This window comes from Argentina silus (assembly GCF_951799395.1).
Source record: "Argentina silus genome assembly, chromosome: 10".
NCBI classification, from domain to species: domain Eukaryota; kingdom Metazoa; phylum Chordata; class Actinopteri; order Argentiniformes; family Argentinidae; genus Argentina; species Argentina silus.
This window is the reverse complement of record NC_139664.1, coordinates 14013565-14157743: the sequence shown is the minus strand read 5'-3', so window position 1 is coordinate 14157743 and position 144179 is coordinate 14013565. Positions and strand designations below refer to the sequence as shown.

Below are 144179 nucleotides of genomic sequence, written 5' to 3'. Positions count from 1 at the left end.
GTATAAGGGGTTGTTTAGTCTGACGTCCATTAGTCACACTCAAACTGTCTGACAAATCTCTTCAGAAAAGGATGAAGCTTCCAACAAATATGTGCTTTATATTACAGAAAGTAGTAATAGTGATGCTGCCTCTTGGTTTTCAAAACAAGGAACTGTTAGTGAAGTTAACTATACTTCAGTCCTGATCTGAAGTATGTGTGTCTGGTGTGGTGTCAGGGAAATGGGAAGTCCCAGTGGAACGTACAGTAGGTCTGCTCCACATTCTATATACGACATGCTGTCAGAGCTGGAGCACCCTGCCACCCAGGGCCCCTGCTCTGGGGAGGGTGTGTTTATTTTGGACAGCTGAATGTCGTTAGAGAGGGCTGAGGACCACAGCCAGGCCCTTGGAGCTGGTGTGTGTGTGTGTGTGTGTGTGTGTGTGTGGGGGGGGGGGGGGGGTAATCACAAGTGACTTAAGACAACCTACACTCTGTTAGGTGAGGGCAGATAAGGGCACTTCTTAAAAAAGAAACTGCACTACACAGTTGTAGCTGTTTTAACAGAAGATAAACAATGATTAAGATCTCAGGTTTCATCAGTGTTTTGTAGGGTAATATTAATATCGCATGTTCTAATGTTGGGTGATATTATGGTGAAGAGTTATAGACACGTCATGAAGTCATGTTTTTCCACACAGGTGTGAAACCAAGTGTGACTTCAGTAATGTTCCAAGTAAAACAGTGCCTCAGCTGAAGCTGTCCTTTCACATGTGTAAGCGTTCAATTCAGAGGATAAAACAATAAGTAGAAAAGAGACTGTGTACATTTTGGATCAGATGACAAAATATATTCTCAGCATTAGACATCCCCCTCCTTACAATTTTCATTTCAAAACCCCAGTTATATTTGCCCCCCTTTTACACAACTACTGTACTGAACTGCATTCACAACATCGGACAACTTCTGTACTGTATACTGGAATGCAATTGCTGTAGGCCTACTAACTCTACATTCAGTAGATGTTTTTAAGTGCAGTAGTTAGTGTCAGACTGTGTTGATGAATCATACCTTAACTTCGCCAAGAAATTGAGGTCTTACTGCTGTACTGAGGAAGCGATGTAAGCACACACCACAATTTCATCAAAATGGAATGTCCTGAGTAAATATCTATTCACAAGAAAATGGAGCAAATATCCAACTAAAATAAGACAAGGAAGTCATGACTGACATACTTTATCAGCAGAGTAATAGTAAGAAGGTTAAACATGAATTAAATCACATTTTCGGTGAAACATGAGTTTGAAGTAATTTGGGCAGGACCGTTGACGTACCATAGAGCTATTAAAGAGATCACTATCTTCTATCACTCCGCAAAGAGTAAATGTCAAAGGATTTGTGGTAATACATAACCAATATGAGGGCGAGAATCAACATTTTCCATCGCTAACGGTACCTATCAATCGAGTTTCTTCAGTATCTAAAACATTTAAAGACGTAAAGTGGCCTACTGCGTTACCAATCAAAACTATAATTGCAGTGCTTCTTAGCACTGACGCAGTAAACTATCTAATACTGTATGTATTTAACTGGGTCAAAAGTTGAAACAGTTGAAACAGTCTAATTAGCAACTGTAGCTTACTCCAGCTTGCTTTGCTCACAGAGTATTTGGGGAAGGTGGAAGAGTCTGTAGAAGAGGATGGTCTATGGTGACATCAGAGCTAGGGGTCAAACACGATCACATGACCTACTGAGGGGAATGTCGGCATCATCCAGTCTTTAAATGGAAATCACTAATACTAACTTTAGACAGCACGTCCAGTCACATATTGGATGGGATACATTGGAGAGGGCAGTATGCCAGCTTGGTTAACTAGGGAAAAGAAAAGGGCCAGATAGTAATCTTATTCAAATTTTCTGAGCTGAGAGTTGTATTCTAAAACAGGTTTAAATAAAACATTGTTTAAAGGCTACTCTGTGTTACATAATGGGACAAATGGACTTGCTCTTTTACTCAGACAATGAACAAAACAATTCCAAATAAGGAAGAATTCAAGACACTTGACATTTATTGCGATCTGTTATTCACAATGTTATTTTCTCTGAACATTCAAATTGTATTTCTTGAAGTAGAATGCAATATTTCATTTAGCAAGCTCAAAAGCTCAAAGTCATGGGTCCACTGATATTTTTGGTCAATACCAAGACTAATAGAAGAGGTAGCTTTAAGACCTACACAATGGTATTGGGGTATTGTGGGTAGGCATGGGGACAGTTGAAAAGTATGATTGCTTTTTCTATTACATTGTTGAAATGAATCTAATAAAAATGTTAGAAATATTTGGATTTTCTGTTCAGACAGCTCAGACTGGGATCTGGACAGTCATCTGAGAGGATAAGCCTTTTAGAAACACAGCCTCCAAATCCAAACCAGACAGAACCATCATGAGGAATGGACTCAACTCAACCATTATCTCCAAGAAATTACAAGCCAATGTTCAAAGCAAGAGCCACAATGTAAAGATCTAGTTCTATTGAACAAACCACAATACAATTAAAATGTACAGCGCATGTGTTTTTCAGTAAGTCTCCATAGGCTAAATGGTAAAGAGAGGCTCACTGATCATTTATGAAGCTGAATTCTGGTAAGCCACCTGCAACACTAAGAAAACACTGGAAACATGAACTCTGCTATGGAGAAACAGAGACAGCTAGTCTATTATGCTTCACAAGCTCGGCTGCTAGTTTCAGCCAGCGTTTTGACCACAAACAATACAACACACAAACATCTTTTCATACAAGTTTTTTTCATGAGCCATGTCAGCATGATGCCCTGGTAAACCACACTATGATTTTGACAGACCTTCTATCCACTGTTGTTGCCCTCCTGCCAGTATGACTCTGCCAGGCATGTTTAGAATATCAAGGCTAGAGCACAATCTGTGGGGGAAAAGTGAATATTGTTGTGCAATGTCAATCTTTAAAGTCTTGCCCTGAAGGCTCCTTGCTCCCCCAACGGCCCCAGCTTAGAGAGAGGTCTGTGAGAAGAGTGGAAAGAGAGGGGAAAGAGGGTGGTAGCAAGCGGCAGATGTCTATGCAGGGGGTATCCCTTTATTCAAACTGAGCTGGCCTCCCAGAAAGATTGCTTTTACTGGATACCGGGGTCCTGGAAAAGGCTTACATTTGGGTGAAAAGTCAAAGTCAGTGCTGTGAAAATCATTTAACACTGACTCAAGCTCATGAGTCTGCTTTCATGAATGGTCAGAGGTATTAACCTCTGGAATTCAACCAAAGTTGTTCTCTGACTAGCAGAGCAGTACAATTATTGTGTCTTAAGGTGAATAAGTCAAATATGTTTGAATTTTAATATGGAATAACCCCTTTTATGAAATACAGTATTAGCAGTTTGGTTATTGAGAAGGCCTCTCTCCCTATGCAGAACTATCACTGTCTCAGCATGTAAGCAGTTGTCAAGAGAGTAGGGAAATGTATGGCTCTCTGTAGGGGCAGCAGTAACAGAAACCTAATTCATTGTGACCCTGTGTAAACTCTTAAATAGAAAGAGCGTTACTGCATCACATTTTATTTCACCATTGTGGTTATAGGTGACTAACAGCCTTGAACCTGATTTAAGTCTACCTAAGGCATTTGAGCAGATTCTGTAATTTATGATGACAACCCTATTGAGAGAGACTGCGTTCATACCAAGGGAAACTGATGAATTTGGAAAAAATAAACTCATACTGTAGGCCCAGATGACTCTGCCTCTGTGCAACACAGTCTCCTTTTCATACAATGGGCTAATCTGTTTTCAACACTCTTAGTATCCTTCATTAATCACAGGCTCTCCCAAGACATGAATCTCTCTGGTCTGTAAAAGGCCAAGGCTCTGGCTAGTTAACTGTGCTGCTTGACTGAAATCATCTATTGGCATGATGCCATAATTATTGGTAAATCTAAAGGTTCATAACACATTTTTTATGAACCATCTGTGCGTAATGCATTATGAATGTATTGCAGAAGTTCAAACAGGCTGTTAAGGATCCATAATCTTTTAAAAATGCTTATAGAAAGTCTATATATCTTATAATACATGAGGGGGTAGACACATGGTATCAACAATTCATGCATTATACCTAGAAGATTCAAAGAAAGTGATACAGCAACTGGTATACGGAGACGAAGCATACAAGACACCTCTGCCACATATCAACAGAAACCTCTGAACTAAAGACACTCAACCATGAGAGAAGCATACCACAACACCAGCATTATCCTCTAAAACCTGGCCTGTAAGCCTGTTGGAAAATCTTAATCTCATCCAGCACTGCTATCCCAGTGTGAAATGGGCTGCAGTTATAAAGTGAGCTCAGATTCAGAAACAATGACAAGACCTTGTGTGTGTGTCATGCCAGTTGCCATGAAAATCCTGAGAAATCAAGCCTTTTTGGTGATCTCATGGGGACCAAATGGCGGTGGTATAATGGAACAGAGTGACAACAGCACTCTGCACGTTTTTGGATGAAATAGGCATTTGCTCTCCAACCCAAAGCAGTGAGCTTGACCCCACCCTGGACGTCATCCTCAGTGTTTGCTCTGGCACCCTCCTGTTAGGCGTGGTCTGTCTGAGTGACATGGAGTTCTCGGCACACACTCACATAATAGATTATATTAAATAATGACAGGCTGAATTTAACAACAGTGTGGTGAGTTGTCAGGAGAACCTTAACTTCCTGTAAAACCACAACAAAGCCTCTGATTTAAGATGATAAAGTGGGGGTGATTTATTCTTTCAGAAGCTGAGCTGTGATTTAAGCAGTTCTTACTCACATTACTGCCTGTACAACATTCAGATTGAGGTTGTGGGTTCTAAAATACTAGAATTGTACTGTATTTTCTGCTTCTAATTTTGGTTCTTTTGTTTTTTAGCATTTTGGTTACTTTCTAAGTGTATTTTTCTCATGAGACACAAGGATTCTAGGAAACTGACCGAGGCCAATGTAGTATTTGTTTTTACTTATGCAGGGTGTTCCCAGTATTTCAATTAGTTCCTGTGATGATGTCATGTTGAGGGTCAATGGCGTCAGCAGACAGGTATCACCAGCAGCTGAGTGGGACGTCCCGGAGGATCCGCCCTCCCCAGGCCCAGCGACCACCATGTCCTGATGACATCATCAGCTCATGCGTCTGCGAAGCCTGTAACCCCAGGGTCTCTCCTACACAGACGATTCTGTCTTTGATGTTGGGCTTTAAAAGTCTGGAGGGGAGAGTGTCTGGCAGGGTTTAAATGCTCTTTTCTGTTGGAAGCTCTTAGATGAGAGTTCTCTCCACTACAAGTCTCTCTCTCTGCTACCAATATGATATTAAACATTACCTTTTTAACTCATTTAGTGCTGGTGGTGAATAAAGTCGCCCAAATTGTCAACATTCTAGAGTGCCATGGGTGATTTTATTCACCAAAAATGCATAAATGATGACGCTTCATTTTGTAGCCAATCAAAGTATTGTTGCTAGGTTAATACCACATAATACACATGGCACTCTAGGTGGTGAGTGTTCCGGAATTCTTTGGCAGTTAGTGATTTAATGGGACAACTATTTTATTAAAACATGGATTATGGATAAACTGGATAATCAATAAAAAAAACTATGAAATGTATTTGTTAAATTTCTCTTCCGAATTCAGTACAGATGGTTGAAATACTATAGAATATAGTTGATTTCTTCCAATCAGTATTTGGCCCCATAGATGAATAATTAACCGAATAAATGTGTGACTGACTGATGACAATAATCCATTGTCACCAACAGAACATCTCCATTGAATTACTTACTCTTGCAGAAAAAGGAACAGGCTGGATCATGTGGAAAGTAATGGGCTTGATAGTGACATTATGAATGATTTCAAAGTGAGTTTGTGCAAACCACAAATACAACACCACGTTCACTCCCCTGCTGGAGGACTTGCTTGGCCGTACGGATCCGTAATTGGGTTAAACAATGGCCTCTTTCTTAGCGTTATAGGCACAATAACCGATGCAACCAGATGTTCCCAGGGTATATGAGTACCAGTTTGGTTTTCAAAATGTGTTCCCCATTTCAACTAGCCGGGAAATGACACAGAGCAGACCCCCACCAGTTCTCCAATCGTCTTTCTCCATTTAACCATACATAAGACCATGAATGAGAGGTCTGTATCTCCTTTGTTAATACACAGTCATACTCACACACATACACATTTTTGCAGCATGTGATGATTGAGCTTTTCACAATACTATATTATGCACATATTGTTTTGATCCCATTTCTCAGAGATGTACTGTATTGTCACTACCATTTTTCAATAAACATCGAGGCCTGTCAAAAAGAATAGGAATACATTAACCCCAAAAGACAGAAAACGAGAAGATGTTATTCATCCACAGGGATATGAGAGCGACCTGGGAGTCATCGTAGAAGACAAAAGGTGCTCTCTTTATATTGTTTGATTCTACTCTGAAGAATGCAGTGTATCAACTGATAAACTGTTCCAGCTGGACTATAGTGGTAAGCTTGCAAACACTGTAGGCCTAGTTATTGTATTCCACCATATGCTGCCAACCTTTCATTATAACTCCCCAAAGTATCACATTATTTCAACCTGAATCAACCCCGCATACGTAACCATACTAAACATGCAGATGCAATCAACATTATATTTCAAGTGACTCTGTAACACAATCTCTGATTTTCTCAAAACACTTGTTCGTTATCAGGCTTCAGAATTCTCTTTGGAAACACTCTAATATTAAATTATCTGCACTAACATTTATTCCAGTAATAAGCTTCTTTATACTCTATAATGTCATTGCTGTATCAAAACAGCGGGGAAATCTTGCTTTCAGTAGGAACAGGTCTTACAACCCAACATGACACAAATTTGCTTGGGTCACTAAAGTTCAGTTATTTTAACATTACGATTAAACAGGTAAAGGTTTTACTTTCTAACATAAACTGTGTGGTCCTCTGTCTTCCAACAGAAATAAACACTTGTTAAGGAAAGGTTTATTTTTACTGTGGCAAATGGGTTTGTTTTGGTTCCACTGTGTTTGAAACTGAGATGTCCATCTCTGAACCCTTTGAACAGAAACAGAGCTGGTGTGAGCAGGGTTAGAATGGGTAAGGATTTAGAGCTCATATGTTGATACTTATTGTTGGGAAATCACAGGGTGCAACAGCAGATCCCTAGTGCAGTTGTGTTACTGCAGCCGGCTCCACTGTTTACGTATTTCCAAGAGCATGACGTCGCTGGTTAGTAGTCTGCACGCCTAAATTGAGAATAAGAAAGAAATCCAAATCAATCATTTTAAACACCAAACATCCGGTAATCCGCAACAACAGGTTTTCTTTACGTGGTGGTTTTGATGTATATGAAGAGATACAGAGGAGCATACAAGTATACACAACACTATGATTCAAATAATAACTAGCTCATGTAAAATCATTTCCCATTTCCTCACCTCTCTGCTTTTCAACTTTTTAACTTCAATTTTAAAACTGACAATTGTAAGGAACAATTTGTAACAAACTTTTCAGAAACATTGTAATGAACAATTTGTATTAAACCATATAGCATATACCTGTTCAGCTTTTTAGGGATGCCCTATTTGTCTACTGTCCACTTTTCCTATAAAAATGTAATTTGTTTCGGAGTGATCAGAATCATTGAGAGCTGATGAGCTTGGTATAGACCATTGGCCAGAGACATAAGAGCTCAAGACATTTACACATTTAGACAATTATCCTCTGAATTAGTAGAAGTAGAAAAGCAAAACCTTTCTCCCCTGCGGGGGGAGGGATGTAATTGTTGACTCTGTGACAGCACTGACCTAGTGATCTTGGCCTAAATAAGGAGGAGGGGTGGTAGAGTCTAAAGGCCATAAAGCTCTTGTGTGAAGGGCCTCTCTCACCCATACTGATCAGCTCTTTCCTTGACACTGTGAGGCCTCAGGCCCTGTTTTCATATCACATTCCATAAAATGTCTCAGAAATAGGCTAGATTTAATCTGACAGCCTAAATGACATACATAATTAAAATGACCTAAATGGACCTCTAGTGGTACTGTGCACGGGTCAGACTGTGATTGAGGAGACGTGAGTGAGTCTCCTTTGAGAATAGGCCTAACTGGCATCATCATTGCACCTAGATGGGTGACACTCGCAAATGTTTGATAGCCTAATAGGGGAGTTTTGAACATCTACTCCACACGGGATGTTACATAATGATACAAAACAAAAAAGAGTGTATATTTCACCCAAAGGTCAAGATTCTACAGCACAGTTGTCAAGACCAAGTTAAAGCTGATGCCAATGGTGATCAATGTGTAGCGGTTCCATGAAATCCCAGTCTTCAAAGACATTGCCCCTTTGGCCTGTGAACCTTTGTCAAGCTGAGGGACTCACATTGAATTATTGACCACTTAAGAGTCACCCCAGGTAAATGGGACCAAGATCTCGGATCTCCCTGACCCGGTGATAAATTACACCTTTGGATTGGCAAGTAGAGACTCTGTGAATCCTTGGCCTGTCTCCATGAGCTGTAGATGTCCAGCCGGCATGGCGAGGGCCCCTGATGGTCAAAATGCTCTAGGAAGACATCTGAGCTTGCAGGTCATGTAGGTGATTATGTGAAGCAGTCAACAAGTCATTCTCTCTTCATTATCAAAGGAAAACGTTCGTGATTTACATCATCGGTAAAGATGGTCCAATGTGGACCCACTCTGGCTTGAATGCTTGGACACACCAGTGCCACAGAGGATGTTCACTAACTCCAATGCAAACCTGCAGCCGTAACAAAGATCTCCAATCATAATCCCTACACAAGAGATGGACATTGGACACATTTGAATGTCAGATGTGGATTTAATCATACATGATCAAATATGGATCCTAGTCTCAACCTGAGACAAATGTATTGATAGTCATGAAAGCACCATTACAGATCATTACAGATCTCCTCAGCACTTTGGAGACAGAAATCAATGGTATCAAAGTGTGACAAAGAGACTTTTACTTTCAGGTTGAAGTTTGCAAACTCCAGTGATGAAATGCATCATTGTAGTAATACATCAAACACTATGGGATTATGTTTACAACATAGTCAAATGTTTGTTACATCCCTTTAGCTGCAGTTGTTTAGTTTAATATCCCCTGTATCCTGTCAGAGACAGACAACCAAGTCATGAACAATTAGTCCATGGAGTGCACTTATATCTGCTGCAGTAATAAACGTCCTTTGAAGCTTAGCAGAATGCTTCAGCGTGGAAGTGAAGCAGTAAAATACAGCGTCCATACTTCCTGTCCGACCGAGGGGCATTGATTAACTCTGTGACCTCATAGGGCTTCATTACAGCCGTAATGAACCAATACTGACACAATTCTTCGTGGCTCTTGTTCCAATAACTTAAATTGAAACCTTCAAGGCAGTACCACAAAAGGACACATGGCATGGTTTGTTCAACTTCAGGTGAACTTCTTGACCAATGTCTATCACAGCCTTTCCCAATGCATACTGTATCACAATATCATTTAATGCAAATGTGCTTGGGGTTCAGTACACTCAGAGAATACAGAACAGAATCTATGGTGAATAAACAATTCATATGATTAGCGAATTTGATCACTGCCGACTCCCTCCTTTTTCATCATAGTGTTTTCTCTAACAACAAGAGAATTAAGGGCTTTTTTAAATGAAAACTGATCTGGTGTAACCCCCAATTTAGCTATGACATCACAAAGAGGTAAGAGAGGGGATACGGTATGGAGAAACTTATTTTAAAAGACCATAAAAATTACCCAAATTCTCAATGGTGACCGGTTCTGAGAAATCACCATGGAAACAATAAAAACAAGTGGGCGGGGTATCTTCATCTTGATCTTCACATACTGAAAAACACATGTTGGATCTCCTTGGGAAAAAGACACCCAGTCAGTCAGACAACTGCCCTCAGTGCCTCCATTCTCCCTACCACTCTCCTACGTCTGATTATCCAACGATAATTGAGTAACTCTGATTATAGTTTAAAGCTGCTGACCAAAGATGACAGTGGAGCAGCCAGGAACGTAATTGTGGAAAATGTGAGCGACTGCTCATAGCCAGCAAGGTGCTTCGCTTTAGAGTTCAAAGGCCATTTCTACCCATTACTCACCCTCTGTTACTACTGTCTCTGGTGCAGTTTGATGCAGCATAGCCTAGTAATCCTGCAAGACCTTGGAGAAGGTTGATAAAAACCTGTCCAGATGATCCTTAATCACATCATCTTTTAGGACCTGAATCCAAATATCAAAAGTAATACTCTTCATTCCAATCTTTTCAGCAGCCACATATTTTCAACAAAATGACATGCTTCCCATCTCAGAATAAGGAGGCAGGTTTGGCCCTTAATCCTCATTAGAGGTATGGTATGTAAGGGCCATTCATTATTTGTTCTGTGTATTGTTTTCTTTACCAAGGCATTTATGGATTTCTTATGCAATTATGTCTTTCTGTATTGCAGTGGAGGGATATTGCCTCTGCTGATTGACTGCATGCTGATAGGAAGGAATAATGATTACCTTATGCTCTTGCTAAATATTATTTCAGTTTGACTGATTACACTATGGAGGAGAGAGCATTTTCTTTAATTGAAGAAAATCACTACAAAGCGTATCGTGCCCTTGAGAGAAGAAAACGAATCAAATCTGTGATTGCAAAGTATTTTAAAAAGATGACAGTTGGTAACATTGGACTCATATCTTGACACTACTAGCCTATGTTTGATATTGACTCTGTATCATCCGTTTGTTCATATTGTACAAAAATCATATTGTATCATCCGTTTGTTCACTTGTGATGAATAACTCTGGTCTTCAAATAGCTCAATAATGGGACATACATACAGTGAATATATATATACATATATTTATCCAAAGCTACTTTCAGTACAGTGAATGCATAATATTTTTTGTATTTATAGTCCCAGCGGGAATTGACCCTACAACCTTAGCGCTGCTAGCGCCATGTGCTATCAACTGAGCCACAGACAGTCAGGATACAGCGGGCCGAGACACAGACAGCCAGGATAGAGAGGGCCGAGACACAGAGGGCCAGGACACAGAGGGCCAGGACACAGAGGGCCAGGACACAGAGGGCCGAGACACAGAGGGCCAGGACACAGAGGGCCAGGACACAGAGGGCCAGGACACAGAGGGCCGAGACACAGAGGGCCAGGACACAGAGGGCCAGGACACAGAGGGCCGAGACACAGAGGGCCAGGACACAGAGGGCCAAGACACAGAGGGCCGAGACACAGAGGGCCGAGACACAGAGGGCCAAGACACATTTAGAAGACACCACTGAGGAATGGAACAGTTGTATACCTAAGTCATTTCATGAAACTTTACATAACAAACTGTCTCATGTGTACATGCCGGAAACTCAAAACATAAAACATAAAACACTTCCTGGTATTTCTTTCTGCTCTAAGTATGCATGGCAGTCCTGACCTGTGTCAACTGTATTGTGTGTACAGCCTACTGAATCGAAGAAGACATTTCATGGAGCATCATTCATCATCAACTAGGAAGCTAAGGTGATGTTTGGCTCGGTTGGTAAGAGGAGAGAAACAATAAACTTGCAACACAATGCATGTCTTTATAGGTTTTACAAATCGCCTCTTGTCTGGGCATTGTCAATGTCGCACCACAACATATGTTTGCTGTTCATCAAAGTCAGAGAAATCCTAAGGCCTGAATTCATCACTTCTGAGCCCTCAGCACCTCTCTGGGCTGTTGGAGCAGGACAGACTCTCCATGTTCTCTTTGCCTCCCAACATGTTTGTTCTGCACAGCACAACACTGCTATTTCCCAGAGGCAACACGACATTTCACACAGTGTGGAACGTTTTTTTTGTGTGGTAAAAGTCATTGTGTGCCCTTGTTCAAATAAATAGTGGGCAAAAGGAATAGGGAAAATTAGGGTGTTCATATATGGCCCACTGTCAAACAGGCTGTGACAACCTCCCTTTCTGGCAGAGAAACTCATTTGAGCTTAGCAGGCATAGGTTTTTTAAGAGAATAAATAAACAGCCATGGCTCTATGGGATATTTCAATGCCATGTCATTCTATTAACCAACATAAATATGTTTTTTGTGTATGGCAGCCATTTTCAATGTAGATTTGTTAACATGTAATTGATATTCTATGATGGGCCTGATAACAAACAAAAAACTCTGGCATATGAGTTGAAATACTGATTCTCTTATGAGAAATTATCATGAATTGATTTACTATTGTTGTAATAGATGGTTAAATAAACAGGTAAAATATTGCATTATTCACACCTATTTGAACTCCATATTAAGGTAGAGGGATTGCTATAGTATAGTACAGTACTTGACATGTATCTCATGTCAAGGGCGCCTGTACTGGGTTTAGAATTATATGGCGCTACCTGCTGGTGAATACTGGCACCGCGTTCAAACTGATGAAATGACAAGACTGGTATTGTATTCCAGATGAATAATTACTGTCTCGCCATTAACTAAAACGATACCAAACTAAAACGATATATGTTGAATAAGTTAACGTTCTTCAACTTGTATTTCATATGATAGTATACAGGGTACACCAATTACTGGAGCTTTGCGTAACGGATGATGCGCTATACCTGTGGACGACTTGGATCAAGCCATGGCATAATTGCATTACATTCATTGCGATACATAAAATAGCATACAAAGACTGTCAAATCATTCAGTTCTTTACATAAAAAAATTCAATCGTATACAATTCCACATTGCTTCGGAGCAAAGGATTCCACCACATCCAGGTTAATTAGCTCACGCGGCACACCCCATCCATCCATGTTTCAGACGTTTGAATGGGTTACTTGGGTAACTTTTTTTTTTTTTTTGGAAGTTGCTCCTCCTCATCCCCCAACCTTCCCCCCTTATTAAAACAACTCCAAAATCTCTCCCTGGTTAAGAGTCTTTTGGAAAAGTAAGAGCTGCAGGAAGCATAAACCCAAGGCGTCTGGAAGAAATTAGAAAAAGTAGTTCAAGTATTGTGGCTCGGCAGTTCATGACTTTAACCTGTATGCTTGGAAAACTTGAATTAAGTACAGCTCTTCTCACCAACATTGACTACTGTTGGATGACAGTTTTTCTTATTCTTTTCTTTTTCTTTTTAATTATATAAATGACACTGCCAAAATTTACTGACAAGATGCTTAGACTTATTTGCATACATAAACAATTTATACCTTGTACAATTAATGTATGCAGAGAGTGAAGTTAAAACAACTTGAATGTTGTCAAGCGTTCAAAGGAAACGTGGAAATTGCACAAACTTACTTCTTTATGAAGAACATTTTAAGAAGCTTCATGAGACTTTCTGCTAAGGTGTACCACGAAACTTTGATGAAAAGTTTTATCAAAGTTGAACGCTGCAAACGGAGCCTTAGCTGACTGCATCCTTTAGAGGACCGGCACATCAAGACCTACACAGCTGCTTCAAGGTATGTCATGTCATTGTTCCTTACATGAACTGTGTTCAAAAAAATGTGGTCGTTATCTTTAATTATGCGAGCGCATATTTTTCTTTCTTCTTTTGATATTTTCATTCAGCGAAGATGATCTCAATGAATGAAGCCATTTGTCTGCCACTTCATAACTTATCTGACATGCCATTGTCGGTTAAACACACAAGTCATATGATAGGTGATGCTAAGTCTTTGTCAGGGTGTGAAGTATCTTTCATTTTTTAGTGTTACGGTTGGATGTGGAGGGCTACTGTAGGCTACTGTACCATTCAAGTACGTGTATAGTCCACTAAGAAACTATTAGAGCGGTTGTTTCACTGTTCCATTTATAGGTAATTCGTTCAGACAATATGCTGTGGAGCAGTTTTGAAATACAGAGTAAAATGGAAAAGTTCTGTAGACATCATTCTTATGCTGTGTAGGGGGGAATAATTTAAAATCTAACTAGACCATTTGCGAGCTACACATGCGCTACTTCATTAAGAATGAAAATCTATTTGCTCATGTACGCCGACTGTCTGGATCACTTATCATACCGTTAGAATGAAATATATCAACGTCACTGCTACACGTCATTCGCAAGTATGCATAAGCCAATGATAAGGCAGGATATGGAACTGCTTCGGGATGCTTGAAGGCGCGCTGTTTAACACGTCTATCTGCTTCACTGTACCACTTCTGCCGATTGTCGTCAATCTGGTTCTTTACAATGGGGTAGTTAATATGATTCAATAGACTCTTTATGATCATTTAGTGTTTATCCAACACTTAGTGGAGATCATAAACCCAATTTTTCCAAGAAAACTAGAGGACACGTTTTTGTTTTGTAAGGATCATGAGACTACAGCAAGATTTAATTCAAATATTATATTAAATTAGACCAATGTCTGAGATAACCTATGAAGTGCTAAAATGCATGTTTTGAGCACAGTTAGGGTGTATAATCAACACCCCATGACTGAGTTCACATTCATTTATTTTAGGACTATTGTTAAGACATTAACTCTTCAACTCAACATCTTTGGAGATGCATAACATCCATCTTCATCTTGCAGTGATGAGTCATAGACAGTTATTTCTCATATATGAACGCTATCAGACACTGTACTTTTTAAAATGTGTTTCAATGGCTGTGTTATCTTGAAATCATGCTAAGACCACTGTCATAGAACCGTACTACAGTGTATGTGTTCATAACACCAACCAACTTTGTCACACAACTCCTGTGAGAACATAAGCTGATGCCATCATGGTTATACACAACAACCAGCAGAGAGATAGTAACACTAACACACCTCTGTAATTGATTGTTTCTGCATTTCAGACACCCATTTATCCCCATCTAAGTGTTTTTCTATATACTGTACCTACTGTACATGCAATCAATGTCTCTGGAGGGCTCATTTTCCACACATGAGTCGAGGACAGTTTTTCTATTAAGAGAGGAAGCATTCCATGCCTGTTCCTTATTAGCTCACAGTCAGGGCCATGCTAGCCATTTGTAGATGCTGGAGGCTGGGAACCAGGGCAGGAAGAGGAGGTGAGCTGTGCAGAAAGCCAGGGAGCAGCAGCACCAGCAGCAACAGTAGCAGTGGCTGACGGGACAGGACAGGGAGGGAGATGGATGAGGCTAAGCGCTGGCAAGGAGAGCATCCAGGAGCCAGCTATGGCGCCACGCCACCACCGCCCAAATTCACAGCCTCCTCTTCCAGTGAAGATGGTGGCGCCGCCCATCCAGAAAAGAGGGAGTGAAGACTCAGAAAGAGGAGACTGAAACCTTGAGGAGGACATAGCCCAAAACTGAACAGCCCTTGTTGCTTCACATCCCTACAATTGTACCACACCTGATTCTAATAACAAGAGGAGGAGCAGTGTGTGTTCAATCATAGCCCTCATGATGACAACATTACCTCAACAATGAGAATGCTAAAGCCACACAAAAGAGGTTTATTTCCTCATCTGGCATGGAACTACAAGGAGGTTGGAGAGGACGGGGAGTAAGTGGGGGAGGGGGGTTAGCACTTCGCTTCCCAGTATAGTTAAAGAGACACAGCCTCTTTCCTCTACCTGTAAGTGAGTGATTGTACTCCAAAATAAATGTATGTTTCACTGCAGTTTGATCTATAGCCATGTCACAACATGGGGGCCCACAGAGTTACGTCTAAACATTTGCATGTTTAATTCCCGCTTTACAAACCTCTCACTGATTTCCTTACAATGGAAGAAGTACATCTATCCAGTTAATCTAATTTTAAAGTCATGTGGATGTACAGGAAATGGTTTGTGATTCTGTGATTTGTGATATGGGTCAACTGTAGAAACATAGCATTTGTATTCCATTCATTGAACATGAATGGCAACACACAAATCAGATATTTCCTCATAAACATTTGCATACACTATCAAGTAAAACTAGATAATGTTGTTAACTGTTCTTTTAGCAAGGCTTGAGACAGTACATTAAACCAATGATAACGATTCCCTGGTCTTTCCTAGCTTTCCAGTCTTTTTCTCTTTGACAGAATAGTCTCGCCATGAGACATGGATTTCCTGCCATTTGTAATAACTGACTTGAGGGCCATCTTCATTTTAATGCTTTTTAAATGCATCACACTGAAACATATACGTACTGTAGGTGGATACTCCCTTTTAAACACATACTGTAGAGTATGAGCTATAACACAAACACATTAAACCTCACAAAATGGGGACCAGACTTTACTTGTCTTCATGAGTTGCCATATTCGAACTCAACGTGATATATTAATGTATGAATGTATATAATGAAACATATTTAATTGTCTCCTCCTATATCCTCCTTTGGCACATAAGCAAGTGCCATCGAGACGTCATTGCTAGGTGTGAACTGACCTCCTCTATAATGGTGCACCATCTGAGTGATAATCACTTTCCAAGTAGGTTTTAGTCTAATGCTGAGTCCATTCATTGCAAAATCATCAGTTGTTGCACAGACCTTCGTCTTTTTGGCAAAGGTTCAGATTTACAGTACTGCGTCTGGCTGCAGTGTTGTATTTCATCTACCGTCAAATACTGAGTTACAGTTTTCCCCACTGAGCATGATTCAATTCTCCAGGACTCACATGTGCGCAGTAACCCCTCCCTGTAGCACTCTTGGAAAAGGTCCAGCTCGGACGACTGGATTTAAAGGCATGCATGTATACCCAGACCAGCGGCATGAATATCAAGTCCTCTTACATAACAGTTACCACGCAGCTTCCCCAACACAGGAAATATATATCACCTCACTTTAGGTGTACTTACAGTGCCTGATATGATACAGTGAAGTCACATTTTATGGTTCTCTGCGCTTCTAGTAGCCATTCACTTATGGTGTCAATTGAGATCATTGACCATCAATCGTCAGTTGTGTTATCTCAAGTAAAGGGAGTATCCGCCCAGCTGGTAAAAGACGTAATTCTAAAAGTGCTAAACTATCTAACAGTACAATAAGCTTTGAGCAACTGTGAAGTGCAATACGCGGATGACACCCTCAATGTCTCCCAATTCTCCCTTGATTAGTGGTAATATCCTTAATGTATGTCTCTGGGCCAAAAGGTGCTATCTCAGCTGTCTTAGCACGTTTGAATGGTTATTAATGTTCACACAAAGTTCTAATCCAATTGGCGCTGGGTGGGTCTTGGAACATACGGTGAAATTGAGTCAGGGGTCTTATAAATGTGTGTGTGACGTAAAATGCCTCAACACGTGCCAGTGGGCTCGCACATTGATTGTGTTCTTTTCATCCAGTGTCAAATAAACCGGTCCTTAATTCATGCCAAGGAGTTGTGGTTGTATGTTAAGGTATCACATACAACCAGATTTAAGTCTTTACCAACAAGTACACCTTATTCTGCAATGTGACAGAAAGTCTTTAGTGGAGACCCAGAATTTAAATTTCCCTGTTCATGTCTTCCCACGGAGATATAAACAGATGATGTCAGAGGGTGGTGCTCCACACATACGTCTGCCAAGCAGATGGGGAACAGCATTAGTAAAGAAACTTGGAACAAATGGCTATAGAGAACTGTCTGACATTTAGAGGGGGATTTTGGGAGGGGGAAAGGGAGGGGGGACAAACTTTACTGCTGTCCTAACCTGGTTTTTGTTGTTATAAAACATTCGTCTGGTGCTAGAGCATATGGCTTTTCATCATGGATTATGATGATAAAGTACAGTTTCTTCAATATATATAAAATAGCCCAATGTATCCTGCTGTGTTCATGTGCTAATTACCAAACCAATGTCCTTCCCCTGTATCTCCATTGTCAACTCAATACTGATTCTGTTCTTCTGATTTTCAGATGAAATGTGATAAAGCTATCACCTACCTAAGGATATTTGGGACAACCATGTTTGGAGTCTCACTACTAGTGGGAATCTCTACTGCCTACATCATGGGCTATCAGTTTTTTACAACGGCACACAACCACTTGTCCTTTGGGCTGTATGGAGCCATTTTGGTCATTCACCTCATTATCCAGAGCTTGTTTGCTATGTTGGAACACAGGAACATGCGGAGGTCCTTGGAGACCCCTATCAAATTGAACAAATCACTAGCCCTATGCATTGCCGCATACCAGGAAGACCCCGCCTACCTGAAAAAGTGCTTGATTTCAGTCAAGAGGTTGACTTATCCTGGTATAAAGGTTATCATGGTTATCGATGGGAATAATGACGACGACAACTATATGATGGAGATCTTTCGGGACATTATGGGAAGGGACAAAGCGGCCACATACGTCTGGAAAAGCAACTACCACCACAGGGGGCCAGAGGAGAGCGACGAGGCATACACTGAGAGTCTACAGCAGATCTCCCGCCTGGTCCTGAACAATAAATGTGTCTGCATCATGCAGAAATGGGGCGGGAAGAGGGAAGTAATGTACACAGCCTTCAAAGCCCTGGGGAGGAGTGTGGACTATGTGCAGGTAAGTCCTGAAGGCAAAGGGGGCTGTGCCAAGCCAAATATGGGGTGCACAAAGACGCTTTTGTACTTTTTTTAAATGGATGGTGGACTTGTGCATGTACTGTAGCTTAGGGTAATACTGAACGTAACAGTAATTCTGTTCATCAGGGAGCTCAGTGTGACACCATTTACAGACTCCTACAAAGTGGATAGCCAATGTGATAGGTTGGTGTAATATCATGTAGCATGGCATGGCATGATAATGCTGTTAATGTCAAACATGTTTTTGAAATTAGGGGCTTTCTGAGCTATCAGTATTACAATCTCAAGGCTATTATGTGGGTTTCCTACAGTGATACGGTGTTTGTTTTAACTGTATCTATTGTGAATGTTTATACTTGAATAACTGAATCTACAGTATCATAGACAGTCATAAGAGCTTGAGATAGGATTATAGACCAAACAAAGATTATATCTCTCCTCAGAGACACTGCTTTTAGCAAGAGGTTGAACATAAAGTTAAACACGTTAAGCAAGGAAGGCCCGTAATAAGAAAATGGTCTTGTTTAAAAAAAAAAAAAAAACTAAAAAAAAAACTGTAGTTCTTATAAACAGGTCATATCAGGAGAGACTGTACAACTGGTGTCCTTCCACTGTAACCTCCCGGTTTCAATTATATAATTATATTCTGACCTTTGATCCAAGCTTCCAAGAGCAGTAATTGAATTTGGCTTATCACTGATCGGTCTTAGCCCGATACCAGACCTACACAACATGTGGTTATTCTCACTGTGGGGTCGTCTCAAGGACCTGATCATGGATGTCAATGCCTTGGCAAGGAAGGCAATTCCTAACAAGGTTGTAAGTTTCATCTAGATTACTTTAACATTACCGTTAACATACCATACAAGGAAGTATATTCAATTTGAGGTGTATTTCAAATGGAAGTATAAACCATACTCCCTGCATGAGTCATCACAATAAACTAACACTTCACACCACTATCAACAAGACTACAGTATTGCTTTAATGGACAGTATCACATTGTTCTGTTGGTACAGTGTGGGGCATACAGAGAAATAAAATTTTACTGTGCTGAAACTTACACTATATTCACATTGTTTGGGGGAGGCACCAACACATCATTGAGCGCTCAGTGTGCCTACTGCAGTGTTAGAGTATCACACTGTCACACAGAGAACATGTAGCCTAGCTGTACTGTAATGCAACTTCAGTAAATCCCCTGTTCATCTATGACGTTAACCCTAGCCTTATCCATTACCATGTCAAACACCTGTTACATGGAGGCGAGAGTTGACTTGTTTAACTGAGATTCAAGACATTTTATACAAGCCTGAAGTGCATGCCAATAACCACTTGTATTCTATCAAAGCCTGTGTATTTGTAGTTTTCATATTATCTTCAAGCTGTATCTCATTACAGCTGCAAAATGTTTCTTCTTTTATTATAGAACTATAAAGATTAAATAGGCTATCTCTTTGTTGTTTTCAGCATTTGAAGTTTGTAGCATTTTTTTGGGGAATACTGCCATTTATAACTGTGTGGACTGGTGCTAATGGACAGCTTGCCAGAGGTAGTGATGCAAGTTCACCTTCTCAAACACTTAGAAGACCGTGAAAAACATGGCTAATGTTGTACACATGAACATGATAGGTATGCCAAAAAGCTATGCCAAACTCTGAGTGATATAGAGTGTGTATTCATGTACAGTATGTAAAAACCAATACCTACTGTTTGTTCTGTTCATATCACTTCATCTTTAGCTTTATACATTTAGTTCTTGTTCAAACTCAGTGGTTGATTTGCTTTCTAACTTGGCATTGACTTGTTTTAGAACAAGCAGTCCAGGAAGTATTCAGGATGTAAGCTTCCATGTGTGGACCAAAACACATAATAAAACGCTATCTTTATTTCAGAGCAACACACACATCATAATCCATGTGTATTATTCAGTTAAACATTGATTGGCTAAAGAATATCTAGATTGGATACAAATATAACCTGCCAAAACGTAATGAAGGACGCTTTGTCCATGTAATGAGATCTTATGCCCTAGTTAAGGGCTAACTTTTATTGTGAGAGAGCGTGAGAGTGGAGTGTTTTGGGAAGTGTTTGTGGATTTCACAGGATAGTGTGTCCTTTGTTTGTCAGGTGTGTGACTCTGACACCATGCTGGACCCTGCATCCACTGTGGAGATGGTGAAGGTGCTGGAGGAGGACCCCATGGTAGGAGGAGTAGGAGGAGACGTACAGGTATTTGTTTATTTGTTTATAGGTACTGTAGAGTATTCACTCAATTGGGGTCTTTTTTTTACTAAGAGAACCATCTTTGTGGTTGTTGACTGATATAGTGGTTTTAAAGCATTTAGATGATTTGATTAGATTAGATTCAACTACACTGAGTACTGAGACAACGATATGTAGTTTGGCATCTAACCAGATAAAAGTTACTGAGTGCAAATAGTGGCATAATGCAAAAGACATGGTATTGTAGACAGTACATGGTATTACAGTATAAGGTATTACAGTGAGTATAAATAAATGAATGTAATAAGTGAATATACATGAGATGAATATCAATAGGATATGTACAGTTGAACAAGGGCAATAGGTCTTGAGGTATGTTACATATATGTAAGATGTATAATTAGAGACCAATATAATAAATAAATATGGTATGTGTAAACAAGCAGTAGTGCAAAAAGCTAAATTGAAGTCTTGAGTGTGCAGCCAGTAGAGGTATGGGGGGAGGGTACACTGATACTGGGAGTCAATGTTCCTCTAGTTGGGGGGTGGAGGGGGGAGGCTGGGAAGGGGGGGGCTGGGCTACCGCTGGGATTCTGAGTTCAGCAGAGTAACAGCTGCAGGGAAGAAGCTGTTCCTGAGCCTGCTTGTGCGGGAATGGAGACTCCTGTACTGCCTCCCGGATGGGAGGAGGGCAAACAGTCTGTGGCTGGGGTGAGAGGTGTCCCTACTGATGCCTCGCGCCCTCCGCAGACACCGCCTGCTCTGGAGGACCTCTATGGCAGGGAGTTGGGCACCAGTGATGTACATAATTGTAGAAAAAATTTAAGCAAGTCATTTATCTTTGGTCTCCTTTCCTCTCTTTCCTCTCTTTGCAGATTCTGAACAAATATGAGTCATGGATATCTTTCCTGAGCAGTGTCAGATACTGGATGGCTTTCAACATAGAGAGGGCCTGCCAGTCTTACTTTGGCTGCGTGCAGTGCATCAGTGGACCATTGGGAATGTACAGGAACTCCCTCCTTCATGACTTCATGGAGGATTGGTACAATCAGACCTTCATGGGTAGCCACTGTAGCTTCGGTGATGACCGTCACCTCACAAACCGCGTTCTTAGCCTGGGATATGCCACTAAGTATACTGCCCGGTCAAAATGCTTGACTGAGACCCCAATCACCTACCTGCGATGGCTGAACCAACAGACCCGGTGGAGTAAGTCCTACTTCAGAGAGTGGTTGTACAATTCTATGTGGTTTCACAAGCACCATCTATGGATGACATACGAGGCTGTTATCACAGGCTTCTTCCCTTTCTTCCTCATTGCCACTGCCATCCAGCTCTTCTACCAGGGCAGGATCTGGAATATCCTTCTCTTCCTGCTGATTGTACAAGCTGTGGCCCTCATCAAGTCCTCCTTTGCCAGCTGTATGCGTGGCAACATTGTCATGGTCTTCATGTCCTTCTACTCAGTGTTATATATGTCCAGTCTGCTTCCGGCTAAGATGTTTGCCATAGCAACAATAAACAAGGCTGGTTGGGGCACTTCGGGGAGGAAAACAATTGTGACAAACTTCATAGGGCTTGTTCCAATATCAGTTTGGTTCACAATCCTTTTCATTGGCATTATCTTCACAGTTGTCCAAGAAACAAGAAAGCCCTTCCCAGAGTCTGAAAAGATAGTCTTAATCGTTGGTGCAATAGTGTATGCTAGTTACTGGGTCATGCTCTTGACATTGTACACAGTACTGATAAATAAGTGTGGCAAGAGGAAGAAAGAGCAGCAGTATGACATGGTGCTAGATGTATGACGTCCCCCATGAAACCTTCCCTCTCAACGTTTACAAAGTGAAGAATCTCAAACTGCTCATTGGTGGACTTTGGGCAGGTGACATGAAGTGACCCAGGAGAGAGATATCATTGCTGCTGTGACTGAAACTACAAATGTTCCTTTTGTAATGTTATGTACAAAAGTTGAACATTATTGTTGTTAATGTATTCTGCCAAATGAACACCACCAAATAGACATCATGTTTTCTATACATGGAGCTGACATGAGTTAAATTCCTACAGTATGCACTTTTATGTTTCACTCTTATTGTGCATAATGCTTGACAGAGTAATTTGAAGATAATATACCTCAGTGGTTATGTTTGCATTGTATGAGTAATTGGGACGCAGTCAGAAAAGGCTCATTCTTGTCTCAAATAATTTATGATCTTTTGTCATATTTGTGCTTTTTATACTCTTAATGAAAGTCAAAGCTGGATTTCTCAGCCGTTTGGCGTTGCTGTAGCTGTTGACTTGTTACTTTGTACGTTTCATATTGTATTTCAATGCCTTTTTATATAGACTTGTATTTGTATTCTATTTTTGCTTAGCCACCAAAGATTCTCTATTTTCATTCATTTTATATACAATGGAAATGTGTTGTGCATTCAACTGTTATGACGTGTGTATCTGACCAAAAATGTGAAATTAAGAGCTGGGTTTTTGTCTGCAATGATAACAATTAAATGCAATACTAGTGAGAAGTAATCATATTGATTATAAGAAGGGTGATTAACCTGTGTTTTAGATGTACCATGATAGAAAACCATCATATTTATAAGAACATTCTGTGGTTTATACGTAGATATATGTGGTTGGAAAAGTATATTTCGATATACATTTTATAATAGGCCTTACAGTATGACTTCCTGAAATATTTTCAAGGTTTCATACATGTCCATATCAGGACCTGCATCCCATGATGATGTATCCTGAAAATCAGATTAGAATCCAAAAATAGTAACATTTGCACAAACATTTTAATGATCTATTCCAGAGTATGTACTCTTCTCTATTTCTGCTTTATTGTGACTGAGATGGAAAAAAATAAAGAATGAAAAACTATATGCATAACTTTAGAGAGTATAGCAACAAATTTAGACCATGTTATAATTAATAAGACCAATTATTGAACCATGACTTTGTTTTATGTTTAACATATCATGGGCAGTGTTATTATGAAGCACTTTTGTGTTGTGCCAAAATAAAAATAAATTGCTTACTATGCCTATTCATTGTGTTGGTTCTTTATGAATTGATAACACTCCTTGTATTTGACAAAATAAATGTGTCTCTTGTCTCAAACCAGTGCCTCCCTAATGTTCTGTGAAGATGTAACTATCAAAACACTTGTTTGCATATAGTAAAATGAGATTTACAGTAGCATTGCTAGCCTACATAAATGGAGGTTGCTAGCTGGCTTGTGTTGTGTTGTTTTAATGGAGCCAGATGAACAAAAGAACAGAGGGCCACTATCCAAAAAGAATCAAGGGTGGAGGGTTGCCATGGTAGAAGATCTTATTTACTATACACACACAAATGTTAGTATAAAGTAGCAAAATCTGTCTATACTCAGCTGTGCCATAAGGATATGCAGTAATTTTCCAAATCACCAAGGCACAATCCAACTTTAAATCATCATATAAATCATTCTAAGGGAACTGCTGTTCATAACGAGAGTGAGGATTTTATTTTCTTGAACAATACCTCAGACTCTCATTTCTAACTCTATGCACTATTTTTCAAACCAGACGACACAGAACTACACTTCACTATTACTCACAGAATATGACATGGTGCAGTCCTATGCTAACATGCGCATGTGTAACCTCCTGCTGCTCGCTAAACCTCCTGAGTTCTGCTGAGTTACTGAGTGTACTCCTGGTCTCAGGCCATTGAAAAACTGGCAGTTGTACATGTTACCACTTTAAACAGGTGGTCAAAATTCCTTCCTTCATCTTGGTTCATGGAAAGAAAAACGTGAATTCTCACTGTCTGAGCTGTTCAGACAGCCATTCTTTCTCTCTGCCTCACTGTAGTACAGTGAGACGTAATTCTACGTCCAGGACGGCACATGTGATTAATATAGAATCATCAAGTTCCTTCAGTGCGTCAGGAGCAGATGCCATTTCTAGCTCTGCCAGAGACATTAAAGCAAGCTCAGTGCTGCAACAATTCCCAACTGTAAGAATGTGTTAAACTCATGTCATGTTCTGCAGCCTGCAGAATTCTCTTGGCAGACTTGTACGCGGTGGAAATACAGTTAATTTATATACCATGAGGATTTGTAGACTGAATGATGCAACAGTTATACAAAGCATTTAGACTAGTGTCTCAGAGCACACTGAGTGCAGTGCTTGGCATACTGTATAAACAGCACACTGTGTTCTCATTTCATCTGACATTGACATTGTATAAATTACAGCTAATTATTAAAAATGTCAATGTGCATTTGGTCAAAGCAAGAATTTTAAGTCATGCTCTATAGGATATGCTAAGGCCAACTAAATGTACATCATGGCAGCATGAAACAAAAGGCGGATAGAATAAAGGTTTGGTGACTTTGGACTGAATACTGTACATTTCTTTTTGGATTATTCTTGTGATTTGATTATAACAGTAACAGTTGATTACAAAAATTTGATTATCTACATGGACATGAAAGGGAACAATCTCAACTGATTACAAAAGCTAGGGTAGTGTATTTATATTCAATTAACTTAACTCTAATACTGCTGTGATGTTAGGCCACTCTTTTTCGGTTCATCGAAGTCCATGAGTTTATACATACAAGTGGGTTTATTAAAGACTTGTTTGGGTGTTAGTGTTCTTTTATCTACAGTAACATTTCACTGAAAGTGCAGAGTTTAGTTTTTATGGTTTTCAGAAGGCAAATTATTCAAGCTCAAGTGAATACATTATGGCATTCATGTTGAAAAGTTATCAAAGCCTATTCGATCTGAATCTTAATTGCTGCATACAGTAAAGGTCACACTCCATATGTTATGTACTGACTAGGTAACATCATGTTAATACAATGTTGTTACTACAATAATTACAATGTTACTACACAGGCATAGGGGCAACTTGTAAAGTGTTACCAGGCCTACTTTTCTTTACTCTTGCTCAACATGCCTGCTTCTTGTAAAACTGTGTTCGCCTCTTTGTGCTATACATTGAATGGCAAACTATCTGTTCTCAAGATGTGCATGCAAGAAGCTCATGCAATGTCCATTTCAGGGAGTTTTGCGCTCAACAATAAACATGTGTATGTGTTTTATTTTAATTGTTTCATTGTTTAGCCCAGTGGGGATAGGTTCAAACAGGGCACACATGGGAAGACCCTCCCTAAGCACAATTATTCACTGTCGTCATTAGTCTTTCATTACAGGCCATATAGAGAAATCATATTTACCCTGTTCAGAAAATCACAGATGGAACCTGAGGCCTCCCAGAGCTTTTGCTTACTGAGTATGTTCCCTTTCAAAGCCATGGGTGACTTAAAAGACTCCATACACACCCCATTCCACCCCTCCTCGAAAAAACAGCTGTGAGCTCTATTTGAAACAGTGAAAAGTCACTGCTCTCCTGAGGGGTATGGGGACTATGAAGCCATACAGAGTCTTAGAGCTGGAGGCAAAGCTCCCTTTTATGCAATCACTTATGCAGTCATGACTGGAACCCATATGACTCAGCCTGAATCAGGTACGGCCTTAGAGCACACATTGTGTTTTACAAGAATAAACTGTAAACTGTTTCCCCACAAAGCTTTGCCTATGACTATTGGCTTTGACGGTGTTCTGTTGTCAGGGACAAAAAAACTCTGGGTGGCCCTGGGTGGACAACCCCATGTGTCTGGAGAGCTGATCGTCTGGAGTTCACCAACGCTGCCCATTACTGCAACATTGGAACACAAGGGAGTTTTTAAATAATTAAGCCCAGAGAATAGATCTAATTATGTAATTATGGGTTAAGTACTGTAGAGAGGGTCGGAAGAAACACTGCGAGGACTCTTTGATTGTTGAGTACGAGGGGCGACCACCCATGACAGTGCAGCAGAAGCCAATGGAATCTACATGACTAACCCCCAAGGCAGGAACGACTGGGAGGCATCAACACTTCTGTACACACCACAATGGCAGGCCAATTTGTGTAGTTCTAAATCATCTCTGGCTGTGCTCCAGGACAAATGACAGTCAAGACACCAGCATGGATCAAACTTGAACGTATAATTTCAAGAATTCATTGTCATGGAGATATCAGCTTTCTCAGTTTCCCTTTTACCAGTTTGGATCATTTGAAAATATATGCCATAGCCCAGTTCTTTGGGTTTTTTCTCTAGCAATCAACTTTGATGACCTTGTTGGATTGAAGAGAATATCACATATATAAAGTAAACATTATGTCCTAAGTATTGAGGAAAGATCCCAGCATTAGGATCTGGAAGATCTACAATATGTGTCAACTTAACATAGCTAATACAGGGCATTTGTGAGTAATTCTACCGTATTAACGTACTAATGCCAAAATTATGCCTGGAACACACATACATATATAATATGGGTTTGTCAAAGACAATTTATTGAGGGTATCAAAATTACTTACACACGTCCAATGTAGTAGATCAAATACATATTACAGGATATTGAATTTGATGGTTCTCCAGGATTGATTGTTGTGACCTTTTGGGGTACACACTGTGCTTTGTGTGCAGCAATTCAGGGGAAGGATTTTGTTTTCAATGTTATATGCAGATAATAGTTAATTTCAAACCCCTTTCAAACTGCTGGTACTTTTCTAATGCCCTTTGTCTGTATTCAGTTTTGAATGATTTCCCCACACCAGCCTTTTTGAATTACCATTTGTATTGTTCAACAGTTTTGTTTTCTTCTACTTACAATGTCTCTGGCACCTCCTCAAAACTTGTCTTGTACTAGCCAGCCAAGGCATATTTCATTTTCCTACCCTTACATTTCTGGACAAGGCCTGAGATGAGGGTTGAGCATGTTTGTGACAGTCCAGGTAGACTGTCCTAGGGTGTTCAGGCTCTTGACAGCACATATCAGATATTGGCCCTAGCTTACGAGCAACCCAGTTACTCTGCTCTGGGGCAGGCATGCCAACAACCAAACATCCAAACAGTGCAGCACTTGTGTCTAAGCTGACCAGAGGGTAATCTACATGGAGATGATGTTGATCCCCATCCAGAAGGATCAAGAAGATGGCAGCTACATATGCCAAGGCAGCTGATGCAATACAAATTGCAGGGGGCCTTTATTAGATATTCCTTCTCTGTCTTATTAGACGAGTTAGTGGTAGGTTTTGGTAACACAAAACTGTCACTCTCAATTGGTTACCATTGGCCCTTCTAGTATTTCAACCACATGAGTGATTTAAGACTAACTTTCATTGTGTAAAGAAAATTACACTGGGGAAAAGGGGAATAATATCCTCCACATAGACGGAGCTTGAAACAAAAGTTTGTTTTTGACTAGTTTTGAACTAAGATCAATCGTTACAGCTACAAGGTGTACAGGGAAGCGTCCCAGATAACAAATGTAAACCACCCATTTATCACTCTGTGACAGTATTTGAATAGGTTCACAGTATTGGTCCTATTAGGGTTTCTCATCTGGTTTTGTATGTATAGGCCTACCTGCTGTTCTTGGCGTAGTGTCTTGTAGTTACAGTATACCTCAAAGGACAAGGATTTTATGGCAGGCGACGCCAGTCTCAGTGCTTTATCCCTCCTCAGATATCTGTTTGGATAAAATGGGGGAGAAAAATGATTGATTTTTGACATTCACTCACCAGAGATTTACAGAGGATGGAAGACAAGGGATGGTCTGCAACCTTTTCCCAAGATTGTCTATATATATATAACCTCACACTGTACACAAGGGAACCAAGAATAATAGTATTTTTCCTTAAAAAGGGATTGGAAATTGGCCTAATGGGCTGGTAAAGAAAACAAATAAATGCAGCAAGGACATTAAAAACAGATCCCAGCTTCCTCCCGATCAAAAAACAAGAGAATAAAAGTGCCCCATCTCCTAAACAAAGATCTCATTGTGTCGGCAAAAGCAGGCATAAAATACTTTATTTGCTGACAATTCTCAGGTAGACAGGCTATTCAGACTACAGTGATGAATATGAAATAAAACACAACACTCTTCTGTTCAGCAAGTTTTTCATCTGGGTGATGGTTATGAGATGAAAAGGCAAGGCTGGCCCATGTCTAACTTCCCCTCCACCCATTTGAAATCATTTTGATTGAGGATGCAATACAAGCCTAACATGCTGTGGCTTTGTGATTTAGTGGTGCCCGGGGAGGGTGCGATTCCGCTCTGCTCCAGATGCTGCATAAACAAGGGGACTTCCTGCAATTCTGGGGTTGCACATGTCAAGCACTCCCTCCACTCTGAAGACAGCCTTCTTGCTTGGTGGAGTCTCTAAAGGGCGGGAGGGCCTGGCTTTCACAGCAGTACTGTCTGTGCACTCAATACTACTGGAATTATCTTGTCACCAAGCAACATCTGGAAGAGTCTTTACATCCTACATAAAACGCACGCCAATCTCTTCAAGTTAATTGATTCAGAACAACAAATACTTTCCTTTGAAATTGTATGTTTTAACAACTTTATGTAATTAAATGCTGCAAATACTAGACTAAAAAGATTTAATCTAGCCCAATAAATGCTTGAGGCCTTTGGATTACCTGAAACTGGCAAGCATTCAAATGACACATTAACCAAACAGTGATTAATCTACCTGCAAATGTCAAAAAGATGTTTCACCCTGAGTTTCTCAGCTATTGCCATTGAATAGTTTCAGATTGAAAACAGTATCAGTCCTCATCTTAACTACCGACATGTTGGTGTCGTAAAGCACACCATAAACATTCAGAGAAATACATTTCTCTACAATTTCCCGATGTGCATCTGCCTGCTTCATTTGAAATCCACCCACCAAACACTAAAGTACTTTCTCAGATGCTTTGTTGGTGAAGGCTACTGTTGCACTCCGGGGTCTGTGGTACTTGCCTTTGTCATTCCCTCATGATTTTAGAGTGTGGGGGAATACACAGCTGCATCAGTGGAACAAACTGAAAGCCTCGCCCTGAAACTAAACTGTTCCTTCTTTTACGTAGTCATTCCGATTAATTAATTAATCATTCCGCTTTAACATGGCAGTACCCTGGAATGCCGATAAATGGCTGCTTAAGGCTTTATGCGTTGTAAAATACAGACCTGAGGAATGCCATGAAAAGTGGGGCCTTCTCTCTGACATTCACAAAGCCTTGTTAAGCTACTGTTTCCAATCATATCAATAAACCCACCTTGACTGAAAGCTTAGATAGGACAGATTATCTCTACAGATATGACACTCCCTTAAAAATGTCAAGGTAGGCCTACAGTATATCTTGTGTGCACTTTGTGTGCTTGCTTTTAAAATTGTCTAATAAACTAATCTAAAACATCAACATTTCAAGAGAGCACACAAGTCCACCTTGAGAAGTACACAAACAGGCATCTAAAAAGGTTGATTTCTTCTTAAATCAAAGATGACGAAGTTTAAAACTAAAAGCATCGGCAAGTAAAATATGTCCACTTCCAGTCCACTAATGGGGATTCCTCAGCAACTCCCTTGTTAGATTCCATTGATCTCCTGTGGGGCCAAATAGCCTTCCATGGACAGTCATCCACTGGACACCAGCTGGAAGATGCTGGTGGCTTGGTTTGCCTTTTTGCTTCAATGACAGGACCTGTCCCAAGCCTTCATCTTGGCACAAATTGTCAAGTCAATTGCAGTTTTTAAAAACAATTTGTAATTACTTAAAAGCCTTGGTCTGTAACTTTCATGCAAAGTCAAATGTGCTGCCCCCACCTTTTTTGTTGTTGCATATACTGTGGGTCTTGGCAAATGGAACTGCCACTTAACTATTTTAATTATGTGGTAACGACCCCCGACCCACCTTTAGTTATCACAGAAATAACCTAGTGGCAGCCACATGAGCATAAACCCATTCCTGTAGAAACAAATGAAGTGGCAGCATATTTGACTAGAAATGTAAGTTTGTGGCAGATTGTGGCTATAGAACCATGGGTCACCACAAATGTAAAAGACAGGAGCAAACCTTTCCACTTCAAACACCAACTTCGACAGAGCTGGCTGTACACTGTGTACCTAAAATGCTTTAAAACATTGATGAAACACTTCAAATAAGTGGGAACAAAGCAACAATAAAGGTTTGTCTCACTGGGATGAGAATTCAAGATGTCAAAATGAGCAACTCTTTTAATCCAAGCCACATAATCTAGGCTAGTTATCCCAACCATCACTACATCTGACCTCCATGACTGGCTTTCATTCCTGCAATGCTTATTTACACAGGGAATAAAGCAACCATATCAAACAGCTTGACTAATGCATGTGGGTACATGAATGCCTTTTTGAAGTACAGTAAGTAGAGACATTAGTGACGGTCTAATAATGACTGATTGTCTTCTTGGCAAAAGAAAAGACAAATAGAGATGGAAGATCTCACTGAAATGGACAGGAGAAATTAGGCAGTGTTTTAGGTAGTCACAGAGAAGAAATCAAGTACATGATGCTAATGCAGTGCTCTTCCTGTCTCGTACATGCTGGATCTACAGGGTTTTATTTGGAATGGCTGATTAACCAGACCAACTGCAGTTTATATTACAAAGCTGATCAAACATATGAAACCAACTCTAGGAAAATGAATACGTAAGGCAGTTAGAAGTTATGCAATGTTACCTCAGTTTGCTTTTGTATCCATTCAAAATACTGATCAGTCACTCTGACTAAACATGAGTAAGTCAAGTGAGAGTACAAGTCAATATCACAAAAAATATTTCGCAGGATTCTCTCTACTCTGGGAATCCATGGGAATCAAATGTGTTTAATGGTAATTGAATTCTAGGCCTGAGGAAGTGTGTGGTCAGACTACATAATTATTTAATATGCAGACAAAAACTGTGGTCAGGAGGGAGTGGAGGGCCAACTATTTTCAACATGAGAGTAATCGAGGCTGCTTGGTTCATGTGGAGTGTGAGTTCCCATCTTTCCTTTAGAGTTTTCAAACATGAATAAATGTATGCAACACTACTCATATCAAGCATATGATCAGATAATGAATAGACTTAATTCCATCTAGCCTACACCATGAGTGCACAACTCAGTACAGTGTACTGAATGTTGGCTGATTAACACTGTGGCCTTTTAGGACTGAGATGTGGACCACTGATCTAATGTATCATAAGTTTAAATCCCCATTGACAAGAGGCTTGTCCCCTATTCCCAACCTAGCCTACCTATTGTACCAACTGTACAGTATCCAAATATATCCACGGATGCAACATTTACATTAGAGATGCAATACTACTGAACATAGACCAATGTGATTCCAGTTATTTCAGTTATTTCACTGCTGCGATTCGATTTGATTTACCCTAAAATCAATCTTAGCAGCCATGCAAATAACTTCTGAGAGAATCATGTGACAATATTTTCATATACACATGACCCAGACCAAAGCAAAGAGCCAACAGCCCTGATGTAGACTACTGTAAGTCATGTGAGCTTTCAGAATATTCAAGCTTCCCTTCTGACCTGTTCCCCTTCTTGCATGACAGAGGAAGTAAATGGCATCAGCTGAGTGAACAGAGGTCCATTCAGGTTGTCAGGACGCCTGTGGTAAAAGTTTGCACAGTGGGGCCATAACAGGCACGCCCTTTCCCCAACAGCTGTTTATAGTGTCTATGCACCACCTCCACTACCACCTGAGTGAACCAAGAAGTAAGTCAGAGCTCAAACATTACAACCCACCAATGACGTCCACTCTTTCCTTTCTTGAATGCAGTTTGCTTTTAAAATCCTTTCAACTAAGCCAAAACACAACTTTATAATGTTCTAATGATTCTTTAATAAATAATACCTAGATCCAGATGAATTCATTAAAGTTCAATGTTTTACAAAGTTCGGAATGAAACAACAAGTGCTAATAAAACTGTGGTCTGTGGTTATATATGTGAGAGTTCAGCTTTGAATTGGATTGATGTCACTGATACTTTTCTTTGTGTACTGAGCTGATCTGGAGTCCCTATCACAAGTGTAGCTTGCTCTTACGAGAAAGCCATGACCAGGGTGAGACACAGCAGACATGGAGGTGAACCTGAGGGGTATTATGTCATCATGGCTGGCTGCAAGGGCTGGTGCTGAGACCCACACTTCGACTGAGAATGAAAGGAACTCAGAGGGGCTCTACTCTACTCCCTCTCCAGCTGACGGTGGGAAGGCGACGTCAGCGGGGCAGGCATCAAACGCCTGAAAGTAGAGAGACAGCCTTGTTGTTGTAGGGTTTACACTGTGCCTCTGTTGCAGGGGAAATGTTTGTGGGACATAAGGAATGAAAGACCCTGTGCTGCCAGCCAGGCGCGCCATCTAAAAAAACGACACATTTAGAGCACCCACCTCTGGGCAGTAGTTCTCTCAATAGAGGTTTTGTGTTCGGCTGGAGCAGAGCAGTGAGAAATACATGCACATTCTTGTTTATTGCGAGGTCACAGCTTGTAAGGTAAAAACGAACAAACAAGAAACACTACAGTGTGCCACATCCAGAAAATGTGCCTGTCAGAGAATATGTAACTTGCACTATATCCACATGTTCATATACATGAGATTACCACAAATCTCAGACGGTCAGATTTCATAACCGATTCCATCTGTCTGATGTTAGCTCTCCAACAGCACTTTTGGACCGATTACATTGCAGTCAAAGGAACATCTGTGCCAGTTAAAAAAAGAACGTTATCAGGTCAAATGATAGGGGAAGATGATACTCCTACTCACTGATGTCAATGGACACACAAGGTCGTTACTTGGAATTTATGAAAGTGCTTCTCATAACATTATTTGATTTAAGTGTGTAATTAATTGGCATATGTCATGGGAATCTGCACAAGCCTGTGAGAGGCAATAATGTCTGGGTATTGATCTCGTCCTCGCTGCATCGTGCCAGGTCTCTGTTCTGCATTAGGATCCAGGGAGGAGAGAAGGGAGGCAGGACCACTTGCATGAAATGAGAAACTCCCTGCCTGCCCCGTAATCCAGAGGAGGTGCACTGCACACATGGCTGTCGCTATTCAGGTCATAACACATACGCCTCCTACCAGGGTGATTCCCCCCTTTGGACCATGGAGTTGGAGGCAGCCCAGATACAATGACATCTATATGATCAAGATCTATGTTCTGTATTCTAACAGAGATGACATAACACCAAGGCCCCCCACAGTTTCAGAAACCACGTCTGTTAATCTCTTATACTACTCTTGATAGGTTATTGGAAGACGTGGCATTGCATGGATAAAGGCAGACTCTCAGGTAGTCAGTGTATTTTGTCCTTTGAAAAAAGAGGCATTACATTAGGTATTCTCTTCTACGGTATATAAACCCAAACATCATGATTATCATCCTCCCTAAAAGTAATGCAAACTCACTCTTACTATCAGACTCATGGAGCATCTATCTCCAAGGGGATCTAACAGTCAGCATATTTAGACTACATAGGGCCAAGGTCAAAACAGCATGAAAACAGAGAAAGGGGTCCACATATCCACCACATGTGGGCAGACCTGATTAAAAACTATTTCCTCCCCCCCTTGTGCCTCCCAAACTAAACTAAAACACACAGCAGTCATTAATAAACGGCAATGCGAGAGAGAGAGAGAGGGGGGGGGGACCACCAGGTGGGGGTCAGCATTGTCAGGCAGGTTTTGGAGCCAGGAGCAGGATTACCCTGTCAGTCAGTTATTGATTAGCACTTTGAAGAGAGTGGAAGAGGCTGCTGAGGCCTGAGGCACAGGCTCCAAACAGCCACTCCAGTAGTAGGCCTATACCTTCACCCCAGCACAAGTTCCCTTGCTTCCCAAGCCAACAGACCCGGACTGTGATCCTCTACTGACACACTTTCCTTTGAGTAGTATCGATTTGGCAGGGTAACGGGTTATTCTAGACCGAACACATTCAATTAGTGGACATAAACCTTTTCACAGCCAATAGAGTGCATAGAGCACTGCTACAGTAGAGTAATCCAATCATGCTGGGTGGCCCAGTAAATGCAACAAGGATTAAAGGCAAACTCTCCTTTATTTTGACTGATGATATATACAGACACTCATATCCATTTGTACCTTGAAGTTGTTTCAATAAAAACAGCAATGATGACATATCATTCACTATTCAGTTAAAGACCACATACTGCTGTAAGTCGTAATGGATAAAAGTGTGCTCAGAATTCAATGGACATTAACTAAAATTCACAGGGATTACATTAAAGACAACCTCTTCACTTCACAAACATTCCCTAAAAGCTGACTCTGAGAGACCTCCAAAGATCTCACTCTTAAAGATACAGCATCAGCATAGAACTGTTCCAGGCTATTGGGGCAATCAAAGGTTATCACCTTAAGGCTACTATGAAGAAACACATACAGTATTTCTTAAGCCTTTCTCTCCAGGTAACACCCCTAGACCAGCGTAGTGGGTGAAGTACTGCTAGGGAGGGTATGAATCTGTCCTTGTTTCCTTTCACAACTCATTTCCCCCAGAGAAGGGGTGTCCTACTGTTCAGCAAGTATTGTTCTATTTTGTGCCAACTCAAGGAGCTCTATGATATCATTTTCTGCAAAGTATTGAAGTATTGAGCATTGAGGCAACTTTGACTTGGAATGACTCAACATCTCCCACTGAACAGAAGACAGCTTTCTACACGATTGAAGCTCCTTTTTGAAATCTGCCTTGAATAAGCTTTCACTTTAGTTAGGCAGAAGTGCCGTCCATTGGATAAGTGGGAAACTTGATATGGATTAAAACATTATGGAATCATGTAAATGATAATGTCAAACCGATTGAACAAGGATTAGGGAGCCACTTCGAAGGAATTCTTCAGCACATGCCATTGTGAGGCCACTTATTTTGGATCACGATGGCATTTGGACTCTGTATTTACTAGGCCCAGTGATGCATTCTGGGCCATTTTTACCTCATAGTCTCACAGCTGCTTGCAGGCTGCCTACATTAAGGAAAAACTCTAGCTAAGAGGAAAAAAATATCTTGGGGGAAGAAAATGCCTTCACAATGCAGTACAGTGTGGAGGAGTCTCTGCATGTGCAATCTGATGAACCATGCCAATACCGTTTGGCAGGGCCAGATTGCAGGCTCTGGTGTGTGGACAAAGAGATCCCTGCTAAATCAGTCTACAGCTTTTCTCTGTCTTTTTCTAAATCTAATTGCAGCATTTTCATGTTTGGAAAATGAAACAGGATTTGTACAAGTTCTCTCTTTTTTGAGATTTGGTTCTGCTGGTTTCCATGGTAATAAACACAAGGCGTATGCACTCACATACACACACACACACACACACACACACACACACACACACGTACACACACACACACACACACACACACACACACCAGACAATTCTGTCTCTGTGAGCGCATAACTGTGACTGAGGATTACTAGTTGAGCATGACAGATGTACAGATTACTCCCTCTAGTGGCAAATACAAGTAGATCCAGAGAATCCAGAGAATCCACAGAAGATGCTGCCAAGATCCATAAAACCCCTCATTGCAGTTGGATGATTGCTTCAATAGTCCATTGCATTTCTGCAAGTCATGTTTTCATCTAAAGTAGCTCAACCTGTCTGATTGATATATTAGACCTCTAATCCTAACACATATACTATCCCGAGTAGAACTGGCGGCTGAAGGGAGACTGAGACTTAGCTGTCACAAATGTGGAAATTGTTCCCTAAATGATGCCAGAATGTTTGCCAATAACATAACATAATTATCATATCCAAATAACATATTTTTTTAAAGATTCATTTTAAAATAATGATTGATAATGTATCTTAGCAAATATTATGTATGTTAATGATGGCAGACATGTTGGAGCTAAACATTAAGGCTTACACATTCTATAGCCTGAATATGCTTCATGAGAATTGTAAACTCATTTTGAACATTTATTGCAGTCTGTTAATAAAGCATAATGACTTAACTATAAACATCTGTGCATGAACAAAACAATGCAGGCATTCACAAACTGTAATGTAATGTTAAATATATTTTATATTGGCCTAATAATCCTCTATTTGAAGAAGCGACAATACTTTGTAAAGTAATAAATCATATACTTGACTACTAAGTCTAGTAACTAGCCTAAATGCAATCAAAGATATTTTGGATAAATTACTAACTGACACATTGTCTTAATAACCACTGGTTTATACCCAATAACAGGAATGTTGAAAGTGATAACACACAAACTTCTTTGGTCAGATCTGATTTCTATCAATCTCTAGTAAAGTCTTTGGGCAGTAGAATCCATTTGAGTAAGAGTGGATGTCCCTGTGGCTGTTGCATGTGTTACAAAGAGGATGTGTTTTTGACTTGGCTCATTGCACTGGAATGCATCCATCACCTCTGTTTGACTTAGATGTCACTTCACACCCTTACTGTATTACAACCATATCTCAAGGGTTCTTTTTCATGTACATTCATGAGTCAGCAAACCTCTAATATCACATACAAATATACACTGTGTAAACTCAATGTACAGAGCAAAGACACACATACAAACACTCCTACACAATCACACACACACAAAAATGTCTCAAAAGGTGTCTATCATTTGTATATCAGTCTTGCTCTGCTGCCTCTGGACCAGTCCCACTTTTTCATGCACAGCTATCAAAACGCAGGGAGGGATTTGGGGCCTGAAATGTGGTAAATATTACATGTTTCCATTCACCGTGGGAGAGAAACCCACTGAACAACACATAACGGTTCCACATGTGCCTTGCCATGCCATCTGGATGTCCGCTATGGAGAGAGCACCAGCCTCTCTTTTGGAGGGCTCCCAGGGCCCACATCCAGATGAACACCAACTCGACCTCCTTTAATTTCACAATCGCCTAAATCAGTTCATCCTGCCCCTATGACGGAAGCCCTGCCCGCATTGATTTACACAGGGGCCTGCTTTCACTTAGGGGCTGGAACGTCAGCATTGGTGTCCGAGGAGAGTGGCCTTCTTTAAGGGGGGGGAACATGAGCAGGCTCCAGTCAGCCTGGTCTCTCTCTGTAATCTGTCCGTGCAGAGTCAAAATTATTATGCGGACAGATTGAGCAAATGTGCTGGATGAAGCATGGAGGTGATTCACAAAGGAAATAACTCTCTGTGCTGTGCGACACAATGGATGACTGCATGACAGCACTTAGAAACAAATGTGGCCGTGGGCGAGACACCCCCTGTGAGTCTCAGAGCAGCATGGGGTGATAATACACTTGTTTATTTTAAACATGTGTAAACTAAACCGGAGAAAGTTAAACACTCTGCCCTTATGTAACCATGTAACACATTTCATAGGGTCAGTGTGAGGCCGTTCTTCTAGACATGTGTTAGGCTACTCTGGTTCTCAAACTGTTCTTTTGCAAGTTTCATGTCTTGATTGTTCATTCTTTTTCTTTTTCAGTAAAGAGATAACATGTCATATTCACTGAAAAACAAAAGCATCTGAATGGGGTTGGGGGTGTTTTATTTTGGCACCCATGACAGTGTTTCAGGATTGACTTTCGCAAGCACCAATGGACAGCAATTCTAAAACGTCCCCAGCAGGGAGAGTAGTAGTCCATTTGCAGACAGCAGAGAAGCAGCTGGACCACCTTCACCCAATCATCTTCACCAAATCATTTAACTGGCCCCTACTGATAAATATTGCATTGCCATTCCTGGACAATACATCAGGCATGTTGTCTGTAGCCTACAGTCCTGCACACACACTTACACACTATGACACATGGCACTTATGGAGTTAAATTCCTACTGCAGCATCGTAAGGGAGAAAAAGTGGGTCTGAACCCTAAAGCTCTGATATAAACCCAGGTCTAAATAATCATACTTTTCTTCGGAAACTAATACTGAGTTAGGTGTTGATGCAGTTCATTATAAACATACCATTAACCCTACCTCTAAAAAACAGAGGTTACAGCCAAATTGGATAGGAACATTGGGATAGGGTCTCCATGCCAATGTTGAAGTAAGGTTCTTCAAAACACACGTGAGAACAGTATTTCCCTTCTAATGAGCTGCATGTGCTTCCCCACTGTTTCACAATACTGAGTTTCTATTGAAGAGACGTCCTACTTATTTTTAAAGTGTAACTGCTCCTTTGGATTACTCCTCCCATGGAGTTCCACAATGGAGCACTTATAAATTGTGGCCAAAAAAACCCAAGACAGATTTATCCCAATCTTTGCATATAAATTACACTTGATTCAATCCCTGTAAAACCCACAATATGCACTGTGGGCCAGAATTGTGTTATGTTGGAATCTTGGAAAATAGTCAGTCGACATTATAAAGTGTAATGTTTTTTATACGCCATTAATATCATTCACATGAATACAAGAAGTAGCATTGAAAATAACAGCAGAATAAACTGCCTCTTACAGTAACTGACTGCTAGTTAATTGGAAGAAAAATCTGTTTCAACAGAAAAAATGGGGTCAAAATAAATCTATTTTCAATGTTTTGACCTCAGTGTAAATTTGTTAATTAGATAATGACATGGTGGTGAGTATTTCCTACGTTTCACAAAAAAATAATATGATTCTTGTTGATGCAATTCACAGTTTTTGTTTGTTTGCTTTGAAGGTCATTACCACAACAAAGAACATGATATCTAATTTGCACATAAAAGTCAAACTGTACGCCTCATTAGACTAAAATGTCTATTCCTGGAATTTCAGTCTATAAATAAATACTTGAGGTTAATTCTGTCCCTTGTATTTGGTGGCTATAGGATCACAGAAGATATTGTCCTTCTTAATGTTTTGCTAATTTGCCATAATTTGCTAAAACAATATATAGGTTTATGAGGATATGTCATGGGTAGCCAACCCAAACTGTATCATTGCCCTGTATGTTAATTCAGACAGACCTAATTAGCAGATTGAAATGATCTTTTACAATAGGAGTGAGGGAAATCATCTAGGCTAATTATGTGTTAAGCAAGCTATGGTATATATTTTTAACTGGGATAAAACCATGAATAATTCACATGGAGGGGAGAAACAGGGCTTTGGGAGACAGGAAATATGTAGCAAGGGCACAGACTTTGTAGATTTAAGGAATGATTTAGCTTGATTTCAAATTCAAATGAATTTGAAATTTCTTACATTACCAGTTAATAACATCTTGATATTAATAGGAATCTTTCCGTTCTTTATTCCCAGGATAGAATGAACTTTTCACTTCAACAGAACAGAAGAAAAGCATACCAAATTGGCCTGATACTATGAGAACTAAAGCTTCTGCTCCCATAAATATAAAGGCCTGAAGTAGGGTCTATACTGAAAGATGCATGCAAATAATATGGATCTGCCTAAACTATTCGAAACATCATTGGAGAAAAAGGATTGGATGATAACTGCTGTATATCTGCTTGCTTTTTGAGTACATTTCTCATCAAAAGAATACATCGTATGGCTTTTTAGGTTGGTAAGCAGCTTAGCGAAAGTGAAAGTATACGCGATTTTCTCCTATCACCATCAGATGGCGCAAACATACTTCGGGTTGTATCATCGTGTTTTGCCACTAAAATAAAAACCCCATCTATATTATGACCCAGACCCATTACTGATCTTAGCTCATTCAATATCATCAATAATGATAATTAAACATAAATACTAATTTTATATTTGTATATTTCTTCTTCTTACTATTCCCACTATAATAATAATAAGATTGCTATTATCGTTGTTTTATATTCTTATCATTATTATCATCATCATTATTGACATGATTAAGCTATTGTTATAAAAGGGTAGTAACACCTGCCATTGTTAAACACTTTTATGTCTTTGCGAAATATTGTCATTTTGTTTTTGTCTTCAACTAAAAAATGTCCAGCACTCGAGCAACGAGCCGCTGATGTTTTGCAATATTGACAAAACAGGAGAGTCGCACACTCGACCACCTAAAACGTCACTCACAACTGTCCCAACCAGCATGGGTTCATTCCTTTACACGCGTCACCCTCTGAATGGATCAATGGCCTTTTGTAATAAGAGGTTACAAGGTATAAAAGGGCAATTACAATGTCTCACTACCTAGGCTACATTGAAATGGTTGTACATGTAATTTCAACCTCAACAGACTTGAGTTCTCGACTATGTTTGAGGGAATAGAAAACTGAAAACTGATTTGCTTAGATAGTGGGATTGCCCAACGAGTTGCTCCACCCAAAGAGGATATGGGTTTTTGGAGCAGCGACTACATTGCCAAAAAAGAGACGAACTGGACTATTTGAAAGAGAAGTTCGGGGGTAAAGTCCTGTGTGTGTTAAATCACATGGCATTTTAAGCATGCTCCAAAGATGGCGGTAGCTACACTAATTTCTAGTAACAGAGTACAAAAAAGTGGATTTTTAGAGGTTTTGGTAAGGGATCGATGGCACAAAGTTTTGGTCAACTTGAACGAAGAATCCCTTACACTGAGTTGCGAGGACCTGGGCGAGAATGTCAATTTAAACGGCATCACCAATGGATCTTATGGGAGTAACACAAGTCACCCCGATCCCACGAACAGTCCCAAAACTGCGGTGAGGACAGCTTTCACGGATTTACCGGAGCAAGTGCCAGAGGCTATAGCCAACAGAAAACGATGTGTCAAAGTTATAAAGCAGGAGGTTGGGGGACTCGGCATTAGCATTAAAGGGGGAAAAGAGAATAAAATGCCGATACTTATTAGCAAGATCTTCAAAGGTCTTGCTGCGGATCAAACTCAAGCCTTGTATGTTGGGGACGCAATTCTGTCTGTGAACGGGGTGAACCTGCGGGACGCTACGCACGACGAGGCGGTGCAAGCTCTCAAAAGAGCTGGGAGAGAGGTGACTCTGGAAGGTAAGACAAGGATGAACTTCCATTCGATGGTCTCTTGGTAAACTTGGTGATGTCAAAACAGCAATTATCCGTGTGGAAGCGCAAAGCTTTACCTCATTACGCACGTGTAAAAAAGGCTAATCATTACTGCTCTCACGTAGTCAAGGGCTCGCATAATATCAGTTTGCGTACAAGTGTTAAACATCATTGCATTCCCTAAAATAAAGTCTGCCTATTTAAAAAATATCTTCTCGCTCTCCATAGATATAATTACAATTTCTTCTGTTAAAATGCATCAAATACCAGCCCCTAAAACAGTACACAGAATAAGAAAATGTCCTGTCCTGTTAGGGTATCCAGGTGACTGTCCATATTGCGAAATGGAATGCCTTGCATTTTTGAGGAAATTGGTATTATTGGACACCAATGCTGAATCCTGCTATAGATGTGATCCAGTTGGCCAAAACAATGAGCGCGCACGCACGCACACACACTTGAATACTTTATTTTCACTGTAAAGCATTAATAACCCAAAATAAAAGGTCATACAGATAATTGTCGATACAAGTAGCACACGCCACACAGCTAACACACACACACACACACACACACACACACACACACACACACACTCTCTCTCTCTTTCTCTCCCTAGCAACTGAAATTATTTTCCAATTAATCTAGATACATATTTTGTAACTATTGGACCTTGCATCAACTCTGACATTTTCACTGTTATGACAGACATATTCTCTCTCTGAGTGGACTCCCAATATTATGTTTCTAAACTAAGATTAACATCACACTCATTCACCAGCTATATAATCACAACTGCCCTTTTTACACTGTTGTGTAGGAGAATTCAATCCACATTTCAAAACAGAAAACATGTGGTGTGATGGTTAATTGTTACTTTGAAGCATAAACAGCTTCCCCTGAGATACTGCGATTATTACAGTAGAAGGAAACAAGGTCCCAGCAGAGTCCTATCATAAGCTCAGAGACAGTGAAGGAATGGAATGTCTTGCACAATGACGTTCCTCACAAAATAATATGTTCGTAAAAGCTCCATTGAAAGAGCAGATACGGCTATATATTCTAAGTTCGTGTGTTATTAATTAAGTGTGGGAAACTGTACAGGAAACAAGAAAATGATGTAAGTCTGTGACTATACATAGGACATATTGTATTTCATAAGATTAGGTCAAAGGAAGTGAAGGGAAGATGAGGAAACATCTGATTTCTCAGTTACTGGAACTGCATCCCCCTAAGGACATGGATGTTTTTTTTACCATGGGCCTTAACCTCACAGCAGAGCCAGCAGGAAAGTCCCACCTTACAAACAGGTTGGATAAACATTTTCAATCAGGTTTGTATTGCAGTCGCTATGTTAAATCCAGTGTAATACACCTGTCCTAAACATCTGACCAGTCTATAGACTATCTCTAGAAGTGAATCTAGTGGCCTCTTATTGAGCCCCTACTCCGTGCCTGTCACCACAGTTCACCTCTGTGTGAGGTTTCAACAGACAGTCTAGACTGAAACACTGCAGGGTGATTGATTGTGTGTCATGAGAGAAAGTCTCTTCACACTCTTAACGGCTGTTTCATAGTGAAGCATATAAGTTGTGATGATGAAGTGAATCATGCAAACCTTGCAAACCCACGCATCTGTTAAAAGCATTCTCAACCACTTAACACTCTATTACACATCCACTGTGTGATTTTGTGTTCTCTGAGTAATTCTCTTTGACGTCTCCTAAGTGAATTATTTGTACATCCTTTAACTTCTTATGTACATAAAAAAAAACACCTGTTTCTCAAGCACATATTTGGTGTTTTAAAGAATATTTATTAGGACATAGTTCATTTGAGGGGGAGGCATTCAATTAATTGTTTGTGCTTAAAGCACAGTCAATTTATTGAATGCCTCCCCCTCAAATGAACGATAAAAGCCTAAATTCTAGGCAGACAAAAAGATTCCTTGCCTTTTGTGCTGCAGTACTGTATCTACCTGCCTAGTGGATGTAAAAAGAGCCCCATTCTGCAATTAAAGCTTGTAAAAGGGGTCTTTTGTTTCTCAGCCATGTTCTTCATCCAACTGGTAGGCCTACATGTGTCAAATTAGCCACTTTCTTCTCGGGAGCTTAATGAGTATCTTTTTCTTTTTCATCAAACAAAGATTTCCATTCTCCACATAATGTAACAAGCTCTAATGACTCCCACTAGTTAAGAAAAGAACACAAAGAACGGGTTACGATTACACCTGATGCTAGGCAAAGATGAATTCAATGTGTTTTCAAAGACACACTGAGCTCTACAATAGCTTCTATTGTCTGGATTATAATTTTGAAGTAATTAATTGGACTATTAGCTTCTGTAGATTCTGTAAATGAATTGGAATTTGAACAGCTGGGTTTGGCGATATCTTTCATTCAGAATCCTCAGCCAATTCCATGAGCAAGCATTTCATAAAGGGATGAAGTGAAAGTATAGGCTACCATGTGTATTATCAAGTAAATGTGAATGATGAAATAGTTTCGGAGCTTTCAACTTCTCGTGTAAAAACCAGACCAAAGCCGTACATTTTCAGACAAGGCATTTAGAAAGTTTTAAACTCAGTTCAGAGCAGTATTCATGCACTCTTTATTCAACAAAACACATTCTAGACTTGTCTTCCTCTCACAAGCCTTATCAAAAAAGAAACATTTGGATTACATTTAAAAGCCAATATATAGAACTGGTGTTTTGGAACAAACAGAGAAAAAACAGGAAGTACACATCGGAATAATTATAAACATTGCTCCTTTTATTCTCTCCTCTGCGGAAACTGAACATTTATATTAGTGTTGAACACTAGTGATAAAAGTCACTAGAATAATTTCAAGTCACTGTCCTTGACTCATTCTTCAACATTGTTGTTTTGTTAAGTTTCACAATATGTTGCTTGTCATCAAAGTAGCTGCCTACACAAGGTCTATAAGACAGATAGCTAGAACTTGTGAACTTCTTGTGTGGCTACAGTAATAGCAGCTGTAAGGGTGTGAGTGATAAGCATAGAATGGAGATTACACAGCACATCACCACTGTAAACCAGCTCTTAACACTAGTGACCTGAGAGCAAAAAAGAGAGGGAAATAAAAAAGAGAAAAAAGGAAGAGAACACTCACAGTTCAGGGAGTCTGTGTGAATGACCTCACTCTCAGAGCATTCAGCTGATGCGTGAACTAATGACACAGCAATTTCAACAAAAGCATGATGAAACAAAATGTATGGAGCAATGATTTCTCACAGTGACACTATCAATATAGCTGCACCTATGCAATTCTAATTCACACTCTTCTTGACTCTTCTTCTTTTTGTCAGCTGACATGTTTTCAGCTTCACAGCAATTATACCTTTCCTATATTAAAATAATACAAACAGTGGGTGTAAACAGTTCCACTGCCTTTTGTAAACATAGGCTGAACACATCAGTGATCACATCACATCAGTGTTGCATGCCTTGCTATTTACAGTGGCGCTACCACGTGTTGATTGAATTCTTCAGCCCTGATGCATGTAGACTGACATCGTTATTGCAAGCTGAAAAACGTTATTATGGTAATACATCAGTCGCATAAAATCTAAATCAACAGACTTGACAAATGTTCTCAGTCTTTCATTTTGCCTCCAGGCCTCTTTGAACCACCTTCAATATGCTAAGGGTGTGGCGTACAGTAATTGTTGACACTGCAGGTCATATAGGCTGAGTGGCAGAGACAGGTTTGTCACTCACTTAAATTCCCCCAGTTGCAAAAGACTGCACTCTATTCTTGTCCCCAACTCCTAGACCGACGAGATGGGGGCTACTTCTCCTTACTCCGGGGGCAATCTTTTAATGAGCGACAGAGTTGTAGCGTGGCGTGTCAGACCACGATCTAAGCAGCGTGAAATGCAGTCACAGTGACAGACTGGGTTGACGTCGAGGCTAGCTGATTCCTTATCCAAGCCTAGATGGCGCAATACTTTCTGAGCACTAACTTTTGCCCAAGGCAGTAGCTAGCTGTGAGCCTATCTAAAATTCCAGAGAATGATAAGTAAGCGAAGACTAAAACATATATATATATATATATTCAACATTCATAATTGCAGCTTACCATCCAGCTTTCCGTCACAGTGTGTTTCGAATCGGGGCTTCTCCTCTGCAAGTCCGAGGTGCTATCCAGCGCTAGCCACTCTGGTGCTAACTATTGTAATACAGGTCCTTATTCAACAAAGTTTTGCCTAGTTGTTTGTCATTAATCAATTGCTCGGCTAGCCCTCTCAGTAATTTATTGTAATAACATGGAAGTATGCATCGCATGACATTATTTTCTATCTATCCATAACACAGTTGGTTGGTGATCAGCCACCCAATCTCCGAAATGGTTCTTTCCCGCTACTTCTTGCTACACTGTAACCTGGCACCCATCCGACTGCATTTATGTTGTTTATGTTATTATGTTTGTTTCCCCTTATGGCTAAGTATAATTTGGTAGTAGCATAACTGAAGAAATGTTCTCCCTGTCTATACTCCCAATTTATGAGAATGATGACATTCAAGCCAATTCGAAATGATTACTGTTCTATGTTTTAGATATCTGTTATGTGTTTATTCCTTATTGAAAAACAGGTGCAAATGCTTATCTGCCTGTGACATGTGATTAAAATGCTAGAGGGGAATAGTTTAGAAGAGTGTGTACACATTTCAACTCAGATGATTTGCTTATAGCGCAATTTATATGAGTGTTTCAGCAGTGTTTACAGGTAATATTTGACTCTAGTGTGGCTGTATGATCAATGTGTGATTCCAAGGTTGTGTGAATCTACTGAATGGGACGTCACATGGCCAAAGCTCTTAACTAAGGAAGGATTAGGCTGTCATATGGAATACTTCTAATTGCTTCACATCTTTTGGCCAAGTTCAGATTGACAGTTTTGGCATCTAATCCTTTGAGAAAATACATGTGTTCCCATGGAGGTACAACATCACATAATTAAGTTCACAGAAAATGTGAAAACTGTAATATCCCTTCTATGTGTCCTCTATCTATAGAATGATTTAATGCACAACAGTTTTCTCCACTACAGAGCTGATGCTGTGTTATTAAAGCAGAAGTCATCTTATGAATTATTCTGCAGTCTCTTCTATAGGATGCAAACTGTAGTTGATTGACATGGATTTTCCTTTCCAGCATAATATATTAGTATATTCCCATGTTCTCTTGTTGTTTCAGTGAAGTATATGCGGGAAGCCACCCCCTATGTGAAAAAGGGTTCTCCAGTGTCTGAAATAGGGTGGGAGACGCCCCCACCTGAGTCACCTCGGCTTGGCAGCCCCCACTCGGACGTCCCCATCACTCCTACAGTGTCCTTGCAAGGGGACAGAAGATGCATCCCCTTAAAGATGTGTTACATCACAAGGGGAATGATCACCCCTGACCCTGAGAACAGGTAAGACTTCCAGTGTAATCTGCACTTCTCAGTTGTCATGGTTTGGCATTGATTAACTGCCTCAGTTTCGCCACTGTACTGTATCACTCTCTCAACTTACTGGATGTCTGAGGTTCAATGTTTAAAGAGAGGGAGAGATGCCTAACTTCATTAACCACCATCGGTCCATGGTTTATATCCTCCACAAAACATGGAGATAATGGAAAAGGGTTTTTTGTCTTCGGCTTTACCCTTCACTTTAGGGATAGTTTAGTCCAAGAAAGACTGTTGAAGCAATGATTAGATCATTTTCCATATTGGGGGGCGGGGGGGGGGGGGGTGAAGCTGCTGTAATTGCCTGCAAATACTGTATGACAATTGCAATAACACAGCATGGAGATCAAATGTTTAATGTAAGTCTTCTCTATATCCATATACAGTATGTTTGAAGTCTATTTCACTTTTCAAGAGGTCATCCTTCCTCACATCAAAAAGCTGATGAGGACAACTTCAAAGTCCAAGTTAACATTGACTTCAAAGTTTGCTCATGTTCTGAGACTGCTAAAATCTTAGCCCCTACCAAAAGGATTTGAGAGTCTCTTGAGGGAATTCCTAGTTCTTTATTCCCGAACATACCTGATAAGAGAAAATTCAGACACAAACATTTTCTCTCAATGCAAAGTATTACTGAATCTCTCAATTGTCTTCCGATTTGTCCTTGAGATTGGGGTAAAACATAATTTTGCTGGTTATAATTATGGTGTTCATAGTTACAATATACTGTTAGTGTGTCGGCCTACTGTTGTACTGAGGCACGAGGTAAAGACTCTGCGGTTTGTGAAATTAACCAAACCATGAACAGGAAATCTAACAGTGACGCTTTAGACCACAACTAACCTATTTAATGAGAGGCAATATGGCTTACATTACTTTTACTAGACTCACTACAATGTTTGGGCCCTCTTTAAAGTACTTTCTTCATTTTGCACACATTGTTTACAGCTGCTAATCTGTGTGTCCTTTTGTTACTTTTCTAGTGACACTATAAGGTATTCTGAAATGAAAATGGGTCATCATCACTATTCTTCAGCAGTGTGTGATGTCAAGTGGGGTCATCAACACTCAAAGAACCAGATGAGGCAGTCCTGTGTTTCATTGTCCACCATTGTGTTTGAGTGATTCCATCAATCACTCTAAGTTTCCTGTGTAGACAAATGTACAGACTATTCCCTCCACCCTTCCAGGAAGAGGTAAACATGATTCTTGTGAAATTCTAGCACAAGTCTAATTTCTACCAAATATAGTATGAGCAACCCTGAATTGTCTACCCCCTCCACAAACAGCTGTTAAGTTTCCCTGACATGTGCGCTGCAGGCTTGTAGCTGATGGGCAGAGCACTAGTCACTAGTGGAAGTTTAAACAGCTGTTTGGTGGAGGAGACGTCTACGTCGCCCAGGAGAGGAAAGCGTTTCCTCTGACAGATTTACTGCAGGTTTTTCTATCTCACTCCCCACGTCTCCAGAGATCTGTTCAGTGTGGAGGCCTATCGTGTGTTTATACAAGGCTAAAAATAGACTTGCTTTGTATTTACTGTTTCAGTCTTAACTTAGGACATCATTGAAGATAGTACATGATAAAAGCTGAGGCCTGTGCAATGAGATGATTATGTATTTTTATCTAGATATACAGTATGACTATAGGTCTATAGATACATATTGTACATACACATGCATACATGAATGTGCTGTAAACATGGGATTTTATGACATAACTATTAATAACTATTCAATCTCGATAAGAATGTTCATGATGATCATACGGAAAAGAAGTACTGACTGTACTTGCACTGTTTTGAAGGATGCAGCCAGCTTTATTTTTATTTTTCAGTCGACGGAAAGCAAACAGGCACCACCAACATCGAACAAAAAAGGCATAGAAAAATTCGACACACCACTTTCAGAATCTGGCAAAGGCATCTTTAATGATCATGAAATTTCCCATGGCATTTAAGAGGAGAACTCCTTGGGCCCCTTCCAGGAACCTCTCTGTCTCTAACTAATGCAAACATTTCAGCTCCATATGACATCTGGCTTCTGTTTCTCCTGAATCAAGTCTCTTTTTTAAAGAGTTGCTATTTTTAACTGCAGGGAGCACCTGGGATTGATCTAGTGGATTGTTACATGAGGGTCTCCCACAGTCTATGATAAACAAGCAGTAGATTCATCATCAATGGTCATACTTTGGTCTGCTGTGAAAATGCATCTATCCAACCTTTCTTATTTATAATTTACAATAGAAAGGATACTTCAAACATGGTGAACTGACAGCCCACAGAAACTTGAGACAAAATAACATACAGTTATGAATCATCTCATGAATTAGAATTAATAGTTTAAAGCTGCATTGGACATCAAAAGGAATGTTTATCGTGTCCCTGTAGGTCAAATAAAGAGACTATAAAATAAGTTAATTTGTGATGTGGAGAACAATTTTTAATCACTAGTATGGACAACACATCAGCCAGCTTTTTAAATGTCTTTGCTTTGTGTTTTACAGGCAGTTGGAACTTCACTCTCCTGATGCAAAACACACAGTGGTGTTGAGAAGTAAAGACACAGCTACAGCCCAGGCCTGGTTTGGTGTCATTCAGTCCGCCACTACAAACCTAATCAACAAGGTGATCGCAGAGGTCAAAGAGCACATAGGAAGAACAGGAATTGCTGGTAGTCGAGAGATCCGTCACCTGGGTTGGCTGGCTGAAAAGGTACGCATTCCTCTTTATTATGTATACATGCCAAATGTAGACTTGGATGCGTGGGGTGTGTTTCTCATCCTGAAGCAAGGACTCACAGCACAGAATTTCTCATACGCATTTTGTGTTGTATCTTGAAACATGCACACACACACACACACACACACACACACACACACACACACACACAGAAGCACGCACACACTCACACACACACGGCTGCAAGACAAGCCTTGATAGCTTGCTAGGGATAGGGGGAGTCCAGACGTGCCTTCGGTAAGAGGTGGCCATTTCGATAGGGGGTGTTTTTATTTGTCAGCCACATGGAAGAAGATATATACAGTATATAGCCACATTTTTGAAAGATATTTCATTTTTTTCTTTTCTTTTTTTTAAAAGCATTTTTAGGGCATTTCTGCTTTATTGGGATAGAGACAGTAGAGATTGACAGGAAGGATGGGTGAGAGAAGAGGGATGACATGCAAGATATGTCGAGGGTCGGAATCGAACCAGGAACATTGCGATTACGTGGCATGCGCATTAGTGTGCTACGCCACCAAGTGCCCCTAAAGATATTTCTTTGAATGGAATGTTTTTACGGGAGTTGTTGTGTGTGTCTGTGTGTGGTCTCCATAGTGGGCAGTGGGCAGTGGCAGGCAGGGAATCCTGGGAACTCCAGTCACCCGCAGGGCCCTCTCTCAAACTTCTCAAGCCTCTGAACTACTGTACCTTCTCTCTCTCTCTCTCTCTCTCTCTCTCTCTCTCTCTCTCTCTCTCTGCTTGGTATGTCTGTAGTAATTATTATGAACCACTCATTGGTGCTACATGAGACAAACATGAGACAAACATGAGGTTGGGTATGCGTGTGTATCATCAGTTTATTACACCATTTCAACACCTTGTTTTGTCAACTCTGTTATTACTGAGCCAGTGACTGAATGAACATGCCAATTGTTGTCACCAGGAGCTTGCTAAGATCATGTCTCACTCCCACCTAAAATTATATCAGCTGTGACACATAAGCAAAAGGCCGCATAAACATTGTTATCCTCTGAACAGTGTAAGCCTAATGGATAGCTACTGTTACAGCACTGTATGTCCTGTCAATGTCTGACAAGGAACTCCAATCACCCGCAGGGCCCTCTCTCAAACTTCTCAAGCCTCTGAACTACTGTACCTTCTCTCTCTCTCTCTCTCTCTCTCTCTCTCTCTCTCTCTCTCTCTCTCTCTCTCTCTCTCTCTCTCTCTCTCGAAACATGCAGTTGTAGTGCTTATTATTATGCCTTGTCCACCACTATCTTTTAGAGAAATAGTCCAATAATGTATCTTTAAAATCACATTGTAGTGCAACATAATAGAGCTCCAGTCAAGATGCTGGCAGGCACAACCTCAGATTGGAGAGGCGTAGAAGTCAGAATTGGTACTTTTTAGTCACCATCCTCTCTACAGTAGCGATTGATCCAGGCTGATTTTTCTCAGCAAGACTGCAGGTTTTTTTCCCCCTCTAAATCCTCTTTTCATCGCTCTCTCATTAGGCAAAGGGTCGACACAGACAGCTAATACAGACATCCCTATACTTTGGGCAGTCTGCGAAGCGGCCACTTTCCAGGTTTTTTAATGAGGCCCTCTCTTAGTGTCTCTTATTACCGACCTACCGCCCCTCCCTGCAACTGTCTTGATGAATAATTATAAGGACCAAAGCCTCCAGCGTGTGGAGTGGCCAGTGCTGCCATCCAAGTTCCTTTGCGCAATGAGCGAGGCTTTCAACAAGGACTCGTTTGTGGCTGGGCTATTCTGCTGCTCTGACGCACTCAGCGGGGCTGGAGTCTCGGCTCAGCACTGTGATGGCGAACAGACCCTCTTGAGTTCAGCACGGTGATTGGATCAGATATCCAAGGCATTGAGGAAGGGAGAGGAGATGGTAATTTTACAGTACATCCCCCTGATTGTCCTGTATAACTGCTCTAATCCTGGCTTCAATTGACTTCGTCCATCCATTCTCATGTAATGGCCAATTATTCCTTGTTTACGATGGCATGTTATTTTTCATTTGATGATTGTTGCATCTAACTACTGTACATGGCTATGTGTGTGTATCGTGTGGTCTATATTTGTGTGTTCTGTGTATCATGTTAATATATATATATATATAATATGGTTACTTTAAGCAACATATGCTCATGATGTTATACGATTTGACCTATGATGACCAAAATCCTCTGTTCTCATAGCTGGCTGGGTACATCAAAGAGAGGCAACAGGCTTAGGATTCCATGGATCGTGCAATAGCTAAGCTTTCATAATGAGAATCGTTTTTATGCTGTATTATGTTATGCAAGCTGGTGTCGTATTTGGTGTCTTGAACTTTAGAGTTTATTCACAGGCCAAGAGGAATGTACGAACTCAATTTGCCTTCCTACAGTATGAATAATCAGTTTTATAGAAAAATACTCAGGATATGCTGTGCCCTTAAAGTGCCATTCAAAGTGCATTGGAAGGTTTATTGTACCAGACATTCAGTTTTTTCTCTTGCATAATTGTATTTACCAAAACACCCATGCCTCTTTTTAGTGGGACCAGATTACTGTAGCTCTCATGACTCACATCACTTTTTAGATTTTACTGTAACAAGTACAGTACACAAAACAAGTCCTGTCAGAAATGGGATTGTCCAGTTCTAGTGCAGACCTTATGTTTGGTAAATATGACCTTGATGAAAACATTTTGGTACTCCATTATACCGATATCCTCTGTGAAAATAAAGACCCCGCCCGCTTCTAACACTGTGTGTGTGTGTGTGTGTGTGTGTGTGTGTGTGTGTGTGTGTGTGTGTGTGTGTGTGTGTGTGTGCGTGCGTATGTGTGCGTGTGTGTGTGTGCGTGTGTGTGTGTGTGTGTGTGTGTGCGTGCGCGTGCGTTGTGTTCCAGACAGAGAGTGAGAAGCAACAGTGGAAGCCAATACTGGTGGTGGTGACAGAGAAGGACCTGCTCCTCTATGAAGGCCTACCTCGGATGAAGGAAGCTTGGCACAGCCCAGCACACACATATCCTCTGTTAGCCACAAGGTAAGCAAAACTCATTACTCCTCTCCGAGCCACGCGGGGGTGAGGAGAGCATCCACCCTAAATATACCAGTTTTTCTTGCAACCACATGGTACAGTAATCCTCTACTCCATACACACCTACTGTACCCTCTATTAGCCAAACGATAATCAAAACACAACCAGCCACATGGTACACCACACCCTTGGAAGATGTGGTGCCACTGGACCCAATCCACAGTATGTCTCCAGAACTGAACACAGCCATGGTCTCTCAGTCAACGTTGCATTGATTGCGGTTATATCTGCTAAACATAGGCCCACTGTAACTTATCTCACCTACTACATCATGGATGGAGTGTTGCCTTTTAGGATTCTGTGATGTCAACTATTTTGTGAACTTTATGTGAGAATGTTTCGATGGGATATAACAGAATCTGGGTCTGTGTGTCAATGTAGGCTGGTGCATTCTGGTCCAGACAGAGGCTCCCCCCAGCCAGGTCTAGAGCTGTCCTTTGCCACTCGCACAGGCACCAGGCTGGGGATAGAGGCCCACCTCTTTAGGGCTGAGACCTGCAAGGACTTATCACTGTGGACAAGGCACATTGTTACTGGATGTCACACCTCTGCAGAGATGATCAAAGAAGTCACCACCAGTGAGTACTAACTGACCCACCCTTATGGCTCTGAACACACGCACATAGCTTGCTAGGGGATAGGGGGGTCCAGACGTGCCTTGCATTAAGAGGTGGACATTTCGATTGCGGGTGTTTTTATTTGTCAGCCACATGGAAGAAGATATATACATATATTTAAAGATATTTCTTTGAACGGAATGTTTCTATGGGAGTTGTAGTGTGTGTCTGTGTGTGGTCTCTGTAGTGGGCAGTGGGCACAGGCAGGCAGGGAATCCTGGGAACTCCAGTCACCCGCAGGGCCCTCTCTCAAACTTCTCAAGCCTCTGAACTACTGTACCTTCTCTCTCTCTCTCTCTCTCTGTCTCTCTCTCTCTCTCTCTCTCTCTCTCTCTCTGTCTCTCTCTCTCTCTCTCTCTCTGTCTCTCTCTCTCTCTCTCTCTCTCTCTCTCTCTCTCTCTCTCTCTGTCTCTCTCTCTCTCTCTCTCTCTGTCTCTCTCTCTCTCTCTGTCTCTCTCCCTGTCTCTCTCTCTCTCTCTCTCTCTCTCTCTCTCTCTCTCTCTCTCTCTCTCTCGCTTGGTATGTCTGTAGTAATTATTATGAACCACTCATTGGTGCTACATGAGACAAACATGAGACAAACATGAGGTTGGGTATGCGTGTGTATCATCAGTTTATTACACCATTTCAACACCTTGTTTTGTCAACTCTGTTATTACTGAGCCAGTGACTGAATGAACAATGCCAATTGTTGTCACCAGGAGCTTGCTAAGATCATGTCTCACTCCCACCTAAAATGATATCAGCTGTGACACATAAGCAAAAGGCAGCATAAACATTGTTATCCTCTGAACAGTGTAAGCCTCATGGATAGCTACTGTTACAGCACTGTATGTCCTGTCAATGTCTGACATGGAGACACATGGACCTTTTCTTTTAGAGACTGTGACATTTGATAAATCATTGTAATCTTTTATTTACGTTGAGAGGTTGTTGATATTATTACAATATTTGTTCTAAGAATAGATTAACTCTACATCATGGTCTGGGCAATGTGCCATATTTGGGATTTCAGTGGAAAAGGCAATTTTGGCACCAAAGCCATATTTCCATTACCTGCAAAGATTTTGCTGTTGTGCTGGAGTGAAACATGACTGTAATACAATTTGATGTATAATTGAGTTTGTAAGAGGTATGAGAGATATTGATCGGGTACTTGACAAGGAGAGGTAACTCTCATGATGTTCCTGTTCTTTTCAGTGGTCTTCCCATGGAGGTATTGTCTATTTGTTGTTTGGGAGAAGCCAATAGAAGCTATTTTGTTCGAGGTTAATGGTATTGGTTGAAAGACCTGCTGAGCCAGACTGTTGACCTGAGGGGTTTACGATGCCATTTGTTTGTTTGATGACAGTGTTCTAATCTGTGATGTTTCCTAAGCACACAGAATCACCAGGAAATAATGCAGGCGAGGGGGGCTCATTCTTGGCTTGCCGTCTACAGTATGTCCTGCACTGTATGTGATGTTTGAAAAGCGTCTGCACTTGGGAAAACACTAGACTCAGACCCGATACATTGTAGGGGTAGAAAACATTTCTGCCCGTAAATTAGCTTCTAGGGATCCTGGTAGTTATAGTAACCAAACTTGATCCGTCTTGGTTGAGGAGGTCCCTGTGTTTTGCCACTTATCATTGGGGCTGAAAGGATGGTCTTTGTTTTGGACTGAAAGCATCTGTGTGTAAATCCCCTCTGGTGGGAAAGTCTGAGAGCCCCGTAGATCAAGCATTTCAGGTAGGGAGTAGTATTTCAAGCACTGAAGAAAAAGAAACAATGCCTGAGAGTTTTTGGTACATATTTCCAAGAAGTCTTTAACATTTCGGAGCACCACCCTGGTATTTCTGGTCATTACTAGTAATTCAAAATACCAGAAAGATTCTCTAATAGCAATGTTTGGACAACCCCAAGAGGTCCTTTGTGAAACCCTCTTGCTGGGAAGCAGTGTGCTTGTGCTTATCAGTGCAGCCGTCTACCCAGGCTTTCACAAAAGGCTACATTTTGAAAGAGGGGCACACAAGCCTTGGAATTAGATGTCCATAGAGTGATTTGCAGAGCTTTACTGGAACAAATGTTAAGTAGTTGCAGAAGAAGCATGTTGACACTCACACAATAGACAAGGTAAATCCTGCTCTCAGCACATGAGATAATGTCTGTTATGCGATGTTGAGGGCTGTAATTGAAAGCATGGGAATAGAAATATTTGATACATTGTGTGACATATTGCAAGAGAAAGACGTGGATTGAAAATGATATAGTAAACAAACAATTATGTGCAATTGTGGTTCTGCTTTTCGCATAAGATTGATATAAACTGAGAATAGCTTTGTTACTTTACATGTTATACATATTTGTGGAAAAAACAACTTTTGTAAAAGTGGAATGATGAGCCAAATCACCTTGCTAGAGAAAACAAACGCAAGGCATCAGATCTCTAATTATATGTTCCACCCACTGCCAAGCAGAACACAGCAAATCTTTTACAATCACTCCCTTCCTAATATGGTCATATGTTGCTGCAGTGCCTTGTTTTGACCCAGCTGTTGTCCTGTTTCAGGCTGCATGTACAAGGGCCAGGAATGCCGCCTGGTCATCCACTATGAGCAGGGCTTCTCAGTGCTGGCGGAGCATGAGGAGGGAGCCCAGCTCAAGCCTCTCTTCAGCTATCCCTTCGAAAGGCTCAAGATGTCCTCTGATGATGGGGTCAGGATGCTCTTTTTGGATTTCAGTGGAAAAGAGGGTGAAGTGGTGAGTGTGTTTTTTTGTTATTGTTCGTTCACACTAATACAGTACAGGATGTATTGCGTTGTGCATCAGTCTGTCCGTTGTAGCAGTAGCATTGTTGACTATTGTCTTTACCAGGAAAAGGACCAATCTAAACAATGGTGAATGACATAATACATGAGACACAACATTTCATTATCGATGAAAACCCCCAGTTGAGTCGCATGTCATTGGTATTACCCTACCCAGCCACAGCTAACGCAATGCAAACAAGTTGAAACATGTTTCACAGAATCCCCTATAGCCTACATTAAACAGGATATGATTCATGCACATATTGAATTACAGTCCATCAAGTCCCTCTGTCCATGAAGATATTGTGTGCACACAGAAAACGTAAGTACTGTGATTTGGCATCTAATACACTCTCCCATTGAATTTTCAGCAACTGGACCTACACTCATGCCCAAAGCCTATCGTTTTCATCCTACACTCCTTCCTCTCAGCAAAAATCGCCAGGCTTGGCTTGTTAGCATGAGGATAATGTTTACCGCCACATAGACTGAACTGTTGCCAAGTCTACAAAGGAGGACATGGACTTAATGGAACTAAAAGGACCGAAGAAGGAGATGTACAGCGAATCAGACACAGGATCTACTCTGATCCAGAGTATAACTTCTCAAGATGAATGGATCATGTTTCAAACTTTGATTAGTTCCTTTGTGTATTTAACACACAAGCATTACCAATGACATATCCACAGTGTGATTGTAAACAATCAGTTACACAACAAATTGTTTTGTTAAAATCCTACGTTGTAGAACAAGACTAATCTATTACTTTGGTACTAAAAATACTGGATGTATCATGTACAGTTGCATTCATCTAATGCTAATTCCTTTGTTTGGCATAGAATTCAGCACTTACCGTTAACTTAAATTGAAAAGTTAAGGTGAAAAAGCTCTGCTACAGTATAATGGCTGCTTGAAATGTAGAATTGTCCAATGCCTTTGGCAGCTTGCAGAATGAAAAGGCTTTCGTTTTTAACTGACTTAATGCACATAAATTACATATTTAAAAACCTCAAATTGTCGCTGGTGTGTGTTTTCATCATTTGGTTGCTCTTGTAGCCTAAATGCAAACTCACTGATTTACAAACAACAAAAACAAAGCAACATCACCACGCCCTGACCCAAAACACAACAGATAAATGTTATCACCAAGTAGGACACACACCCATTTCTCCTGATGGTGTTTGCATGGCCTGAGTAATGAGCTGCCGTCCAGGGCACTCACACACAATTGTTTAGTGTTAGAGCCACTGTCCACAGCTTGGAGCCATCATTTTGCCAAACTATTCACAAGGGGCATTGATAGACATTGAATGTCAACCTATGAATCAGGGTCCCGTAGTGTTTCCAAGTTAATCAGCAATTAGTGTGGCCTTTGTTGGGTGCTGAAGGCTCTCAGCAGTGTGCACCATTGTAGGAATATGGATTTGGGGTTGAGCAGGGGCCTCTGTGGGACACCTTTTGTATTGCCTCCAACTACTCCTACTGCATTCCTGAGGATGTGACAGGTTCTAGCAGGTTCCTGGCAGTGGTTGTGTTAGATCAGGATAACGGGTCTTGGGGTTCCACAGTTTGCAGTTACACAGTTACACAGTTGATCCAGGGTTAATGAGAACAGAAAGAAAGTATAGTGTAGATAACCCTTGTGATTTCCTTCCAGTAATTGCTAACCGCTTGATGAACGAGTCCCTGGCATCGGTCACAAGGGGGGTTAATCTTTTCTGTCAAGTGCTACACATACAGTAGTATGTATGACCTTTCTTTGATGCAGAATATCATCTATGAATGAGGACCTACCTCCTATTTCAACTGTTTGAACTCAAACCCGGAGACTCTTTAGATGAATCCTGCAGATCTCCAACCCTCATTTTTATCTTGTCAAGTCTCAAGTGGTTACATTTCCTTTTACACGATGTAGCCACTGTGTCTTATATTAGGACACAACATGGGAAATAGTGCTGAAAACCTATAAGTGGGAAGGTCCAATGCAAAGAACACTCAGATTGCATGGTAAGCCTCGAGAGGTTCCAAGGTTGCCAACGAATGGCACGACCTCTAGTTCCCATCATCTCTTTTATACCCAAGGGAGAGAACAATACTCCTGTGTGGGACAGGAATGTGCTGGCTGGTGCTGCCAAGTCCGTACCCCCCCCCCCCCTCCCTGGGATGGGAACCTGGTAATAAAAGAGATGGGGTGGGTGGGTGTCATTCCACAAACACGCACTACCAGTCAGTCCTCTCCTCTGTTGTCTAGAAGGCGTTTTTTAGTTGGCTTAACAGAGGAGCAACGAAGACTTACCTCAGGGGACACAAGCATGTGGACACTATCAATTATGCAGATTGGAGTGTCATTGTTTTTGTATTGATGCAAAGAAGTGATGATGTCATCCCAACCATGGTTACAAGGCATCTTCATCTTACATGCAGTCACAGGAATTATGTTTTTTTTATTTTTATTGAGTCTCTGCAGAGCCTCTGCTACTTATTTCATGGTCGAACAGTTCCAATGTAATTGAGTTACATTATCAAAAGATGTCTTGCACAAAGGCAGGCTTACCTGGAGAATAAGCAATTTAGCAATGAAAAGGACTAGACAGATCTGGCTGTGTTGATAATTTAAGGATGAATTATAGGATAAGAGCTTTGCATCAGACCTTACCCTGAACCAAGATTGAATGATGTTGCAGTATCTACTTGTGTCAAGGAAATGATCAAATGTTATTATGAAATATCAATGTTCTTACAAACAGAGATGTACTGCAGACAAGATTACAAAACACTTTATTGTGTTACAAATGAAATCAATAATGCCATGACAACAGAAAAAATAAATACAACTATTTAAAATATCAAAACTATTCAATGTTATTAGACATAGAGTTTACACAACCAGCCGACAAATAATGCTAAAAAGAAAGAGATATAAATCTAAAAGACACAAATTCATTTTCAATGACCTTGTTAAAAGAAAACAGTATAAGAGAATCCATTAAAATCAGTTTTGTCTAATTCACTTAATTACAAAAGCTGGTTGTCACACTGACTGTCAATGATGTTCTGTAAGATACTAAAACAAAAGGTTGGAGTTTAAAGACATGCAAATCACACTTTCACATCCGGACAGATTTGGCTGGGGTTTCCGTGGTGACACTGTTCCAGTCGATCTTTGTGGCTTGCTTTGACTTGTTGAAAACGACCAGCGATTTTTCGACTTCTCTTTTCACTTTTTAGAGGCCCTTTCCACAACCCAATCAATAACCTGCAAAAATAAATTAAAACATTTTCTTAGTGAGTGCAATCGATAAGATTACCCACTGTTCAGACAGTTTACCCAAATTGTACTTCAGGTTTACTTTTTACTGTGCAGTATGCTTTGTTAAGGGTAAATATTTGATTAACTCTCTTGGCAGATTACCTGTTTCGCATTACTGCTTGCAGCTTTTTTCATTTCCTCATGGAGACCCCGGGAGGTTTTCAAATCCTGTTGGAGGAAGAAAAATACATGCGACTTCAGCCTCTGACATGCTCTGTCTACGCAGGTTGGTTTCACATCCAGTCTCAGAGTGATTTAATTATATGGCTGAGAAGGTCAAATGTGCTTGTCTTCTAAGTTAGTTGAGCTCGAGTTATAGCAGTCAAGTGCATTAGGTAGGCCTACAATACGAACATATTACACTTGTCCATGAAAATGTTGAAAGGGGTGCTTGCTTTCTATGCAAAGATGTCTTATAGGGGCAAAAGACACATGAATGTGGTAGAATCACCAGTTGAAGGGTAATTGAAACCGAAGGTAAGAGACACTTTGCACTCCATTGTTGAAAACTCAGAGCTTTTTTAAAGAGCAGCCAAGGGACTTAATTTATAGTCTGTGGATCTCCCAACTTTCCACTTCAATTCACAGTACTAAATGTTAAACTCAAAAAGGAGAAAGTGAGACAAACCTTCAGATAGAATTTTGAGATTTCAAACAGCCTTTGACTGCAGCCGTCAAAGCATTTGTGTTCGTTCGTGATCCCATGGTGTTTCAGCGTCTTTGCCACAACCTCTTTCAGCATCTGAAACAGAAATACAAGACTCAAAATGAATTTGAATTTGTCACTGTCTCAACGGGAATCACTGTTCTAATATAAAGCTGCATTTTTCTCACTGGGGTCACAATGTTCTTTATTTTGTTGATAAGCTTGTTTGCATAGTAATCAGAACAGCTCAAGGTCTTTTTCTTCGAAATGCAGCTCATGGATTGTAACATTAGGAGAGGATGTTATGGCATTGTAATGTCCTTGAAGGCTTGAGCATGGTTGCAGCGAAGTGAAACGCTACCCCCCTTACCCGATGATGTTTCTGAGAGCGGGACTCCTTGCTGGCCGTGTCCTCTGTCTGTCCCTGGGGGGGCTTCTGAGTATGGCGGGGGTCCAGGGGGACAGCGGGGGTCTGTCTCAGGGCTGAGGATATGGACTGAGACCTGGATGGCTGCTGCCTGAGTGCCCTCACAGCTTTATGGGTTCCACTGCTGCCACTGCACTGAGACCCCAAGGACTCACTGCTCTCTGACTTAGCCAACCTACAGAGAGACACACACAGACAGGACCTTTAGCGACAGAATGACTCACTAACTCACCTAGACCACAGTGAAACTGCTCCTCAGAAGCTGCCACCAATAATGAATACAGTTAGAATTAGTAAATGATAAAACGCTTCTCTATGTAATTATACTTTAGCTAAGAGGAGATTATATTAAGGATTTCTTAAATGGTGTTCATCACCAAGACAGTTACACAGAGAGGCTCCATGCTCTTGCTTGCATGGACTTAACATTGCATCATACTTTACTACCGTTTGATATTCACGGTGGCTACATCAACTGTAAAAAGCAATGAATTTGTATTTGCTGGTCATATCATCTGACAATAAAACCTCCACCAGCAGATAGTTGATTCCACAGTAATTGATGGGTGTCATATAAAACAACATGGAAATGTGAAAGTACCATTCAATTCTACTGCAAGAGAGCCAATTATGATGACTACTTGGATGTATCTGTCTGCAATAAGGAGTCAGTAATGAGAATGTGCTGTACAGAACCAAACTGAACTTCTGACCTATTCAATAAAACAGAATAAACGTACATGTGAACACATCTTATCTCCCCCCTCCTCTCTTGTCTCACTCCCTTGTGTGGCTGAAACATTGGGAGGTTTTCAAGGTGAAACGTCTGCATTAGTCTTCAGGCAGAGTGAATAATTCAGCACTGGAGCAGCAGTTTTTACTATCATCATAGATAAAAAACTCAACAATAACACAGTCTATTTCAGTTGAGCCTCTTAATGAACCCCCACAGTGTAAACATTGTTGCTGATGAGGAATAACGCTGACATGAAGAATGCTAAATAACTCCACTTTCACTTCCCCATGGACTCCTTGTTCAAATATAGATAAAAAAAACCACTGAATGACCAAAATGGAAACAGGAACGTGTCTTGGGCTAAACAACAAAACCAACATAAAACACTGGTGACCTGAAATGTGGTTGCCGTGTCAAATAGGCCTCTATCAAAGGCTCAGAAACCCGAAAGCACAGCGATTACAAACGAAATGTCGTTGATAAGCTGTATCGCTAGCACAGTACGCTGGAGTTGATTCAAACCACATGTAAGCTCCTAGGTACAAGATATGACAAACAAACAGACTGAGGACAAACATCAAGGTGAAATGTTATGGCTGTGACATCAGTAGAATGTCGCTGGCCCTAACCTCTTGTGTGGTGGGTAGACGGCATCAGTTTCCCAGGAGCGGCGCTTGAGCCTGGGCCCGTCTGTGTTCTGGAGAGCCTCTCCGTCTGGGACACTGCCTGGTTCAGACAGCATGGCGGGGGAGGGCGCAGGGCTCAGGGCAAACGGGATAGGACAGGGCTCCTTGGAGCAGGTGGTCTGGGTCTCATAGCGGATGAGACGAGACTGGAGCTTGACAAAGCCTCGGTCCCGATCCAAGGCATTCTGCTCATCCAGACAGAACCTAACCAGGGATAAAATGGCTTAGCAGACCAAAACGCAGAGGGGCCTGGGTTACTAGATAAGGCATTAAGAGACAGGGCAGTTTTTCAAAGGAAAATCAACAATAAAAAAAAAAACCATGACAATCAAATATGAACATATTATTTTTCTGAATTTGTATAAGAGAGAATAGACTTGTCTCTGGACTCTGAAACCTACTCTATGCCGTGGTAGTGGGAGCTGGATGCCTTGTTGAAGGGGAGCTGGGTCACCTTCCTAGGGGTCAGGTCTGGAGACAACTGGAAGCCATTCCCCCTGGAGCCACACAAACATCAAACACTATTACCATGGTGCATACATTTTCAAAGTCAATGGTGCCACAGAAAAACAATACTGTTATTTACATTTTTAAACACCCCTCTCCCTGCACTCATCAGCTCACAGCTCATCAACTGGCAGCATCAACTTAATTATTTTAATTAAGATTTGAAAATTAACATTCTCTGCCTTGCACAATCACTGTCTGTTATAGCCCTTAAAAGCTGATGAATCAAATTAAATGCCCACATAATCATCTTTTGTTTCTCACATAAGTAAACAAACACATAAAATCTAAATAGCAACATGTCTGAGCATTTGAAACATCCTAACTAAATAGTCTCCTCAGCTGAATGGAGCCCATTCTCTGGGGCACGGAGCAGTAAATAGACTACACAAGACTATTCAACATTTGAAAGCACCCAGTGTTGACAGCAACACATTTTGATCTTTTCAGACACTGATGTAAAAGGCTTCCTAGAGTCACACTCAAGAGCCTGAACAACTTTTTATGACCTCATTACCAACTCAAAATGTAAGATCATATGCTTTTGGCCGGGCACATTGTCCACTTCATAAGTGAAATTAATTACCCTTAGCACTAACTACCTTCTTCCTGGAAATGGCATACTCTATTATGATTCATGGGCACTCATGAGATCATGCATATCATCCAGACAACAGAGACAGTGTTTTAGACATAAGGAACAACAAATATAAATACCAAGTTAAATCACTGTCTATTGAATACAGGATTACCGGTATGTAAAATAGCATGCATATTTGCCTTAACACACTATTCAAATACTGTCCCACTGTGTTCAAAGCAGCACACAGATGCAGAAGGCCCTGTTGGTAATAAGTTACCCTCTTTGGATGTGTAGGGGCTGCAGCTCCCCGCTGGGCAGGCCCTCAGGCGTGAAGTGCCTCAGAAGCTCTTTGGCATCCAGCAGGGCAGGGGTTACCCTCTGACCGTCCTTGGGCCCCAGCAGACAGTCAGAGGAGCCCGTCCCCGACATGAGACCAATCCTGAGAGACAAGCATGGGGAGAACACAGCAAAGATGTGAGACATTTAGGAAACCTCAGATAAGATTCTCTCTCTCTTTGCCCCACTTTAATAAAGTCCTTACACATATTGCTGGGTGTGAGGGACCTCAGTTATCACTGTGGTTGGATAGTAATAGACAATGTGTAATCAGTATTACATAATCCCATTAAAAAGTAACTCTACATCCTGCTTGTAACATAAAACGTACACATTTTTTTTAGTCACGGACCTGGTTATACCTCAAGAGCTCTGGGAAAACAGTGTATAGACATTACGTTTTATGTTTTTGAACAAAACTGTCAATGGTGAAGGTGAAGAAGAATGTGTCAGGATTCCAACATTTAAGGGGAGGAACCTTAGATCTTCTCCTCCAATGCGTATTGAGAACGACGCGAGAAATAGAGGAGAGACTATTAGGATGCACCTCTTGCCATTGTATATTTTCCATCGATTGGACAATTATCAACTGCCTGTCCGACAGGCAGTTGATAATTGCGAATAGCATGGACATTGCCTTCCACTCATGGCTGAATGTGAATAGCCATCAGTCCACCATTTCACAATTTCAAGGAGGACAAAGGGAAAACATTTCAGTGCAATGCTAGTTCTGCTTGCTCAACATATACGTCTCCAAGGACTCCATCAGCGTTGCCAGACTATTTTGGACTTCTTTTGCTACATCGGGCGAGTTTCCAATCAGTAAGTACTTCAAATATGTTAATCCTAAGAAAGAAGAGATGCCTCCAAAGAGAGGTAGGATGACTCCAGCAGTGGGAGGTAAGGTTTACCTCAGCTTCTGACGACTCCTCTGTAGGTTCTCAAAGTTCTGCAACACACTTCTCTCTGGCCACTCTGCAGTTTGTGAGCGTTGTCTCAACTCTACAATGAAATAAGGAAAGATACCAAGAGTTACATGGTATCAATATACAATTCACAGATAAAATGCTCTCTCTGTGACAATACCAGAAAACAGCACCATAAGTGCATATTGCCCATGCTTTGGGGATTGGAGTGGTATTGGCCGGAACTCGCAGAAGTGGGATTGTGGTGCAAGTATGCCTGAGACTTCAAGCAAGAAGACAGAACCAGGCTAGCCAGGAGAACCTCCTCAGTCAGATATGCATTTGTATTCTGATGAGACCAAAAGATAGCAGGCTCCTGGCTAGGCCTGCAGCGTACCTGAGGCCTTGGTGGTGGTGTGGTTCTCCTTCTCATCCTGAACACAAAGGGCTGCATTGGGCAGTGTGGAGTCATGCATCCTCAGATACTGCTCTCTCGCCAAGCTGAGCAGAACCTTCAGGTCATTGACTGGCACACAGGCGGGCTTCTGGGCCTCAACTCTCCGCTCTGTCCAGAGTGGAACAATACTGGAGGTTAAACCTCATCACCTCTTTAAAATGTTATCTAAATGGTTCTACGGAGTGGAATAGTATCCTATATCCCATTGGCAGAAAAAAACAATCTCCATTTCTTTGAACCACTCCCCAGAATGGTGGTTGTTTGACCTGTGAAAAAGTTGTTTACAGGGATTCATGTGAATAAGAATAATAAAATCCATAAGTGCTACAGTAAAATGGAAATAGTCAATTTAAGTCAGGGTTCAAAATGTTGAGTTTCATCTACCTCACTGTTACCCAGACAATGGCAACCCATTCTGTGGGTCAGGTATGTCACACTTACTGAGACATTCCTTGAGGACCAGGGTTTGCACCTTCATCAGCCTCCTCTCCCTCTGCAGGAGCTGCTCTCCACGGAGACAAGGCAGGGAGCGGAGCCAGTCAGCACTGCTGGTCCCTGTGGGGGGTGGGGAATTTAATAGAAGTGGACTATTCTCTAGCCCTCTGGGTCACTTTCTGACGAGAAACTGATATTATATGTAGTATACTGTATACTTAACTCTGATCCTCTTGCAACCTCAGTTGCTGAATAATCAGATATCAGTTGACTTTACCGCTCTCATAAATTATAACATAAGTCAAGTTAATATGAAGCAGCAAAAGCTACCAGACTGTATCTGAAGTTCCAGGGAAACACCGCGTCATTACTTGGCTAGGGTGCAATGACTTTGAGGCTCGGCTTAAATTAGCTTTTTCTTCTCAATTTTTTATGGCTGATTACACATATAATACACAATCTCCAAATAATGCAACAGTTTCTAATTAGCCATTAAACATTCCCCTCTATAAGCCTCTTTCCTTTATGGCCGCTGAGGATCAGGGGTTGAATATGTGGGCGTAGTGAGAAACACCGTCAAGCGCTACTTTCAGCCCGAATGTTTTTATGAAGGTTCTCTAGGGGTCATTTAAAGCCTATGGAGAGGGAACAGGAGAGCCTTTCATGAACTATTGTCTCGATGTTTTTCTCTTTGAGATTAAATGCAACATTACAGTGTACAAGAAACAATTTTTTTCGGGGCATTCCAAAATAGAACAAAATGTCCTGCCTCTGAATGAAGAGGCCTTGAAGGGCACTGCATGCTTTCTACTATGGCTACCAACCCACAATGCAGTCTGTCTGATCCCAGTCCACAGACGAAATCAGCAGGAGAGAGAGAGGTTACGGTACTGTGCCTGCCTTCCTGCCTGTTTCATACCCAAGGATTAAGACTGCCTTTTCTACAGGGCTTTTGTCATTACAGTAATCTTAGGATAAAGGTGAGGGATCTGAGTCAGTGGAGTTAGAGCTAGAAATACAGTCTGGGCATTTCCCAATTCTGGCTCTGAAAAAACAAACTACCATTTCTATTCATAATTCTCCATAATGCCTAGAGTCATTCTACTTGGTAAACACTTGATTAAAACGAGGTTGTGTGTTTAGAAACGGGGAACTGGATAAAGGCATTTTTGATGTTCCTTTACCTTCTTAAAAAAGACCCGAGGATCAGTAAAGGCGACCTCTGAGCCAACCCTCTTAACTACTGCAACTCTTATAATACTGCTGCAAATCAGCTGACAATGGCCCATTCATGCTGACTGTGATAGTGCCCAGTGGTAAATCACTATTCATACTGTAAGCAACATACAGTCTACATCTGAAACAGAGATCTTTCAATTAAAGGGTTCATATTTTCCATAATTTTCCTGTCAATATAACATTTAGAGCTCAAATTATTGAAACCAGCGGTAAATCCAATTACTTATAATCTCAACAAACTGAGAGGACTAATAAAACGTGGGCAGCATGTTCTTCCTTCAGTTGTTTTCTTGATTTCCCTCATCCAGCACATCAATATTCTCTTGAAATCAAGTTTGCTAGAGTGTCATTCTCTGCCTCTTTGACAGTGGTAAAGCCAGCTGGCCTCAGCTGCTGTACAAATTCCTCCTGAAGCAGCTGGATTCTACACCCTTCTAACAAGAAGACATTATGATGTGAGCGTGTGAATCAAATAATACAAATTAAAAATTAAAAAAAAACAGTCCTAAATGTACCATTCCAACATCCACAAGCTGATTGGGCAATGGTGTCTGATATATCAGGATTTGGTGTCAAACACTTTCCCAATCATTAATGCTGCAAACAATGTATGACAAACAAACACAATCATATGAAGTTATCCCTAGAAAGTTACACACTCTGTAAAGTATCTTACCTGAAGACGACAGAGATTTTTCTTTCAGCAGCCCATGGACCGTTGCCAGGGCAGCAGCTCCATTGATCTGATTGGCTGAGTGTATCATCCGGGCTTTGCAACCTCCGGAGTCTGACCCCTGGACCAACAGGAAATAGTGGCTACTCTCACCTTTCACTTCAACATCAGGAACTAAGGGAAACCAAAGAGGTCAAATGTAGTTTATTTGGGGTGTCATAGATACTACATCCCTGTTTAATAGCCAAGTGTTACTTAACCAAGTTCAATTGTACTACTGGTTCACAAGGAATGTGTTTTATGTCATAATCGTGGTATTAATTAGCTATATCTAATGAGCCATCTTTATTACTCTGTGTTTACTCCATTACTCATTTCTCACATGGGATGCAGTTGACAGTTGACATACCAGGCAGGGCCTTGGGCCTCTTGGCCAGGAACTCCTTCCATTTCTGAGAGCTGAGCTGAGAGGCTGGGGGCAGAGCCATGGTGCTCACCACACACGAGAGAGAAAACAGAGCCCCCACCTGGAGAGAAACACACAGTCCTGCTCAGTTTGCATACTACTACTACTACTACTACTACTACTACTACTACTACTACTACTACTACTACTTTCTCTAATGGGTCATACATTGGAGCTGTGCTGAGTTATCATCTTACCTTTCCACATAGTGGTCTGAGCTGATCAAGGAGTAGCTTAGCTTTGACTGATTTGGTGGATAATGCCCTGTGGTAATATGTTAAGGATTAAACATTCATAAGTGGGGACGGGGAGATGTTGTAATTGCTTATACTGTCACTTATCATCTACTGAGATAAATAGTCGTGATGATCTGTAAACTTAAAAAAACAAAAACTCTTCACACATACTGATACTCTAGACAATGATATGACCCAACTTGGCAAATCATTATCCAAGAACAAAGTTCAGTAACCCCAAATGAGGCTCAAGGGTATGTGAGTAAATAAATTACAAAATCTACAGTCTGACAGTATGAATCTCTGGCAGTTGGTCCTCCTGTAAGTCATAGGTCAGTTTCTGCTCGGTCTGATGACTATCATTCACCTCAGAGGAGAGAGTTCTCTAAAGAAATGTATAGGAAGAAACATCTCCTAAATTGGAAAACGCATAACTATAGTCCATGTACAATATGTTGTAAATGTAGATCAAATTAACTGAATGAGTCAATTCAATGTTAATGAAACAAGGACAATGGCTGATTTTGGAAAAACATCAACACATAAGAATCACATCACAATTTAGCAATGCAAAGAAACCGGTGAGATCACATGTGACCACATTATAGCCTACAGTAGCTCCTTTTGGAAACAGCTGTCGGGAGCCTATAAAGGTATGAGTCACATGCGGGTACAAACATACAGTTTCTACAGCATATGATTCCAAATGACACACAGTTTCTACAGCATATGATTCCAAATGACACACAGTTTCTAGAGTATATGATTCCAAATGACACACAGTTTCTATATGATTCTGGAAGGTCCCTCCCCGTACCCGACTATGATTTTCTACTGATATCTAAACAGGAGAGTCTGGAGTCAGCAGGAGATGTGAAGGATACAGGTCAAATTCTGTGCTGGAGCGGAGAAAGCTGGGAAGATCCGCAACAGTCACCAGCTGAACCAAGTCTAGAACAGGGCAGTAATAATGGAACACCTACAGAAAGAGAGAGAGAGAGAGAGAGAAAAGGGGAAAAAGAGGACACAGAGCAGCATGTCATAAAAAAATAAAATGTCACTGCTGGATGATTGGCACATAAATCTTATCTAAATGAGAGTGTTTTTTTCCGCGAATAAAGGCAACTCCATAAAATATTATTTCTGCTGTCACAAGAGGAGTACTGTGGTAGAAGCAGTAAAACTGATGTTTGCATGTTTTGTGGGGTTTATTGACCTTCCACTTCCCAACAATGTCAGCTTTGTTCAAGGACTGTATCAGGTATTAACAGGATGTGTGTAGCCAGAGCAGGGGGCAGTTTAATAAGTAGCTGGCATAGCTTTCACCCAATCAGCGCCCTTTTTTCCCTAGCCGGGATTAGCTCCAAAACCGATTTTGTAAACAAGGGACAGAAACCGTTCATAGGGTAACTGTAAGCAGATTTAAATTCATCGATGCGAAGATTGCTTTCTCTTCACCACTGCAACCGTGGGTTACAAATGATCAGACTGTGTATTCACAGCAAACTCCAAGTAAGGTCCTTTAAAACAGATCTGCTTGTACTGAACTCACATTATACATACAGAGAAGCAATTACAGAAACGGGCACATTCACGCTGTTGTGCTCTGGTGTGCTTCGTGAGAAAGAGAGGAGGAGGAGGAGGAGGAGGAGGAGGAGGAGGAGGATTTGACCTCGGTCAAATCCTCCTCCTCCTCCTCCTCCTCCTGGGTCCTGGGTCCTGGGTTCGCTGAGAGGTGCCTGGCTGTTTCGCAGTGCTACTGCAGCTAGTGGCCACCACTAAAGAGCCTCATTCATGAGCAGGCCAGTGTTCAGGGTGTGGGCCTTCTCCAATATCACAGGGTGATGAGAGACGCTCCAAACACATCAGCCATCACGCCCGTTCTCCTCTCAGTAGCAACCATGGCATGAACACAGAGGTAAACAGATGGCACGCACTGTCTCAAAACCAGAAACATGGAAAGAAATCCTAACAATTACATTCTACTACAATTACAGTCTCCATAACAATGACAATAATCATAAATTATGCCGGAGGGGGGAAAAAAAAAAAAGGGAAAAAAGAGTTAACGACACTAATCAATATGGGTGCTGTAAATCATAGGCGTGTGCCGTGGGTAAACAGCCCAGGGGTTTAATATGCGCCATCAGAGATGAGAGCACCGCTGCTACTGCCTCCATGATTAATCTTTAGTGGAAAACTCATTAGAACAACATTCCGCACTCTCACTTTTATGACAGTGCCTGAAACTGTGAGACAGCGGTAAACTAACTGGGCTAACTCCCTCAGATGCCTTAAACACGATTCAAACAGAAAAAAAAAAACACTTTTATGTTTCTTTGAGTACAATTATAATTGAGAATGTTTTTTGCGAATTATAGTTTGGGGGATTAGACAGCCCGAGAAGATTCGAAAGGAGCTTAATCTGTCTGCTTTTCAACCCCCGAAAACAAGTAATAACATTAAAAGCTGTTTTAAGAAATGAATGCGATGTTATGTCACAGTGAGTAATGGCTACACTGGTGGTCTGGTGAGCCAGGAGCAGTTGGGAGGTTGGAGGTGGATGGTAGTGCTCACCTCTGAGTGAAGTTTCTGGTCAGAGCTGGTTTGGGTGCTAGCATCAGTGGGTAGCACACTACCCCATGGCTCTCTGCCTTGGGACCTCAGGGTGAAGCCCTCAAACTTCACGTCAGAAACAAACTGAAAGGCAGGACATGAGACAAAAGCAACAACATTAGTTAAATGAAAACTGGGTTAAAAATATTCATGAGCAGACATGTGCCTGCAGAAAGTCTGTTTTCAACTTCAGTCTTCAAAACCCCAGAGATTGCCATCTTATTCCTATGGATAAACTCTTTCAAGTGATACTGCAAACAGACAAACTAAAAATAGAGGATGTGGCGCTATAATTGAGTGTCATCTTGCACAGCAGTACCCAGAACATAAAGTAATGATGTACTTTAAAGGTAACATTCAAAACGTGCTTATCCACTCCCTCCATCTACAGTGCAAAAACAGCAACCGATCAGGGCTGAGTTATGAGAAGAGTGGTCCGGGGCAGACACAGCTGGTTCTCATGGCCCTCTGTGCGCAGTGGGTTGTGGGGCTGGTGACCCAGGCAGTGGCCCTGACCCTGGGGGTCCAGTGAGGCCTTCAGAGGAGAGCAACCCTTAATTACAGCTCTGGGCAGACACACAGAGCACCCTGACCCCTACATGACCCCCCCCCCCCAAATACATATATACCACAGAACATTGCTGAGAGGGGATTCATTGGCAATGGTCTTCTCTCCCTCTCCCTCTCCCTCTCCCTCTCCTTCCCTCCCTCGTGGAAGATATCAGCACACACAATCACAGGAATAGAATGATGGATGGACGGCTTCACATGAATACAATAACTGTGTATGTGAAAAAAATGTTCTCATCCTTTTCAAACATTACCTTTTTCTCTCTGATAAGAAGGCCTCCTCTCCAAAGCTCCCGCTCGTCTATACAGGTGACAATGCAACTAGGATCAACTATACTTGCTGACAAGTATGACGCTGGTTTCTGCCACCTTGGTGAAAACAGTTCAGAAAGTCGTAAAGGACAAGCGTGCTACATGTTCCAGAAGGATAAATCTACACAATTACTACTATTACTACACAAAAACAGCACAGTCAAAAGGGTGCATCTGGTTTTTAAGAGACATTTTTTATTCCCTAGTTTCTAGTCTCTAATCTTCTGTAGCTTTAGAACTCCCCCTAGTGGTATATTGAAGATCATGCATGACTGTCAGAAGGGTTTCAGTGTAGAAGGGTACACTGCAGGGACAATTCCATTTCAACTCTAATTATTGTAATTGAAATAATACAAAATAAAAATAAATGGCTCAAGTTTTCAATTACTGAATCGAACAGTCAACTGAGTTCCTGAATGGACTGAATTGAAATAGAATTGACCCTAACCCTGCAGTGTTCAGTATAGTGGATTTCACTCCTTACCCGGCACTATGTTCAGTCACTATGGTCATCTTGGCAGAGTGCCATGCCTGCATGTGTTTCAATGAGCCGATCACAGGGAGGAAGTCCTTCAGACTGGGTGCCTCTTCATCAACACCCAGAAAAAGGACATCTAACAAAGCCTTTCCTGGGGAATGGAGAGAAGACAATCGTAAGCCACCGAAATGCTACAAACTCACGCAAACCTTTCAAGTCATGTAAAGATTACAGCTGAGAATACATGAACACAAACTCTGATTTGGTAACTTGGACCAATATGGTGAACGGAAAGTGGGAAGTACCTGGTGGAGGAAGCTTGTCTGATAACAGGTGCAGTCCCTCCGCTGCTTCCTCATACAATCTGCAGATATCACAAATGAAATCATATCTCAGTCATTATCAGATGTGATGTTCAGAACCTGCTGAAAGTTAATGCAAATGAAGGCTACAAGAAATGTCTATATCTGTGCAACACAGAGATAAACAAGCGCTACTGAGTATAGCGGTAGGACAGAAGACAACAGAAGACAAAATTGGAGCCAAAAGAAAGGATGTAGTAAAAGGTCATAGAAATAATGGTCCCTCACTCTGTCAGAGCCTGTGGGTCTGCCTGGTCACTTTGCCCCCCCTGTTCGCCCAGGGCACTGAGACAGGCCTCCAGGGCAGATGGACACTCTTCATCACTCTCACTCCTCTGGGAACCCACCCCCAGCTCCTCCCACTCTGCACTGCAGAACTACAAGCAAATGGTAACATTAGGGTGAGATGAATACAACAATATAGACTGATTAACAATAGAATTAACAATGAATCTGCCCAACATAAAAGCATCTTGTGGTGCATGACATGGGGACATGTCACCAGTACAAACAGAAACAAGGTTGGAGCAGAGCTGAGGGCATCTTTTATCAATCTACCATAGTGTTTGTAACAACACCCTATGACATAACGCCTCTTACCTGAGATGTTCCTTGGCACGCTTGAACAGCAAAGTACCACCTCTGTGCTGCAGGACTTCCACTGAGAGAGCAAGCTAAAGATGCATAAAAGAAAGGTGATTCAATTTTGAAAACCTGCAAAAAGCTACTTTCCCCTTAGCTCCTCTTGTCGTAGCACAGTATGACTTTTTGCACTGTTATGTATGTTGTACAGAGAATGGATTGGCTTACCTGGTAATGAGGAACACCTTGTTGTTGAATTACAACATGAGATGTCTCCAAGTTTAACATATACCTGTTTGGCAGCCTCCAAAGCTTAAAATAAGGACAATTACAGGCTTTATTATTTTCAATCACCCACAACTTGTGTTGAAATATTCATCTTGAACATAGTACTGTAACTGCACACAATGTTTCAGTTATACAGGTTATATAAGTTATACAGCTAATTATCTAACTAGTAAGTTAGCGAGCTAATAACAGGTCACATCGGTCCTGTCCTTGCTTACTGCCTGCTTCACAATACTTGCAAGCATATCTTGTCTTCTTTGGATTCATAGCAGCTAATGTCGTGAACACAGTCTGGCAGTCTGCAGTAGTTAGATAGCTATTACCTTTGGAGCCATTCGGGTGTTTATTCTCTTCTTGGTGAAAAGACACAACCAGCACGTATCGATCCATCCTGTTGAACTACTACCATCAGTTATCTAACTTCTATCTAATACAGACACTATTGTGAGGGTCGTTTTCGCGCACTGTCAAATGAATTTCCCCGCTTTCTATGGGAAAAAGGAAGTTGGCGATCACGCTCCCATGACGTCAATGAGCTACATAAAAATACAACCGGCTTACAACAAGAATTGTTTCTGAACAAGAGAGAAGTAATACATGACAAGTGTTGCATGGCGAATCAGTTGATACCGCCCCCCCCAAAAAAATAAAAGTAAGAATATTGTTGTTGTCTTAAAAATGTAATATGGGTGGATTTAGGATTTCAGTGACAGATACAGACATTGCACCCAGGAACTTGGTTTCCATCGATAATGTTTCGACACTAATACATTGCTGCACCATCTGTCACGTTGGGGGTCACTGGGATGAAGCAACAATCCTTCATGTAATATGTCTAGTTTTACAAAATCCGCCCAGGTAACAATTTACTTTTGCTATTACAATATCTGCTTTGTCAATGAGTATTGCCATTCAGTAAGAACATGTTGGTGTTTGTATCAGACCGGTAGCGTTAATCCCCAAACCCACCTCCGCTATGCTACCCACTAGCCAGTTTTGACACTTGACAGTGGCTTTCATTGGCCGGTGAGCGATGCTTCGTGTCTGACTTTAATTGTTTTAATTTCCCGTGTTCAGCAATGGGCTACCTTTGCAAGGTCGTGGTACTTGATTGACGCCCGGATGCAGCCTCCAGGGAAGATCGCCTCTATGTGTTCAATTAGGCTACAGGGCAAACATAAGCCAATCTACCATGCACTAAGTGAGTATCCATTTAGAGTTTGACATTAACACATACATGATATGGCAACTACTCAACACATTTTGCAATTGATTTGATGCACAGCGTCCTGCATATGATAATGTAAGCATGGCTCGAGGTCCCCTAGCTTTGTGCATAAATGGCGTTGGCCACACGGTGGAGATAAAGGATCAGTATGAAACACGTCTTCTCAGTAGTCATACGAACGTCCCAGAGCCCCCAACGTGGTTATTTGTCATTATGTGTAGGAGAAACTTACCGTCTGCTTTCTAAACATGTGGTTCTCATATTAATGACTTGTGAAGTTATTGAGAGCTGCTTTATCATGTACTACAGAAGTAATGGTGTTAAAAAGACAGATGTGTTTTTCTCTCCACCTATCCATGAAGCTGCATGTTGCTCTGTGTGGCAATGCACCTGCTGCTGGAATGCTGGAGGTTGGGGGCTCATTGTGTTTCCTGTGGCCAGCTGTGATTTTCTTTCAGTTCTTATGCTGGTTGTTAATTATCATTCATTGTGAGAGGAGGAACGTTTTGGTATCTTATAGCCCACTATATATCTGTCTGTCATGAGTGTTATAAAAGAGAAATGACTCAACCATATTCTCTTTGTGGTTACAGCTAAAGCATTTTTAATTGATTGCTTGTTAATCCTTTGACAGGAGCAAAGCATATCCATTGACTCCATCCACCAAATGACTGGGTGTCTCTGTCTTTCCTAGGTGACTGTGGAGATCATGTGGTCGTCATGAACACCAGACACATAGCCTTCTCTGGGAACAAATGGGAACAGAAAGTCTACTCTTCTCACTCTGGGTAATGCCTGACCACCTTTTAAAAAAAAATAAAAATTATATATATATATCCCCACTAAACAACGATAAAAAGGTATTTGACAACATCTGCTGTATGTACTCATCAAGGAAAACCTAATTTGAACAAAGAGCAGGTGATCTGACATGTTTGTGAGCAATTAGCTTTATGAAGATCATTGAGCCCTTTGGCAGACATAGTCTATAATTTCTGAAGTGTAAGTTGATTGTTTCTAAAATAAGCCATGTGTTTCTCTCCTGAAGGTATCCGGGTGGGTTTAAACAAGTCACAGCCACCCAGCTTCATCTGAAAGACCCAAAGGCTGTAAGTAAAACTCCAGCCCCTAAAATGTCAGAAAGCTTCTACTGTAGCTGCACTTTTGTAAAAGTGCATGGGGGCAATTCCATGTAAAAGGACCCATGAGGATCAAAATGTGAAATTCGTCAGAAGAACCCTTTTGGAACCCTTTTAAGTTCCATGTAAAACCCTTCTGGGTCCCAAAAGGTTTATTCTACAGCAACAGCCAAAAAACCAGTGGGAAATCAAACAGAAGTAGTTACAAAACACTGCATGAACATCCTCATCTCATGATTCAAAAATATTTGTTATTGAGTACAGTGGGGAAAACTTTGCTAAACTTTGCTATCAAGGGTCTTTGTTTGGTATATGTTTGAAAGTGATAAGAAAGTACCAGCATCATTCTGTTACCATGGAATTGCCCATGGCACTCAGTTTTGTTGTTGCATTTGATGAAAGGTGAGCATATTTCACAGTTGTGTTGTGTATTTATGCATGTCTATCAATGTTAAAAATATCTTTCTGGTGTGAGAAAAGGAACCCAATCGTTTGTTATTTCTACTCTGTCCTTGTTAGCCCTCTTCCTATTCTGTTGGTGTTAGAGCTTGTTTTCTCCTTTAAAACCAGGGAGGATTTTGAAGTATTGTTTCCAGACATAGACACTTCTGTATTATCAGAGACATGCAGCAGCTCCATTGGTGGTGATACGTCAGGCAGGATTACACCTGAAGGAGGATGTCAGTTGTAATCTGGGAGAGGGTTGTGTGTGTGTGTGTGTGTGTATGGGGAGATAAACCAACAGTGCCAGCCAACATTACAACACAGTGCTGACCTTTTCATGGAATAAACAAAACCATATTCGGCTTAGATCCAGCAATATGGTTCCATTTCTCCACCTTCAATAAGACTGGTAGTACCATTTCTTTTATGAAATATGGTCCTCCTTTCTGTCTGTGCTGTGGTCCTACACATATTTCATTTCAAACTATCATTTGTTTACCCCTATGTTTCAGTTTCGGAGAGAGATTTATTGCTCTCTTGCTTCACAAAGTTCAAACATGAGGGAGTGTCTGTGATGGGATTGCCTTCTCAGTGACACCACAGTGGCAGTGTGTGTAAGGGACATCGCCCAAGGCAAATGCTGCCATCCCAAAACCCCTACTATATGCCTCAGAGCAGAGTTCCAAGCTGGCCTGCTGCCGCTCGCCAGCCCTCCCCAGCCCTTTGGCACATTAGCTTCCATTAATGAGATGGATGCGTGTCTCTTGCTGAGTTATTCCAGCAGGGGGAGAATCTATCAGGGGTAATTGTGGGTAATGATCACATTGGGGTGACACCCCCCCTTCTGTAACGTGGTGAGTGATCATGTCCCCAGACAGCACACATCCATCATCTATGCACTGGGGCATAATTTATCGGCAATACCTTGATTAATTCATCAGGGGTTGTATATGTATGAAAGATTAAGCTGGCATTATTATGCAGGCGAAATAAAAATCCAAGTTTGAGGAGATTTTCACTTTCTGACAATTTACCCTCATTTCGTATTCCTGCATATTAGTGGTAGGTTTTGAGGAATTACATTTAGCTTTTGTCAGTTTGATGAAAGGAGGCGGAGGGACCGTGCCACAGTCAGGGTATCAGTTCAAGGGTAATTTTTTCATATGACCTAAATTCTTTTTTTGTACCCATTGGCGATTGTCACACGACTCTCCAAGGAAAACTGAAAAAAGTTTTACCCAGCAGAATGAGGGATACGAAGAATAAATCCAAAGGCTCCTTTCCCTAATTCTGTGTAATCAAAGTTTGCAGAGCAGGAAAGGGAGAAATATAGTTGTCTAATGTCTGCATGGTGATTTTTTTTCTTCTTTGTAGTATAGAGAACTGAACAAGACAGGACCCCGCAGGTAGTCACTTTAGACGCTTAAAAGATCATTCAATGACCTCTTGGCTCTTTAGAGCTGTAAAAATGACTACCCTGATCCAGCTGCCTTAGATCAAACTGTGTCTTGGCTTTGACAGTGTTTAGTCTTTAAACTACTTGTGATTGCCAGGGATAAATGATTTACCCACTTTGATGTGTCCTCCAACTTACAGATAATAAAGCTGGCGACCTACGGGATGCTGCCCAAAAACCTCCATAGAAGGACCATGATGCAACGGCTACACCTCTTCCCAGACGATGTAAGCCTTGTCTTTATTCCCTCCTCCAATGTGTCTGAAATCAGTAGTTGCCTGGTAACACCAGTGTGGTCCTGGACTGTACTGTAGGTGCTTCCGGAGGACATCCTTCAGAATCTGTCAGAGGAGCTGCCCCAGCCCAGGGAGGTCCCCCGCAAACTGAACGAGTACACCCAGGAGGAGCGCAACGCTTTCCCCAAGATCTGGTCCCCGTAAGTGACCTTTCCCAGCCCACCCATATCCACACATACTACACACACACACACACACACACACACACACACACACACACACACACACACACACACACACACACACACACATGCGCACACAGAGCCTTCCTTCCAGCCTGTCTTGGTGAGGGAATTATGTGCTAGCTGGTTCTCTCCTGGCCACCCTGCTCTCCAGGTGACAGGAGTAGTTTGAGGGCTATAAAATAGCTGACTAATCATCTTTTTTAAGCCATTTACTTTTACTTTTTTACGCCCTGTTCCTCCTCACACCGCACTCTTCCTCTGTGATTTATGGGCCTCGAGGCCCTCGCTCTGAGGTCATGGAGGAGTAGTCAGGCCTAGAACACACAGTAGTCAGGCCTAGAACACGCAGTAGTCAGGCCTAGAATATGCACATATCCTATATTTTCTTTAATACTACTGCACATACTGTACATACTTGTTTATACTGTTTATACGGCATTCCATATTTATATTTATTCTGCATCTACCTCATGTTACTGTTAATACATATATACTGCTAGACTGCATTACCCATACAGCTCATATGCTGCTACACTGCTCATACTGTAACTATTTATTCTGCTATAATGCTACTGCTACTCACATACTGCTATACTGCACTGCTATATTATACTGCTTATATTATACTATATCATACTGCACTACTACTGATCATATATTGCACTACCTGTAAATACTGTTCATTGCACTTTCTGCTATTTTGCACTTCTGGTTAGACGCTAACTGCATTTCGTTGTCTCTGTACTTGTACTCTGCACAATGACAATAAAGTTGAATCTAATCTAATCTAATCTAATCTAATCTAGAACACGCAGTAGTCAGGCCTAGAACACGCAGAACCCTCCACTAGGGTCCTGCTGGAGTGTGCATGCATGTTAAAGATATCATGATACTGTGCTTACTTTTATTTGTGTACATCACAATCATGCCCAAATAGTCATTATAATGCAAAATGCACACACAGATTAGGGCATTTGACACTTAGGCATTCACTTTTGTATACACTTGTCATAGTTGATTTCATGTCCAGAAACAGTTGTCAGTTCACAGGCTTTAATTAGTGACAGCCATAACACAGTTCAATGCCTCCAGATAGTTTTAGTATGCGATACAAGGGCAGCCAAATCTTTTGGATTTATGACCCACTATAAATGCTTTGCTTGCTTACCACAAATATTCAAGGAACTAGAAACCCCAAAATAAGTATTTAGTCTAGATAGGAATGGGAGATTTTCTGCAGCGTGTGAAACCTACTCATGTTATTCCTGATGATTAAAACACTATAGCAGAGTCTTCCTCTGACATTTATTGATGTCAAAAATGGGCACTGGCTGACAAATGATTTCATTATCATAAAGCGCACGGCATGTGGAAACGTGATCTGTCATGTTTCTGTAGTATTAAGTAAGCATATGCCTGAATGAGGGGAAATGTGACCTGGTCCAGGCACTCACCTCTTATTAAGAATGAGAGACGGGGCCTTATAAGCTCCACTGATTGCAATGGAAACCAAATGCTGTAGAGTGGGTGTAGATTTGTGAACCCCGGGGGAGGAAGACGAGACAGGAGCCACAATCATATTTTTATGAAGATTTACTGTGAACCCCACATTTTGAAACACTGATACCACATGTATGTGAAGTCACTTACGATACGACTTTAACGAACAGTGCATCGATATGTAGCCCCACTGAGGGACAAGTCTGTTGACTTCTATAGCTCATTTGTTTTCTTGTGATTTTGTTCTTACCGTAGACTTAGCTGAAAGTTGTATTCTTTGCAAAAGTGTTAGAATTCACTTATATTTATACTTGTGAGAATACAGTAGTAGTCTATGTATGTAGTTAAGTGGTTGAGTCATATTCCCCTCTGGTCCATGTGGTTTCTCGACAATGAAGTAGTGACATCTTGAGAGATGCTCTCTTGGTGAAGACAAATCAGTTTCCAATTGAATTTTGCCTACTTCATCCTTCCTCAAAAAATATGTACAATAGACCATTTCTTCATTGATTTATCAATGTAAAATAATCAACAAATTAAACCACCCAAGTATTAGCACGTTTCAGCCACAATTCACTTTTGAAATCCTGGCCAGGGGGTGAGGGGAGTTGGAGCAGTTTGCTTATTTGTGGTCTCTCTAGTTAGTAATTCATCCAGTGGTGATGTTTCTGGAGGAGCCACATGGAGCGTGTAATTAAAACATATCAGCAGGAAGTTTGAGCTGACGTGATAATGAGACGACCACATCAGTTTCTGTAATTAATGAAATGAAAGGAAATGGAGTTTCTGACAGAAAGCCGTGAAAGTCCAGAATTATGCCTTTAATGTTTGTCTGGGTGGAGAAAGGGAAGGGCTGCAGCGCTCTATGGAAAATGTCTCTGAGCCCACGATTCCCATCACTCAAATCGACTGCAGCTGTACAGTAACTTGCTTGAAATAACATAAGAATGAGAAATAAACCTTAACCATTAAAATGGCCCGGTGTAGTGTTTATAGGGCTTTAACTGGAGAAAACTGAGAACTAGACCATTAGTGGCTTGTGAGAATAGAGGAGCGCTCCTGTGTTCGCCATCAGTGGGGGGGTTCAACATTCAATGTATATTTGGTTTCAATGCTAGGGTAAAACTAGGAAAATTACCACTCTACTCAGCCTAGTTTTAGGGCAATGAGTCTGCAGTCTTGAGAGCCGGGTCTAAGTCAGACAGGCTCTATGGTTTTGTTTGGCATCCATTCTGAACCGTGCTGGTTTTGGTCAGACATTCCTGCTGAAACTGTGGCTCACTGTAAACAAATTCTAACCGAGGATAGAATAAATAGTCTGGTTAGATTTGCAGCCCCAGAAAGCCTGATGGAAATGGAATTGGCATTATCATAAATATGTATTTACCGCATGTAGTCCACTGGTTGAGAAGGGCCACTATATTCTCCCTGACGTTTGATATATTGACGCGTCTCTTTAGCCCCAGTGATTGAGTGGCATATTTCCACTTTTGTTAATGCGACGGGGCACTCTGCCCAGCCGAGGCTGCTCTGCCAGACTCCATCACTCTGAGGGATAGCCAGGCCTGCCCCATACACTCTGGCCTTCCCTGCCGTGAGCCTGAATAGATGGTCTTGGCCCTCAGCATATAGGGAGGTTGTCCTCATGGGGGTGGAGGCCCCCCATGACAGCCAGCTAACACACGTGAAACCATGTCAGATCCCTTTTGTAAAGCCAAAAGTCCCATTGATTTAGACTGATACCTGGATAATACCATGGCTCATTAAAATGTCACCCTGTGATGTTCAGGCTAATGCAACAGAGCAGTGGTTCTAGAGCAGTGAAACTTTAATTTTTTAGCTATACCGTTGTAGGCTTCTTGGAACACCTTTTGGTGTTGCACCTGATAGTCAAGTGGACTTGCAAGCTCTGTGTTATCCTCCAAGCACACATGCAGCTCAGTGTTAAGACTTATTTTCTGTTGAAATTCACACGTTATATTTGGGGATGGATTGTACTTTAGATGTCCTCTATAAAGCCCAGATTAAAAAGCTTAGTGTTGGCACAGTGACAAGGTGACACAGGCACAAAGCTGTCAGAGAAGTCAAGGTGATGGATGTCTCACAGGATGGGGCCTTGCAATTGGGTCACTATCATCATTCACCCTTCTGTCTTGGTTCTAACTCTGTAGGAGGGGGCGAGACGCCCCACAGATATATGCAGCTTACTCATTGGGTACATTGCAATCAAAAATAAGATGGTGAATTACTCAAATTAAGCATATTCATGGGTTTTCTTTTGTTAGTGAAATATTTTTTCCAAGAAGATTAAATTGACATTTCTCATGACCCACAGTTTTACGGCCAGTAAATGTAGTCCTGTCTGATTTCCTTCTCTTTCCTTCTTCTTAATTGTCCCAATTTTACTTTTCTCCTGTTAGTCATGAAGTGGAATATAAGTGAGGAGCAGAAGTTTGTCTTTCTGTGCTTTTTTTTACTGCAGTCTTTTTTTTTCTAAGCCAACTCTAAGTTAGGGGATTTTTGAAACTCTTAATAATTATTTATAGACGTCTATGTTTCCTTGCCAACGACTTGAGCATACAGTCGACTCTTGAAAGTTAAACAAGAGTGAGATGAAGATTGTGATGTCAATTCTGTGTTTCAAGTTTGTATATCCCCATAGGATATAATTTTTAATAACCATTTAATTTATCAGTACGCTACAGCATTATTATGTACATTTACATATTTCAAAAGTGATTCCTCAAAAGTAATTCATGCATTAACAACAAACACATGCCCGAGGGACAGTACCAAAATGTGACTGATGAAAGTACACATTTTAATTAGGCTATACAAGACTTTTATAGCTAAACAATTACTTCTCTGTCAAATTTTCCATACAGTAGATTGGAAGCTGAGTAAACAAGAAGTGTACATCCAGGCTTAATGCACAAACACAGCTCTCCACAGTGCTGTTGAAGTGTAAAGTAATTAATGTTACATACCCTATATCACAATCTTTAGAAGTGATTCATGTTCTTTTGTTATTTAACTTGGTTTGTGATGTTTTCAGATTCATTATTGTCAAGCCAACCCTATTCAGTTGAATTGGAATGTGGAGGAGTTGAGTAGTTTGTGTGTCAAGGCAGCCAAGTCCAGTACCTGCTCTTAAATAATAGAAACCTAAGTTGTACTACTACCTTCCTGTACATCTCTCTACATTATATACCATGTCTCCCACGTTGAGTGTTCTGCAGTAAACCTCTGTATTCCTTGAGAAAATTATATTTTGTGTTTGTCTACCCTTTTTTCAGTGTATTATCCTGGGGATCAGTATATTGTCCTGTCAGAATGTCTATATTGTGATTAATGATGTGTTTTTATTGTGTACTGATCTAATCTTCAGAAACAATCAGTGAGTCCACTCAGGCTTAGAACTCCAGCAACTAAATTGCATTGCTTGATCTTCAAGGGCAAACCATACCTAGCCTTTATTAAAGACATAGTTAATATTCCCTGAAACACTGGGCATCAGATTTGAAGAGTACATCGTACAACAACACACAGCAGAACAACACACAGCAATAGCAGACAATATGCATTTGTTTGTTGAGAATAGTAGAGCTATTTAACTTACTAATAAGAGTCTTCTGTTTTGCTATATTGAAAGACAGATATGGTATGATAATGACACTGATTTATAACCTGTCTGTCTGTTCTTTCTGCAGGCCCGAAGACTACAGGATGAAGTGATCTCATTACATTGCGGCGGCTTTTTGGATTTGACTTTCATGCTTTAAGTACCAGCATTCAATCTGTTTGTTTTTATATTTCCGCATCACAAAATGTTATGTTGTCAAATAACGTAGAATAAACAATTCTTGTCAAACATTGTTTTTCGTGAGAATAAATCATGATATATCTTAATACATTCTGTGGTGAAAGTTTGATGGCCTGAAATACTGATTTCCGTGTGTTTCATTGAACCGCAACTGCACTGAAAAGGCAGTCATGCGGTTTCCTTGTTCATTTTGTTGTAATTCTGAGAATATTAAAGTACAGATTCTTTGGCCTTTGCCTCTTGCCACAGACAGTTTTTGCAGTCTCTTCAGAAGTCTGATCTTTCTCTAATTCAACCGCTGTCCAACCTTAATTGATTTCAGATGCCTTTGTGAGACCTTTATAATGCCAGTGTAGTCTTTTGAAGTGTGCTGGCCCATAGAAAATCATTGTGGAAATGTCCATTACCTCAACAGTGTATCATGTCAGTGGTCTCTTTTCAGAGGATGGACAGCTTTTAGTTTGGCATCACTGCTGTTTACAGTACCATAGCATCAGTGTCTGACCCATAAACTGCCTTGACTAGACTCAAGTATCTGGACTGTCCATATGGAGTCTCAATTCCCTTTGAAACCAACGCATTTGAACTGAAAACCAGTCCTGCTGTTCCTTTGAGCTCTTTTGAATAGCAATAAGACAATGGTATATATTTACCTAGTGCTATTGAGGCCATATAAATAGAATGCTATGGTTCATTGTTGTATTACAGTTTTATTGGTTATAAAACAAATAATAAAGTAAAAATAAATAACTTCCTTGTTTCAAAGGTTTGGTGGCGAGACATTCCACTGTCACCTGTTCTACATTCTGCATGTTTCAGTCCGAAAAGAAATTAGACCACAGGCCTAACGATTCAACACTTCCACAGTGAACAGGCCCCACATTGCATAATAATAATAACAACAACAACAAAAAAGGAAAGGCAATAGAGAAAAATCACTTCACAGATTTGTTGAGTTCATCCCAAGTCCTAGCACCTTCTCTGTGTCTCTGTGGTAACAGTTATCTTAACACCTATTCTGACATGACCAAGTCCACATTGAACCAACAGTATGGATCACAGTTGGACAGAATGTGATAATGTTACAATAGCTGTATTTTCTTTGATGAGACAATGACTTAATCTGATTCCACAACGATTTGATTATCACAAATATGATTAAAAACCATCTGCTTGAACATACATGACAGTATTGGTTGAAAAAGGTTTCAATGCAAGTATTTTCTTTCAAATGAATCCAAAAGAGAGGCCACTCAACAAATACTGTACAAGGACATCATTATGAAAACGGGCTTGACAATTTCAGGATTAAGGGAAGTCATCATGGAAGCATTGACATTGAAATGATACATTGTTATAAAATCAAGCAGCCTGTACAAATGTTGTGAATTCATGACCCAAATTACAAAAGATATTTACTACACATAACCAAACATTACACAATCCAGTTACACTTTCCATGACCTGGCTCAAAGGTTACATGCAACTTCACAAAAAGATAAGTAGCTAATTTCATGTACATGGGCATAGTTTATTTTCCTCCCCCTTCTTCTCCTCTATCAACATTTGCATAAATCAGGCACTTTCGGATTACCTACTGACAGCACTATCACACAGGAGTTCTTGGGAACACAAGAGGGGGAATGCACCTCACTACCTGGGTCAAACCACAGGCACAGACAGGGGTGTTGTGACTTTCTGTCTGCTCAAGCACTTGAGCTGAGTTTCTCTAGAGTCTGGGCCTCTCCGTTCACCGTCTCCTTTCCTTCAGTCTCGGCTGTGATGCTCCTCATTTCCACCACGTCACGGGAGAAACGTCTCATACCTGGTGACCTCAGCTCAATGTCCTCAGAGTGGGAGGGTCCAGGGCGAGGGGCGGGGTAGTTGGGCGGGTAATACTGAGGGGGGTAGCCTCTATACCCAGCGTAGGGGTCCTCTTCATCATCATCGTCATCCTCCTCCTCATTGAAATGTCCGGCAGGATTATAGGTTTGGTAGGAGCCATGAGGCAATTGTTGTACTATGGGAACATCTTGATCAGTTGGGTAATAATCACTATAACCAACCACCTTTTAAACCACCATGGCAAAGCTTAGTGTTGTGGGTTAGTATGATGAACAGGAGAAAGTACAGCACCAGAGGCACAGCATTACTGAGAGATACAAAGCAGCCATCAGACAGAGCCATGTAGAAGAGGAAAGATGAGGCCACCATAACATGTGTGAGTTAGTTTGATTTGTCATTCACAAAGATGCCTTGTTCAGGAAATAGACACAGTTCAGAGGAAGGATGGTGAGTGAAGCAAATCATCATATAGAAAAAAATATTTGCTGATTCATAGCTTTGAAAAATTAGCTAGACTTTTTTTTCAAGTTGAGGTGATACAGAGTTAGCAAGCAGCACTACACGTAATGTTTAATGAGCGCAAGGCAAGCGTGGAGTGCATACTGTAACAGTTAGCACTAGCATTCAGTGGTGGTTATCTGGAGTGGTAGGGCAGTGGCAGGGGTCGGTACACCTGTCCAACTCCCCAGTGATAGTTTGTTTATGTGGGAGGGAGGAAGGAGTGGAGGGCAGCTGGAACTAAGAGAATGCTTCTCAGTAGTCATTCTCATATTCCTGTTGAGCTGTTGAGGGAGGAGGAGGAGGAGGGACGAGATGTAGAAACAGAGAGAGACATACCTTAGGTCAGTAGGGAGACCCAAATAATACCAACATGCTACCCTAAAAATACCACATCATACAGGATGTATGATATATGGTATCTCCGACTGCTTCATTGTAGTACACTGGTCATAGTTCTGAAAGCAGACACCATTGTGTTGAATCTTCATTTATCTTTCTTAATGGAAGGGTATTCATGCACTCATTGCATGAATGACGCCAGCATACACTACAAATACCACATCTAGAGTTCAAAAAGAAGTTCATGTAACAAGTTCTTAAAGAAGACGTGTAACAAATTGTGCCGAATCTTTATTTCTCTTTCTTAATGTAAGAAAATGTAATAAAGATGTACAACACTGAAAACAGAGATGCACAAAGGACACATGGTTTTGTGTATACTTATAGTATACTATAAAAAGCCATGCACATACAGTATGTGGTCATTCACTGTTAGACAAATGCAAACCACACATTAGTTTAAGATATAATACTATCTCAGTGATACAACATCCAAATGTCATCGCATCTTTATAAAGACAAATTGTTCAATAACAATTACACTTCCAGAATTCAATCAAAGCAGACCTCCTACACCCAGTCCATACCGTATGCCTAAAGTATCCCTGGTTTTTGTTTATGAAATGTATTACTGTTCATTAAGTCAGTTCTTCAGTGGTAAAAAAGGAACACCTGTGTATTGATTCATTATTTTAATAACGAAAATATATCTTTAACTTGACATTTGTTATCAAGGATATCATTTCATTAACGGAACGTGGTTGTCAGATTTTGTAAACAGGAGCGAGATAATATAATAATTCCTCTCCAAGCTCTAGAGCGCTGTTTGAAAAATGAACTATTTAGTTGCTCCCAACATGTTTTGCTTCTTGTTAATTCATTCTGTGACAAAGAGATAAAGAAGAAAAGTGGTTACAGAGTAGTAGAGTCGTTTCTCTATCAATAAATTCATCTTTTATCTTTCTTGACTCGGATATTGCCTTGGGCACCAATAAAGGAACATGGCGTCCCCAGCCTCACTTGACTGTTTGACCACTACTGGAGCCACACAAAAGGCTTGATTTCCTGTACAGTATACTCAAAATATAAATGGACAATTACAATTTTAGTCCCTCTACAACCCGACAGTTCCTGGGAAAAAACTGTTTTACAAGGTGGAAAGTGAGGGCTGAGTCAGACAGTGAAGTCGTTTATGTCCTAAAAATGATCTGAAATAAAAATACAGTCTCCTTCATACCTCTAATGAGAGTAACAGGACGATATCATTTCATTAATGTAACGTGGTTGTCAGATTTTATAAACAAGAGTGAGATAATGTAATAATTCCTTTCCACGTTCTTGAGCGCTGTTTACAAAATGAAAAAGACAAACTATTTAGCTCCCAACATGTCTGGCTTGTTGTTAATTCATTCTGTGACAAAGAGATAAAGAAGAAAAGTGGTTACAGAGTAGTAGAGTCGTTTCTCTATCAATACATTCATCTTTTATCTTTCTTGACTTGGATATTGCCTTGGGCACCAATAAAGGAACATGGCGTCCCCAGCCTCACTTGACTGTTTGACCACTACTGGAGCCACACAAAAGGCTTGATTTCCTGTACAGTATGTCTTTCATGATTTTGGAAATGATAGTGGCCTAGTGTAATTCAGTTGAAACAGTGATAAACTCACTTCTCATAAGTTGAAATACCCCCACCGCCACTATCGAATTGCTAGTTTTTCGGTGGTGTAGGTGGTTCCCATCAGGTATTTAGCGGACGGCGGTCATGTGTGTTGGCAATTCAGAGGTCGCAGGTTCCAGACTTGTGTGAGCAACTCGGAATGCGAGGACTGTTTTCAACAATTTGATGTCAGTCACATGTGGAATGAATTTATATGTAAGTCGCAAGTGGAATGTATCTATATGTAATCAATAATTCTATTCCTGGTGATGTAATGTCTAGGTCTCTGGTAGTTTTTGATAATTTGGCTTGTCAGAAGCTCTCAGACATGTCCTACTCTGGCAGGGATGAACCAAGACATAGTCACTCATATTAAACCTTCATTGTGTGGATAAGCATATAAATTTCTCATGAGAACATATGTCATAAAACTTAGATAGCTCTAAAATACTCAAAATGAATGTGGTCAATAACAATTTCAGTCCCTCTATGACTCGACAGTTAAACGACTGTTTTACTAGTTGGAAAGTCAGGGCTGAGTCAGACAGTGAAGCTGTTTACGTCTCCTTCATACCTCTAATGAGAGTAACACCAACTGACCATTATTCGATGCAAAATGTTCCCCATAAGCAGTAAATGACAGTAGTGACATTTTACCCTTGTTATAGGCTTGATATCTACAATACAGGTCATTAATTTCTGTACAAGCAGTATAGTTAACGTTTCCCCCTGTATTCTCGTCCTACATTTCCTCTATAAAAATCTAGAGAACAGGATTATTTCTGATTTGATTGAATTCAAGTATAATACATCAATATACACAGTATTCACATCAGATTTGCAGTTGGGGAGGAAAACAAGGCTCCTTGCGATCTCAGTCAGACATTGTTTACGTGAGATGGTGATTACCTCCAACATTGTAGCCCACGCAGGAGTTTTGGTCACAGTACCCAGCAGGGCCTGCGGGGCCCGTCGATCCAGTGGTACCCGAACGGCCTGGGATGCCCTGGTTGCCAGGTCTGCCGGGGGGGCCTTGGCTGCCTGTCCGGCCCTCTCCAGGAAGCCCTGTGGGAGAGATTCCATGGTAACAGGACCCCCCAGGGCCAAAACATTCACCAAAGATGAGCTCCCTCACTATGTTTGAAGTGGCTGTTCTGACTCCCCTTTTGTGTTGAAAACCTATGAATGTTTACACAAGAAATGTAAGAGATTGTCTTCTATTTATTTTGAAGACACTCAGTTTGCAATGAGCCATTCATGTCCCACATTTCTGTTTACGTTTGCACTTCCCAGTCACTGCCTTGTCCCACAGCCCAGTCACAGCCCTGGATACACAGAGCTGAGGAACAGATTCTGTGTTTACTGAGACTACACTAATGTGACTTATTTTGGTGGTCAGCAAGAAAATGAAATGAATCTTTTCGATATTCGATTGCCAAGTGCTTCTGGATCTTCAGTGGCTAAGAATAGCATCCCCAATTTCCAGGGAGCTATTAAACCCCTGCCAGAATCCACAGTCAGCTTTTGATAGATCATGAACTTACAGAAGTGCTGTTTTGTCATAAAGAAGTTTTCGAGAATTTAGTCAGCATTGAGTATTGATTAAAGTCCAATCAACACCAATGCTCTACATTGACATTTTCAAAGCACATGCTTCAAATTTGCAGCCTGAGCAAAAATCTATACACATATTTTCTTTCGACCAAAAAATATGCTCTAAGAATTCTTTTCAGAAATCCAAGAAACCCAAACTGAATCAAAAACAGATTAGTCTTTCTCTTTTCAATTCTGATGTTATTAAAAGTTTTCAAGTGTTGTTTTCTTTCTAAGAAAACACATCATGAGGGAAATTACAATGAAGTCGCATAGTCTTACATTTTCCTCTACAGTGCATATAGTCTTTTGCATTTTGGAATTGCTTTAGATCATTTAATGACTGTGCCAGTAGTTCAAATCCCATGGAACCCAGAATATCCCCCAGACTCTTACTAGTATATTTGTATATTTTGTTTGTATCTAAGGGTGGCCGGTCTGCGTGATGGGAGGAAGACAGGAGTGTGTCGGTCCTTACCTGGGGGACCTGCTGGGCCTCTGGGGCCCTGAGTTCCCACGCCTTGGCTGCCCTTCTCTCCTTTTTCTCCAGGGAAACCTGATCAGGAACACAGAAGACCCAGAAGAACACATTTTTAACATCAAGTTCTACAACATTAAATTGCTAATCATTAATGATCAATGGCAATTAGCATAGCATAGACAAAAGAGGACATGACTTGACTCGCAGAACGTATTATCAACATGATCTTCAATTTCCTCTACAATTTCTTCTACAATTTCCTCCCCTACCCTTTTCACCACCAGTTGTCCTAAGCACGTGTATGAGTGCACTGCTCTTCATCATGTCTGTCTGGAAATTACACCATAATATGTAATTACATAAATAATAATCCACAAACCCTTAGATGTGTCTCTAAATGACTATGATTCCAGAGGTGCCAGGGTTGAGGTGACTAGGGTACAGGCAGAGCAGCTCTAACTGGTTGGTCTGCCCTGCATTCTCCAAGGGCAGCCCATTAGCAGCCCTGCTTCCCCTGCTCTGCCCTGCCCTGCCCTGCCGAGTCAGAAAAGTGGTGGTTGTGGTTTAGTTTGACACTCTGACATCCTGTTTGTGTATTTAATTGTGGATGAGATCAACAGAAGCCCTGCTTCTATGTGTCAAAAGAGGTTGTTCTGTCTTAACAGTTGCTGACAAGCGTCGACCTCTTATCTGATGTTATCAAGCCGACTCTAATTGGGAACACAAGGGGCATCGCTGCAGATCCTCCGAAATGTTGATGTTTCAGCCTCTGTGTTGCTCTTGGCAGGAAGGAAGGATAAATAAATCACAGGACTTGAGCCTTCAGTCAAATGCACGAGTGACGGATCCTGGATACAATAGCTTATTAAAAGAGAACTAGGCCGGTTCAGAGCATAGATAGCTAGGGCTATACACCAAAACAGATAAGTTACTGATTTGTGATACACACTGGTGTCTACAGTATCAATGCTCTACTGTACCTCTCTCCCCTGGTCGGCCATTCTGCCCATTGGTCCCTGGGAATCCTGGTCTTCCTGAGGGGCCCTGTTCTCCCTGTGGCCCAGGTAACCCCTGACGACCCTGCTCTCCTGGAGGTCCCGTTATGGTTCTCACCGAGACTGACTGACTGGGTATCTGGTTTAAGATGGAGTTGTAGCGCGACAAGTGACCTGAGGGAGAAAAGGACCAGTCAGAAATGTTGAGAGTTTTGCTGGTGAATAGGCTTAGTGCTTGTCGTAGGGAACACACACACAGGGCTGAGAACTCACTCTGAATCAGTTGCTCACACACTTGGCGGGCGATGGAGCGGACGACAGCATGGGACTGCATGTCAGCCTTCAAAACAAACAGCATTGGATTGACACTGCTATTCCACAAGAGCAGCCACACAGGCACACAGACAAACAGGCCTCCCAGGAGAATGGTTAATGAACTAGCGTGGGTTTTAATTACTATTCTCCTTCTCCACCTATCATGCTCAAACAGCCTATTGCAAAAGTAAAAAGTCAAAGAATGAAGCGATTTCGCATTTACCTCTTTGAAAAAATGCCTTGAAAAAACACACTGTACCTGAATGGCTAGAGTTGATTTAATGGCTTTTGCAGTGGCTGCATTAACAGCTATAAAACACACTCTGGAGATAAAGCGAGCCAGAAAGCTGTGAAAGGGCTGGTGATTTTTTATCTTGGAGGGGCCGGTAGTGTGCCTCCTAATCCCATAGCTGATAAACTACAATTATGTTTGAGTCGAGGTTTGAGGCTGCAGTATTGCTACACACACATTGCTTGTCTCTAAACTGTGTTTGAATCATTGCTTGAAGTCAGACTTACTCGTTCACCCTTATCTCCTTTGGTACCAGCTGGGCCCTGTAACGAAAAAAGATCATAAACACTCAGGGTTGGATATAGTAAGAACAGCATACATGGTTATTTTTTCCTCTGTTGAGTTGATAGTTAAAAATTATATTATTCTGACTCGCAGCTGTGAGAAGAAGAACAAAAAAGCACGACTGTTAAGAAAACCTCATCCAAGTAAGTCCACTGTAGTGTTCAAAGAAAAAGAGTGACTGTTGTGAGTTTATGACCCATTGGATCGTGCGCTGTCCATTTATGCCAAGCACATAAAGCAAATGGATGCATGGTTGAGGTAACACATTGGAAACTGGAGACAGAAAGTCTAAATAAATATTGTGGCCATTTAACAATGCTGATATCATAAAAAGTGGTTGGATTAAAGCCTTTGAGATGAGATCCTTCTGGTATTGGGAAACATGGACTCAATCACCACGACCATGACCTTGACTGTGTGTGTGTGTGCGTGCGTGCGTGCGTGCGTGTGTGCGTGTGCAAGCTGCAGAGTGTGTTCCAGGCATAATGTGACAAGAGTGGACGCTGAAGGAGAGAGGTGCCGGGGTGAGCTCAGTGTGGCTCGACTCCCAACTAGAAACGCCAAGCCTGATTCTCTGCCTCTCATCTCTATGACAACCACACCGACTGGTCACACACATAGTCGGACACTAGCTCTCCTGAGACCTGAGGGAAAGGGCAGCTATCCTAAGTGTCTGAAAAAAATCTGGGATGTGACCAGATTTCTGTATGGTGAAGCACAAGATTTAATTCAGCAAGACATCAGGCAAAAACCTAGAAAACACGGGTAGGACAGCCAATGGCTACAAAGCACACATTATGGAACATAAACAGGTGGCATGACACCCACGTCGACACCCAAATTGCTGCTGACATTAAACAAGTAACAAACATTTCAGATTGTGGTCCAAACAAAGCAGAGGCTTGAGGTTTCTCACAGGCTAATGTTCCCTGCGAAGAGCCAGATAGCTGGGATACGGCTGTTTTGATCTGTGGGAAACTCTGAAAGCTGAGCTTGTTCTGCTGTTCCTGAGGTCCTTGATTTATGGTGTGCTCCAGAGCCAAACGGTACTTGTCTTTTGCCATTGGGCAATTCAGCCATATTAACTGACACAAGCTTCACCCAATCATCACACAACAGTTGGGTAATCCCTCTGGGAGAAAAGAAGAGCCATTATGTTGGAGGGGCTGAAGCCCCTGAAAGCAATATGAATCTCTCTGCCCAAAATTCTTCAATGGCCTTCCAGACATTCTAAGTGACAAGCAGAGATAGAATCTGCCATATATGGGATATACAGTGTAGGGGGCATTGTCCAGTTATACCACTGTAAGGTACTTTGTATGGAACTATTAGCCACTTTTCGACAGTGGTGCCAGTGCGTGCCAGTGAGTGCCAAGGCTTACTAGTGGCCAACTAGGGCTCAAAGCCTGTCGCTTCGAGCCTAGTGAACAAGCATGTTTGAATTTTCATAGCTGGGTTTTTCTAGTCTGCCCCATATATGATCTCCAGTTTGTTTACTTTCTGCAGTTCATCAGGTCATTCAATATGGAAACAACATGTCAAATCCACCATGTTCTGGTAACCTAAGCACTTAGTGGAACATTTTTGTTGTAAAAAGCGCTATTCAAATCAATTCAATTGTGTAGTTACAGTGAGCTAACTTAGATAATGCCTGCCACCCACCAAGTTCGCTAGCCAACTAAAGCACTTGGATGATATAATATCCTGCCCTCACTCTACACCGCACCCCTAGCCCTGTTTGGCCTCATAAGGACCAGGTGGGTAGAGGAGGCTAAAAGCTTGAGTTATAAGCACTGAATAGGCCCGGATTAAGCACCGTTGAAGCCCGGGAGTGACTGTGGAAAGGCAATTGGCCTTGACACACACTGACACGCACGGCACAGATCAGGCAGCCCTCTCACTCACGACCAAGGGTCATGAGCTACTTGGTACTGTAGTAAACTGATTGGATCTTCAGACTTGGGTAGACTGATGAGCCATTTATACAATCACGAGTTCACACAGGCAAACTGAATTCTAAAAAAATGACTGAAATGGAAGTAGGCAGAGGCATTATGCAAATATAATTACACAATTCCCAGAATAACATCTACGTGTGAAGTGGTCAGTGAGGGTGATTGGAGACAGCGTTCTTTGTTTTGGCCAAAGTATCCTACTATTTTAATCAAAATATAAACACAGCTTGTAACAATGTAAGAGTGCACATAGAGGTGACAAGAAGTCCAATTTGGTGCTATACTTACTGGGGGTCCCTGGTCTCCTAAAGACCCAGGGGGGCCACCAGGCCCAGAGGCTCCAGGAGCGCCTGGAGTGCCCTGTGAGAGAAGAAAAGGACAATTTCACTTCATGGATGTGATTCAGTAAACTTGTTTTTCATTCTGGGAAAGAAACCCTGTGAAGAGAGAAGGGAGGGAAACAGCACTTACGACTGGCCCAGGAGGACCATGCTGTCCCTGCGGTCCATCTTTTCCAGGCAGCCCCTTAGAACAGAGGGAGGATTAACACATTGAGTACAGTACTTTCAATAGTTAGAATGAACAATGAATGGACATAGATTCCTCTTGACAAAACCCCAATTAATTCTGCAAAAATGCTTCAAAAAAAGATTCAGTACTAGAGACAGTGAAGGGTAAGAAAATGGAGTAAATAAGATTGAGTCAGCCCGTAAATGTGACATGGCCAATGGTGAATCCAGAGCGTCCTCTGGTTTGTTATGATGTTTGGCATGTGTTCCTATAACTCTGGCCGACCTCTGACAGCTGGCTACAGGACCCTCACTTTCAGTCCTACAGTTAACGCACAGTATCTATCTAACCACACAACTGTAATCAATGCACAAGCTCCATTCAAAAGCTCTCATCCATGCACAGCACGCTGTGTACAAATCACCGAATTGATGTACACAACAGGTGAGAGAGCATTATAGAACAGGCATGGTGGTGTGAGCTCAAGCCAATGATTTAATTGAGGGCAATTCCAAATCTGTTTAGATTCCAGTTCAAATCGATTAAGCAAGATAGAACTGCACTATCACTTTGAGAAACATTAATCAAGTTCACTGTAGAAAAGCTAGGAAGGTAAACATAATGTTTCCTGTGATCTGCCATTATGATGCAGAGTTTTAACTCGCATCTAAATGGTTTGACCTTCCAAAAAGGCAGCCTATTATTTTCCATTTGCTTTTAAAGTCCCAGAGTAATCATGTGTCTCTCACTGATGGAAATGTCTGCAGAGGTTTACGTCAATGCTTGACTGGAAACATTCAACTGACTGAATGAAAGTTGCACTATGAGAAAACGTGTATTGCAAGGGCACATAAACCTCAATTCTCATCCATGAGCTTTTCTATTGTTTTCGATGGTTTAGCATTGCAGCTTCAACCCTAACCCTAACCCTAACCCTTTGCCAGAGTGGGAGAACACAATCCCTGGTGTGGAAGTGAACCCACTCACACAATAAACACTTCCCCACTAAAACCTCCAAATAAGGCTCTGGAACGGGGCCTTGTCCCCTCCAAATAGGGCTTTGGAACGGGGCCTTGTCCCCTCCAGCACAAGGAGCTGACCCTGAGATGTGGTCTATCAGCAGCATGCTGCCGACGCCAGACCAACCATGGCTCTTTTCTCCCTCTACATTTCTGTTCTTTTTCACATATCAACTGTTTCTTTTTTCCCGCAGCTCAGCTCACCAAATTGTTTTAAACTGTGATTATGTAATAATGAAGTCAATGTGAGGCAGAACATTTTATCTCCTCTCGGACGGTTAATGACAAAGGAATTCCAGTCACAGATAGTTAAACGACAATAGACGGCTATGATTTATGACCTACCTTGCTCCAAATGATTTCATAGAAGAAAGTAACAGCACCCGAGAGGAGTCAATAGTTTTTCTTTTCTGATCTTACTTGGCATTATGAGAGAGGTCTCTTGTCTGTTTTGTATTTTATTACTCAGATGTGTACAGTATTCCATCAGCATCATTGGTTGGCTATGAATGGATTATTTTAGAACTTTTTATTGATTTGTGAGATTTCACAAAAGACTCAAGGCCGCTTAGTTTACATCAAATCATTGCCGTAATCCTTGATACATCCTGATACCACTGTTGACCTACAGTATAAAACAATAGTTTGGTTTAAATACAGTAGGGGTCTCGCTAAAAGCAGTCCTATCAGCTCAGTCAGGTAAATCTTATGACCTAACCGCCATTTGATGAGCAAGCCATGTGGGATGACAAAATGGAGATACAATGTATTTTTCCATATCTCTTCACTCTGTGCAAAGACTTATGTGATACTAAAGTAGTTGAGTGATTGAGACATAGGGAAAATGAAAGTCATATGGTAACATCATTGGGCCTGTTGTCCTAATGTCACATAGGTTACATCAAGTCTTTGAAAGGGAAGTTAACATATTGAAGGTTAGATATCAAGTAAAGACCTGCGTGTCAGGACTACACGAATCAGCATTATTCTGTAAACATCATGAACTTTCAACCTGTGAATCAAGGTTACCTGGCATAACATGCTATTTCTACATGGCCAAAAGAAATCACAACCAAACATGTCAGGAAGCAAACAGGATTATAGGCTTCAAATGTGAAAAAAAAATGAGTTGGCTTCTCTATTTAATGAGGGACATAAAAAGACCTAAAAACAGAACGGATTTTGAGCAGGTCAAACGGCATGCATCCACTCTTACCCTTCCCCCAGTTGGTCCGTCTCGTCCTGGAGAGCCTGTAGACCCAGGGACACCCTGCAAAAGGAATACAAATAAGGAAGAGTGATTCAGAGCACGGAGAACCTTATCAAATCAGGGCTGAATATTGAACATTCCAAAACCTCAGGCTCCACAGCCACTCTCTGACAGTACACCCAGTTTAATCCATTCAAACATAATCATAACTTAGCTATGATGTTGGAAAGATTTATCTTTTCGCTACAATATTACAAGAGACCTCGTAAAGCAGAGTCATAAAAAGTGAGGATGTTATGCATAGGATAGGCATAGCATGATTAATGCTGTTTTGTGGGCCTAGGGTCCTGGCACATTCCCCCCAGCCACTACCAGTGATAACTGCCCTGTCAGCCACACACACACACACACACACACACACACACACACACACACACACACACACAAACTCCAGACCCTGAGAAATGGGGAAGTGGGCAGGGGAGGAGCAGAGCCCACAGATTGAGTGTTTCTTTTTCATCACATTAGCCCCTGGTGCACTTTGCCATTGGCCAAACCACAGCAGTCATCCCATATAAATCAGCCTAGAGACTGGGAATGGGGGTTAAGAAGTGCTACTCAATGCATCTGTGAGAGATCTGTGAAGTAACAATGTTTAAATCAACCCGCTCACTCCCCACCACACAGACACACATACTTTGCTATTCATTGAAGTGGCTACACGTGCATTTTTCAATGTCAGGTTGAAACTAGGCAGGGAGCACTCATGACAGGATTATATTGTATTTACTGCATATTGTGGTGGGAGAGGAAAAGACTTCTGTAATGGATGTTCCCAAGGTGTGATATTCTCTGCAGCTGGTGTAGATTATAGCGGCCCTTGAAGGTACAACACTCCTGCAGAGCCCACCTATATTCTGAGCTCCTGACAAAACGCATAATTACTTTGTCGAGGGGCACTGGTGCCCTGTTTATGGATGGCGCAGCGGCTTACAAAGACCATACCATACTGTATCCACTCCTAACAACAATGTACCAAGTGTTCCCTTCTCCATGTACTATCCCTACAGTACATTGGGGAATTGAACTACGGCAACAAATCTGATTACAGCTCATTCTGTCTCATCCCTGACACACAGCTCTGCAGTGGGATGTGGATGGGTTTGTTTTATGCTGGCAGGGTATTGTGGACACTGGCAGACATTCACAGGGGTATGTTATTTCAATGGTGGGGGGAAACTGCCCCAGGGGATCCTTTAAGAAGTTGTTTCTGGAAAACAAAATGGTCAGACTGTCTGGATCCAAATCAGACTTAAAAATGTCGCTGAGCGTAAAATCATTTTGATGTCATTCTAGACATGTAAAACTAATTAAGATATTGACTTGGAATTTAATCACTACATGAAGGTCCCATTCCTACATGATTCTTCTGAATGACATATCTGTGTAGGGCATGTAAATGCCAGAAGCAAATGAGAAATTCCATGTTTTATGTGGTTAAATGTGAGGCATGCTATTCTCTGTTACTCTCTCTCGTATTAAACCAGAACATTTCCAGAACTTTCCAATGTGGATGGTTTATGTTTATGGTCAAGTACACTTGATGCAGTAATTGAGTACAGTGTTAACAGTAGAGTTCTACTTGCATAGACTAATCAGAAAGTTGTATTCTATCATGCTATCTTCCAGTAAACCATTTACTTGGGAGGTACTTGCAACTTGCTTACATTTAGCAAGTTGAGCTCAGGCGGTCCATCAGAAGTACAAAATGTCTTACAGATCACTGCCCAATGGCTTAGAGAACACTGGACAAACCTTTTCCATGTCTGGTGTACCTGCCATGACATTTCAAGCCTGTCACCTTTCTCCTTCCCAGCACAATGGAACAAGGCTGGGCATTGAAATCCCTGCCTCTAACTAAATACCGCCGAGGCAACTAATATCAGAGGTGGACCTCCCTTCTCATGTCACAAAGTTCCGCCGCAAGCCATTAACTTTGCGATCTCTTTTATAACCGGGTTCGGTAATTAATAATGGTGGAGTTCATAATGATTTTTACATTTGAGTGATTCCATTAGGCGGGTAGCAGCAGGGGGAAGCCCTGGGTGCCGGGGCTAAGTGTGAGAGACACCTCACGACAGACAGCTTCTCCCAGCGCCTCACCTTATCTCCCTCACCTCACAGTGGTGGATTAAAACACTCTGCCTCACCTCTCCCTCCGTCTGACGCTGTAATTATTGTGCCTCCGCACCGGCCCCTGTGTTTAGAGCATGGCGTATTCGCAATTATGACTCTATAATAAATGTTTCAGTCATTGGAAGGTCGATCTAATGGACGAAGCGACAGAGTTAATTAAGCTGTTCCCTGGTGTTTGATGCAGAGGCCACAGCAATCAGATAACGCTCTCTGTGGGAGACAAACAGAGCCCAGTCTGTGGTAGATCAAAGCAAATGGACTTGATGAATGCAGCTTTACCTGTGGTCCTGGTGTACCAGTCTCTCCCTGCTCTCCCCTCTCCCCAGGAGCACCCTGAAAGAAAAATAGCCACAAGATAACAACTCATTGATTGGCACTATCAGATGTGTGCAGAGTGATTTCTTTGCTGTCAGTCTTGACATTTCATCCAGTACAGCCAGAGGGTCGGTGTACATTGTGTTTTCACAAACTGAACATTAGTGATTTATTGTGTATAAGTTAAAGTTTGACCTGAGGAAAGTACCATGTTGGTATCTTACCGAAGGCCCCTGAATGGACAGTCCACTTGGTCCCTGAGGGCCAGGGGGGCCCTGTGGTCCAGGAGGACCATTTTCACCAGTAGACCCTTGAGGTCCCTGCAAAATAAATTACTATTACAATGACAAATGATTAACATACCTCATCAAATGTAGTTTAACTTGGAGTTTGCTTCGTCTTGACACTAGTGTTTTTGTGCCTTTGACATCTGAGTTTAGTATAGTTTAGAGCTACACTCTGTCAGCCTTGTTGCTGGAACACATTGCCATAGCCTTGAGTCCCTGACTCCACCAATGAATATGAGATAAAACAAAGCACCACAGAAAGCCTACACAATTTACAGTGCCTTCAGAAAGTATTCAGACCCCTTCACTTTTTCCACATGTTATTGCGTTATACACTCAATTTAAAATAGATTAAATAGAATTTGCCATCAATTGAGTCCATCTTAATGCAAGGATAATAGTTCATGTAATTTTGGCATTAATATCTTTGTTTTTATAGGGTCTCTGATTTGCATAGGAATCAATTACACACTGTGTAGATCAGGTTGTCATTACAAACTGAGCAAATGGAGAGGAACAAAACGTTAATACATTTACTGAAAAGGGTCTGAATACTAATGTACAGGTATTTCTGTATTTCAATTTTAATAAATTTACTGAAATTTCTAAAAACCAGTTTTTGCCTTGTCATTCTGGGGAATTGTGTGTGGATTGATGGCAAATTCTTTTAATTTAATCCATTTTAAATTCCATTAAAAGTCTATAACACAACAAAATGTGGAAAAAGTGGGGTCTGAATACTTTCCGAAGGCACTGTAGCTCAAAGGCAGTCATTAGCACTGTGTTTACATAAGTATATGCTCTAGGAAATGGACTTACCCATTCCCTATACAACTGAAATTAGATTATGCCCATCCTGGGTCGGGTTTATGTGGACCATAATGCAATGTATTCCTAGCATGGCTTTGCACATCTGTTGTGACTTTGTTACATAGCATAAAACTGGGTTGCAGCGACTGGGGGGGCAGAATCCTACCAGGCTCGGAGGCTGATTGTGCAGTCAGACATAGAGCACTGTAATAACAAAGTATCGGTCTATAAATACGTTCAAATAAGCCATAATGAGATCTGTCTAACTGTTACCTAGAGAAGCCTCTTTTTGGACAAGATATGTTGGTTTAAGGCAAGCATGAGATGACAAGATTTACTCAACGTGTGAAAACAATGACATCCTCCAAAAATAACAGAATTACACATACATTGTATATTTATGAATTTCCACATTCTTGTCGTTGTTTCAGGCTATTCTTTGGAAATTCCATCGTATTTCTCTGGGTCCAAGTTCTGGGTGGCCCCACATACACATACACGATATTGTGTAAGCAGTGTGATTGAAGCTGAATACAGTTTACTTTACCCCATTGCCTTGCTCCCCTCGATCTCCTCTGGCTCCTCTAATACCAGGACCTCCCTGGAAGGAAGACATTCACACATGATCACAAACACAAAGGTAATCATACTGTACCTCCATGTCACAAAATACTGGACTTTTAACATACTATTAACATTAGAACAGTAATACGATGTTCTTATTACAGTAATAACAGCATTACTACACAGGTACAGAGCAACTTAATGTTGTTATATTTTTACCAAAACCTCTCATCTACTAGGCTAAAAACTTTTTTACCATATTGATTATGAACTGACTCTCTGTCTCAAAATGCATATGTATGATTCTGTGTTTGACCAACACCCTTTCTCAATACATATGGAGACAGTAAATAGGCTAAGGACCCCCAAACTGGTCCACCAAATCAGTCAACCCCTACTAACTGCAGGGGCCGACACAGGCAAGTCCCTGCACTGACTCTGCTGAAGGCATCTGCAAGTAATTGTCCCATCTGGCCTGTGTCCTCTTCCTGTGTTTGCTTTAATAGCACCCCTGCGGGGCATTGGAGGCAGTCAGGTAGTTCCTATGACTGGAGGCCACAGCAGAGCCACTGGCAGGACAAGTGCAAATGTGATTAACGTGCTGCACACGCCCAGTCTCTGATAATAAAATCACTGATGAAACAAGCTCTTGAGGTAAAGGTAAGAAACACTGTACACAGTGTACACTTTCAGCAGTGATTATTGTGTCTTCTGTCACTAAATCCCACAATTATTCAGGTACAGCTGCCATAGTTATAATGAGGATTAAGTACAATAGCCATCAGAGCCAATGACGACATCAATATAAAGGGGATGGTCATGGATGCCACTGAGATTAAATCTTCCTCACTGATGTTTGAAACGGAGCCCCGGCTCTGGTAGGAAAAAGCCATATGGATTTGGAAATGTATATGTGTAGACAGGAGAGAGTAGACTAATCTGCTTTGATAAATCGATATCCATATAATTACTTTCTCAAACATTGCCATGTTTATAGAGCGTGGCCCTCAGCACCCCTGAAACGTATTTTCCCTGAGCGCGTACACAACACCGCCTTCCAAATGAGCTCGTTTATTTGCACTGCCGTATCAGGTTCTACCTCCTGCGTGTATGGAATTGAACGATTATACACCCTCTCTCCAGCAGCACATAGGAAGTTTCTCCTTCTGTTAGGGTTCTTCTCCTAACAACCCGGCCTGTGGAAGAGACATCCACAGGATGGCATGACATTGCCCCCGCCAGACTGTGTATGTTTAATCAAAACGACTTTTTTTTTGTTTTGGTGGGAGGCACTGAACCAGGTTGCTAGTTTGGATTTCCTGTCTGTCATTGAGGCTTCTTTCCTGCCTGCCTGATGGCTGCTCTGGAGTGAAGAGGAGAGGAGGTCTTACTGGGGGTCCTGAGGGTCCAGGGGGGCCTTTGCTGTCCTGGGAACATGTGCAGGCATGGGGCATGGCAGGACAGTCCTCCTCCACTCTCTGGAAACACAAAAGAAATGATGCACAAACAAACTCCGACCAAATCCTTTTTTTTTGTCAAACAACACAACATTTGAATAAAAGCCAACCAACTCTTGGTGTCATGAAACCTGTAGCTTCTTGAAATTGTAGATATGTAAATATGCATCAAAGGATAGAGAAATAAGTATCTCTCCTAGTGAGAACAAAAGCATCGCCAGTGAGGCTTTTCCCCCTGCCTCAGTTTGCCTTCTGTAACCCAGTGTTAAGTGGGCCTCAGGTTACTATCTTCCCTGTTTCATCACTCTGTCAACAGGAGAAAAAGAACCCTTCTCTTGCTCACAGCAGTGCAATACATCACAGCTATCTGGTGGAGTACAAACACAGTTATCATTAGAACAATTGTCCTTTCCTTTTCCAATAACAAAAAGAGCTTTCAGTGAGGCCTACAATAAATACAGGCTGGCATGGCGGCCCGTCAGGAGTGTATCTCAGTGGAGTAGTCTAGGTTAGAGCTTAGGAGCAGTGTGACTAAGAGGATGTCATTAGGATGTCTCAGACAGGGACCGCACCAGGGAGGTGTCAGCACTGACAGACTGGCTCTGCAGGCTGCGAGGAGTCAGACGTGTTTGCCTAAGTACAGTTTGTTGATATAACACGTTGAGATCGACCCTCGACATGTGCCTCCCGTTACTGCCTCGGGTGTGCATATGTGATGTCTGTCACATTGTCTGACATACAGAGCCCTCAGAGGTGTCCCTATGTGGCCTGTATACTACGTGTCTGAGGAAGAGCAGTGGTTTGACTGCTCAGCCATCCGTTTCTTGAAGTACATAGATGGGAGTTAGGTGTTTGGTTAGTGTCGGTTCATACCAGGCCTGGGAGCTCACAGCACTTATCTCGACTGGCCCATGAGGTGCTGCAGATAATGTCGAACATCTGGATCTGAAACTAGATACATAGAAAAAGGACAAACACACAAATGGTTAATGTTGCCATTATCAGAACCACAAAACCTCTCTACATAGTCCAACTTTACCGACCCCTTGATAAAATTGCCCGACTGCAATTACGTGGAATATCAAAATATATCAATATCAAAAGTGGAATATCAAGTAAAATTGTTGAGGGGGCGCATTCAAGCTGCACCACTTTACAGAACAATTATCACTAAGAGGGGATGTAATATCTGTGTGAAAATTGTAACTTTTCTTCCCATAAAGTGTCTTGACATAATGAATGTACACAACACTTTCCAACAATACGATCTCCGGAGAGAATAAGAGAAGAATTCTCAGAATTCATGAGATAGGAGGTGCACGCAGCTCTATCATGTAGCAATTAGGCTGCTAACAAAGACTGCTTCTCATCGAAGTTCCTGCCCTGACATTTTGGGTAAGGCGTGATCTCACTTAGGAACAAGGCCTGTTTTGTTATGGTACAAAAGAGGCGGTTGGGTATGTGACTAACTTGCTCAGGTCTCTAAGGCCAGCCAGTTCAGAGCGACACAAAGAGTGACAGTCTGGGGGCCTCTGTTATGCTTACCGGTGCAGAGTTGTCCCTCCTCTCACGGGAACGCACCATGCGACCCAGCACCTCCACACCATCTAGAGTGATGTTGCCCGCCGCGCTGATGGGCTTCTCTCCCACCGCTTTGCAGTCGATAACCACCTTGGCTGTGGTTTTACTGATAGCCACATGGAGCTGTGAAGACAAAGAGATTGCACACACGTATTGGGCTTACTGAAACAAACTCAGAGCAACTGATGGTAAATACTGTACACTGACAGTCGCTGAGTGGACAGTATTTGTGGACTGTGAGTAGGGTCAAACCCCAGAGTATTTATGGCAGTTATAAACAACAAAGGTGTTATGTCCATTTCAAGTGAAATCTCTGGTTTGAATCACCTTGAGCTGTTCTGATTGTTTTCAGGAAATATATCAAACAGATGACTGCTTGTTGACCTGCATGGACACCACTTTCTCCTTGGCAAAATGTGTTGCACATTTCACAATACATCACAGGTTTCATAGACAGGGTCATCTGCTGTTCTGGGAGAGAACCTGAGTTATAACTGTAATTCTGCCAGGTGAGGGAATAGCAATCAGAATGTTTCCAGGAATAGTGTGGCTAAGGCACAAGTAACACGTTGAAGCTAATCTAGAGTTAGACAAAGTTCATATTTCTGCGTCAGAATCCATTCCACTTGTGACGTCTGTATTGCTGTTTTAATGGGTTTTGGGATTGAAACTCAATTTTCTCCAGTTCAGTGGGTCTGATTGTATGTCTATGTGTCAGAGGTGTCAGCTGTTTGCCTCAGTCTTGACTGGAACCTAGGTTGCTCTGGGCTTAGACACTTAATCCAATACACAAGCAGCCTCATTGTCGCTAAAGACAATTACTGGAGAGAACCATTTTCCAACTGACCGAAAAAAAAACACTACTGTATTACAACAGTCTACAGAAAATGTCCACAGCGCCAAGTAAATCTGGTAGTGTTTATTCAGAGACAGACCAGGGTATTGGACATAGCAATGTGGGGGCTATCAATATCCCTGCTATTTATACTGTGATGTTGTGCATCTGAGAGTGGTTATGAATAGGATGATAGTTTAAAGGGTCTGGAAAGTCGACATTAAATGGTTCCAATTGTGTTTTGTGTCAAAGTTGAGTATAATTGTAAACATCCACCAACATTTTAACCCCAAAAAAACGTCAAAAAGTATGATAAAACACAGCTTCTTGTTAGGCTCAACTCTCTAGTCAGACAGTTCTGAGGGCTGTATAGGCATGGACAGCTCCCTTTCAAAGCCTGCTACCCTGCACAAACAAACAAACTCACATGGCTAGCTACAGATGGCGCTAGCAGGGAGAATCTGTCTCATTCAGCCATACGTATATGCATGAACCTTCTGATTTTGAAGAAGAGGTCCCACAACAACAAAATTTGCATTCTGCGCAAATTGTCACCGAATATTGAGTTTAGTCTGTTTACCAGATCTACCATAGCCTAGCAGAGGAGGTTGTAATGCTATGATTAGCTAAATAATGTTAGCTAGTGCAGTAGTATGATGTTTGATTCTAAAATATTTCAAATGTAGCTAGCTTGCTGCGTTATCACACATGACATTCATCTGTTAGATGTGCTTATAGTTCTGTCCTTTAATTACCAACTATTTAGCTACTGTTGAAATGTGTAATGTGTTGGGTGGATATGCATCCAGGGATGACACAGACAGAGGGTGACAGCATGCTAACTATCTAGTTGAAGGGAGGGAAGAACAGGTGAAATGAGGTGAGAGGAGAGAGGAATAGAGATAGATATAGAGATAGATTATAATAGACAAATGGATAGATATAGATTAAATTAGATAAATGGATAGATATAGATTAAATTAGATAAATGGATAGTTATAGATTAGATAAATGGGTCGAAAAGAGTGTGGGTCTTAGACGTTAAGAGGCAGATAAAGAGGGACCGTGATGTTTTATTTCACTACTGCTGTGGGTGGCGGATAACGTGCAGAGACAACTGTCTGATTGGAGCATGCAATGAGCGGAGAAAAATGATGAAAGGTTTTTCCCTGCGTTGATCCCGCCCAATTTAGTCCCTGTGATTGCAGGTGATGGAAAATGGGGAAATGTTTCGATCGCTATATATCTCGAAATTGCAATGTAATACATTTCTCATACCTTTTTGGTGCTTATTATACGCATACAAGTCCCCAAATAACATAATTACAAGGCAATCAGGCAATTGACTTGCAAGAATGAGATGGCCTTGATGATGATATTCAGGCCCTGGACGGTGGAGGGGAATGAGAAGTGGTCGGCTTTTTCTGCTGAGCCCTGCAGGTCATACGGCTCCCCTGATCAATCTTGGTATAATTCCTTTGCCAACATGATGCATTAGCCTATTTCATGCAGCGCCCTGTATTTTTAATGTGCCGGATGTCACTGACATCCCTTCCTCTTGCTGCAATATGCAGCGCTTCATTTGTTTGTTTGCTTTTTCAATCTAACATCCCTGTATCAACTATTGCTTTTCAAGAAAGTGAAAAGTGAATATTTACACCAGATGCATAGTGAATTCTGAATACTCCAAAAGGATTAAATAAAACCAACAATTACTCAGTCAGGATAGAAACAGAACATGGATCAAGTTAAACCATTTTTTGCCAGATTTTTCTTTTCTTTGGTGCAAAATCAGACAAATAGAATTGTGCCATTAAATCTATAAGTGATGCTTTATATTCTATGGCTAAAATTCTTCTTCTTCAGGTGGTTTTATGAATAATACTGAGACCAGATGTACAGCAAACAACTGAAAACTCTCCACAACTCTTAGTGTATCAGACACTAAAAACAGATGCCTCAGCATTTGTTTCAATGTATTCTCAACATTGCCCCCTTGACACCAAATGTGCTTAGAGAGAAACACATTCAGTGGATAATACAGTAAGAATCAGCATATTCTCCCCAGCCCTCCTCTCATTACCCATGTGAATGTGAAGACTACAGTGTATGATATACCGTTACAGTAACAAGAACTGCCATGCCAATGGGCAGCCCCCCACGACTTACAGTAAGTACGTACTGTAAAAGACGTAGAATATCAGCTGAAATACTGATGGCCTCATGTCCTCAAACACACATTATCAGAATTTCCTGCAGCGAGAGTTTGTTTAAAAGCTGTCATAACAATTCAAGCGTCTGTACGTTACTCCGGGGTCAGCAATATTCTGGGATGGCAGCTCCAGGGCAGTGGGTTTACATTTTTAAAATCGGTTTCAGCTGGGGGCAGATAAACACTAAGCTCTGCTTTGCCACAGCAGAAGTCAGAGAATGTGTTTCTTATTACCAGTTACCAAATCAAACATTACATATACTGTACCACGCCTCAGTATGACTGCGAGACTGAGCAGAGCCATTTTATGCTAATCTAGAAACTCCATCCACATCATACAGAGAAGAAAAAAAAGTAAAGTCAAAACAAAACAGTACTTAGAACTTTACAAAACGACTTGGTAGCTCTGTTCTGACATCTGCTCCAATCGTTAAACTTGCATAATGTCATTGGTTGAAAACAGAAACGAAGTTGTGAGAGGAATGCAGACACACTCAATTTTGCAATGTCACAGACACTCAGGTCAACACGTCCCTTTACCCATAAGAATAATCTTTACTGCTAGCCCAAACTGCAAGGGATGAAATATCATAGTTTCACATATTCCTGTACCATTGCGAGGATGTCCAGCAATATTATTCATAAACACATTTACAGTTTCCAGAAATTATAGTGGGGACTCTTGAGATTGTGTGGCCATAAAAGTTGTCCCTTCACAGTGCGAGCGAGTGTGAGTGCCTTGCCTAGGGGGGGATTAACATATAAAGACACCTTGAGTGATGTGAGGAGAATACAGCAGGACGTGTCGCTGTACAATGCACCTCCTTCTCCACTGGAGATGGCCTGTCATCCCGTCTGAGGGGAGAATAAACTCCTCCGGTGGACAGCATGACAACCAGATATACTGCTGCCTCCGAATACATTAGCATGCACTCAAAACAGCCGCGCCGCACAAAAGGCAATGAGAAAAGAGGCTGATAGACGGCTTCTCACAACCCTTTTGACTGCATGCAGGGTAGAGGGAGTGGGGGGGGGGGGGGGGTTGTTTCGGCATTCATTCTAAGGGCTGATTTCGTGGCTTGACTTTTTACAGAATTCTCTATTTGAGATCTGGACACGCTATGTCTTTATGATGAGCTGGAGGTCTGAAATCTTGATTGATAGTGAATGGTCAGGGGGAAGGAACACTGACCTTATGGAAACTGCCATAGAAGATCTTCTTGATGTCAGGCCCCTCAAATGTCACCGTTTGGAAGTCTCCATTATAGTCGTAGTTGAAGAAGGTTAGAGTTGTTCCACCATCTGGGGGATAGCAGATTTATGGTTAATTTATGGTTTTTATTGTCCTACATGCAGATCAAGTAAAATAGAGTACAGTGTGTACTGTAATATTTTAATACTTGCAATGCAAGACATCCCTAACCCTAACCCTAACCCCAAGACAACAGATAAGAGAAAGTATTTCTTAGCCATGCATTTGGATACATTCCACAGAATCCCATTCCAGAGCCCTCAATTGTTTCGAATGGATTGTGAGGCTTGGACGGTCCTTTGTGGTCAATCTTGTCTTTCAGCTTCAGGGGTCCTGAAAGTGAACAGACAGAGACAATACGTACTGTCCAGGATGACGCCCACCAGGGGTTTGTTATCTTTGTTCAGTATCTCCCACAATGCAAAGGGCTCCTGCGGGGTCTCTGGCAGGAGGCGGAACAGTATTGAGATAGTGTAGTCAGAGGGCAAGCCTTCCGGGTGGAGATACCTGATACACAGCAATAGGAAGCGATCATTAGGAATGTGAAGCTCAGATTTCCTCACAAATCCTTTGACGAACAATTCAGGTCTGAGCACCCCGGGGAACCCAAGACTGTACCCAAAGCTTTGTCAACACCTTTTTAAAAAGCAATTATATTTTGTCATAATCACACAACAGATGCGATAATGGCCCTTCTGGTGACATTTGATATATCATATTTGACTGAATGGTGTTTAGATTTGGGCTGCAGTCTTTACAGGTCACCCTGAAGACATTAAACAATTTAAAGGTGCTGAAACCCCTCAGTGCAATAACATTGATCCCCTCTGAATATATGAAAGTGGGCCTAAGCTAAACATTATCCTGAGCTGGAGCAGAAGTATATCTGTCATCACAGAGCAACTGCACTGCACCGCACACAACACATCACTAAGTCACACGCCCCTAAGTCATTTTCATTGGCAATGGCTTTGTTTGAGGGATCGAGAGAGTATTGCTGGCTGCTAATTCAAAGAGTTCTGGTGTTTGTCTCTTGCTAGCTACTTGGGTTGCCGCTCCCTTGATGTTTTGAAGTACAAGTCTCCAGCCGAGGAGGAGAAGGAGGAGGAAGCGGAGGAGGAGGAGGAGGACGTAGACTCTTGCAGGCCTCGGAGGGAACCTACTTTGTGGGCTGGGAGATGAGGGCATCTCTGTGCAGTCTGTAGCAGGGGAAACTGTTAAAGGAGCCAGTCTCCAGGGAAACTCCCGGCACACTGCTGTACTCCTTCTCAACTAGCCCGAACATCTCCATCATCCTGAATCCTGAGGAGAAAAACACATAGCTTCATCACCGCAGCTCTTCCTCCCTAAAGGGGCCTGAGCTGTCTGCATTCTCTCCGTCTAGGAGAGACCCTTCTAAAGAGAAACGGAAGAGCCTCCTGGACTATAGGCTTTATCTCACTGTTTTTTGATTGGAAGCACACTGTACTTCCTGCTGCTCAAGATAATGCAATAGGGAGGATGATAACAGCTAGAAGATATCCTTTGAATTAATAAGTGGGATCGTTTGATAAAGACTGTAGAGGAAGAGAGTTTCATATAACTAAGATGGATAAGCACACTGTATGACAAAGCAGTGCACACTTGCATGTTGGCACACATGACTTACCTGTCATAGTGTTGCCACTCATCAGAACAGATGGACAAGCTGAAACACAACAAGTTTCCATTAAATAATCATTATCATCTGGGCAATTAAGCACTGCCATTCATCAGTTGTAGTTGACGCATAAACTAATATTCTCAGATAAAGAATGATCTAGAAATGTTGATTCATCTTCTCCAGTGAAACACATTAACATACCCTCTATTCAACAGGATACTACTTAATCTATGAAAAAGTGCAGTGCTTACTTGCAGTTGCAGCCTCACATACGAAAGTGATTAGCTGTTCCTCAATTTTCTTCACAGCGTCCAAATCATCCACAAAGAACACATGTCTCTCACTGGGCTTGCTGGCAATGTTCACCAACTCCCCATAGTCAGCATCAGCAAAGCCAATGGCAAAGATGATGTAGCCTATAAAGGGAACCATTGTAAGATTTTAAAGCATGATCATTTGTTCAGGTGTTGACTACACTGTAGATAATATAGTCAATGTTTCTATTAGGCTACCGTACGGTACAGTACACACCCTCCACCTGCATCTCCTTGGAGACCTTGTTGACATCATCCTGGGAGCGGCCATCAGTGAGCACCACCAGGACTTTGGGAACACCCCTCCTCACACCACCCTCATGGGTGAAGATGGCTTCCTTAACATGCTTGATGGCTCGTCCTGGATGGATAGGAGAGGGATATCAGGGGTTTGATACATCACACTTTGTTGCAAAATTATGGATGAATATGGTCCATTTCCTCAGCTTTTTACTTTCAATGAGTTTGAAACATGATGGTATTATGTAAGTTAGCAATAAATGTGTATGGTGTAGTATATTCACTATGTTTTTACACTTTATTTGCGTATTTATGTCTACACAAGCATATACAACTCCATTAATGAGGTAGTTGAGATGTTCAAGTCATGTGAGACATTCAACAAAGATGTGATAGCCTGTCTTATCTAATCCTAAACCATGACAGAGAGGGACCATTCTTAAGGGACCCCAAACGCCCATTCACTGCCAAATGACCGTAAAAAAGAGTTTTTTTCACCAAGTATCACCACTGAGGGCAGCGGTCCGTTGGAGGAGCAAAGCAGGAGGGGATCATTGCAGATCTTTTCATTTCCAATTTGCATTTCTAATATCATCCTAATGTCTAAGGTTACTCCGTAATAGCAGCTCTTAAAACAGCCTCCCTGGGACTTTTCTGAATAAAATATGTGGCTGCATGGGCGTGTAAGGCACAGGCATTACGGGGGTACTCTGCAACAAATCTAATCTTGGTGGCTGACGCTATGGCTGGCTGGTTCTTCCAGCTGTCTCTCTGAGGTTTTATTACACCTCCTGTCAGAAAAGACAAATCACAGACAGACCTAGTAAACATCAGTCTTAGAAAATGATGAGTTATATCTGTTTCAAAATTTCATTATATTAAACAGGGTCAAATTGGAAAAACAATATCCAACCGGGTGTGAAGAGACGGTGGCCTCTATTAGGAACACAGAGAAGTGTTGCTCCCCTACGGCGATGGCTGGGGTCCTGAGCTGAATACCACATCATCAATCAAATGTCCATCTCCCAAGTATGTGAAATTCATTTCTTTCATAAATTCTCAGGTTCATTCCTGTGGCTTTGCCTCAAGATGTTTATGAAACTCCTCAACCAAGACCAGAAAGCTACTGTAACATAAACAGCCACACATTGGGAGCAGTTGGAGACATTCAGCAAACACAACATCTGTTTCATGTAATCAGATGGAGGCTCCAGCACCTTCTTTGGTGTTACCAAGGGCTCAGAGACTGGGTGAGATTGGTGGTTCAAAAAAGAATGAGGCCAATCACCCTGATCCCCTGTTTTATCCCCTCAGTATGAATATATAGACCACAGTTAGGGATTAGCACTAATACTCCAGCTCCTGGAAATCAATCATTGCCAGCTCCCAATGAAAAGACAGCCAGCTAAAGCCTTAATGAATAAATGCATAGTGAAATCCCAGTCAAATCATACGTGTGGTTACATGGAGTGCAGACATGAACAGAACACCAAAGGGATGTCACACCCTGAGCTTAAACAGACTCCCAGTGAGGGCCTCTGCCTCTGTGGCCAGAGAAAACATCTTCACTGTGGGTAGTCCCAGCCCCCTCCGGCACAGCCACCATGTGTAGGCAAGGTGTTTCATTTCAGACACGCGGCAAGATTAGTCTGCAAAAGTCGCTGAGCAAATACTGAGAGAGCAATATGCAAGAATAAAAAAAAAAAAAAAAAAAAAAAAACGATTTATAGAATATTTCTCTCACACATCTAGAAAAAGTAATAGCCCCTTTGGTTAAAATGAGGACATAACGGAAATAGGAATATCTTTTTCAACTTGTGGAGAATACATTTAGAAAATGAATTTTTTGGAGACATCAAGGGCAGCGTTGAGTTCAACCATGATATTCCATCTTTCCACACAAAGGACACATGAGCTAGCCAGTCAGTCAGCTTGCTGTCTTGTTTGCAATGAAAGCACCTGTTTCCACCTCCTAAATCACGGGGAATAAGGAGAAGACCCCCTGGGATGAAGGCCAGGCAATCCTGATCTCCCACAGCGACCAGCTGGTGTAGAAAACTGTAATACATGCCTGTCTTGGTATTTCCTCCCTTGTATGAGATACGTTGAATGGCGTCAAGCAGCGTTTCCTTGTTGCTGTAGGAATTGAGCTTGAATTCCGTCCTGGCGTCGTCGCTGAACTGTACGATGGCAACCTGTCACCGAGAGATAATCACCTTCATCACACACAGCTTAAAGCACTGGTTTTGGCAAGGGCCTGGCTAAATAAGACTCTTCTGCTCCTGATAAATGTATCCCTGTCCCTTCTCTTCCTGGACTGTGGCCCTTCCCACAGAACCTCTGCATTTGTATTTGTCTGTCTGAGAGCAGACAAGTTCAGCCTAGACCGTCACACAACACTCCTCACTTTCCTCTACAACCCATCATCCCCTTATAATAAAGTAAGTGGATACTGAGGAGTTTTGTAATGCAGCCTTGTGTCAATAAGTCAACAGCTCTAACTTAATGGGCTCTGAGTGGTTGAAAGAGGAGGCTTGATGATGATCTATGGGCCTTCTTTGTAACGTCTAGACACCAGACTATTTCAGGATAATGGTTCTCCCACGGGCTTGTGGCCATTTGGTGATGATGTTGGCAAAGGCTTTATCTAACCTAGTAATCTCACCCTGTGTGTATACTCTACTAGGCCAGCTACTCACATAACTTTGCTTTCTCAAGGATCAGTGCTGCAGCATTAAAAGGGATAAAGTAACTTGAGAAAATGATCCCCTTCACCAACATGTGAAATGTATATTTGCACTGTGGCTACACTGGGTAAATCCATTAGTCTAATTTGTAGTCTAAAATATAGACATTCTCAATTAACTTACCTGTGTCCCATCTGGGCCAATCAAATCCAGAGCCCCTATTGTGCTGAACAGGAAGCGGATGATTTTCTGGAAGTTGTCGTCTCCGATGCTCCAAGAGCCGTCCACTAAGAAGACCAGGTCAGCTTTGGCAGCCTTACAGACTGGGATGAGGACACAGAGAGATATGGGAACAGAGTTAGAAACAGCAGGCAGAAAGACAGAAGCATCTGCAAAGTCTGATTAGGCGACAGCAGACCAGCTGGAGATGAACCATCCAAACCCCTGTCTCCTACTGTACAGAAACACGAGCTTGTTCTACAGTCAGCCAGATAAGGCCTGCTAATTAATATCCACCTGTTTTTTTTCTTCAGCCAGAGAAGAACTGCAGCACTCACAGAATGTAAAGAATGGCTAGTCTGTTTAGCTGGGTTGAAAGGCTGTGGGTAATCAAGCCAGAAAGTGAGAATTATTGACTCATAAATTGACTTGTACAAATCCCAAGCGGCAGGGGATTGTGTTTAGTCTTAAGTGCTTAGAATTATGACAGAATTCTTCAGGGGAAGTAATCAAACACCGCAGACATCGACAGAAGCCCTTGATTCAGAGCCAGTGTTGTGCAATAGGAGGATATAATTGTGCACATTTCATGACCTGTATTTGGCTTCTCTGTATTAGTAGTTAGTTAGACAGTATCAAAACTCCTCCAAAGATTCCCCAAAGAAACATCCTTGATATATTTTCTATGAATACATCCATGAAAGCTGCAAGCTGAGGATGTTCTCCTCCTAAAATAGTGCTACAAAAAACATGTTCTTTTAATTTTTCTATTCACCCTCTGAGGACGTTTTAATTATTTCATATCTAATGATAAATTAAAAGCTGAAGTTTATGTACAAGTTGCTAAAAATGGATATAAAACCACAGCCGGTTGTCTCTGCCTACCATATTTTGTATTGTGTATATGAAGATCAACAGAGGACAAAGAAAAAGCTAACACGATAACTAATGCATGCAGATGCTTTGTAAATATACATAGACTGGCACTTGTTTGAGCTGCACTGCAAATGTTTGATATGATTGTGGATATTCACCAAGAAGGATAGAGGTGTGTCTTCTTTAGTGACATTTTCTGCTCAAAAATAAAACAAACTACAGTACATGTACAGTGATGTGATAATGCATGATGTGGTTCATTCGGTAAAAGTTAAGACATATTTATAGCTCTGCATGATGTGCACCGTAGAGCGTCGAGGAAAGGTTACCTGTCATGAGAGATGTACTGTGGGTTTGAGAAAGGTCAGACTACAGTGAGATCAGCATGAGGGGCTGTGGACACAGGCAGAATTTCTCTCTCTCACCTTCTTTAGCAGGTGGGATGGTTGGGAGGGGGGTCGTCGTGGGGGGGGTCGTCGGTGGCTGGGTGGGGGCAGGAACTAGACATAGATACGACAAGCACATTAATCATGATGGCAGATCCATCGGCTTCTTTATGTGTGCAACTACACACAGACACACGCATGCATGCACACACACACACACACACACACACACACACACACACACACACACACATACACGCACAAACGCACACACACACACACACACACACACACACACACACACACACACACACACACACACACACACACACACACACACACACACACACACAGATCGACAGTCTCACTCTTTTTTTGGATAAGCAAGGGCGGTATTGCTCTGGTCTTGAGAGATCTTAGTACAAATACTATTTCTAACTGCAGCAGTGTAAAACCATCCTGAGGGACAGTGATATCCGTATCTCTGACACTGAGTGAGCACTCCTTGTCCCTGAAGGTAGAGTTCTCCCCACCTCATTGCTTTGCCAATGGCCTGCATCATTGGCCTGTTATTGTTGTTACTAAGTGACACTTATGCTGGAGGAAGAGGGAAGTGAAATGAGCTGTGGCTCTTACTACAGGCAGCTATGGGAAGATGTAATTTAAGAGACAAAATGAGGGTATCCATTCACTCAGCTGATCTATAGGACAGTCACTGAGCCAAAACAAAAAAAATTCAAGGTTATGGTCAGTGCCTGCAGTCTTTGGGCTGTTGGCATGGATGATCACATGAATGATCATGGTCATTTAATTTCCTTACATCAGTTCTATAGTGAATCAATGAACCAGTATACGCTGTGTTGTGTTTTTGTCACATCTATCTATCAGAAAATCTCCAGGAAAACTCCAATCCATGGCACTGGCAAAGAGCTCCGTTTTGTCACAGTTGAGAACATTTGATGGGTTAACTTAAGTTGACACGTACGTGTTGTGTCCATGGCAGTGACAGCAGGACCCTCCATGTCTTGGAGTTGGGTGTACACACTGATCTTGTACTGGGTGTTAGGAGCCAGGTCGTAGAAGCAGTGCCTGGATGTCCCACCCCCAACACTAACTTCCTGTCTCTGCCCATCTGAAAAAAAAGATAGAAACTCAATCAGTTGACACCAACATTTTATTCCTGCTTTCTAGAACATAACAGAAATAGCTGACTGTATAAGGGCATGCTGCTGTGAATATGGCTCTGCAAGAAGAATGTGAACCACTAACGTCAGCATTCACACCAAACACTGAACTAGAACAAAAAAAATAGTCACAAAGACTAATAGCGGCCATTCATCAGTTTCATTAAAGTAATTATTTTCCCAAGGTGTCTTCTTGCCAAAAATAAATGACAAATCCTCTGCCATATCGGATACAACCCCTTTGTGAAAAAGCTTTAGCTGAGACTTTTTGAGCAGCCAGCCAGCCAGCCAGCCAGCCAGCCAGCCAGCCAGCCAGCCAGCCAGCCAGCCAGCTGGGCCAGTGCATCTAACATGAACCGTGTGCCTGGCTGCTTAGTTATCCAGGGACCCTGCGTGTCTCAGTCAGGGGAGAGAGAATCAAATGAAGTAGTTTGGAAATCTGCCTCCTCTATTCTCCCTGCTCCTGGATTCTGATTCCAAAATCTCCTTCCAGGGATTTCCTTCCTTCGTCTGGCAGGGAGGCAATACTGTATCTTTCCCATCGCAACATTAATATCCAACTAGAACTCCCTAATACATCTTCATTTAACTGTAATCCATCTGCCTCTATGGGGACAATGAACGACTTTTGTTAGGAAGACCAGGAATTCCATGGGAATAGATTACTGTTATAGTAGCTGGAGCTGGAAAAGGAGGCACAGCTTTTTTTCATTTTCCAACAAAACTGCTTAATATGAGGAATTTCATTCTGTTATTGGAAACAGATCAGGCGTATCATATCACTGCATCCCATTTACGAAAGGATTTATGAGGGTTCTCGTTTACAATCAAAATGCTTCCACGTAATAACGACAGTATAATAGACCACAACAATCCTAATCCAATAAGGGGATAAAGCAAATACAATATGTACCCTGACTCATGTGACTGATTTCTCAACTGATTAAACAATTGGATGAGACATTTTCATTTAAAGCCTTGCATAAAGCCCTTCTCAGTGGAAAAATATCCAACATCTTGGCTAAAACATCAGTACCATCTCACCAAATACCAAATTCTTACTTACAGTAAGTATTTGGTTTGCAAGAAAAGCATTTTAGTGGAGGGTAAAATGTATTATCGGTGAAGTCTTACAAAGAGTGAAGTCTCAAAATTACAAAAGCAACAAAATATATGAGATCTTCACTGCACTTTTAATATCCCCACACACATTCATTATGAAGCTCATATAGCCAAGGATGTTTGTAAATCATGGTTAATAAACTGATTCTGAGGGAATAATACACCCACTTACACACAAGACGTGTGTCATTCTCTACTACCTTTATGATTGTGGACTGGTAGTGGAAATAAGACAATGTTTAGTGTTATAGTTGTAACACTCCCACTCACAACACAATGCTGTGGCTGTCACTCAAATCAGCTCCTATAACATCTGTGATAAAAATATGTCTGAGAAAGCCAGACAGAGCGCAAACGCACGGAAGGACTAGAGGCAGGATGTGCTTTTAATATTGGTACAGATATCAAATCTCCTGTGCTTATGGCTGCCGTCGAGCACTCACAGGGAGAAAGGAGTACCAGATTGGGTGGATTTTGAGATAAGCCAGTGTGTAAGGTTTGGGAGATGGAAATAAGCAAGGCAATAAAACAAAGAAGTCCTCAAGCCTCGGTGCTATGAAACAGAGCAGCAACACCATCAGCTTGCATCAGATCAGTGAGACAACAACTCTTCAAGTTTATTCTATGGCACATAAAGGCACAGTGGGGGAATGTTAACATAAACAACTTTATTACAGCTGTATCTTCCTATTAACTTGTACATCAGATTAAGGACATGGACAAATATGAGAAGGAAGCGTACTCACTGAGCAGAGATTCGATGATCACTCTGTAGAGGGAGGCCTGGGGATGAGGCTGCCACTGAGCACACAAACTGGTCATACGCACCTGGTACGTGCTCAGGTTGGACACGCCGAGGTATGCTGAGTGGAGGAAGGAATAGACCGTGAATGAACCAACACAGAAGAAAAGAACCTAACAACCTGGAAAATGCACAGAAAAAGAGAAGGAAGCTCCCCGTCATTAAGCATCATAAAAGACACACTCAACCGGGCTGTGGATGTGCCTCAAAGGAATTCATTCTATCTACTCCAATAAAAAGCCAATTATTATTAATGGGAAGAATCAATATGGAATGAGCAAATAACTGAAGCCTATCCAGCACTTACTTGTGGCATAGGGAGGGCTATGAATCTTGACGGGTTGATAGAGTGCGGTAAGTTAAAATCTATTCCACAATTTTATGAAAGCCATCGCAGTACCGTAAACAATAGAAACGCTAGGAACACTCCCATGGAACTTCTCAAATCAATACTGAGTACTGTTCTCAAATCAAACCAGGACGTGTATTTCTACATAGCTGTCATAAAAGTAGTTCCCAACGGATTACACAATACATAGTTGATATAGCTTCAGCTTTCTTCTAGCTAGAATCTAATCTATCCAATGACTCTGTAACATAAAATGTAGATTTCAAGGGCAGATAGACTAGACTATGAAAAAGAGCCTCGAAGCTGTCAAAATCTGACACATATAGTACAGTAGATGTATTGTATCACGTTCTATAGCTACAATAGCCCTCAAAACGATTTTCTTGAAGACAGAAAGTCTACAGAAAACATATGGCAGGTGTATTATCTTTTTCCTTCTGAATAATGCAGATGACACCCTTTAACATGCTTATATAACCGGTGTTAATGAGCTGTATGTATGCATGGACAGCTTCTGGCTCACAAGGAAGGAGACCTCTGAAACAGAAAACTAGGCAAAATTGGCTATTGTGCATTTAATTATTTAAAGGTCAAATTGAAATGCATGAAATATTGATATGACTCATCACGGATATGCTGATATAATTATATAGAAAAATGTGAACTATGTGTGGGGTAAAGCAAAGTCCTTAGTGTCAGTCCTAAAGAGTCCTTAGTGTCACTTAAAGTTCATCTCTCTATAATGCACTGTACTTTATTCCACAGCATCGTCCATCCTCCCATTACAGAGGGACTAGTGGATTTATGGCCTCGATCTGCCAGTCGTGAACAGATATCTCAAAATCTTGGCTGGCTCATTTTACTAAGCTGAAATGAAAACACTGCTCTTTTTAGGTGGTGACACAGCAGAATTTTGATATATTGTCAGAGGACTTTATAGGAAAGCAAATCTATTTGCTTTTGATGAGAAAAGCTCAAAAGCATGTGTTATGATGTGATGCACCTGCTGATATTAAATTTATATGCAAAGGTATATCATTACTCTGACTGTCTGTGTGAATATTAACAGTCTTAGCTGTCCATCAAAGTGGAATAATCTTCAAAGAAAAGGAATCTGCCTGCATCAGCAAGGTGCAAACATGTTTATCATTCTCTCAAATATTTGTCTTATATCTTAAATCTTGACAGGCATTGCATTATGGCGGAAAAAAAAGAAAGAAGATGGAGTGAAGAATGGGAAGCCTAATGCACACACTGGTCAGTCGATTAAGTCAGTGAATTTGGGTGATATCAACAAAACAGCATATTCAAAGTAATAACTTGGTACTGGACAGTTGAAAGAAAAAAAAGGATCATATTTAACCACCAAGTTGACCGTGGTGTGTCTTTTGTAGGATGGCCTTGACTTGTGAATATACAGTGCAAGAATCTTCTTACTAAAAGGAAAAACAACTGCTACTCTAAAAACAGCAGCCCCAGACGGTCCCCAAACCCTTACATGTCTTGGCGATGCCCGTGAGTGGTTCACTGGTGCCTGTGGCGTAGGAGGCGATGACCCTGGCGCTGTACTCTGTGCCACTCAGCAGGTTGAGGATAAGCATGGTGTTGACATCGTCACCCACCATGGTCTCTAGAGCAGGCCCTGACACTGAAGAGATGAGATTAGAATAAAGATAGTCCATGTCAGAACCCCCCCATGACAAATACTCTATGTGTTTATAGACACACATGCATGTATGCACGCACACACGCAAGCACGCACACACACACGCACACACACACACACACACACACACACACACACACACACACACACACACACACACACACACACACAGAGAGAGAGCTAAACTACTACCTCAGTGAATAGAACACTTCACACCTAAGTTTAAAACCAAATCAAGCTGGACAGTCAGAAGGGGGAGGGAGGGAGGGAGGGAGGGAGGGAGGGAGGGAGGGAGGGAGGGAGGCTGGGATAGTAGAGAGCAGCATAGAGCATTTATCGTAAGAGCAATCAAATCTCCTGTTACAGTCTGCAGAGCTCCCTGTTTCTCTTGTTTTAGAAGGCATTAAATCTAGGTGGAGGACCAATTTCACTGAGCCACAAAGCAATTTTAAGAGCTTTTAATAGAAAACAGAGGCTCGCACAAACTTTCTTGTTTCTACTTTCTTGTGTAGCTTTTATGTAAAAAACAGAGCTGAGTGACTCTTTGCCCAATAGGTATTACATCCAAATCAAGGCGTCTGTTTATAGTTGAAACTGCTGACAGAATAATGATGTTAAGTCTCCCTTTAACAGTCATGGAAATATCAAGTCTTATAAATCGTCTTAAAGGAAACTCTTTCAATCCTTCTCGAGGTGAGAGTACAAAAACAGATAATACAAAAAATCCTTAATGTTAAAGTTCTCTTCATAAATGTTATTTGGTGAGAGTATAATGCAGGTCTGTATAGGAGTAGGTCTGTACTGGGGAAGGTCTGTACTGGGGAAGGTCTGTACTGGGGAAGGTCTGTACTGGGGGAGGTCTGAGATTGAGCGGTTCTGTGTTGGTGCAGGTCTGTATTGGAGCAGGTCTGTATTGGAGCAGGTCTGTATTGGAGCAGGTCTGTATTGGAGCAGGTCTGTATTGAAGCAGGTCTGTACACACCAGAGGTGGGCTGGTAGACGACCCTGTAGCCCATGGTGGGAGAGGGAGGGGGGTCCCAGGTGATACGGAAGCGGTTGTACCATTCCTCAGACACCCTCAGGTTGCTAGGAGCTGTGAGGGGCACTGCCAAAAACAGAAAAGTGGAGACATTGGCACATGTTCACTGTGGCGAGCAATAAACTGATGGGACACAGTTCTTAATGCACTGATATGCAAATCACAATCTCATCCATCCAAAACATTTAAAGTAATTAAAGTCATATGTATGTTTGCTGCTGCAATGATTTATCAACTACTGAGTTTTATGAGAGGATTTTGTTTGGAACACAAGCTGGCCAAAGAACTGCACTCTTCCCTTTAAAATGTGAGTTATATTCACAGTGACATTTCAATTTGAATTGTAAAGAGTGGAGACAACCCTAGATTGCTATTCATAGGTAATAATTTAGAGAATGGTGTACATAATCAATTACAACACAGGAAGTGAAGGACATTTTAGTGGCTCATTACTGGAAGGAGAACCGCTGCGAATTATGAATGGCTTTCATTAAGCTTATTAATGGAGAAAATCAATATTTGTCGCCATGCCCAATTACATTCCTCTTAGAGGGTGTCGACACTGAGCCAGGATTAAGGAACAACACAGCTGCAGAACCATCAGAAGGGAGGTTAGACTCACATGTTCTGCCCAAAGTGGACGCACTGATGCCACCCTGTCCATCAGCATACACGGGGCCAACGGTCACCTTATACTCGGTGTCAGAGAGTAGAGGCTGGAGGACTACAGTCTTCTGCCTACCAGGCACCAGGACCTACACAATGATGCTGTTGGTTACACATATGATACAGTGTGTGTGTGTGTGTGTGTGTGTGTGTGTGTGTGTGTGTGTGTGTGTCTGTGTGTGTGTGTGTCTGTGTGTCTGTGTGTGTGTGTGTGTGTGTGTGTGTGCGTGCGTGCGTGCGTGCGTGCGTGCGTGCGTGTGTGTGTGTGTGTGTGTATTTGTAGGGGTGAAGGCAAGGTTAAGCTTGAGGGGCTCCTCTAAGAGAGAGGGAGGTCAATGGAAACAGAGGACTAGGCTACAGTACCTCCCCTCCCAAGAGTGTCTTATTTACCTATATTACTGACACATCATCAATCACACATACCTAATGCCTCATCTGTGGATTGGTCCTTCTGACAGTGACTGAACTGACACATTACTTTGGGTGTTGAGTCAGATGTAGTTTGAAGTTTGCCTTCCAAAACTGCTTTAGTGCTCTGGTCTATTCTCTCTCATGAGTCATAACCAATTTTGGCCAAATAGTTCTAGCTGATAGCCAAGTTGGTGATGACAAGGATTAGCATCAAATGAGAGATGAGTTGAAGGTCCAGGGCCCAATTTTACCACATATTTCACCATCATGACTGTCATTTAACCAGACTAAGCAGTCTTTGAAAAAAAGAATAGGGGTGCAAAAAAGGTGTTCCCTTTGAAGGTACACTGAACAAAATCCATGAGCCTTCAGAATAATTACTTGCAATTAGAATTTTTAGGACAAATGTCATCAAATATTTAGAATCCCTATAATTCATCTTCCCTAGCTAACCAAGCTGTCGAATACACCAGGCCAGAGCCCCGATCCGTTGCCCTGTCAGGCCTCGCGTCTGAGGTGGACTGTCCTGGGAAACAAGTCTGATTAGTGGTGCTGTCCGCCAGCGATGTGGTGCTGAAACCTGCCAGGGAGTTAGCCAAATTCAACACTCCCAAACTTTCTCTTAGGAACATGTCCTCACACGACTCTCTGCTTTGTGGGAAATGGGTTTCTTTTTTTTTTTTTTGCTCTTCAATGTGTTCCCTTCTCAGTGACCTAAATGCTTCTTGAAAAGATAATGGAATGTCTTTTATGTGGCCCCATCCCCTCTATCTTCTGCACAGCTTGAGCCAGGATAGGAAATTAAAACACAGGTGAAGGAGGAGGGTTACACCATCAGAGTCACTCAGGGAGACTTGGCTCAAGGGCTCCATGGAGAATGGTGAAAAATGACCAACCTACCCTAATCATTTTTCACATTGAAAAGATGACCCACACTTCTGCCACTGTGATTCTATTGAATGAGCTGGAGGATAAAATCTACAGAAATTCACTGCATTGGGAGAAACAACTTACACAAATAGTTCTGGTGAAGGGGATATATACAGCCGCAGAGAAGCAAGTGTCAAGCAATGCTTTGTCTTGAGCACAGTTAAAACCAAATATTACCACTTTAAAATCTACCCATGCCATTGATGAGTGTGACAGGGCTATCTTCAAGAAAGATGCAAGGCAAATAGTTCCAACAAGTAAGAATAATGTGTTTTCAAATGTATTCAAATCAAGTGCACGCTTTGAATTGATAGTGTATAGACACCATGCATTCTTATGCCACCAAGCATCAGCAGTGAATCAGTATGTGTCTCCATACCACCACTACCATGGTGCCTGACAGGAATTCGTTCAGTGACTAAGAGCTATGATCAAACAAGGCCTTCATTTGTTTCCAGGCAGCGACCCAAAGCAACATGATCTCTGGTGTCTTTCAAACGCTGTGTCACGAAGTTAATTTCATGCAGATACAAATTAGGGTAATTATGCTCAACAGTCATTACACATTCACATCAAATCTTACCCCGGACGGATACTGTATACTTGTCTTGTCATCATAATCTAAGAACCCTATAATGATATTGACCGTGTGGTCAATTCCCAAGGCTAAATGAGTAGCCTCCGTGTGAATTGCTTCCTTCCTGATCAGAGTTGAGTTCTCTTTTTTTGTGTTTTGTTCTTGTTATAGTTGCTTTTTTGTTATTATCTCCAGTTCTCTGTATCCTCACCGATTCCTCTGCCCGGTCCCCTCTCAGGCTGACGTAAGACACCCGGTACTGGTCCACCTTTGGGTCCTCCAGTTCCCAGGAAACCTCCAGGCTGTAGGTGGTCTCATCAATGATCTGCAGATTCCTCACTGCCTGCCGCACCACTGGAGGAGACCATATAGAGAAGTACAGAGCTGAAGTGAATCATCATGAAATACAATCACAATCAAGATATTCAGCATGAAATACAGTAAACAATCAACCCATCTATGAATAATCAGAATGAACTCTGTCGTCAAGAATTAGCTTACAAGAGAAAACTCAGGCCATAGCTAAAAGAAAAATTCCAGATACAAGGGAGAAATAGGTTAAAAGTGGAGTAAATAGACAACTCTGTTGATTCAATTTGAAAACGACAGTTTGGTCCCAGACGGAACAGAAAACAGATGGCATATGGCTCTCCAGGACCATAATCGAGTCAAAGGGACTTGTGGGAAAAGCCAGCTCAGTAACAATGTGAGCAGAGCGTTCCCATCGGCAACTAAGAGTCATTTAAACATTAATTACCTGAAGTTGTGGTGGCAGCGGTTGTTGTCCTGGCCACTGTAAAAACACAGTCATGCAGTTAAACATCCACATAGACATAAAATGTAATCATTGAATGAACAACTACAGTTTAGATTGATCAATTTTATGTTAACAGTGTAAAAAGAAAAGTCCCAAGTCATGGTCTGAATTGTCGCATTAGTATATATAAGAATCACAGGATGCTTGGAAAAAACGATAGAAATGTTTATTCTCTTACATGTTGTCTCGACCACAGACACTACTTCACTCTCTGATTTATCTTTCAAGACGGCAGTCAACATCACTTTATACTTGGTGAAAGGGCTCAGTCCTCTGAGGAGGTATATGTCCACATTGCCATTCACAACCACCTTGAACAGAGAGAGATACATAACAGACTATGAATACACACATGCTATCCATATTATTATCATCCACCGCGCTCGTGGATTAAGTCTGCTAATCTGTGTTTGTGAGTTTGTGGGGGAAAATCTCCTCTCACAGTTCGGCAGGAGAGCATTCTGGTGCAACATTCCAGCCCACCTCACACAGAGTATTATTTTCTGCTCCGATGGCTCTCAGTAAACACATCGACCTGCAGTGCTATCTATAAAGAACAGCTGTGCAAAATCCAGGATCGGCATAAAACCTCATGGTGCATTTTACCACCTACACGGCCCAGACCAGGCCATGCGAGAGGCAGGGGTGATGTCACATTCAGTTCACAAAGCATATTTCACCAGCTGGCTGGAGCTGGAATTGGAGCTGTTGTCCCAACCGGTGGCCAGGTCTGGCTTGTTCTCTTGTTAATGGCAGATGATGAACACTCTGGCTCAGGGCCATAATCAGTTATCGGAGCCCCTGAAAATCGCATCAATCACCCCCAAGTATCAAACTTGGTTTGTGTGTGAGTTGATCTCAGTTGGCAAGACTTTAATTTAAAATATATCTTTCATCTTCAGACCTCATCCAAAAAACTGGTCAACCTATAGAAGTCCTCAAGCACTGACCTCCTTAGTGTCCCCACCATCAACAGGTGCCCAGGACAGTTTGTAAAGGGCAATGTCCGCTAAAGAGTGCTCCCAGTCGACCCTGAAGCTATCCGTAGTGACCTTGCTGGCTATGAGGTTAAGAGGTCCTGGTACAGGTGCTGAAAGAGACAGAAACAAGGCGTGAATAGATAAAAAAGATATCACATCCAAGAGATAAGTTTCATTCTGCTGACTCAGCGTGGTGGTGAACCGATCTCTGTTTGAGGACTAGGGAATGCCATGCAAATTTGACTGTGCTATCCGATTTTCTCAAATGAAAATGGCTGGCTGCCAACAAAGCCATAAAAACAAATGATATAAATGTCTGAATCGGTCACTTTAACACTGAGTAATGAGTGGGTTTCGAGCGCAATGTGTGAGTGCTTCAGGAATGATGCTTTATGGCAGAGAAAAAAAGTGTTAATTTCACTGCTGCTTGACTCGTCAATATGAGCACAGTACAGACAGGCTCTGAAACACACTTTGTATATTTTCTCCCTTCACTCCCTGAGTGATACTCAGTGTACTTTGAGTCACAGAGTGTACAGATCTTACTGGTAGTAAAGCTGGCAGTGAGGGGCTCTGATTGGCCCTCGTCGTAGATCCCAAATATGGCCACCGTGTACGTCGTTAGTGATGAAAGGTCACTCAGAGTCCAGGACGTGAATGGACCCACCTCCACCTGAGGAGATACACACACCATGTTATACTCAGCAGTAATGCATGTCTCCTCTTATCAACACCAAGCACTTTCATATCAAGTAGATATTAACGAATGGCTGAAGTGAGTACGTGAGAGAGCGTGAGAGAGAGAAAGAGAGAGAGAGAGAGAGAGAAAGAGAGAGAGAGAGAAAGAGAGAGAATAGAAGTGGGAGTATAAATGGTATTGGCACCAACCTCTGTCTGGACTCCGTCAGTCTTGACATACATGATGCGGTAGCCTTTGACCTCCCCGGATGCAGCGTCCCAGGTGAGTCTGGCAGAGTTGTGGCCAACATCAAAGAACTGCATGTTCCGCGCTGGACTCAGGGGTACTGCCAACCGAACAAAATCAAAGAATGTTTAAGGTCATGATTGTATAAACATGTACTGTACAGTTTCTGTTAACATAAAGACACGTGTCCTTTGCCTGAAATTATAAATGGTGCCATCCATTTATTTTCTGATTCATAGCTGATCGGGCATTCAAAAAATGTTCATCCCAAATATCAAAAAATGACTGTACTAATGATTGACATCTCTTTGAGATGTTATGTATCAGAGAGGGCACTCACAGGTGACCTCCTGGCCAGTGAGAGGATCGCTGGCCTCTTCCCCATATATGGCATACACAGTCACAGTGTACTCTGTGTAAGGAGTCAGCCCTTCCAGTTCCACGTCAGTCACTGAGTCTGACACCTTCATCTGTTGGCAAATGTTGCATCAGTGACAGGGAGTGATAAAACTAAAAGCAGAACAGACCATCTGGAACCCTGATTAATATGGAGAATAATTAATGCAGAATCACTTGAGGAATATCTTTTCCCAGCCTGAAAACAGATTCATGCAGCATCATGCAGTATTGTATAAACTATGGGTCCTGCATCATTAGTATTGTATAAAAAACTAAACTGCTGTTATTTATTATAATAATATAATAATAATACATAACAATGCAACACCTACGGTACAGTGCCCTGCGTCAATAATGGGACAGTGAAGCATTTTCTCTCAGATTTTAACACTTAAATCCACATAAAAAGTGGGGTACCCAAAAGTAATGGGACAATTGGCTTGACAGGTGTTTCTGGTATGTCAGGTGTGTTCCGTCACATCATTTATGCATGTCTACTATTGATTCTAGCCTTTGCATTTGCCTTTGGAGTTTGCGATTGGTGTCTGTCAACATGAGGACCAAAGAGGGGTCAATGACAGTAAAGGAAGCCATCATTATCACTTGTCTTAATTGCAGAATGTATTCTGAAGTATACAGAAACATCTTGTCTGCTCAAGTGCAAGCAAATGCCTCCAAATTCATTTGATGGTTCTTCATCATACAGTAAGACAATGACCCAAAACATACTTCCATAGCAACTAGGGAATTTTTCAGGGCCAAAAAGTGGAAAGGTCTTGACTGGCCAAGTCAATCTTCCGATTTACAGTGCCTTCGGAAAGTATTCAGACCCCTTCACTTTTTCCACATTTTGTTGTGTTATAGACTCAATTTAAAATTAAAAGGATATACAGTGTGTAATTGATTCCTAAATAAATATGCCCCGTTACTTTTAGGTACCCTGAAATAGGGGGAGTATGCATAAAAAAAGTTCTTATAAACTTTAGGAGGGAGCCGGATGTGAGCTGGTAACTGGAAGGTTACTGGCATCATATATAAGGCTCCTACCACTACCGTTGTGCCCTTGAGCAAGGCACTTAACCCCTAACTGCTCCAACGGCGCTGAATATGGCTGCCCTGTGCCCAGAGCCCAGAGCCCAGAGCTCTATTCTCCCTTGGTGGTGTGGTGTGTGCAGTGTGTGTGTTGTCTTGGGAGGGGTGTGCACGTGTCAAATTCCTACAATTGATGAGAATTGATTGCATGGCCAAATAAAGAGTCTTCTTCCTTCTTCTAGAAAAGATGCTTCACTGTCCCATTACTTACACAGGGCACATAGGTGTAGTCTCTCTCAGTAAGTAATCCTACTGCAGCATGTACTGAAGCCAGGGGAGACCCTCTGAGTAAGGGCCTCTAGCCACCATGACAGCAGCAGACCCAGTGACAAAGCTGCCTCCTCCAGTGACCCTAGCCAGTCGAGTAGGGATTATCTACGGTGGATTTTACCATTAGAAAGGGAACACCAAAGTCCCTGAAAGCCAACTACCCCCTACTTCCCCGCTGGCGGGATCACCTCTTTGTCATCTGAGGACCCCTCCTCAGACAGCGGGGCGTAGAGGATCATGTACTCAGAGACGCCCTCAGCGCTGCCCCAGCGGGCTCGCATGGAGTTGTGGGTCACATTGTACAGCTCCAGGTTGTTCACCATGGGGAGGTGTACTAACACACACACACACACACACACACACACACACACACACACACACACACACACACACACACACACAAACAAACACACACAGTAGAGGAGGAAGTCCATTGGTGAGGTATTTAGGAGATGTCCTTTTATATAAGCCCTCACCTACTCACATCTGTGATCCTGTTTTTATTGGCACTATTTTCTCTCGCCTTTTCTTTTTTTTGTTGTTTATGCAACAAAATAAACAAATAAAACAAACAGAAAGACGGTGGGTTTTAATCCCAGGATTAGGAACACAGCACATAACTACCTTAATCCCAACAGTAAACAGTAGGACTCTATGAGAGGACGTGGGTGTTTCTACAGCTCAGTTTCCAGACAGATGAGGTGTGTAGCGATTTGAGTTCTAGGAAATGACAAGTCAGGGGTGCTGGGGATGGATTGGGAGTGTGTGTGGAAGTAAAATCTGAGCTAAACTTACAAAATAACAACACATGTAAAAATGGCTAATGTATTTACATTCATGCCATGAGGGGGGTACTGTGCATCAATATGCTGGAAAACTATTCGTATTTCACCCAAGATATAACAAGTAAAACGGAAATATTAAGGGTTTCCTAGAATATACAGTAATGAAATGATAAAAGAACATCAAATGCTATAGGCGATAAAAACAAAAAAACATGAAACGGCTGTACAGTATACAGGATCAAGGAGGTGATGAGTCACCAGCGAGGTTAAGGGAGAGGGAACTCACGTGTGGTCTCACTACCACGCAGGCCCTCGCTGGCTGAGCTGGTGTACACAGCAAACACAGCAACCTGGTACTCTGTCAGGGAGTTCAGATGCTGCAGCACCGCGGAGCTCTCTGTACCATCCACCACAACCTGGAAGAGGAACACAAGACACCGGGTCAATGAACTACCTAACACAAACGCTGGGTCGATGACTGGTGTGCCTGACAGAGAGGATGGGCTAAAACACATGATCCGTCTCCACTGTACACATGTATTAGTCTGAAGAGGAAAACAAGGGAAGAGTACACTTGATGGGGCTTAAAATGTAAAAACTATCATTGATTTTGATCTGATCCCAAATAATTGCGATCATGGTAGACCTTCCAAACCCTTTGGAAATGGCTGCTCTCCTACTTGACTCTTCCACATCTGGAGTCAGTAAATCAACTCAAGTTGTACTGTAAGTGTTCAGGAAACGACTAATGGGACCCTTGATGATACTGCCACACATCTTTCCAGCTGCTCTGATCGGCAGCATTTATCCAGACTGACTGGATAACTGATTTCCAAAAAGGAGCAGAGGGTAACAGGGTCAGGTCAGGGTTGTTGTGACAGGGAGGACAGGGTAGTGAGTGGGAGTGGGAGTGAGTAATGGATCCTCCTGTCACCTCTTCTGGTCGGCCTCCTGTGGCAGGGTAGAACACCACACGGTACTTCTCCACATTCCCCGGGGCGTGGGTCCAGGACACACGGAAACTCCTGGCCGTCACCTCTGATGTCACCAGGTCCTGAGGGGCTCCTGCAGTCTCCTCACTGTCAGGCTTGCCTGGAATTACATTCAAATGTTTGTGACATGTCACCAAAATCAATGAATGAATGAATGAATTCAAATGCATACTTAGACAATGACAGGGGTATACAAGAACAAATACTGTACACTATGTAGACAAGCATGTTTATACAGTGCAGTTTATAATGTACAAATCCTACATCCAGTCTGAAAGTGAGTGAGTATCTGTCTGTGTATGTGTATGTGTGTGTTGTGGTGTTTGTGTGTCTATGACAAACTATGGGGAGGGGATGGTAGGGGAGGCAAATGGGCTGTTAGGTGTGATGTGTATTGTACTGTAAGTGAAAAAAATGAAAAATAAAATAATATAATATAAAAAAATAAAAAAATTGCCAGGAGCATGAAAATGTACACTCACTTTTGATGTCCTTGTCCTGCTGCTCAACGCGGTGACACACAGTCTTGGTGAGGCCTTCGACAATGGTACTCATGATGCTGAAGTCGGCTACGTTGTAGACATGAGTGTCGTCAGGCTCAGAGGCGATGGCCCTCAGCTCATTCTCATCAGCATTCTTCACACCTTCACACAGGGAAAGAACACCAGCGTAGTTTACAATGTTTCAATACGCAGTGATAGAAAATGAAATCAATGTTTATTCAAAGTAATTGTACTTTAAATTAAGGGGGCACGACTCCTGTCCTTGTGGATAGGAGCCCTGGTCTTTTTCATTTCTCCCTGGTGCTTAAAGTAATTGATCCATTAATATTGCCTATTACCCAGAGAGTAATGCACGCACCTGTTTTCCAAGGTATAAATAAGTTACTTATAAACAATCAAGAAGGAAAACTAGCACACCAAGGACCTTGAGGAGAAACCTTGAGGAGAAACCTTTTCACTCTCAGTGCAATTTTCTGTCCTGATTAAGTGTCAATTTACAATCTGTATTCATACTCATTAATTGTCTGGCTATTTATTTTGATTAAACGCTGAAGCAATAGCGCATCAACTATATGTCAGCCTATGACAGCCTTGACACACATACTGTGTCAAATACAGCACCAAGTCAAAGACACACAGCATGCATCTAAGCCAAAAGACACAATCATGTGTTCAAACATAAACACAATGTGGCCTCCTTTCTTACCGATGGCAAAGAGCTCAATGCCGGCGTCCCTCAGGCTCTGAGCAGGCGGTATGACATCATCCTGGGACTTGCCGTCTGTGATCAAGATCCCAATTTTGGGAACGCCAGGCCTGGAACCCGACTCTGCCTTGAAACTGTTCTCCAGGACATAGGTCAGTGCAAGACCTTGGGAGACACACACAGAGAGAGTTATCCCATACTGGAGATGACGACTGCACTGGTCAAGATATCCCAACACTCTATGGATACACTTTACATGAAGTTGCCCCTTATACTGTAACTGTGTAGTTACTCTTATTCAATTAACAACACTGTATTAACATGATGAGTACATTAGTAATTGCTCTGTCACTGCACATAGTAATATAGTTCAGCGGTTTGTGTAACTACACAAGAAGAATCAGGATTGTGATGTTATGTTTTCCAGTGATGTGAGACCTTTCCATTACTTTCATGAGTGAGGAAGTCAGAGGATGCTGCTACTATACCTGTCAGTGTGTTGCCTCCTTTGTAGGGCAGGTTCTTCACAGCATCAATCACTGCATCCTTAGTGGTAAAGGCATTCAGCTGCCACTCAATCCTGGGGTCTCCACTGTACTGAGCCAGACCTAAACACGGGGGGGGGGGGGGCAAAGATAATCACCTCTGTCAAAACTGATTTACCCTCTGTGGCCCCATTAACTCTAAAAAGAGCTTTGACACTCTGACCTTTGACGTTACACATTAGGTTAACACTAACATGACAGGATAAACAGCCTCTATGGAGAGGGTTGTTGAACCCTATGACAGTAGATGGAGCTGGAAAGCTAAGCAATAATAGTGGATGATGTAATGCCCACCTATCCGGGTCTGGTCGATTCCGACGCCGAACGCATTAACTAGGTTTTCCAGGAACATACGGACCAAGCGGAAGTTTATCCTGCCAATGCTCCAGGAGCCGTCCACCAGGATGACGATGTCAGCTATGGCAGCAGTCTGACAGATAAACGGATCCACTGCAAACAAGCAGAGAGAGGGGGAACACATCACATCAGTATGAAAACAAAACAAAACAAAAAGGTCCCTAAGAGTATTTTTATACTTTATATACTTTTGATGTGCAGATTCAGTTTAATACGTTTATGCCAAAGAATTGGAAATGAAACAAGAAAAATGTGAGACAAATAAAAAATACTCTTTTTTTTTCTTATAATTCTTTATTGAACATGCATGAATAACTTTAAATGGGAAAAATGACAAGGAAGAGAAACAGTAGTTATCCAGTTATAAGTCAGGATTCTTGCGTCCATTTTTGGGAACCATACCATTTTGAAGAAGTGTCTCTAACACTGTGGACACTGTCCAGATCCAGCAGATCTCTGATGAGAGTTTGTGGGAAAACAACCTTCCTTCAAGCCAGCACTGGGAGTGATAAGAGCTGCTGTTGGATAAAACACACACTTCCAGCACTGGTGTAATAGATGGCACTCTGACGACGCAGTAAATCTGTGGGCAGGCGTAGGGAGGCGGACAGCTGCAATGCACTGAGGTCCACAGTCTACCTCTCCATCTTCACTTGTTTATTGTTTTAGGAAGGAAGTTTGTTCTCCCTCAGGATGTAGTATCACGACATCCATAAACATGGTTGTGTGTATGTTGAAACATTCAAAACAAGTGATATGAGTTTTCATTATATGATATTTGCAATGGCATCTTCAGAGGGTTTCAATGCATGGGGGTGACACAGGCAGAGGGGATCTGTAGCCTGGGGGAGGAGAAACAAGCAACGGCAGCTTCATTCACTGGGCCAATGGACCATTAGGTTTCAAAGGAAATGAGCACTTTTAGAAGTCAGCCACTACATCCTATCAGATCCCAGGGAGAATAGTCCTGTCCAATGGGGCCTCTCTGGCGAAGAAGAATGTTGTATCACGTTTCAATCCAACTTCCTTGACCAGAGGGGAATAGCTGACCGGAATCCTCTTAACAGTCATTCAAAGGAGGCATTCTTCACGTTCCATTAATATCTACAAACACGGATGGAATTCGATTCCACCATTAGGCTTCAGTCCACGGCCAGACAATGTGCCAAAAAACTAAGAGCAGCAGCTCATTTCAATCTACGTGCACATAAGTGATAGATAGTCAAGAGAATTTCACAAGATAGGCACCTTGTGCAATGCCCTAGCTTCAATAATTAACCCGCTCAGAACACCCATTAACTTCCATGCTGATTAACCAGCCGGCTGGCCTCATTAGGGGGAACATATCACAATGTTATGACAGTTGGTAAGGGCCTTCGGTAATGCCGTCTGCATCGATTCACCACCGCTGCCCCGAGCCCTGAGATTAGCCCTCTTTCTGCTCTCCCTGCGACTTTATTTATTTAAGTGAGCGCGGTTGTAACATTCCAGAACTGTTGTGAAGAAGATGGAACATGATTGCTGCAATGCAGATGGTGTGTCTGGCTTGCACCGCTCTCTTCTCCAGCACTGTGCTGGGAGTGATAGATCTTCTTGAAAGGTTACTCACACACACCCGTGTACAGCGCACACTCTGGAGGAAAACAAAAGAGAAGGACATAAGCTTTTACATGACAAGACATAGAAAACATAATTAAACTCTACTTTATGAATAGATCTCAGGGTAAGCAGGGTTATGGATGAGCGTGCTTGTATAGCGTTACCTTTACTTTGCCTTTTCATCCAGTAACAACATCCCCCAAACAACCTCCAGACATCAAACAGGCAACTCTGGGGGAATTGTAAAAGGTACATGAACATAATGGAGTCTAAAAATGTCTTTGCAACATGAGCGTTGGAAATTTATTATAGGAATTAATTATCAGAAGATTAATGACTTGCTGTTCCTTTGAGGATTTCCCTTTCCTTTACCGGCTGGTTTCGTGTTTCTATTTGCCTTTGACTCTCTGCACAATCAGTTTAGGAGATAGGGGAAGGGGACTGTTAACGTCGCTTCTTTTATTTACTCCAGCAGCACAAACACCACCACCCACGGCGGAGAGGTTGCCTGTCATCTCCTCCGAGGTTCTGCCACAAGGCCCTGCCGTCAGTCACCACAACAAAGGGAAATCCCCAGGTTAAATAAACACTCTGGAGCACACTAAGCAGAGAGCAGGGGAGGCTAGTGGAGGCAGAAACCGGAGGTGCATGCAATGGTATGGTGAATAGTATCAAACATGTGTGTTTGATACCATTCCTTATTCCATTCCATGCATTACAATGAGCCCATCCTCCGATTTCTATCTCCACCAGAATAAAAGAGAGGGAGACAAACTAAACATGGGGGGGGGGGGTTCTCATGATGACACAGCAGAACATCTTACTTTAAAGAGCAGTGCTCCAAAATGCCTAATTTCAGGGACCCTAGATAAAAGCCACTGAAGTTTACCCTTGGCTTACTGCCCTGCTCTCAATTGAAAGCCTGGGTACTTGTGGAGCTGCACATGAAAGAGCAGCTTACAGCTTTGGAGCTCTTAACAGCAGGGCCCAGCCCACACATCAAACACAACAGGCTGGACAGGAGCCCTCAATGGGAGAGAATTCCATTTGGTCAGGGAAACAAGAGATTAGTGGGCAGGACTGCTGCTCAGAGACGCAAGGTGAATGTTTATGTAAAGGCGCCAGGCTGAGATCTTCAGCTGAAAACCACAGGCTCCTGTTATGGCCCTGTTAAAGGCCCCACCAGGGTAGCAGTGCAGTACAATAAGTTATCTACCGAACATAAAAGCAGTTGGCATACAGTACATGTAGCTAACTATCATGTAACTTGATTTGACATAAAACTAAAGTATTTTTAAGCTATAATACAAGGTATTACTTATAATAAGTTTTAACTTGCAATCTGATGGGACTAAAGCACATAAACACAAGGATAATATACAGACTGATCAAATATTTTTTGCAGCCACACTGGAATGGAATCTAAAGTTATGCTACAGACATGTGGGCTCTTTGTGACAGAACAATCTGGCATTTATGTCAACGCTTGAATACTAATACTGTACATGAATTTATGAGTGAAACCCACAAGCATCCATATCATTGTTATTGAGCTATTCTATGCCAGACAATTCCCCACACCACCTTAATATAATTCCTACTGGGACTTTCTAGTGTGCATTGTAATCCCATCCTGCACTGATGCTTTTAGGGGAAAATAGGTCTACTCCCTACCTAACTTCTTTTTGACCTTCTTTGACTGAGAAGTATTAGGAGAGAGATATGTCTATCCTCTTTGAAGCATTTTATTACACATAATCTTTCTCCATACTTTATACCACAGCTGCTTTTCCAACCTTAGTGATTACCAGTGATACTGTGAGCAATGACATCAGCCAAGTACTCTGGGAGCAACTTTGCCCACTGCCAAGCAATGCAGTATCCAAAGAAAGGCCGCCTTTGTTAAGAACTGCATGCGTACTTAAACAGTCAACTTAATCCAAACAAATTACGAAAGCAGACTATATGACATAGTCCCGACACTTGAGTTTCAGACCATGTCGAAAAAAAGAAATATGATTCTGCCCTTCATGGTTGACTGTCAGTACGCTGCTGAGGACAATTGAATTCAATTCTGTGGTGAGAGAAATAGATCATAAATGTAAATATGTGACAATGAATCTGCCTGTTGGCTGCTTTCACACCCACACAAAGCCCTCTCACATTCAGCATCCTGGCAAAGAGAATACCCAGACACCAATCGAGTCACTTCACAATTTCTCTCTCACTGACAAATGTGTCAGACTCCAATGTGAGGGGGACTGATGCCGCCCACATGCAGATTCCTCGTCTTGAGACCAGTCTAATTGAAAACAGCACTGATTACACTCTAATCCTGCTTCCCAGGGTCATAAAGACTGTGAAGACAGTGATTTCAAACTGGGTCTGCCCCTCGTGGAAAATCCATCAACTGTTGTTTCTCGATCCTGGCAATTCTCTCTTCTTGCTGAGAAATGATTCTGTCAAAGCCTGAAATTCATTGATGGCACATTTTCTCTGCTTAATCATGCAAAGTAAGGGACCTCCATCTATTAACATGTTTAAGAGCATTCCAGTATTTCTTTTCCTTCCTAATTTTATTAACAACTATTTCTCCCAGACAAGAATGATTTATGCATGACCTGCATTTACCTCAAATTTGATAAACTGTACTTTGTAGCTTTTATTTCTTTATTTATTTCAGTCCCATTATTGTTTCACAGTGTCTGAGATTCTCTATTGAAGTTAAAGCAATGGCTGCTCCCCTTAATGTAATGTAATTTTCTTACACTAGTCTAGAACTGTGGGTTTGGGATTCAACCGAACGACCTGGGGGAGTTATGCTATGTCACCCACAATTCCACAGCTCGTCATTATGAAGAAAAATACACTGCTATTTGTTCTTTTTCCACTCCATCACACAGACCCAGACACAGACAAGCAAGCAAGCAGACAGACAGACATATTTAGACAAATACTGTACATGTATGCACCCCACAGGTGTGGCACAGGAGATCTCTATGAATCATGCATTAAACAGCCCAATGCATGCATAGACACATAAACAGTTCGAGCTGAAATGTGTGTAGTCATACTTTAAGTCTGTTTGAAGAAATCCTAGCCTTTCCATTAATAATGTAAACCCTCTCAGATACACTGTAAGCCTGTCTTAAAAAAAAATAGAAAAAATGTGTTCAAAATCAAAGCAGAGCTACTTTTTTGGGCCATTTCTAGCAATAACTGAAGCAGTAATAGAAGGTGCTATGTTCTTTCAACCTCTGCATTTGAAACACTTGAGACGTACATGCACAGAGAAGAGGAAAATCCCAAATGATGATTAGAATCGACCTCTCCAGTAATGAGTCCTTGCACACAAAATGGCAGGATAATGACCATCATGCAATTATCTAATGTTCATGCATGCACCCTGAACCTCTCATCAGGTGCTAGTGAGGGCCAAGGAGGAATGTCTCCATCTCAGAGGAGGCACATTAACCTCTACAAGTAAAAGGGTCTGTGCTATTATCCATCATCACACCACCGTGATACTCATGATACACTTCACTCCACGACTGCAGATGGTCACAATCATGCTATTGAAAAGGCAACGCAGATAGTATAGTATAGTATAGTACAGTACAGTATAGTACAGTATAGTATAGTACAGTATAGTATAGTATAGTATAGTATAGTACAGTATAGTATAGTATAGTATAGTATAATATAGTACAGTATAGTATAGTAGACTATAAAGAGAGATCAGATAGGGAAGGACAGGTGTCTCAGGTTTTGCAGTGTGGCATACTTTAGGAGTCAGTGAACAATATTTTTATCTCTTGACTTGAATGACCACAATCCTCCTCCATAGGAGGTCCCTTACTTCCTCAGGTGCTTCTTCCACTAAAGCACCAAGGGTCAGCTTAGCTGTGTCTATTAATTCATCCATCACGTCTCTCTGTGGCCTCATCAGACCCCGCTCTCTCCACTGTGTCTGCTCGTTACCATCCCAACTCTGCCAAAAGCCATTTAAGCCCTGGGCTGCCACAGACAATTCATGATCTGGGAGGGGAAAGACTAAATAAATGATAATGCAAGAAATTAACTTGCCTATAAATATAAGTGCCTCTACAGGTTTCCCCTGGAGTTGTGATGAATGTTGAGAAAATACCATTGCCCTCTATCTCAACTATCCCCCCAGCCACTAGGCTCAAACTTTATGTGTGTGGCGTGTTCGGAAAGAGGTCATTATTGAGTCATCTATTAGATCTTAATGGCCTGAATTACCGGATGTGAGCCATTTGTTTTGAGGAGGACATATATTTGGGCCACAGCTGGAAAAATAGAATCCACAAGAGTTTAAAGATGATCCATATTGAGGAAATTTGGTTCTAGTTCAAATCACAATGGCATAAATTTTAGGATGGTACATTAAGAGTGATTTCCTGCTGTTTTGAAAACCTACAGCTAGATATTTTCATGGCTATTCAATATAATCACATGCAACTACAATACTTTGCTGAAAAGCAATTGCACCATTTCACAGTTTTTCTCCTGTAAGATGCATGAAACAAACTAAATAGGGAGCAATTTTACCTTCTTAAAATCTCTTCAGGGCTTGCCATTCCCAATATGTAACGTAGTTACAGTACAGTAAGTTACAGTAATCACAGTTTAAGTTACAGTAATCATCATGATGATATCTTTACACTGTTCAATGGTAAAACTACCTGCTTAGTTTAGGGGTTTCTCCTTACACAATACTGTACAACAACACCTGTTTAGGTGTGATCTCAGGTAAAGCATTTGCCTTAATTATTCTACAACATAAGTACATCCTTCAGGGTCCCAAACAGGGAGGTTAATAATGGAGCTGGGCTGGAGGAGTCCTGCGTGGCCCAGCCAACACCTGCATGGCCTCTGGGGTAAATGGCAGACAGGCCGGGATCAACAGCACAGGACAGAGGGGTTATGTGGATGTGATGAGATTTAGAAAGGTACTGTAGTCTTCAAGTGCAGTCAAGGCTCTCAGTCAGACAGAGAGAGAGAGAGAGAGAGAGAGAGAGAGAGAGAGAGAGAGAGAGAGACAGAGAGAGAGACAGAGAGAGAGACAGAGAGAGAGAGAGAGAGGGAGACAATGAGACAGTCAGACAGACAGTGCTGTGGGCCGCATTCCGAGAGAAAATTGAACTCCATCTCAAATAGGTCTTGGGAGATCCATTTGATCATCTGGTGCTGAGGAAACAGAAATGTATTTCACTTCAGTGAAATTTATTTTCCCTTTGGGCCGCTTTAAATCTACACAAACATACAGGACCCACTGCAATAAAACAATCAATGATCACATCAACTGCTTCCCTTGATAAGTTAGTGGAGAAGTAAATCAAGTGACAGCTAGAGAAGTATTGCTGTCGTGAATGTTATGACTATTGCGTATTCACTACTCAGGGCTACCTTCAAGGCAACATTCTCCTACAGTGATTGCATCTTAATCCCCCAGACTCCCCCAGGGTCCAGGGTCGCTGTTCCATGGCCGCCCCTCACCGTTAATTAAAGTCAAGGATATTCAATCAAACATTAACCAGCAGATCCCCGAACAGTGATCCTGAACCAGTGCTGCTATAATTTCAAACAAAAACATTCTCCCATTAATACCCCCACCCCCCCTAAAAAAAATCATTTTTACAAGGACAATAAACAAAATGACGACAAATAAAAAGTATTTTGAACTGTTATTCAGTGGGATCTTGCAGCCAAACGTGGAAACCCTGGTGTCAAAGAAATACAGCGACTCCCTGGAACTCCTTGGGTCGCTGTAACTCTGCTGTGGCTGTAATTCAGCTGTAGCAATTTTTCTTTGGGATGAAAGAATGGGAACATCATAGATATGGCTGTGCAACTCCATTACACTATGTTTATGATATCCGCAGCAACAATAACAGTATTTGTGAACTGATAATGCTATTCTATGACAAGTCCAAAAGGCCCAGATAGGGGACCTCTGCCATATGGTCTGAGTGATTACTCTGGAGTTCACTGCCACTGTGAATTAATCTTCAGTGAAACTCCACTCAGTTATTCATCAGCATAAGATAAGGGAATGTCAAGACTTTTGTACCCTTGGGAAAAAAGTGGAACTAAAACTGAAAACACACAATTTAAACTGAGTTAAAACTGAATTTGAGTAAGGACAGCTCTAGTGAAAATCCATAGTCGTGTCAACAATGTACTGTATTGCATACAGTACATCAAATCTTTGACTTGACATTAAATCTGTGTTAATTGCTAAGTGCAGTGTCAGTTGAGAAGGCAAAAATACATTTGATACATTCTAGCCTCAATTAACAGAGGGATAAAATGTGTCCCATGCCACAGCGAAGGGCTAGCAGATCCCCAAATCAACAGCTTGAGTAATCTGACACCACTGTGTATAGAGACCAACCTCTACGAAGCCACAATATTACCCCTGTGTATCAGTCACAAGCCACCAGCATCTCGCTATCTGTGGTAAATAAGCAGTGTCCTTATAAGCTGATAAGACGCAATGTCACACAGCAAGCACATAGGCGCTCTTTAAGCCTGGTGCTTTTTGAGCTTGCTGAGGTTCAGCGACCTCTCTTTATCAGTACCAGCCTTTCCTTTACCCGCTGGGCATGTCAGAGAAAAGCAGACACTACCTCTGAGGACATTAGCATTCTCCCTGCCTCTCAGTGACTCTGCCTCTGGCTCGCTCACTCACTCGCTAGCTGGCTGCAAAGAGAGGACAGACGTCCCAGTTTAGCTAAGACCTGACACAGCTTCTCATAAAGTAATGTTCTACTTGAATAAAACCTCATTAGAAAAATCACTTAACGCAAGTATTAAAGGGGCAATCTGGGATTGGTACATCCATTTGGACTTTTAAATTAATTCTATATAGTCATAGATTCTTGAAGAATATGACTTATAGATGCCTCATGAGCTTATTTCAGCTGTCTTACCCCATCAGAACCCAATATATAAGCTTGTTTTACTCCATTGTTTGTAAAGAATGCAACTGTAAACAAACACTGTATAGCTTCAAAACATGGTTTAAACTATCATTTTGATCTCATGGATGGTCAGTCATGGCATCTACAGTATAACTGTATATGAATTTGAGAGTAGTAACATTTCTCCAGCCCCATCCCTCAGCTATTTACCAAAAAAGTGGCAGGTTAGTTACAGCTTTGTTATTGTTTGAATCCCAGATTGTCCCTTTAAAGACTTCATCTGCATTTTAAAAAGAATAGTCTTTGCATACTACTGCATATAGAACTTTTCCTTCAGTATTTTCTCACAGTCTCAGTCTATTTGATAGTCTGCTTCTCTCATAAGAGTAGTGCACTCCACTCCCGCCCCTCTTGGTACAGTACTGTACTATTGACCAGATTAGCGGTTGCAGGTGCCTGCATTCCTCAGTAACAATCCCTGCCCACTTCCCCCTCAAGTGTCCTGCCCTCTAACAAAGAGGGTCAGCAAAGCCCATTATCAGGCCTCTTTTTCCTCTGCTATTATGGAGGGTTATGTGTGTGACAGACGTGGCCCCTGACCCCAGTGGGCTTTTACTGCACGCCTGGACAAAGACAGCCCAGAGCAGCTTTAACTAGCTTTGGATTTCAAACAAATTGCTTTCGGGATTTTACACATCTGCTTCTTACAATCAGAGTCCTTCCTGTCCTCCCAGAGTCATTTCAGGACTAAACAACAAGCCCTGACCCTGTGTTACTGGTGAGCTGTGTGAATCTGATTAAGTGGGCATGGTTGATGTCTGTGGAGGTGGAACCCACTCTGCAAATAAGACTCCCTTTATGCACAGCAACTAATAAAAGTGTAGTAAACCACTTACAATGAAAGTTAGGTCATTACCACATTTGATGCACAGTTGATGCAATTTGTCATTTCCATTGAAATGTATTCATATGGGTTGGGGGCCCTTTGTGTCTTCAGTCATTTCTATCAGGCAATCGGTTTGGCCACTATCCCAGGGGAGACACATCAAAGGGAAGATACTGATCTTGTGATACTGTGCAGCCAAGTCCAGCAGAACCACTGTAATAATATGTGGGACTGAGCAGTGCAGAGTGCTGTTAATGTCCATTGTCTGAGATCATTTAGGTCCAAAAGTAATAATGTGGGGTAGAAAAGTACAGTATCATCAATAAAGAATTGGCATCATCCAAGTCCAATGGTGACAAAAAATAATAGCATAATGTACTGTAAGCGTCTTCTAAGTAGAATCGAGGATTAGTCTGTGCTATCTGGTTTGCAGGGGACACAAATTGCACAACAGTTATCAGTGGAAATAGCATGCTATTCCAGACCAACAAGCTCTGCAAAGACACCTCTTCAGTCAATGTCAGTTCCAATCAAGCAAAATAAAGCGTTTCACTCATTGACTTTAGTGGGGGGGGGGGGTTTACCTTTTTGTGAGCCGAGTTCTGCAGAGAGGTGATATATGCCAAAACATGTACACTTGTTAGCTTAAAAAACGTACAGTAAGCCCACTGAGCCTTCCTCGGATGGAGGCTTCAACAAATCTCCTGTCTTGGCAGGATAAAAGAGAAGTGTCTCAAATGAAAGACTTGAAGTACATGCAGGACCAACGGTTAGCTTGGAATTGATTGTGACACCCTACAAAGATACAGTAGCTCTAGATCCAGGCCAAGAGAGCAGATGTAAAGTTATAGCTGAGGATATAAATATAAATGAGGATGTAATGCAGGAGGGTATTTTGTTTCTGATAACATCTCTACTTTTGGTATGGTTATTTTTCCAACGATGATCCTACATATTTAAAGCGCCCTCAATCTTTCACCTCGTTTCTGAGTACCCAGAATTTAATTCACATTCTGTTTGTACCCTATAATAATACGAGCCCTACTCAGTAATGAGTTTTTGTGTATACATCATGGTCAGAGCAAATGGCAAAAATGTCCAAGAGAGTGACTTTCAATACTATGAAAACAATTACTTTCACATATAACCACCAGTTATGTCCATGAGTCTGCCACATAGAAATGTATGTCTGACTTTTCAGATTATGACCTATCCCTGACCATCAATTCCCCTACCCACTTATTATGTTAAATAGATCAGGGCTAGGACAGCGCAAACAGCAGAGAATCTATAAAGTCCAAAGAAAACGCATTCTTTCCTATTCTCACGTTTCATTGAAAAGAGGATAAAATATTTAACAGTAAAAGGGGTTTTGCCAACCAAATAACCTGACTTCAATAGCAGTCATAGCAGCCTGCATAGAGAGAGAGAGAGAGAGAGAGAGAGAGAGAGAGAGAGAGAGAGAGAGAGAGAGAGAGAGAGAGAGAGAGAGAGAGAGAGAGAGAGAGGGGCACATATAAAGTGTAGGTTTACTCATTTTCCCACTGGCAGAGATGGAGTTGGTGACAGCCTACCTCCTGATATCTCATTGAGATCTTCCGCCACACCCGTGTCCTTAAGCTTTTGAGGCTGTGTGCCCTCACCTTCAGAATCCAGGTCTTGAGCTGATGCACAGTGAGAATACATCCATTAGTGAGGCCTGGAGGCTGTCGCTGCTCTTTTATCATCCACACTAACAGGACAGAAAATGGAAAGACCTCTGCCAGCTAGCAGCGTTAGACAAAAAAATGAAATACTGTACATCAAGGTCTCTTGAAGGTTCTAGATAATAACTACCGGTAGACACTGAGTACTCCTACTGTGTATTGAGTTTTGTGAGATTTGCCAACAGCATGAACATGTACATGTGTATAAAGAAAAAGCCTTCTGAATTGTCTTCCTCTTTTTGATGTGTGCATGAGAGCAAATGTGATTCATCATGCCATAATAATTAAGTCTGTGTTTGTAGAATAAAAATGTTTGTTCTTCCAAGGATTAGATGTGTAGAAAGGTGGAACAATGACACACAAATAGATTTGTGTGTAGATTTACAGCTTTAGGTACATACCTGCAAAACTCCCTTGAAGTGCTCTGCTTTGCTGGTTCCCACTCACAGCAATAACCCTGACTGAGTAGTCTTTCATTGCATTGAAGTCATTTATTACCACTTTATTTCCCCCCTTTGAAACTGGCAACTCGTCTTCCTCTCCACCTACCATTGGAGAAAATCAGAATGGGGACACAGATTAGTATGCATTGCCTCAACTTTCCATTACCGTTAACAAAGCAATCAAAGCTCATTTCCCATTCAAGCTTTCGGAGTTTCAATGTCAAGCATTTTGTGTGAAGCACTGCACTATCAGGATTATTTTAGCAGGAAGACTGAGACTCTGGAGGAGGGGTGGGGTGGGGGGGGGGGGACAACAACAACTGATCCCTGAACAACAACTAATCCCTCACTACTCAAGGTGCACACATCTGCAAGGTGTCTGATTGGGCAGAGGTTTCCCTCCAATAAGGCCAATCATGAGAGGAAGACAGGAAAACATATTTCCTCACACCTTCTGAGTTTGGATCCCTCTACCCTAAGGTTTACCAGATTCAGAAATTACAAATACAAACAAAACATCCCAAAAAGCCTATATTTATTTATTGACACTGACAGCTGAATATTTTCAGATAGCTACATTTTGAATAAGTTTACCCTGAGGGCAACACAATATCAACCACTTTGAAGACAGGCACTGTTGGCTTGAGGTAAATTTAAGATTATATTGTTTTCCATTTGAATGAAGCCAAACACCATCTGCCAAAACCGTCTGCTTTCCAAATATCGTGAGAGAAGAGCAGCTTTTCATAATTCAAGCTTTCTGCCTTAGGGTAAGAATTACGTAAAGTTTTGAATGACATAAGAAAATCTGCCTCGAAGAGGGAACAAAACCGGAGCTTGCAAAAAAATGCCATACTAGAAAACACCGCTAATATAAAAAGACGACATATTTCTGTATGTGAAAATCATTTGGCTCTGCCTGCCAGGAAGCATGCTGGGGCTTGACTCTGTGGACCTGGGGGCTTGAGTCCAGCTTTGCCAAAAGCATGCTTTACAGCTCATCTGCTAGACACAGCCTCACGCGCACCTCTCTTCCTTCTCCTCCTGAGAGAGGAAACTTGTGCCACACAGAGGGATCCACTTTCAGTTCCTCAGCAGTAAATCCGTTCAGGCCCGCAGTTCACATTATTGACCAATTAGGGTGATTTAGATCCTACAGGCCTCTACGATCAATAGGAAGAGACTAACTCTGCTTAATCAGCACCACTTTCACAGCCCTGAATAGAACATGTAGAACGTGTTAACACTCGAGGGGGAGGTTGAGAGAAATAGACAACGTTAGGGTGATGACTCCGCAGGTAATTGTTCATGTAGAAGGACAGCAAGAAATAGGATGCTAAAGACACAGATAATGCTTATCTGCTAACAGTTGTAGATGGATTTGAAGACAGGCTGATTATTAAACTGGTCTGAAAATATGATGAGTAT

At 41.6% G+C, this 144179-nt stretch overlaps 5 protein-coding genes across 6 annotated transcripts; 3 read left to right on the top strand and 2 right to left on the bottom strand.

Moving 5' to 3' along the window:
* Window positions 1–17850: 17850 nt before the first annotated feature.
* has2 (hyaluronan synthase 2) lies at window positions 17851–22537 on the top strand (the record flags this gene model as incomplete). Its single annotated transcript, XM_083678310.1, has 3 exons — window positions 17851–18486; window positions 20637–20738; window positions 21608–22537. The coding sequence occupies exons 1-3, from the start codon at window positions 17860–17862 to the stop codon at window positions 22535–22537; spliced, it is 1659 nt and encodes a 552-aa protein (XP_083534436.1). The 5' UTR covers window positions 17851–17859.
* An 18243-nt stretch (window positions 22538–40780) lies between these two features.
* Window positions 40781–57264, top strand: sntb1 (syntrophin, basic 1). Its single transcript, XM_083678226.1, has 7 exons — window positions 40781–41551; window positions 46788–47004; window positions 49540–49747; window positions 52663–52799; window positions 53235–53431; window positions 56019–56209; window positions 56631–57264. Exons 1-7 carry the CDS (start codon window positions 41026–41028, stop codon window positions 56721–56723), a joined length of 1569 nt encoding a protein of 522 aa, XP_083534352.1. The 5' UTR covers window positions 40781–41025; the 3' UTR covers window positions 56724–57264.
* Window positions 57265–59071: 1807 nt separating this feature from the next.
* On the bottom strand, window positions 59072–73545 carry mtbp (MDM2 binding protein). Of its 2 annotated transcripts, none has more exons than XM_083679765.1 (22): window positions 73433–73545; window positions 73050–73133; window positions 72840–72913; window positions 72468–72616; window positions 72183–72241; window positions 71884–72028; window positions 71342–71456; window positions 70479–70601; window positions 68786–68880; window positions 67863–67929; window positions 67609–67726; window positions 67203–67373; window positions 65294–65407; window positions 64793–64960; window positions 64402–64492; window positions 63432–63593; window positions 62466–62561; window positions 62008–62268; window positions 60586–60817; window positions 60198–60311; window positions 59672–59737; window positions 59072–59515 (listed from the first exon to the last, which is right to left on the bottom strand). In XM_083679765.1, the coding sequence occupies exons 1-22, from the start codon at window positions 73497–73499 to the stop codon at window positions 59477–59479; spliced, it is 2610 nt and encodes an 869-aa protein (XP_083535891.1). In that variant the 5' UTR covers window positions 73500–73545; the 3' UTR covers window positions 59072–59476. The 2 variants fall into 2 exon arrangements, with proteins under 2 accessions (XP_083535891.1, XP_083535892.1); XM_083679766.1 differs by having other exon boundaries at window positions 65294–65397; window positions 67203–67320.
* Window positions 73546–73885: 340 nt separating this feature from the next.
* On the top strand, window positions 73886–83415 carry mrpl13 (mitochondrial ribosomal protein L13). The gene is made up of 7 exons (XM_083679487.1): window positions 73886–73967; window positions 74187–74310; window positions 75032–75125; window positions 75386–75446; window positions 77517–77603; window positions 77691–77812; window positions 83068–83415. Exons 1-7 carry the CDS (start codon window positions 73941–73943, stop codon window positions 83090–83092), a joined length of 540 nt encoding a protein of 179 aa, XP_083535613.1. The 5' UTR covers window positions 73886–73940; the 3' UTR covers window positions 83093–83415.
* A 463-nt stretch (window positions 83416–83878) lies between these two features.
* Window positions 83879–131180, bottom strand: col14a1a (collagen, type XIV, alpha 1a). Its single transcript, XM_083679486.1, has 43 exons — window positions 131108–131180; window positions 130757–130876; window positions 130269–130433; window positions 129542–129703; window positions 129002–129159; window positions 128354–128483; window positions 127471–127616; window positions 125862–125991; window positions 125485–125621; window positions 125143–125269; window positions 124567–124706; window positions 123795–123927; window positions 123557–123592; window positions 123011–123153; window positions 120838–120970; window positions 120159–120281; window positions 119009–119158; window positions 117106–117222; window positions 115039–115185; window positions 114093–114167; window positions 112756–112895; window positions 111957–112080; window positions 109863–110006; window positions 109583–109747; window positions 109338–109376; window positions 108853–108991; window positions 108054–108196; window positions 107630–107739; window positions 103355–103513; window positions 102683–102760; window positions 101744–101830; window positions 100336–100389; window positions 98916–99011; window positions 98656–98709; window positions 96187–96240; window positions 93913–93966; window positions 93730–93801; window positions 91429–91464; window positions 90868–90934; window positions 90580–90768; window positions 89597–89674; window positions 88435–88590; window positions 83879–85200 (listed from the first exon to the last, which is right to left on the bottom strand). Exons 1-43 carry the CDS (start codon window positions 131163–131165, stop codon window positions 84887–84889), a joined length of 5082 nt encoding a protein of 1693 aa, XP_083535612.1. The 5' UTR covers window positions 131166–131180; the 3' UTR covers window positions 83879–84886.
* Between the last annotated feature and the right edge of the window lie 12999 nt (window positions 131181–144179).

Excerpts from the sequence above, each read along its gene's own strand:
- mtbp (XM_083679765.1), bottom strand. The coding sequence starts at position 73,499 with ATGGATCGATACGTGCTGGTTGTGTCTTTTCACCAAGAAGAGAATAAA. Across the intron at positions 72,914-73,049 it reads AAGGTGTTCCTCATTACCAG|CTTGCTCTCTCAGTGGAAGT; the intron begins GTAAGCCAATCC and ends ATGCATCTTTAG. Across the intron at positions 62,562-63,431 it reads CCCCTACACATCCAAAGAGG|GGGGAATGGCTTCCAGTTGT; the intron begins GTAACTTATTAC and ends GTGTGGCTCCAG.
- col14a1a (XM_083679486.1), bottom strand. The coding sequence starts at position 131,165 with ATGTTCCTGGAAAACCTAGTTAATGCGTTCGGCGTCGGAATCGACCAG. Across the intron at positions 125,992-127,470 it reads GGTCCTCAGATGACAAAGAG|ATGAAGGTGTCAGACTCAGT; the intron begins GTGATCCCGCCA and ends ATTTGCCAACAG. Across the intron at positions 103,514-107,629 it reads TCTATGGCAGTTTCCATAAG|CTCCATGTGGCTATCAGTAA; the intron begins GTCAGTGTTCCT and ends TTGTCTTCACAG.
- sntb1 (XM_083678226.1), top strand. The coding sequence starts at position 41,026 with ATGGCGGTAGCTACACTAATTTCTAGTAACAGAGTACAAAAAAGTGGA. Across the intron at positions 52,800-53,234 it reads TATCCTCTGTTAGCCACAAG|GCTGGTGCATTCTGGTCCAG; the intron begins GTAAGCAAAACT and ends GTGTCAATGTAG. Across the intron at positions 56,210-56,630 it reads GTGGAAAAGAGGGTGAAGTG|CAACTGGACCTACACTCATG; the intron begins GTGAGTGTGTTT and ends TTGAATTTTCAG.
- mrpl13 (XM_083679487.1), top strand. The coding sequence starts at position 73,941 with ATGTCTAGTTTTACAAAATCCGCCCAG. Across the intron at positions 74,311-75,031 it reads GCCAATCTACCATGCACTAA|GTGACTGTGGAGATCATGTG; the intron begins GTGAGTATCCAT and ends TGTCTTTCCTAG. Across the intron at positions 77,813-83,067 it reads TTCCCCAAGATCTGGTCCCC|GCCCGAAGACTACAGGATGA; the intron begins GTAAGTGACCTT and ends TTCTTTCTGCAG.